Here is a 141,203-nt window from a genome sequence, read left to right on the forward strand (position 1 = left end):
CTCCAATCAAGTTATTGGTGAAACCTGTTACATAATTATGTCTATTTTAGCTCCTTTTTCTCTCTACTATTACTTTGTTTATCAAGTGTGAATTACTCGGCTGTCCTATTCAATTCCATTCAACTCTCTTCTATTTCTCGATTTCAATAGAACCCATTCAGAACTTGTACAATGATTTCATTATTGTCCCCCCAGCAGAAGTGTTGGAATTTGTATGGAAACAACTCCCCCAATCAAGATAACAAACAACACACAGGTCCTTGTTAGAAAAGAAACAATAAATAAAAAATGTAAACATTCGAAAAAAAGAAAAACGAAAGGAAGAAGAAGAAGAAGAAGAAGAAGAAGAAGAAGAAGAAGAAGAAGAAGAAGAAGAAGAAGAAGAAAAAATGGTCCTTTAGATTCCAACGATTCTAACCCAAATGCATATTTCTAAGCCAGCGGGATACCAGATTTCTTTTTCAAACCCCAAGAGGGTTGTTTTGGGTTCCCACTTTTTAGGTTCTTGTTGGATTAATAGTAATAGTAATTTTATTATAAAAAGTCTCAGGTTACAGGTGACACAATCTTGATCTTGGAATCGGAGATTATTATTATTATTATCATTATTATTATAATATTATCATCGTTATTATTAATGTTACTTTGTTTCACAATGTAAGATGTTCTTTATTTCTAAGATCCTAATCCCTCTGGGGAAAGAGGAATAAAACAGGGATAATGTTTGGAGGGGCTGTAAAACAGTTGGTTTATAGACTTTATATTATTATTTTTATTACCTACTTTTTGTTTATATCAATGGCCGTCAGAGGATGTTGTGACGCTCTAATGATACCTACCTATGTAGCTTGTTGGGGAGTCCGTGACTAAAATTCATTAAAATAATAATAATAATAATAATAATAATAATAATAATAATAATAATAATAATAATAATAATAATAATATATTTCTCTGGGTAATTTGAACCTTTTTGAGGTCTGGTGGGACCTCGTAAAAAATTATACTCAGTCTTACCTACTCGTATATTGGGGATTTTGCGCGAAAAATTGCAAATTGATTTGGCTATTTCGGGCTGCACTCAGCGTACTGAACAAAAGTTCTACCTGAGCTAGCGGGCTATGTCATTAGCACGTTGAGTGTACCCGTTCCCAATAAATCACGAAGTTAAGCAACATTTTAATCACCTGTCTAAATATTTTAGAAAGCATTTTCCCAGGCGGCAAATCTTGGTTCAACAGTCAAAAATGCCCAATAAGCACTCCTAAAAGTCATTTTCCCAGGCGGCAAATCTTGGTTCAATTATCAAAAATGCCCAATAAGCACGCCTATAAACTCAAGTCCATAAAACTGCCTTTGTTCTCGTAATTTTCCCAAGAGTACACAAAACAAGAAGAACTTGAAGTCTGAAGAACCCGGACCCTTGACTTGAGAGTCAAGTGTTAAACCAGCAGCACAATGACTAAGGTACATTTCTGACGCCTTATCGGGAATCCAAATCTGGGTGTTTGCCAGCCTAGTTAGCTTAGTTGGTAGTGCGTCTGCCTTGTAAGCGCTAGGCCGCGGGTTCGATTCCCGCCCGGGGCGGATTTACCAACCAACCTAACTAGGCTGGCAGTTCCCCATATCTAAAATTCATTCCTATCTCGCATGGTATCTTTTGTTTGATTGCTAAGCATCTGAAGAATGTTGGTACTCATGTCATTTGGGTTAGGAAATGTTTCTGATATTGATAGAAAATGCTGCATCATTAGTCTTTGTCCAGGGGAGTTGGTATGTAAATAACTGGTGCTTGTAGGCTTGTTCCCGAGTCGAGAAAGAGAGAGATATTGGTATTTTGTCTACGCAGGAATTTGGTCCTATAATCTCAGTATAAATATAAATAAGTAATATTAGAACCTGGATTTATCTTGAACCCTGAAGATCTGAAAGTAGCAAAAGGATCTATTTTATTTATTTATTTATTTTTTATCAACATTAATTTACTAAAATTTGCGTAAAACTTGGGTTTAAAATTTGTCTGAAAACTGCAAAAAAGTCCGAGTAATTCACACTTCCTTCTATTTTTCTTCTTAAATTTAAGTCCTGGACCACAGCTCGAGTTTAAACTTTGTTTAAGTTAATCCGAGATTGGCTTAACTGGTTATCAATTTAATTCAATAATTAAATTCAGATTCGTTTGACACTCTACTCAAATTACAATCCCAGCTAGGATTTGGTCTATTATTTTAATCCAACGTTAACCTAAACAAAGTTTAAACTCATACTGTGCCATTAAACCAAGATTACAGGGATGTTTTTTTTTCTTTATTTAGCTCCTCATTTCATTTCCTATTATGTTGCTTGTTTGAATATTTATTTGATGTTTGGCATTTATTTATGTTTCCTATTCCTACTATTAAGTTGATAGGCGCAATCATTTCTCCCTCTAAGAATACAACAGATATACGTAATTTTTGATTTTTTAAACAGCCGATTAGCAGGGATCGTTAACCCGTATAAAAAAAAGAGGGGGTTTGATAGAGGGAACTGTTACTACAAGATATTATCGTTCCGAAAGCAAGACAGGATAGAAGAAAGTCAGCCGTTCCGAAAACGAACTTTACCTATTTGGTATGAAATCCGCCCCGGGCGGGAATCGAACCCAAAAGGAAAACTTTACGGTTTAATCAGCCCCCATGGTGTAATGGTCTTTGCTAATCGCTGTTAAATTTGTTTGACTTGATTGTATTTTATATATTTACAAAATATTTAGGTAATTAAATAAATTTAGGTCTGGAACCCCAGTCACTTAAGCTGGTTTAATTGTTTAAATCAGTTTAAAACGCCTGTGGAACCAAATCTAGTAGAACTGATTTACTTTAACTTTTTTAAGAGCGTGAAAGGGAAGAAAATGCTTGAAAAATCACCAAAAAGGTCAGCTCCGATTGGGGTTCGAACCCGCGACCTCTAGATCTAGTGTCCAAGTATGTTTACCACGTGATGTTAACAAAAGGCCCTGCTTGTTGGTGAAAAAGACCTTTTGATTTTGAGTTGAAAAGTTGACTCAAAATTCAAAATACTTTACGATTTCAATGACTGTTTGTTACCTTATTTATATTTTTCGTAAGATTTAACCTAAGTTATACTATTTTCAATTAAATAGGACAACAGACCGCAGTTGAAATCATGTTATCTTTTTTTGGGTTCTGTTTACCAAAATTGATTTCCCTGCGTTTTTCTTATTACAAAAGGGAAACCGCCATCTTTGATTGAAAATGGTATACAATATTTTTCATGTGTAAATTTAATATTCGTAATTAAAATCACGAATGAAAGATCTGTACAAATTTTTACAAATTTCCATTTTCTTTGTAGATTTCCCCCCTTTTTTTAGTAATAATAAAAATATTTAATATTATTTTTTATTATTATTAATAGATTGAAATAGTAATAAACGTAGATGACTCATAGGTCTTGGGCTATTTTGTGTATGTCACATGAAGGAATATTTGTTTAAACCTAATGGAAGCTTACAGGAGCAAATACTTTGAACAAATTTAGTTTTCCTTTCAAGAGGGGGGCTAAAATGGAATGTCTAAAATACCACATCCAGCTAGGTATTCGTACAAATTTGTTCAATTGAGGAGCTGGGTGCAAAAAGGGCGGTCTTGGGCTATTTTGTGTATGTCACGTGAAGGAATATTTGTTTAAACCTAATGGAAGCTTACAAGAGCAAATACTTTGAACAAATTTAGTTTTCCTTTCAAGAGGGGGCTAAAATGGAATGTCTAAAATACCACATCCAGCTAGGTATTCGTACAAATTTGTTCAATTGAGGAGCTGGGTGCAAAAAGGGCAATAAATGAAAATCATCAAGCTGAGATATTTAACTTTAAAGTTTTCAATTTTTCATCAATAAATATGAATAAAATAAAAATAATAAATTAATATTGATTAATACCAATAAATTAGTGCGTTTTATTATTATTAAAAAAAAAACCTTGCTACTAGAGATGCGACTTTTGACTCATCTTTGGGATTGGATCCCAACTGAGCTACTCAGTAAAAGGAACTACTCTTTTTTTCAACTCGCTCTTTGACTCCCGACTCTTCTCTGATACATATTTAACTTTAAAGTTTTCAATTTTTCATCAAAATCCTTGAAAAGTATGTTTACAAAAAACGCTGTAACTCATCGAAAAAAAAGTTATCACTGCAGTTCAAACGCTGGAATATAGAGCGCACCACGGTCTATTCTAAAAACTGTTTTCTGCAAAAAGGGCAAAAAATCAATATTTCCCTTTTTGCACCCAGCTCCTCAATTCATAACAGGGAATGGAAACATGAAAAAGTATATCAACTATAAAATATCCAAATTAAACAAAGGTAGGAAGACCAAGGTTAACAATGAAGGTACGAGGTTAACATTTACTGGTGTGTTCACACAGTCGACGGCCTTAAGGTTATGGAATGGACAGCATTGAACATTGATGCCCTCAAAAATAAACAAGAATAAAAGATCATGCCAGTCAGTATACAAAATAGAAAGTAAAAATAGTTCAGATTTTGCACTTTCCAAAATTTCCTCAAGACTGTAACGATGGTTCGTCATACCTGTATTTTCAGTATGGCCAAAAATCAAAACTCATCGTTTTTATCAGATCAGAGACCATTTTGGCAATTGAGATAGCTTGTCGCAGAATGGAGGGAGCCTCGTCACTAAACACCTTGGCGGGTAGGTACACAGTACACATTATCCAGTAGTTACCCCATCAAGATCATGAGGAATTTCATAATTTTTTTTAGAAAGTGCAAAACCCATCTCTGAAAAACATACCTATCTGTCTAAAAATGTTCTAAAATAATCTGAAAATCTATGAGACAAAAATCCTACATATTAAATAGTAAAGAGAAAAAAACGTATGTCTAAAATATAATCTTTGGTCTGTGTCTAAAAATCTAAGATTAACTACAATGTTTAATAGTCGGGACCATAACCTGAGATTAAATTAAACTCGGTTTAAGTTTAACTCTCGGATTAATCAATTCTGATTGGCTAACATTTTCGAAATCAACCAATCAGATTTGCTTAAACCGAGAGTTAAACTTAAACCAAGTTTAAACTGAAGTTGTGGTGCCGACCATTAATAAAGGGTGTCCCAATATAAGAACGCAAGATTTGATTGTTTAATAAAGCATGGTTCTCCATGGAATGAAATGGACTTCTTAGATGATTTGAGAATTAAACATTCTGAAATTTTGTATGGAACAATAATCAAACAAATAACTTCCTCGACTTTGATGGTACATTCGTTTCCTTTTGACAAAATTTTCGATGACAAATTCGAGGAAATCAGGCTGTATCTCGGTGATGCAACTTTGAATTTCACCTTTCAATGCTTCAAAGCTTGTGAGTTTGTTGGTGTAAACCTGTGACTTTAGATACCCTCACAAAAAATAGTCTAGGGGTGTAAAATGACATGATCATGGAGGCCATTTCTCGTCAGAAAAACGGCAAATAACAGGATTTCGACTAGGAAAATGCTCGCGCAAAAGTGATTATGTGTCAATTTTACGTTGTTGAACAGTTTTAGGCTTCATGATTACTAATTTTGATATGTTTACAATTAATCTGTAAAAGATTGGGCAAAATAAAACAACGCATAAGTAAAAAAGTTATGACCCTTTCAAATCTTGTGTTCTTATTGGGACACCCTTTAGTATAACCTACTCGGGTATTCAGTATACAAATTGGGCCCCATACACACCCAAGGCAAACGTTAGGTAAATATTTAAAATTACATGCCTTTATTACGTAATGAAACGTACGTATTTAAAAAAAAAAAAAAAAAAAAAAAAAAAAAAATTTCCTTTGTCGTTTCTGCACTTCCGTTAACGAGACGCTAATTTTGGTTGAAAAAACTCTCTAATACTTCTTGCGGTACTTCTCTCACTCAAGGACCGGCTTCTTCTGTTTAAACATAGGCTACACTACTATCACGTGACGTGAAGTACAGTGTAGCTATCATGAACGAAATTACGTACATTATGGAAAAACTGTGAACTACATCTTTCCATCTACATAAGTCCCCATGAGCTCACGTGACGTGACGTGATAACAGTTCAACTCACCTGAGCCACTAGTGCTAATATCCCTCAGGACTTCACTCTCAGGATCCATCACCCACTTGTTCTCACTACTCCCATGTCAATTTCCTAAGAGTGTCCCAATTTTTTTTCCAAAGGAACTGCTGGCTTCCATGGCTGGACAGGAGTGCTTATTTGTACTGCTCGCAGACTAGAAAGTCCCTCTACTCCAGCAGTAGGCTACTACTATTATTGTGGTCAAATTCTCAAATTATATTGAAGATAAAATTGCATACCTCGGCTGGGATTGAACCCACGCCCTCCTGATTACCAAGGTCTTACACCACCGAGGCAGGTTAAATAAAAGCATGTAAATCCTACAGACTACAGGAACTATACAGTGGAATATAAAATATAAATATAGCAAAGTAAACAATTCAATGCCTAACGAGTAGGTAAACAATTTTACAAGAGATCGGAAATCTACAAACAAAACACCTAACGAGCATTTTCCTTTCGCGATTTTCATAGTGGTAGTGGTGGAAAAAAAGGGAAATGGAACATTGCCTGGCATTGTATGTTTTTGGGGTGCAATAGTTCTACATACTGGACTCCGCACACAGGAATTTCGTCAGTAGACCCCTCATTTCAATGTCATCTAATGTAATCTTTACCCACCAATACCACGTGAAACGTTCCTTCCTATAGGATAAGGAAAGTAAAAAGGGGGATTTAACTAAAAAAACACATTGCATAATTAACAAATAATGAACAAGTCTTGAGAGTGTTTCTTCCTACTTTAGAACGGGAACACCTGTGAAACACACGTAAAATAGAAACAAAAATTTAAACGTTAGAATTTTCCATTCAAATCTTTCTACTGCCCTGTTTCAAAATCATTCAATTAACACTTTATCATTTGTATTTGTTATCTAGAAATTCAATACTAGATTAAGCATGTACACAGCACCTTTTTACAACAATAAACAAATGGAAAGGTAAAATTATGCCTCGATAAAAAAGGATATTTTTTAAACAAGCTTTCAATATACACAAGCATGAAAGAAAGTAAAAATAATGATAATATTCTGAACGTCATAACCCTACCAAAAAAAATCTAGATTAGTAGAAATTTCCCGTATACAATGTCAGCAGTTATAGCAAAACAAAAGTTCTTTAAATTTAGTTTTTCAAATATAATAAACAAATGGAAAGGTAAAATTATGCCTCGATAAAAAAGGATATTTTTTAAACAAGCTTTCATTATACACAAGCATGAAAGAAAGTAAAAATAATGATAATATTCTGAACGTCATAACCCTACCAAAAAAATCTAGATTAGTAGAAATTTCCCGTATACAATGTCAGCAGTTATAGCAAAACAAAAGTTCTTTAAATTTAGTTTTTCAAATAATTCAAAAAATGATTGGAAATTTTCCAAATGATCCAAAACATAGGTACATTTACATTACCCGCAAAACTTTGTGATTAAAAACATCTACTTTAGCTTTTTATACAAAGCAAAATAAACAACTGGCATGATAATCCTAAAGCAAAGATCTAAACAAAGAATATACAAAAATTGACTAATCCATAAAAATTCATAGTAAGCAAGAATATGACTACATTTAAATTGATAAAATAAGAAATATGCATAGGGTAAGTGTACCATTTATTCGCCCACCTAAAAAACGTACCATTTATTGGCCCACCTGTACCATACGCCACATAAGTCTGAACTGGACGAACTTTTCCAAGATCCAATTTCATCAAAAGAAAGGGCTTAAAGACTGCTATCAAACCAGTGCTATTCAAAAATTGTAGTCATAAAAACAAAAATTAGAAAAATAAATGTGGGCAGGTGGGCCAATAAATGGTACGTTTTTTAGGTGGGCGAATAAATGGTACACTTACCCCATAACAAAATTCATAGTAAGCAAGAATAGGGGGAAGTCCATCGTAATATGACTACATTTAAATTGATAAAATAAGAAATATGCATACATACAGTAAAGGTAGGAACACACTACTATCACGTCACGTGAGCTCATGGGGAGTTAGAAAGATGTAGTTCAAAGTTCTCCCATAATATACGTGATTTCGTTCATGATAGCTACACTGTCCTTACGTCACATGAGTTCACGAGACGTGGTAATAGCGTGTTAACAAAGAGAGAAAAGTAGATAAAAATATACATCAGCAAAATATACAAATATGACTAAACCTTTCATTTAACCCTTTGAAGACCAAGTACAAGAGAGTAGGGACGTTTAACCCTTTGAAGACCAAGTACAAGTAGGCAGGAATTAGGAACCAATGCATTTCTTTCATCGAGGTAACAAGGAGTGACTAAAAACTACAAAAAAAATATGAGATCAACCTATCTTTGGGGAATGTTGAGGACCTGAATAATATTACAAGAGCGAAATCAAGAACAGAAAAAGAGCTAACCACCCGTATTTATGAACAAAATACTCACTCTAAAGTAAAGAGGTTAGAATGTTTGGAGGGAACTGTAACTGCTAAGGTCTTATCGTCCCGAAATCCAAGAGAGAAAGAAGACGGGATAAGAAAGCCAGCCGTTTCGAAAACGAACCTTATCTGTTTCGGATAAAATCCGCCCCGGGCGGGAATCGAACCCGCCACCTAGCGCTTACAAGGTAGACGCGCTACCCTCCAAGTTAACTACGCTGGCAAGTAGGACAGAATCATCAATTCCAAACATCTGATTAGCCAAAGTTGACTTCAGAGCGAGAACTATCGTTCATAAATACGGGTGTAAGATAAGAAAGCCAGCCGTTTCGAAAACGAACCTTATCTGTTTCGGATAAAATCCGCCCCGGGCGGGAATCGAACCCGCCACCTAGCGCTTACAAGGTAGACGCGCTACCCTCCAAGTTAACTACGCTGGCAAGTAGGACAGAATCATCAATTCCAAACATCTGATTAGCCAAAGTTGACTGCAGTCTGACTTGAGGGCGAGAATTTTTGTTCATAAACACAGGTGTAGATTGTTAGAAGTTTGAAAATTCGGAGGAGCGGAAGGTTACTTGGTCTCAAATGGGCTATTTTTTGCAAAAGTTTTTATCTTTTTTACAAACAAAAATAGTATAAATAGGTACAATATAAAAATGGGATTTTAGACTAAATAAAAGCAGAGGAGGATAAAAATCACCCTCGAAGGAGTTCATAAGCTAAAGGAAAAGAAGAACCAATTTTTTGGACGTGTTAGAATTTTGGATCTCTAGGGACATAAGGATCCAAACGGTAGAACCACCAATAATTGTGAATAAGATAATGTATTTTGTGTAAACGATTTTTACTTTTAAGACTTTTTTTTTAACAAGTTTCCATTAATATTTGATCGACAAAAAACTCAGAACATACATTTTTCTTATAAATGGTATACCCACCCGTATAAGCAGAGCTTGTGCCACGGATGGGCAAGGGGAAAAAAATGTGTACAAAAAGTAAGGTAAAGTAAAAAAAGTAATACAAAAAATAAAGTAAAAAAGTAATACAAAATAAATACAAAATGTTTTGTCTTCGGAAAAACTGAGGATAAGATAATACAAAGCTATTCAGATGTGCTTGAGGCTGTGGTTACACGGTGGGCTAGGCTATGGTAGGCTTTTTCATTCATTTTTCAAGCCAAGCCTAGCCTTAGCCTAGACAAAATGTATAACCACCTGATTTTTAGGGAGCTGGGAAGATGAGAAAAACAAGTATAAACAAGCTATTAAACATGTAAATTAGAGGTTTCACTTTCAAATTCTCTGAGTAAAATTGGGTTTCCTATGATACCTACAATACTGATAGCATATCACGCCAATAAGAAGGGAAAAAAAATGTGTACAAAAAATAAGGTAAAGTAAAAAAGGTAATACTTAAAAAATAAAGTAAAAAAGTAATACAAAATAAATACAAAATGTTTCGTCTTCGGAAAAACTGAGGATAAGATAATACAAAGCTATTCAGATGTGCTTGAGGCTGTGGTTACACGGTGGGCTAGGCTATGGTAGGCTTTTTCATTCATTTTTCAAGCCAAGCCTAGACTGGCCAAATGTATAACCACCTGATCTTTAGGGGGCTGGGAAGATGAGAAAAACAAGTATAAATAAACAATTGAACATGTAAATTAGAGGTTTCACTTTCAAATTCTCTGAGTAAAATTGGGTTTCCTATGATACCTACAATACTGATAGCAGAAAAGCATGAAATGGGTAAATATGACTTATTATCGTAGAAATAGCATAAAAACAGGGAGGTACCTAAGACAACGGAAAACACTTTCCTTCCTATAGAATAAGGACAGTAAAAAGAGCTTGACTGGTAGGTATTACAAGGAGAAAAGGCAGTGTAAGAGAATGACTAAATGTAGGAACACACTGCCCTCACATTTTTTTTTTTTAAAACAAGTTTCCATTTATATTTGATCGACAAAAAACTCAGAACATACATTTTTCTTATAAATGGTATACCCATCCGTATAGGCAGAGCTTGTGCCACGGATGGGGAAATGAGCTCACGTGAAGAGGCATTCAGTTATCACGTCCCGTGAACTCATGGGGAATCAGAAAGATGTGGTTCAAAGTTGTCCCATAATATCGTAGGTGATTTCGTTCATGATAGCTACACTGCCCGTCATGAGAACTCACGTGACGTGATGACAGTATAGCTATTACGTGAGGGCCGTGTGATTCTACCTTTATTGTCAGAAAAGCTACGATCGCTTTTTTTCAGAAACTTCAATTGAGTTTAATTTTAATAGTAATCATTTTAAATCTACAGCAGAGCTTGTGCTTATGATTGTACATTATTATCTTTACAGTTGACTTTAAAATATTCATTAGTTTTACAAGATTGACTTCATTTACATTCTGAAACCTGTGAATGAGTGGATAAAAACATTTCAGAGGCTCTCATTATGTAGATAATATTCCTCTTTAAAATAATACGGACTTCAATAGTCCGAACCTTCCTGTTTGAACTTCAAAACTGACTTTAAACGTCCTCTTGCAAATTCTCTATAATCCCTGATTATCCATAATCTCTATCACGTCAACGAACAAAACAAAAATGAGCCGTAAGCACTAGCAAAATGGAGCACTCAAAATTCTCAATTACCGGTAGCTTTCACTGTACTCGGCCCGAAATGCTTCGACAGGTTGAAAGGCCCGTTCACAGAGTCCGGATGCATAAAAGGCCCCCCATGGCCAGGCGGTAAGGGCGACGCTCTCCCGTTAGTTAGAGAAGGCGAAGGTCCATTCGAAAGGGCGGGCGAGAGACCGTCCCTCCCGTTGGAAAGAGGTGAGGGTCCGTTGGATAACGCGGGCGAAAGACCTCCTCTCCCGGGCGAAGGCGACAGCCTCCCCCTCGAGAGCGCGGGCGAGGGACCGCCTCTGCCGGGCGAAGGCGAGAGCCTCCCCCTCGAGAGCGCGGGCGAAGGACCGCCTCTCCCGGGCGAAGCGTTTTTCGCCGCGATAAATTCCCCGGTGATGGGGTTGATCGAGTGCACGTTTCGAATGTGACTTTCCAGGTTGCCGCGTTGGTAGCATTTCTTCGGGCAGTGAGGACATTGGAATCGCGGCTCCTTGCCGCAATGGAGGCGCTTGTGTGTGTTGAGGCCTTGCTTCCACAGGTAGGACTTGCCGCAGTTTTCGCATGAGTAGAGCGGCCGATCACCTGAGAAACGACAGGAAAGAATATAATTGAAAACCTTTGTATAATTCAACTTTATTCGCAAGAATATTGTTTAAAACATGGCAAATAAACAGAAATAAAACTTGATGAACGGTGGGGTTATTAGAGTTTTTGCAACCAGAGTTAAAGTACCTACCGTTAACTGTACTCTTTAATAACGTTATTTCATAATTGAAAACCTTTGTATATTTCAACTTTATTGGCAAGAATATTGTTTAAAACATGGCAAATAAACAGAAAGAAAACTTGATGAACGGTGGGGTTATTAGAGTTTTTGCAACCAGAGTTAAAGTACCTACCGTTAACTGTACTCTTTAATAACGTTATTTTTTAAGCAGGAACAGGACTGAAAAGTATGTTCTCTTTTAGTGTCTAGTAGGTAGTAATGCGCTTGTATGCCCCGCAGAGGGTACTGAGACTGAGACTGAGTTTAGTCCTCAATCAACGTTCAGTGAATGCTGTTGTATTGAACATAACTGGGTAGTATTCAGGGTGTCTACCAAAATGGAAAAATAAAATTCCCTGACTTTTCTCGGTTTTCCAGTCCATTTTTTCCAAATTTCCAGTCTACTACTACTATCACGTCACGTGAGCTCATGTGATAGCAGTTCAACTCACCTGAGCCGCTAGTGCTACAGGGTGTGTACCAAAATGGAAAAATAAAATTCCCTGACTTTTCTCGGTTTTCCAGTCCATTTTTTCCAAATTTCCAGTCTACTTTTTCAAGATTTTGTCTGAGCGTCTCAGGGTTGGACTTACCTCTCCCGTTCCATTACTCCGGGGTGCTCCTGCAGCATAGGCCATCTGTTCGCCTCCGAAGAATTCACCCCCTGTTACAGCCATGCCTGAAAAAACGATATCACATTAGGGTTACAATGGATTTCTTAGCTCGGTTAGTCAGTTCCTTTTGGTTAGTTCTAAGTCTAACAATTACTGATTTAATACAAAGTTTAAAACGCTGCCTTTTTGATTGGTTCATCCAAAAGTATGAGCCCCAGCATATGGATAACATAGGTCGTATTTCATAATGGAAACTAAAGGAATATACTGGATTCAGCACCCACTGAAACCAGAACAATCCGTTTTTGAAGTCTATATGTATGTAGCTTTTTTGTCCCTTATATATATTTAATTTTATTTCATGTTTTCGGTCAAATAGAGTGCAATTATGCTGCTGGGGTTTACCAACTTTGAGTGATTGAGATGAAAAGAGGATTTCTTTATTCTTAATAGCCAGGTCAACCTCGGATTGACCTCAATCCTGAGACAATAAACGAAGGTAAAACTCGACCTTATACTACTTGTGTAATAAGTACCACTTACCAAGCATACTGTATTTCTCCGTCCGAGGCGGATCATAAGAGGCCGAGGATTTCTTTATTCTTAATAGCCAGGTCAACCTCGGATTGAACTCAATCCTGAGACAATAAACGGTGGTAAAACTCGACCTTATACTACTTGTGTAATAAGTACCACTTACCAAGCATACTGTATTTCTCCGTCCGAGGCGGATCATAAGAGGCATGGTACAGCGTCTTGTCTCGATGGAGCACTTCATCGCTCACACTCACTACAAACAGGTTGCCCGCCCAGTTGTGCTGTCCAGGAGATCCCATGATGACCATGTTGTCCTTCCCCCAGGATAACATGGCACTGCTAGTCCCTGTCTGACAGTAGCCGAACGAGAACTCATCTGGTCTGGTGACAAACAAAACATGGGGTATTAGTATTGCTGGGTTTATACGCTTAAAAAAAAAATAAATAAATAAAATAAAAAAAAAATAAAAAATAAATAAATAAATTCCATGACTATTCCAGAAAACTTTAATGACAGGTTTTTATTTCAATTTTCATAATTTTCGAAGACGCAATCTGATTGTCCAAAAAGTTTGAAATCAACCAATCAGATGGCTTCCTTCAAGAGTTAGTTAGACCAAGATCAAACTCTGTGGTTCTGGCCATTAGAAGAACAGAGAACAGAATTGTGGTTACATCTCACACCTCGAACATCTAAAAGAAACTAAATGGGGTCAGTACTTAAACATACGTTTAAAAGCACTTACTTAGTGGTTTCGAGGCCTGAACAAGGCTCGTAATGCATTTCGACTTCCAGGTCGCTGTTCAAAATATAGCACAGACCTCGACCATAATAGATGACATTCTTCTTGATGTATCGATGTGCACACACCTGAAGACAGAGAACAAAAGGGTGTTAGTTATGGCCCCTCTGGCAAGCGAAAAGTGCGAGATATAAAATCCTACTTGAAGAGTAAAACCAGAACTCTTTTCAACCCTTTATTTCTACACCTTGAGAGGCTGAGCAAAAAATATCAATTTGTAGAGGGATGAAGCGAAGGAGGGAGAGGAAGAGAGAGACAGGGAGAGAGGGAGAGGGACATGAGGAGAGAGAGATATAAGTTTTGAGCAAAAATCGTCAGACAAGTCAGTCACAAGCTAAATTCTCTTCACAGGGTGTCTACCAAAATGGAAAAATAAAATTCCCTCACTTTTCTCGGTTTTCCAGTCCATTTTTTCCAAATTTCCAGTCTACTTTTTCAACTTCATTTTGTCGTCACATTTACTATGTTTCTATCGTAAAATCAAACATGTTTGAAATTTTTTTCCACACTCATGATCTATTTATACATAGTATCTATGTACTCTATAGTGAGCAATTGAATGTATGTCAAGACCCAAGAGATACGCGGAACAATTAACAAGTGCCTGATAATATTAATGTTGGTATCATGCAAATAGAACAACAACACATCCCCTTTCATATTGTTCTAAAAATAGGCGCAATTTTCGCGCTCATTTCTCGAGAATTTTTCAATTCAGCTATCATACAGCAACAATAAATTGGCGTCAAGTTATTTATTTATGTGAATAAAAAATAAATAAATATTTTTGATTATTTATTTTTTATGAAGTGGGATAAAAATACTAATCATACTGTCATCAAGAGAAATTCAGAAAAAAATAATGTTAAAGCGTTATTTCATCTTGTATTGAAGATTAGACTTTTTATTAATAAATAGTTGTATTATGTAGGCTGTAGGCAATTAGGCATTACTTCTTTTGTATTAGTGAGCGTTGCAAGTCATAGTTGTTATTATTACACGACAATCAAACTTAAAGTAGGTAACAATTTTGTTAACACATCAAACATTAATTGGAACAAACGAATCAAAGAATTAAACACAAAATATTGTTTATAAATGTCAGCAGCCGCAAAATTTGCTTGTGAGGAACTTTTCCAAGCCTGTGAAAAGAGCAGACAACGTTTGGATTAAATGCTTCACTTCGAGAAACAAAAACTGCATTTAGTCACAGAAAAAGCACGGTTTTAAACATCAAAATCATACATGAAAAAATAATGTTGAAATAAGAAAAAAGCAGTTTCATCAAATCGCTCAAAATCAGAATCAAAAAGCAAGGTAGCCATGAAAACTCAAAAATGGATTTTCATTTGAAAAAAAGGCCACACGCAGCATTCAAAATGCAAAAATTGGATATCTTATGAAAATAAATATCCATTTGAAAAAGCAAGAAAGTAAAATAGATCTGTACAAAATACTAGATAGATCATACCCATCAGAAAAAAAAACTACATATTTAGGCCACACGCAGCATTCAAAATGCAAAAATTGGATATCTTATGAAAATAAATATATCCATTTGAAAAAGCAAGCTGCCATCTCGATAAATTGTAACAATAACAAGTACAACAACACCCTTTACTAAAGGATTTTCAAGTACATGGGTATTGGTTAAACAAAGTGCAAAATTTCGAGTATTTTCGTGTCACATTCTACTTGGTGCTACGTGCTATTCATATTTACAAGTGTTTATTTCTTTCTTTTCGTCAAAGACACTTGGGACTCGATTTGGTTTCAAGAAGTTCCAAGTGCAAAATTTCGAGTATTTTCGTGTCACATTCTACTCGGTGCTACGTGCTATTCATATTTACAAGTGTTTATTTCTTTCTTTTCGTCAAAGACACTTGGGACTCGATTTGGTTTCAAGAAGTTCCACCCTCAGAAAGTTCATTCACAATTACCCATCTTCAACTTCAAGATATTCCCTATCATCTATTTCCATCCCAAAAGCCCCTGAAAACCTGCGCCGCTCAAGACTCGTAAAGTTTTATGACACCTTATCGTCATAAAAAAACATGACCAGTTTCTGAGAATATTTATGACGGAGGGGATCTTTTCTAACTGTTGAACATGCAGGCTCTTCTCATTGGAAAAAAAATCCAGGGTGTGCCTGCAGATGCTACAATGCATGCTACATATTTTAATAAAAATATACAAAATCTTATTCCCCCGAACCGAATTTGATTGAAAAACACCAAAAAAGTGAATCCTAGTCCATAGATAAGAATATCAGCTCCAGACGAGCTTAGATATAAAAAATAAGCTGGGGACAACAGTAATATTTCGACAAAATAATATTTAATAGAGGGATCTTTTTACTCATTGGCCTAATGTCATACATGGACAATCGACCAATCGGACATGTGATCTTCTAATTTTATAATATATATCTGTGGTCCCCAATGTAGAAAAAGTCCCAAGTAGAATACACGTGCACTGAGAACAAAACTCAACAATTTTAACATGAGAACCCAAAGTCCTCAACAATCAACAATACAAAATTTATGGTTATAAAAAAAATTAAACTCTCAAGATAAAATAACCAACCGAGTTTTCGTTTTACCAAGCTTTTTTCTAGAAATAATGAGTAGGTAAGTTTCTACAGCAAATAGCTCTCTACTTCAATTCACCAAATTTCAATTCTATATCTATAGGAATATTCTCATCATGCAACGTATATTCATGAGCATAGAAAATTTGAAGACGAAAAAAAAAAGGCAAAATTAAAAACAAAATCAAAATCTTTCGAGCAATTAAAAAATGTAGATATTAACAAAAATTAATTTAATTCAATCATCCTGACAATTCCCCTAGTTGATTGGGTTACCAGACAAATATTAAAATTAATCTTCTGACTCTCTTGGTTCACCCAGTATTTCGTCAGCAATTATCTGGCACTCGGGACACTCAAAACTCAACGAAATATTCATGGCAGATTTGACATTTTGCTTCGAACCGAGTAATGAAGCTACCTCCGTGCAAAGTGTAATGAGTGCATATTGCATAGCTATTTATTACAGCATGGGAGGTACTGGACACTCGTAGCACATAATTATAAAATTATTAGATGTGTTATTAAAAATTATGTCAATTACGTTTGATGTCATATCCACTCATATCGCTCTACTCATGACCTCCCAAAATGAGACTTGATGTTCCAATATTATGTGGTCAAATTCTCAAATTAATTAGAACATAACTTTCGTTACATACTTTGAGGTTAGTTGATAGAGGGAACGGTAACTGCTAAGGTCTTATCGTCCCAAAGCAAAGAAAGAAGGAGGACAGGATAGGAGAAAGAAAGTAATTCCGAAAACGAACCTTATCTGTTTAGGATAAAGTTCGGCTCGGACGGGAATCGAAACTGCGACCTAGCGCTTACAAGGCAGGCGCCCTACCTTCCAAGCTTACTTGGCTGAGGATAAAGTTCGGCTCGGACGGGAATCGAAACTGCGACCTAGCGCTTACAAGGCAGGCGCCCTACCTTCCAAGCTTACTTGGCTGGGCAAAATTAAAAACAAAATCAAAATCTTTCGAGCAATTAAAAAATGTAGATATTAACAAAAATTAATTTAATTCAATCAAATTCCGATGTTTGCACAAACCGAGCTTCACCCCAAAATGGTTGCTGATTTTGATTTTACTTACTTAATTCGTACATGTTGCTTTTCGGAATTCCTAAATTGAGGGAAAAGAATGGGATGAAAACAACATGGTTAATATGGTAAAATAATAAATATTGGTGTACATAATAAAACATCTACTAAAAGGTGCGAAAACAAAAGATATTCCAAAGATGCACAAATAATAGTATTATCGGTACAATAAATGGAAGTTGGGTCACTGTGTCATATTGGGATGTGCATAAAATTATAAAAAACGAAGAATTGCAAAATGGTCCATAAAATCAAAATTACTCGCCACTTTTTAATCACAAGTTACGCCAAATCCCCTACATCAAGTGCATTACTTCCTAGATCTAATATTTACACGATTAGTTAGATAGGATTCAATATTTGAGCGTGCAGAAATTCATAATGATGTGACGGTAAAGTTAACTTCATGGACACACAATTTCACCGAATTCTAATCACAACACTCATCGTTTGCATGAGCAAAACCGGCTTCAAGGAAAGACCATGGATGTGTCATATTGATATTAGGCCAAATAACAGTTTATAAAAGATAAGGTAAATTCTTGGAGCTTAGCTTGATTCCCAATATGACCTCGGACAGAAAAAATCCATAAGTTGAAATATACATAAATTGAGATATACAATTATATTCCAAGAGGTGTGGCTCTCTCTTGATCTCCGTCAAGCTATTATTACGGATTATGGACCATGGACACCAAGGAGAAAGAGGTAGAGAGGCATTTCTCGAGAGCCTTCGTGTGGGCGATATTAAGTGCAGCACGGAGTCAGATGAGCCCCAGGGCTTGGGTGCATTGCTCTTTAGAATAACAGAGCCAGGTAAAGGAGGACTATAGTGCCTTGTAATACCTGGGACCTAGGATGTGTGAGAACACGAGAGGAAACGACAGAAAGAAGAAACTGGCGAGTGGCGAGACCATTTTATATTTGTGTGGGATGAATTTGAATGCGAATAACAATGTATAGCATTGTGTCCGACAATCTTGTCGGGTCGTTATGACCGAGCCAAATTGATCTCCAATACATAAAAATTGATATAGAAAATGTAATGTCTTCCTACAATGTGTTACAAACATTCTGTTGGCAGTTCTATCATTTTGCTGATATACATATTTAGGAAGGCCCACTTACAACACATACTTAGTTACTTAGCACTTTACAATCTGCACATTATAAGGTATCTGATTGGTCGATTTTCAGCACACGAATCCGATACGAGATCTAGCGCAACTGCAATAAAGTTCAAAGTAGCTGGAACAGGACTACAGGACGCAGGAATTCTGTAAGCTCCAAGGCTCTAACTCGGTGCACACCTCACCATGTCACGGAGCTTTACAATGTGCACCTAATTAAGCACACATAGCATGCACGTTATCATCGTAGAGCGGATTTGAAAAATGGGATTTCGTTCAAGCTCAGTCACGCTGATCAGCCGACGTAAACCTAGCTTGTAGGCCGTAGGACACTGAACTTGACAAGTGAATCATTAGGATTCATAACCACACAAATCCTACTAGATGAACATGACTGATCCAAGACAAATACCCAGCATAATTTAGCAGAACACTTTGAAAGCATAGATCTCTCCGATAAGCCATAAGCCATGTTGTGTCGGTTGATAGCAAATCTTACAGGTGAATCAAGAGCAAACCCACTCAAAATCATGAAATGATCACATGTGGCCATAAAGCTAAACAATATAACTCTAATACGTGTTCTCTCAAACTCTTTGATGTTTGTCGAATTGTTAACACTTATTGTTTCTGTTGGCATTCACTCATCTATTATGTTGCTCTTGGGTAATGTATCCCCGCGGAATATCAATGGAAGAACGCCGTAAGTTTGGTTCAAGTACTCAGCGGTGTAGGATGTGGACTGCTACCACAACAAATAAGAACATACTGAAATCATATGAAATATTCCACTAACGATTGACGTTTGCTGGGATTAACAGAAGGAGAAATGGCTTTTAAGGTCTTTGCTGGTAGTTGTAATACAATTTTTATTGCTGTATATTTGTTGAGTTTGTTCAAGATATTGTCCATTGTGCGCGGATGTGCCAGATAAATTTTAGGGTTTTAAGTGTTGACACTTGACAATCATATTTGTTGAGTTTGTTCAAGATATTGTCCATTGTGCGCGGATGTGCCAGATAAATTTTAGGGTTTTAAGTGTTGACACTTGACAATCCGTCACTGGTAGCCTATATTCAGTACCTACCTGTCTACTGTCGGTATGAATGGTATATCCTTAGCATAGTAGACTCAAACCTGAAGGTACATACATATGACATTTCTCATGTTACTGACCGGAATTATGTGACAGAACGCAGGAAGGAGGGAGAAACCGAACGGTCTGTACAGTCGAAACGGACCAACACCAAATTTCTGTGAAATTTGGGCCTCGAATTTTTCGATTTACAGGGAAGAAGGCTAAATATAAATAGGTATGTGCTGACAATTTATTTTTTAGAATTTGTAACTTTGTTGAGTTTGTTCAAGATATTGTCCATTGTGCGCGGATGTGCCAGATAAATTTTAGGGTTTTAGGGTTTTAAGTGTTGACACTTGACAATCCGTCACTGGTAGCCTATATTCAGTACCTACCTGTCTACTGTCGGTATGAATGGTATATCCTTAGCATAGTAGACTCAAACCTGAAGGTACATACATATGACATTTCTCATGTTACTGACCGGAATTATGTGACAGAACGCAGGAAGGAGGGAGAAACCGAACGGTCTGTACAGTCGAAACGGACCAACACCAAATTTCTGTGAAATTTGGGCCTCGAATTTTTCGATTTACAGGGAAGAAGGCTAAATATAAATAGGTATGTGCTGACAATTTATTTTTTAGAATTTGTAACATTCTGCTCTTAACACTTAAATCTCTACAGCGAAGAAATATCACTCATGTCGTCGAGATTTTAAATAAAAAAATCTGGTGTGAACATCACACGACTTTCTATTACATTAAGTCGGACAGTTCTAAAAGTTTCACCATTCGATTCCGCGAATTTGTAACATTCTGCTCTTAACACTTAAATCTCTACAGCGAAGAAATATCACTCATGTCCTCGAGATTTTAAATAAAAAAAAGTGTTTACACTAGACGTGTTTACTTTCAAAGACCCCTAAGTAAACAAAATAATGTACTTTATTTAAAAACGCGGAGAGCAATATTTTCAGTCGAGCCCAAGTTATTCAATACATTATCAGTTTTTTCTTTAATTATTGCAGCTCCCTCAAATGGATTTAATAAAAAACACATTCCAAAGTCTGTTATTTATCAAACGTGTTTCCATTATAAAATGTATCATTAGGTATCATTTTGGCCAATTGAAAACACTTCAAAAGTCCAATCCCTAAAACTCCTCAAAAAAGGTAAAATATCAATTTTTTGTCAAAACAACATTTTCTTGAGAATAACGTCGCGTCGTCTTATTTTGGCACATTCTATCAACAGCATAATTTAACACCTTCTTGCTGCTCTTCACAGTTGAGAAAAGTGCCAATACTCGAGCAATATTTTCAGTCGAGCCCAATTGCAGCTCCCTTAAATGGATTTAATAAAAAACACATTCCAAAGTCTGTTATTTATCAAACGTGTTTTCATTATAAAATGTATCATTAGGTATCATTTTGGCCAATTGAAAACACTTCAAAAGTCCAATCCCTAAAACTCTTCAAAAGAGGTAAAATATCAATTTTTTGTCAAAACAACATTTTCTTGACAATAAGGTCGCGTCGTCTTATTTTGGCACATTCTATCAACAGCATAATTTAACACCTTCTTGCTGCTCTTCACAGTTGAGAAAAGTGCCAATACAAGAGACAAAGAACAATAAAGTTAATTTCAAGAGAAAATTTTACCTTTTAATTTAACTTTAAAGAGGGTCTTTAACAAAAAAGAGTAGAGACTATGCCATAAATCTTGGCGGGAATGTTATGCACCTTTGCTTTGTATATTGTGATCGTTTGGTGGACAATAGACCAGCAATGAACCAAAAGCAAAGCACTAGGAGAATAACAGAGTGAGGGATAGAGAGGAAACAACAAAAAAAGAGTAGAGAGAGACTATGCCATAAATCTTGGCGGGAATGTTATGCACCTTTGCTTTGTATTGTGATCGTTTGGTGGACAATAGACCAGCAATGAACCAAAAGCAAAGCACTAGGAGAATAACAGAGTGAGGGATAGAGAGGAAACAATACCAGCCATTACACCATAGGCGGTTCTTGCCTAAATTTTTGGGGGGGCTTGATTTTGAAGGTACACCTTCAAAATTTTGATTTAGCTTTATGTAAAAATGGATGAGGAACAGCGCAATGCTCGGATAGGAAAGCAAATGGTCCGTGAAAGTAGTACTTGCTTTTGTCTCTTATTGAAATACGAGACGAGACAAGTCGAAGATCTGCCAGAATAAATTACAAAGGTGCAGTCAAAAGCTTTTGCTTCACCTCTAAGCATAACACTGCGGTACGAGACGAGACAAGTCGAAGATCTGCCAGAATAAATTACAAAGGTGCAGTCAAAAGCTTTTGCTTCACCTCTAAGCATAACGCTGCCTTTACTGACTTATTTAGTTACCTATCTACCTTTATCTCACAATCAAAGGTACACAACTTGTACCTTTGTCTGAGCACACACAGTAAGGTACTTAGGTACACGGAACCTCTCGGTCTGTACCTACCATGGCTCTTGCTGCTCTTCTGTCACAAAAGTTTGGCGGACTCTTGGACTGCCTTTACTGACTTATTTAGTTATCTACCTTTATCTCACAATCAAAGGTACACAACTTGTACCTTTGTCTGAGCACACACAATAAGGTACTTAGGTACACGGAACCTCTCGGTCTGTACCTACCATGGCTCTTGCTGCTCTTCTGTCACAAAAGTTTGGCGGACTCTTGGCTGAGATTATTTTAATCACAAAAGATCTAACCTGGTCGCAGTGACATAGGGCGTTTATTAAAGCCGATAGCCCTACTTATACCAATACCAATGGCTCCCTATTTATCAAAAGAGTGAGCAACACATCAAACATTGCTACCCTTACGCTAGGCTCTGTTGAGAGCACAAACATCACAACACAAAAGCAGCAATGGAAATCAAAAACTAGAATATTATCGACCAGGGAACTCACATAGGAAACAAGAGGGGGCACTAATCAAGAGTCCACCAGCAACCCGCATAAATCAAGATTCGATTCAGACACATTTTATTGCTCCAGAAGCTTGGAGAGCTCTCTCTCTCTCTCTCTCTCTTCCGAGTGTGTTTCATCTAATTAGGTTTTGTTTTCCAAGAAGCAGCAAGAGGTGAATTCCAATCGAGCGCGCTCTCTCTCTCTCTCTCTCTCTCTCTCTCTCTCTCTTCCGAGTGTGTTTCATCTAATTAGGTTTTGTTTTCCAAGAAGCAGCAAGAGGTGAATTCCAATCGATCTCTCTCTCTCTCTCTTCCGAGTGTGTTTCATCTAATTAGGTTTTGTTTTCCAAGAAGCAGCAAGAGGTGAATTCCAATCGAAGATACCAATGTAATAATATAGTCGTAGGATATGTGCTGAGTTCAGTGTCTCAAATAGGTAGCTCGTTAGGAGACTAGGTAAGATCTTTGCTCTTGACTCACTAGTCGTAGGATATGTGCTGAGTTCAGTGTCTCAAATAGGTAGCTCGTTAGGAGACTAGGTAAGATCTTTGCTCTTGACTCACGGCACACACATTCCCCAGGTAGGTACTTGGCAATTTGAGCGGGAATCCCAGTCGTATTTAGAATGATATAATCTTGAATTTTCGGATCAAAATATCAATTGAATCAATTCTAGCAAGGTAGAAGTAAATATGTGATTGATCTTGAAGTAAATGGTTGTTTTGTATAGGGTAGAAGTAAATATGTGATTGATCTTGAAGTAAATGGTTGTTTTGTATAATCCGGAATTTTAGAATTCGTTTTTGGCACGCAGATGATCCATTCCTATAGTACCTACCCTACAATTTACATGGAATTCACCTTAGCTGAACACGGATTCCAGTATCCGACATCATCCTCTTTAATTATGTATTTCATCATTGAAAGTTCAATGAATCAGGTATTCTAGACATACGAAAAACATTCTTCAAGTTCCATGTTCAAAACCTTAGGATTCGAGTATCCGACATCATCCTCTATATCTATAATTATGTATTTCATCATTGAAAGTTCAATGAATCAGGTATTCTAGACATACGAAAAACATTCTTCAAGTTCCATGTTCAAAACCTTGCTGTCTCGAAGACAACTCACTTGTTCGTGATACCAAAACTAACTTGAACCGTTCAAGATAATCAAACACCGTAAAACCAATCCGCCCTCGGAATGGTAAGAATGTTAAAAGCATTGGAACTTGTAAACTAAGGAGAGGATCAGAGAATATCGACTGCACCACAGATATACGGTGCATAATATTTACATACGATTAGAACTTTATCTTGTGTGTGTACCTACTCTGGGTACTGGGATAGCTTGTATGTATCCCAGAGCGCTCGGTAAAAATGGGCTTGGTTTTTGAGTGGGCCCATTATTACACACATCTGGGTACTGGGATAGCTTGTATGTATCCCAGAGCACTCGGTAAAAATGGGCTTGGTTTTTGAGTGGGCCCATTATTACACACATTTGTATCGTCCGCTGATGAGCAAAACTGGGACTCACGCATCCATGGTCCATGTGCACTTGTGCAGTCGTGAAAATTAATGTGCTGTGCGTGAGGACAAAAATAGTTCCAAAAGAGTTCAAGAGAAATTCAATTATTCATTAGCTTCTTTCCTTGAAATGAGAAAACTTTGAATTTCAAAATACATAATAATACTGAGAATATCGTCAATGACTCATCAATTGAATAACCCAGACGCCGAGATAAGTACCTACATTTCGCCCCAACAGTGAGCGAAGCAAACGATACCCTATGTAGACGCTGCGTTTCTGTTCATCTAATTCACTTGGAATTCTTTTCATTCAATCTTCTTGTTTTAATTACGGCGGACCCACAGCATCATGGCTAGTGGTCAGTCAAATATGATGCATTGGGAAGACATGATAATATGAACGATATAAAGTGTTTATATCGTTTAAAACAGAGCACTATCTAATACAAGTCTGTCATACAAATACAAATCATGAGTTCTAACGTTCTCAGCAGTATACTCTTGCGTTTTAAAACCAAAACCCTTCAGTGTGGTCCATATCAAATGTTGTAACTTGGTTTTATGATTGTAAAACCATAAATTACTATTTATGACTTGGTATTACTTTTTTACATTTTACAGTTATTACAGGTCCAAGTCAATAAATAAAATACATAATGATATATCTTTTCATTTAATCTTCTTGTTTTAATTACGGCGGACCCACAGCATCATGGCTAGTGGTCAGACAAATATGATGCATTGGGAAGACATGATAATATGAACGATATAAAGTGTTTATATCGTTTAAAACAGAGCACTATCAAATACAAGTCTGTCATACAAATACAAATCATGAGTTCTAACGTTCTCAGCAGTATACTCTTGCGTTTTAAAACCAAAACCCTTCAGTGTAAATATGATGCATTGGGAAGACATGATAATATGAACGATATACTTAAAGTGTTTATATCGTTTAAAACAGAGCACTATCTAATACAAGTCTGTCATACAAATACAAATCAAGAGTTCTAACGTTCTCAGCAGTATACTCTTGCGTTTTAAAACCAAAACCCTTCAATGCGGTCCATATCAAATGTTGTAACTTGGTTTTATGATTGTAAAACCATAAATTACTATTTAAGTATGACTTGGTATTACTTTTTTACATTTTACAGTTATTACAGGTCCAAGTCAATAAATAAAATACATAATGATATATGATCTTCATGAGAAAGTGACTATGATCAGATGTGAGACGTGAGATTTCGAAAGATTCAAGAACATATTAGGTAAGCACCTAATCAACGGAAAAATTGTGAATTCTTCCATTCATGCAAGTATTGAGAAAACCGTTGTTCGATCTAAAACAGATAAGTTGATTTTTATATCTATATCACATATCTTCCAACACAAGCATCACAAAGTAAAGTTTGTCGCCTCCAATATCCAAGCCGCCAAACAGAAGTACCTACTTAACATGTAATTAACAGAAGCAAATGACATTTGACATTGAAATAAAAACCACAAAACAAAACTATGCAAAAAACATAAAAATGCAATTTAGCGAATCAAATACACTTGAACGTACTGATAGCAAGGAGAACAACGAAATGTGCACGGATAAGGGGGGCTGTTCTCAAAGCAGCGTTCATGTCAAAATACATAACAATACAGAGAATATCGTCGATGACTAATCAATTGAATAACCCAGACGCCGAGATAAGTACATTTCGCCCCAACAGTGAGCGAAGCAAACGATACCCTATGTAGACGCTGCGTTTGGTATGTAGTTAGGAACAGATCTGCGTACCTACTTGTGGAACAGGCTTTTCATAAAATTGTAAATAAATTCTCGAGTGCTTATGTCATCTTCTATTTAGATGTATAAATATTATATTAGTAATCCTTCACATGGTTGTTAAAATTGCCTCAGTTTTATTTTACAGGTCCAAGTCAATAAATAAAATACATAATGATATATGTAGTTAGGAACAGATCTGCGTACCTACTTGTGGAACAGGCTTTTCATAAAATTATAAATAAATTCTCGAGTGCTTATGTCATCTTCTATTTAGATGTATAAATATTATATTAGTAATCCTTCACATGGTTGTTAAAATTGCCCATCAGTGTCTTATTGAGTGTACAACCACTTGACTTGTGGATTTTTTTTCTATCTCTGTCTCTCTCTCTCTTGACATGTGCCAAGTTTTTCGCAAATATACTATGTACTATCGGACTGAAGAACATGATGGATTCCAATACAAGCCGTTTTCTGAGTGCAGGTGGAATTGCGTGGGACTTCCATAGCGCAAGCAAAAATCCAGTTCCTCAAGAATTGGCAGTACCAACCTACCAACCACACCAGATAAGTATAAGTAAGTAATGTCCATTTATCAATCTCTACAACGATTGTGATTGTACAACTTAAGAAGACAATCTTAAGGCATAAATGAGTAGGTACATCCGCAATCTGCGCTCAGTCTCTTCTGATTACTTTTAGGCTTTCAAAATTTATAGCCCACACCATTGCATTATATCATGGTTAACAAATGACATTCTTCTTTGAGGAACAATTCCTATGTGTTCTGAAGACTTTCAAAATTTATAGCCCACACCATTGCATTATATCATGGTTAACAAATGACATTCTTCTTTGAGGAACAATTCCTATATGTGTTCTGAATGTTCTTTCTGATTGCAAGAACAACACGAGGAAAGAGTTGCTTTGGATTTCTATTTCATCATCGAGAGACCCACTGTGTTCTGAATGTTCTTTCTGATTGCAAGAACAACACGAGGAAAGAGTTGCTTTGGATTTCTATTTCATCATCGAGAGACCCACTTGACAATTCTAATCGGAGCTCGCGAGATGAGAGCTATATAATGCAATGTAGGGCCATGTGTTTTTTATAATAAAAATCCCTCTCGACAAAGAACGGCTGAAATGTGGACTATATGGCTACGCCACGAAAAAATAGTGTGCCCGTGACGAGTAAATTAGTTGCTATCAAGTTTGAATGTACTGATTAGATTCTCGTGTGCCCAAAAATTTCGCAAAATCGATAAAACCTAAGGACCAAATATGAATGGTATATCCTTAGCATAGTAGACTCAAACCTGACGGTACATACCTACATATGACAATTCTCATGTTACTGACCGGAATTATGTGACAGAACGCAGGAAGGAGGGAAGAAGGAGGGAGAAACCGAACGGTCTGTACAGTCGAAACGGACCAACACCAAATTTCTGTGAGATTTGGGCCTCGAATTTTTCGATTTACAGGGAAGAAGGCTAAATATAAATAGGTATGTGCTGACAATTTATTTTTTAGAATTTGTAACATTCTGCTCTTAACACTTAAATCTCTACAGCGAAGAAATATCACTCATGTCGTCGAGATTTTAAATAAAAAAAGTGTTTACACTAGACGTGTTTACTTTCAAAGACCCCTAAGTAAACAAAATAATGTACTTTATTTAAAAATGCGGAGAGCAATATTTTCAGTCGAGCCCAAGTTATTCAAATTCAATACATTATCAGTTTTTTTTCTTTAATTATTGCAGCTCCCTTAAATGGATTTAATAAAAAAACACATTCCAAAGTCTGTTATTTATCAAACGTGTTTCCATTGTATAATGTATCATTAGGTATCATTTTGGCCAATTGAAAACACTTCAAAAGTCCAATCCCTAAAACTCCTCAAAAGAGGTAAAATATCAATTTTTTGTCAAAACAACATTTTCTTGACAATAACGTCGCGTCGTCTTATTTTGGCACATTCTATGAGCAGCATAATTTAACACCTTCTTGCTGCTCTTCACAGTTGAGAAAAGTGCCAATACAAGAGACAAAGAACAATAAAGTTAATTTCAAGAACTCCTTAAAAATGTATGACAGACAGATGAAAACATAAAAAAACATATAGCATATAGCACAGGAACAACATAATGACATTAATGACCTCTTTCACCTTAACCGAACTGTAACAAAGTTTGTAAATTCCTCCTTAAAAATGTATGACAGACAGATGAAAACATATAGCATATAGCACAGGAACAACATAATGACATTAATGACCTCTTTCACCTTAACCGAACTGTAACAAAGTTTGTAAATTCACAAGAAGAACATCCTTAAAAGAACAAGACCATGTAACCCAGAAAGATCTAAAAGATCTTCTACAACTCAAAACACCACACAAAACGTGCACTTCTCAAGAATCCTTATCTCCTAGGCGCGATACAAAACAACTCTAGAGCGTTTGATTAATTCGGAGTAATATTTCTCCTTTCCTATTAATTCATTTGATTTGTTTTACTGCAACATTGTCTTGTGCTCTGTATTGTTCAGCATAATTCACTAGACATTTCTTTCCTAGTGTTGATGGTTTGACTTCTTAAAACATAACCGTGGTAGAATTCGCTAATGAAGCATGATCAAAAGGCAATTAACTTGAATGACTTGTTAGGATGCTTGTGTTTGCCAATTTATCACAAGGAAAATATGCAACATGTAATTACCTACTGTATGAGTGATTTTCTATAACTTACACATTATAGAAATTAGAAATATATAATTTGTGTCCAAACAAATGACACTGACAGAACTCTTTTAGCGTAGGATGCAATTATGCAGGAATGGAAGCATAACGATGCTCTTGATTTGGTTAAGTCTTTTCTTCTGTGTTGCATCTCCATTATACCCACTTACCTATTCAAGATTCATTTAAAATGTATCTCCATTATAAGTACCTACTTATTCAAGATTCATTTATAAAAATCTCATGTGTCAAGAGAGTTGTTTCAGTATGCTGGCCTTTGGCCTTGACCATTGCAGGCACAGTAAAGTTAAAAGCTAATGGATACAAAATTGATAAATATGTGCATTGTCTCTTGAGAACATGTGAGATTACCCACTACCTTGAAAGCTCACAAGTACAGGATGGTTTGAAAAACAAGCCTCCTTTATGAAGTATCTACCTAATGTGTAGGACAATTGAGTAACCATTGAACCACTTGTATCCATTATAAAAGGCCAACAATAACAGAAAAAAAAGATATTGTAGGTAATGAACTTTCCAAGTCCAGTTAACTCGTAAGTGTGTAAATAAGCATTAAGTCACTACATAAGCATGTACTTAAGTACATACTTTTCTTGAGTCTTGAAATTTCATCTGTAAGTAAGTAAATTTGCTGAACTTCACAATCATTAGTTACATAGGTAAGTAATGGATATTTATTTATCTACACCTTGAGAGCAGTTAATTACTTTGAAACTTGGCAATTATTGTTTGTTCAAACAGTACTTAAATGAATAAGTAGCTAGCAATAAATTTATAAGTATAAACCTTAAGGTATAAAATATTCTATTAAAGGCTCAATCTTTTCAAGATTACAATGGACCTATGGAGGGGTGTTTGACAAGCCAGACTTTAGATAATGAATAAGTAGCTAGCAATAAATTTATAAGTAAACCTTAAGGGCTTATAAGGTATAAAATATTCTATTAAAGGCTCAATCTTTTCAAGATTACAATGGACCTATGGAGGGGTGTTTGACAAGCCAGACTTTAGATTCTCTTTTTGTTAGAACTTTGTTAGAATTCTTCTTCCTTCCTAGTATCTATCCTCCACATTCACTATCACAACTTTATTGGCATTTTTACAACTATGTATTAAGTACCTTAGCTGCACAGATAATGCCAGAGTTTCAATGACAGATTCCGACTTTAGATGTGGAACTGGGTATATTCTTATAATAACTTATAAGTAAGACTTGGAAGTAAGTAATTATTGTTGATAAATGGAATCTGTCATTGAAACTCTGGCATTATCTGTGCAGCTAAGGTACTTAATACATAGTTGTAAAAATGCCAATAAAGTTGTGATAGTGCATGTGGAGGATAAATACTAGGAAGGAAGAAGAATTCTAACAAAGTTCTAACAAAAAGAGGGGGGAAATGAGAATTTTATATTGAAATATTCCAGATGACAGGTGTGTATTCTGTAAACTCCTCAACAGTCTAACGTGGAGGTGACTTCAAGAGTGGTAATTGAATGGTTCAATGGTTACTCAATTGTCCTACACATTAGGTAGATACTTCATAAAGGAGGCTTGTTTTTCAAACCATCCTGTACTTGTGAGCCTTCAAGGTAGTGGGTAATCTCACATGTTCTCAATGAGACAATGCACATATTTATCAATTTTGTATTCATTAGCTTTTAACTTTACTGTGCCTGCAATGGTCAAGGCCAAAGGCCAGCATACCTGAGGCTGAAACAACTCTCTGACAAATGAGATTTTTATAAATGAACCTTGAATAAATAGGTACTTATAATGAAGATACATTTTAAATGAATCTTGAATAGGTAAGTGGGTATAATGGAGATACAACACAGAAGAAAAGACTTAACCAAATCAGAAAGTTATTACTGGGATGTTTACTTACATTGCTTCCATCCTACCTATTTCAAAGTTTGGGTAATAAATTTGGACAGCCCAAAAATAATCATATACTTAAATGGACAAATGCAATACTTGAGATACCTAGTGAGGGAAAAAATGTTGGCGTCAAATAGCGGCCAAACCGTACATTTCTCAAGGTCGTACCTTCTGGACACAGGGCCCAAGGATACTTTTGATCTACATAATTTATCGAATCTCTGTGCCAAGTTCGAGCGACTTTGCCTGAAATCTAGAGGCCTGAGGTACTTAATAAATACTAACAGACAAACAATAATAATTACCTACATGGTAATCTACCAAGTAATGGTTTGGTGGCAATTTAAACAATTATAAATTATAGGGTGCTACTGTTACTTAGGTATTAAACAGGTTGAAAATCCGAAGTTTTGGAGTTAAATAGCGGCCGAACCGTACATTTCTCGAGTTCCGGCCCGCGGACACTTCTGATCATCATAAATTATGCAAGCTGTCTGCAAAATTTGAGCGACCTGTGGCTAAAGGTAAAGTCGTGAGAAGCGCTAGTTCCTTTTGAGCTTCTTCCCTGTATAAGCTTAAATAGCGGAACTTAGGTCCGGAATAATGGCCGAACCGTACCCTCTGGAAACAGGGCCGTAGGATATTTTTGATCTACATAATTTATCGAATATCTCTCGAAAGTTTAAGTAAGCTGAGGCAAAAGGTAAAGTCGGGAGAACCGCGTTCTCATTTTGAGCTTTTTGATTCTCGAAAATATTTTTTTCTCCTTATCGAAACTTATATTCACACTGTTTGATTTTCAGATGAGGACATCAAGTTCAGTAACGTGGCAGAAATGACTGCAGTGGTGTCGGGACTGTTGAATGAATATGCTATTAACAATGAAGATGTGCCCGGGTCTAATAACCATCTACAGTGGAGTAACCAGAGCACGGCATCAGTTCATACAACAGCCCCTCTTCTTATCACAAACACAAACTGAAATAAAAAAAAAAATCTTCAAAAAGAATGAACAGGAGAGAGGAACGTCTATCAGATAGGGGACAGTCCATAATATACTCCAGTCAAGTGAAGACCATGTCGAGAAATATGTATGATATCGTCCATCTTCTTATCACAAACACAAACTGAAATAAAAAAAAAAATCTTCAAAAAGAATGAACAGGAGAGAGGAAGAAAATTAAAAGCAAAACAAACTGCAACTGCATTCCGACCCCCACTTTTACCACTTTCCCCTACTTTGTTCTAGGAGGTTACAGAGTAGTGAAGAATGTGCGAAACTTGAAATAGTGAAGCCACATTCACAGGCCGAACCATACACGGCCGAACTTGATGGGCTAAGGTGGCCGTAAAATGTAAAGTAGCCAGCCTAGTTAGCTTGGAGGATAACGCATCTGGCTTGTGAGCGCTACTAGGGTTCGATTCCCGCCCGGGGCGGATTTTATCCTGACTGGATAAGGTTTATTCTAAGAACGTCTGGCTTTGTATTAGGTATTCTATCTTACTTCTCTTTTATATTTCGAGACAATAAGACCTTATCACTCTTATCAGTTACAGTCCAAACCTCTTTGAAAAAGTGCAAAGTTGCATTCCGGAATGCATTCGTTTTTGGCTTCACTTTCGAATAGCTCTTACGAAGAGCAGAGATCCCTCTTTCAAACCTCTTTGAAAAAGTGCAAAGTTGCATTCCGGAATGCATTCGTTTTTGGCTTCACTTTCGAATAGCTCTTACGAAGAGCAGAGAATGCTAAACTCCTTGTTCCTCTTTCCCCTACTTTTTTCTCTGTTGCGATCACAGAAGTTTTTTTCTTCTTTCTCATTTCTCTCATTCGTAATAAATAGGGTGGTAGAACTAGAGTGGCGCTTCATTATTTTTATTACTCATTCCCCAGTGACAACACAAAATTTTTTAATGAGTCCACCCAGTATTTGGATTTTGGATTAGAAAGTGTTTGATGCATTTCTGAATGCATGCGGGGGCGGGGGATATTTGTGGAATCTTTTGGATTTGTGGGAAGTGTGAAGAAAAAGAAAAAATAAGAAGAAATGGCCAAAGGGACAAAAATATGAAATATGTTTCTGCAAGAGAACAACTTACAATCGTTTTCCAGTGATTTAAAACTTTCCTTGCAGTCCAATCTGTTACAGTTTTGCAGTGTTGTTACTGATTTAAATTGGTTGTTTCAACACTTTCAGCAGGTATCAGAAGTATCTGTTTGGTTTAGTTTCAGTAATCCACTAATCCAGTAGGTATTCTACTCAAAACACCTACCTCCTTATTAGATCACCGTGCAACCAGTTAAGATGCTAATATTGAGTGTGATGTTGATATCATTCTTCCAATGACAAACTAGGTAAGTTTTAACATCTTCTTGATAGAATGGTTTTGCAGGGTTTATAAGTATAAGCGACCTGGAAAAGTCATGGAATCTGAAAATTGGCTAAAAAGTCATGGAAAATCGTCAAAATTTAAAGAAAACCTGGAAGAGTCATGGAATTTGCCACCCGGTCAAAAATTAAAAATGTTCAAATTAAATATCAAGTTTTTCCGAAAAATGGCCTGTGGCACATTCCCCCTCATATTCCTTGTTGTTCTGCATATTGCATATTTTATTTAAATGAAAGGGTAATCTTACAGATTTTGAGTACTTCTGCCCCCTAATTTTCTGGGAAAACTCATGGAATTTTTCTGGAAAAGTCATGGAATTTCATTCCAGGAAAAGGGTATAAACCCTGTTTTGTTTTTCAGATTAGCGTCAAACATTCTAGCTTGTAACAGACATTCTTATGTATCAGATTGAATTCTGATCAATTTAGATTAGGATTACATACCTACCCTAAAGTCCTGGTTTGGAAAATACAGTGGTTAGGGTCCCTCTTGAGAACAAGGACTTGAGTTGGGCACTGTTGAGTATGGTATGTAGCTGGATTGGTGCTGTGCTGAAGTAAGAAATTACCTATGTTTGGGCATATTTTACTGGCATTTACCTAATACCTGTGCCTATCAGGCCTGTATCCAGGATTTTATTAAGGGGGGCCTAAGAGTCCAAACAGTGATGTATCAGCAGGAGATTAGATTATCAAAGACAACTTCATCATAATAATTATTTTCTGTGCAATGTTTCAGATATGCTGTTGTCATCTAATGGCCCAACTGGAGAGGAGCATATCTTCCGCAGATTGGTTTCCCACTCTCATATCCAACTCTTATTCAACACTCAATGTACCTGTGTCCAATAACCATGTGAGGTCTAGGGATGGCAAACCACCTTACAGGTATTTTGAACGTTGAGATTGCAAAACATCTATGATGGATTAAATGTCAACTGGTCTGTAACAAAGGACTCTGCACCCTTGACTTTGTATTCAATGATAAGAAAATATTAACAAATAGTACAAATACGTTTTTTCTGTGTTATAATGTTTTGCACTATGGTACAAGTGCAGAGTCATTTGTAAAAAGGCCCAGGTCCACAGTCATTTAACATCTGTATAGAGCTTATAATTATTTGTGAATAGATAATTAAATTCTCCTAATACCCATTACCTATTAAACACTGCCAAAATATTCTCCTGCCCTTTACCTAATCTTAGCAACAAGAACCTTGATTGCAGTATTCAAAGTTTTTGATGTGAAACTTGAATGATTTACCTAAATATTAATTGTGTGTATTTCTATTTTATTTCAGCTATGCATCACTTATAAGACTGGCAATATCAAATGCACCTCAAGGTCGTATGACATTGAATGACTGTGTTATAACGGTACAAGTGCAGAGTCATTTGTAAAAAGGCCCAGGTCCACAGTCATTTAACATCTGGATAGAGCTTATAATTATTTGTGAATAGATAATTAAATTCTCCTAATACCCATTACCTATTAAACACTGCCAAAATATTCTCCTGCCCTTTACCTAATCTTAGCAACAAGAACCTTGATTGCAGTATTCAAAGTTTTTGATGTGAAACTTGAATGATTTACCTAAATATTAATTGTGTGTATTTCTATTTTATTTCAGCTATGCATCACTTATAAGACTGGCAATATCAAATGCACCTCAAGGTCGTATGACATTGAATGAAATCTATCAGTTCATCACTCACACCTTTCCTTACTACCGAGAAGCAAATGCAGGCTGGAAAGTAAGACGGTTTTATCTATAGCATACTATCTAATACAGTTGCTCTAATATTGACCTATCAGAGGGGTATAAAAGTGTAATGGACAAAATAAAAATAGCTATAATACTCAAGATAGAACAAGTTAAAAGAAACAATCTATAAAGGGCTTGGAATTGTTGTTGGGTGTGATGCTATTGCACAAAATATTCATAGTAATTATTGATGATAGGTTACTTAGGTAGGTGTACTTTTTTTTTTCTTCTTCTTATAATTCAATAAATTTGAAGCTTTTTATAAGTTTGTAACATTACCTCTCCCCTTTGATTTCCAGAATTCTCTTCTTCTTATAATTCAATAAATTTGAAGCTTTTTATAAGTTTGTAACATTACCTCTCCCCTTTGATTTCCAGAATTCTATCAGGCACAACTTATCACTCAACAAATGTTTTACAAAGGTAGCAAGACCCAAAGATGACCCTGGCAAGGGTAGCTACTGGGCAATTGACTACAATCATACAGCAGACGATGGTCCCTCCAAGAAAAAAGTCAAACTGCCTCGGGTGAGTAGAGATCAGAATAGAATAATGTAGGGAATCTGCACAGTTTCATCCACTTGACCCCAGAATATTGTCTTTAAATGATAATACTTTGGTTTTAGGCACCATTGTCTTTGTTAAGTAGAACATAATATACCCTGCTTATACTGCCAGAATGAGACTGAAAAGTCCCTTTAGTCTAAACAAGGTCTTATGTATTTGGTATAGTGTAATTTTATAATTTAAAAGTAGTAAAAACCTTGCTATTTTACTTAAGTTATATATAAAAATGGATACTTACGAGTAGGTTTTTATATCCCGACTCGAAGTTTCGTCTATTTCATAGACATTTTCAAGGGAAACGAGTCGGGATATAAAAACCTACTTGTAAGTATCCATTTTTTTATATAACTTAAGTAAAATAGTATTTACAAAGGATGTCAAAATTAAATAAATTCATTAACAGTAAAAACCTTGCTTAAATATAATGTGTTGTAATTTCTTTTCTTTTTAATTTCCCCAGGTATCTCCATACAGCCCAGTAGAATGTAACAATAGTAACAGTAGCAGTGATGTACATAACTCTAAACCTCCCACCTCCATATCTTCAGTTCCTAACACTGTCTCATTTTTCAGTGATCCACTGCAGGGTAAGTTATTTCCATATACTTAAATGGACAAATGCAATACTTGAGATACCTAGTGAGGGAAAAAATGTTGGCGTCAAATAGCGGCCAAACCGTACATTTCTCAAGGTCGTACCTTCTGGACACAGGGCCCAAGGATACTTTTGATCTACATAATTTATCGAATCTCTGTGCCAAGTTCGAGCGACTTTGCCTGAAATCTAGAGGCCTGAGCATTACAAACTCTTTTTGAGCTTTTTCGAAGTTTTGGAGTTAAATAGCGGCCGAACCGTACATTTCTCGAGTTCCGGCCCGCGGACACTTCTGATCATCATAAATTATGCAAGCTGTCTGCAAAATTTGAGCGACCTGTGGCTAAAGGTAAAGTCGTGAAAAGCGCTAGTTCCTTTTGAGCTTTTTCAATGCATAGCCCTAAATAGCGAAGCTTTGGTCCGGAATAACGGCCGAACCGTACCTTCTGGAAACAGGGCCAAGGATATTTTTGATCTACATAATTTATGGAATCTCTGTGACTCTGTGCCAAGTTCGAGCTACTTTGGCTGATTTTTTTCCTTTTCTTTTTCGCTTTTTCCCCCCTTCAGCATTTTCTTTTCTTTTTCGTTTTACCTGGATTAGGAATCAGGTGTATCTGGAGGGCCTGCTTCACCGCGGAATCCACATAATCCTCCACGGGGTTCTTGGCGAAGAACACATCCACTGGAAAAGTTCGGCCGGGAATGTGAAAGGTGGGCACATTGCCGAAGAAGTTGGAGAACTTGTCCGCGTCCATTGTGGCCGAGGTGACGATCAGCTTGAGATCTTGACGACGCGCTATCACCTGTAAATAGATGAGAAAAAAATCTGCTGTGAACATCACATCACGCGACTTTCCTTTCCTTATCTTATTGAATTATGTAAATGCAGTTTCTTTGTGTTATTGTTTTCAGATGAGGACATCAAGTTTAGTAACGCGGCAGAAATGACTGCAGTGGTGTCGGGACTGTTGAATGAATATGCTATGAACAATGAAGATGTGCCCGGGTCTAATAACCATCTACAGTGGAGTAACCAGAGCACGGCACCAGTTCATACAACAGCCCCTCACTATAATGGAAACTACTCTCATGATAATAATAGGTAAGTTGGATGAAGAATTGATGAGTCAATTTAAATTTGAACATGCATAGTTAATTTGATTGATTGAGCATATCATATTTTAGCCTTTTTGGTTAATATAATCCAGTGCTTCTCAAAGTTTTTGCCACTGTGGCACACTTTTCCAGAGTCCTGTCTTTCCGTGGCAACCTCACGGCACACTAGAGTGCTGTGGCACAAAATTTGAGAAACACTGATGTAATCCGATTTCTACTAATAATCATCGAATTTTCTTGTTGAAATCGTCGAATTTTTCTTTTACAAAAAACCCTCTTGAACCCTGCCTCGTTTTTTCTCAGGTTATATGATACTCGACCCCCTAGTGGCCAGCACTATGCGTCTCCCCTCCCATCCAGTACAAACCAATCCCACCCCCACCACTCCTACCAAACCCACCCACACTATTATAACAACAACAATGGCTACTATTCCGCTTCTGGGTATGAATATTCGGGAGTGTATGGACAGAACCAATGCTGGACACCTTCGCCTTCTCAAAATATGATGTACTCGTCGGAATACTCAGGTAAACTGAATAACTGACATTGCTTATTTAGAATAGAATAGAATATACCCTGTTTATACTGCAAGAATGAGACTGAAAAGTCCCTGTACTCCCGCAGTCTAAATGAGGTCTTAGGTATTTGGTACTTACAGAATGTTTTTAGCCAGCCTTTTCCTGTCAGCTCTAATTTCCCATGTTGTACCTGTGAACCCTTTTTGCTGTAACTTTCTTTAGGAATTTTCACATGCATTTCTTCTCAAATTTTGTGCCACGGCACTCTAGTGTGCCGTGAGATCGCCACGGAAAGACAGGACTCTGGATAAGTGTGCCACAGTGGCAAAAACTTTGAGAAGCACTGGATTATATTAACCAAAAAAGGCTAAAATATGATATGCTCAATCAATCAAATTGACTATGCATTTTCAAATTTAAATTGACTCATCAATTCTTCATCCAACTTACCTATTATTATCATGAGAGTAGTTTCCATTATAGTGAGGGGCTGTTGTATGAACTGATGCCGTGCTCTGGTTACTCCACTGTAGATGGTTATTAGACCCGGGCACATCTTCATTGTTAATAGCATATTCATTCAACAGTCCCGACACCACTGCAGTCATTTCTGCCACGTTACTGAACTTGATGTCCTCATCTGAAAATCAAACAGTGTGAATATAAGTTTCGATAAGGAGAAAAAAATATTTTCGAGAATCAAAAAGCTCAAAATGAGAACGCGGTTCTCCCGACTTTACCTTTTGCCTCAGCTTACTTAAACTTTCGAGAGATATTCGATAAATTATGTAGATCAAAAATATCCTACGGCCCTGTTTCCAGAGGGTACGGTTCGGCCATTATTCCGGACCTAAGTTCCGCTATTTAAGCTTATACAGGGAAGAAGCTCAAAAGGAACTAGCGCTTCTCACGACTTTACCTTTAGCCACAGGTCGCTCAAATTTTGCAGACAGCTTGCATAATTTATGACGATCAGAAGTGTCCGCGGGCCGGAACTCGAGAAATGTACGGTTCGGCCGCTATTTAACTCCAAAACTTTGAAAAAGCTCAAAAAGAGTTTGTAATGCTCAGGCCTCTAGATTTCAGGCAAAGTCGCTCGAACTTGGCACAGAGATTCGATAAATTATTCCTAAAAAAAGTTGACAAGTTCTAATGACATCATAACAGGTTACTGGTAGGAGCTCCCCTTGATCAGAATATGCAGCCCAACACCACCAAATCGGGAGCCCTATGGAAATGCCCCCTCTCAAGTTATTCGGACGATTGTATTGAAGTTATCACGGATGGAAAAAGAAGTAAGTAGACCAAATATCTTGTTGTAATGTCAAACCTCATTATTAATACTTACTTATTATTTTCTAGCATGAGTAGGTGAAATTCTTTTTAATTTACCTACAATATGCTCTTTATGTACTTATGTACAAAGTTGGATACCTACTCTAGAGCAGGGATTTTCAACCTGTTTAATACCTAAGTAACAGTAGCACCCTATAATTTATAATTGTTTAAATTGCCACCAAATTAATACTTACTTTTACTTACTTATTATTTTCTAGCATTAGTAGGTGAAATTCTTTTTAATTTACCTACAATATGCTCTTTATGTACTTATGTACAAAGTTGGGTACCTACTCTAGAGCAGGGATTTTCAACCTGTTTAATACCTAAGTAACAGTAGCACCCTATAATTTATAATTGTTTAAATTGCCACCAAACCATTACTTGGTAGAGTTGATTACCATGTAGGTAATTATTATTGTTTGTCTGTTAGTATTTATTAAGTACCTAAGTACAGGTTAAAAACTAATGCTCTAGGGAAATATTATTATTTTTGGGCTGTCCAAATTTATTACCCAAACTTTGAAATAGGTAGGATGGACAAGTATTGCATTTGTCCATTTAAGTATATTGAAATAACTTACCCTGCAGTGGATCACTGAAAAATGAGACAGTGTTAGGAACTGAAGATATGGAGGTGGGAGGTTTAGAGTTATGTACATCACTGCTACTGTTACTATTGTTACATTCTACTGGGCTGTATGGAGATACCTGGGGAAATTAAAAAGAAAAGAAATTACAACACATTATATTTAAGCAAGGTTTTTACTGTTAATTAATTTATTTAATTTTGACATCCTTTGTAAATACTATTTTACTTAAGTTATATATAAAAATAGATAATTACAAGTAGGTTTTTATATCCCGACTCGTTTCCCTTGAAAATGTCTATGAAATAGACGAAACTTCGAGTCGGGATATAAAAACCTACTCGTAAGTATCCATTTTTATATATAACTTAAGTAAAATAACAAGGTTTTTACTACTTTTAAAGTATAAAATTACACTATACCAAATACATAAGACCTTGTTTAGACTAAAGGGACTTTTCAGTCTCATTCTGGCAGCATAAGCAGGGTATATTATATTCTAATTAACAAAGACAATGGTGCCTAAAACCAAAGTATTATCATTTGAAGACAATATTCTGGGGTCAAGTGGATGAAACTGTGCAGATTCCCTACATTATTCTATTCTGATCTCTACTCACCCGAGGCAGTTTGAGTATATTTATGTGGTCTTTCCATCACAAAAATACCATGTTGTGCTAGATCACATATTTTGACATTTTGAGACATTAGGATGTGGAATTTATCACAAACCAACAATCATTACAGCTATCTTATAATTATCTGCAATTGTTTTCAATGTCACTCAGGACATTATCTTCAGACCAAGATAGATGTTGACTCTATCACAGCAGGAGCAGCACTTCTACTCTTGCTGTGATAGAGTCAACATCTATCTTGGTCTGAAGATGATGTCCTGAGTGACATCGAAAGCTCACCAATTTAAAATCCTTTTTGATTGTAATTGTCCTGATAGAAATATTAATTATTCCAATAAAATTAAATCAAATCCAAAGAAACTTCTGAAAATTTCATACATACATCCAATGTAGACATTTTCTAGTTTCTAGCCATGTTATTTATTTATTTATTTTCTTTTTTTTATTGACCTGATGACCTCTCCTGAAATGGTCTGTAAAACATTTGGTGGAATTTTCTATACACTTCTCCAAATTATACAGCATTGTTCTTTTCAGAAATCCCATCACCTAGATGCAATTCGTTTTTACCCAATGGATTTGACTTCACCAAACATCTGCAACTCTTGGAAAACAAAACACCATCCCCATCTGAAGAATTGAAGAGGGAGAATAGAATTAATATGCTGTTTCAGATACAATATGCTCTCTTGGCCATTGTTGTGAGACTTATGCTTTACTGGCAAGTTGGATGGCTCTTTGGAGAAGTAAGTTCTTTTGATTCAATTTGAAACCATTTCATTATAAAATAGCTCTAAGATGGATGGATTTCTGGATACATACATATATTTACGTGGTCTTTCCGTCACAAAAATACCATGTTGTGCTAGATCACATATTTCATTTTCATTATTTTGACATTTTGAGACATTAGGATGTGGAATTTATCACAAACCAACAATCATTACAGCTATCTTATAATTATCTGCAATTGTTTTTACAGATGATCCTAGTGCCCTTTGTGTTGACCGAGAGTGTACAGATATCCCTGGGCTATGTTCACACATCTCAATTCATTCAAGTGTTTGGACAAGTGTTGACACTGTGTGGCTTCTCAAGCCATGTGGTTCAGTGTTACACCAAGATAAACACTGTGCTGCTCCACTGTATAGAAGACTTGAGCTTTTACCTAGTCACCTTCTGTTTGCTACATAGCTACCTGGACGAGAATTTTACATCAAGATGATGCTGGTGTGGTTCTGGTCTTTTTTATTCCCCTAGAAAAATATGTCAATTTGTTTTTAGTCCTCAAAGTGGTGATTCTAAGGACTTTAAGGACAGAAGAAACAAATAGGTACTTCACTACTTGAACCCCATCAGAGATACTTGGACTCTTGGGGTACCTAATAATAGGTGTTGGTATTTGAAAATATTTTTCATCTTTAACATTTCAATTGTAAGGACAAGTTTTAATATAATCAACAGAAATAATAAAATGGACAAAGTTGTTCAAAACTGTTTTATTTTTTATTAAAATAATTGTAGGTTTACCTACCTAGGTACAAAGAGACCAAGGTACAACTAAGTACGCAAGTTGTTACAAATAGGAAATGACTAATGACTAAATTCTACAAAACTATACTTTGTACATTTTAAATGAAAACCAAAATGAAAAAAATAAAGTCAAAAGGAATCAAGGGTTTCACGTTACTCGCGCGAGTTAATAATATCGTACATACAATCCCTCTCTCCCTTGTTTGTGACCACTACAATGATAGTATTAAATATGTTTTCCAGTGACCTTTGAATTCCCAGTTGAACCTCCATCCACAACAGTTTTTTCTACTTTATCTCCATCAGGCTGTGCTCCTGTTTGTTCCGTCTTCCCTGGGTTAGGGTTACTCATTCTGAATTGAACTGTTGAATCTTGGTGACTGCTGGCAGCGGGCCTAGGGTATTCAGATACCACCAAGTGATGTGTGCAGTATTCTATACAGGTAAACCGCTTCCTCAAGGACTACCTAATCGATAGTAGATTACCCTTGACTGATTATCGTGGATTATGCCGACAGTGATGAGTGATTGCACAGCCTCCTGGTGATTATTAATAAATTATAAACAAGTGAATAAATACATGAAAGGCACGGTTTGAAATGAGGTTTAAAAAGGACAGACTGAATAGTACTGAAGAGAACTACCTGCACTGGAAAAGAGAGACAGGAGAACGAAAGTTTCGGCAAAACTTTTGTAAGTTTCAATTTTCAAAGCTCAAAAAAAAAACTTCTAACACTTGGGGTGTGAAGTTAGCGCTTTGCGAGTTGCGACTTCGTTTTTATTGAACTTGTGAGAACTTATCGCATGTGTTATCGCTTTTTCCCCACAAACGTTGTTGGAGCGTGAGCGCGGTAAAATTTAAAATTTGAAATGAGATGAGTAGTTGAGTACAGTGTATCCAGACTTAGTGATTTTTCACTAAATTTAGTGAATTCTTGGCAAATCTAGTGATTTAGTGATTTGAGGTCAAAATCTAGATGATTCTAAGGACTTTAAAGGAGGACAGAAGAAACAAATAGGTACTTCACTACTTGAACCCCATCAGAGATACTTGGACTCTTGGGGTACCTAATAATAGGTGTTGGTAGTGATTCTAAGGACTTTAAGGACAGAAGAAACAAATAGGTACTTCACTACTTGAACCCCATCAGAGATACTTGGACTCTTGGGGTACCTAATAATAGGTGTTGGTATTTGAAAATATTTTTCATCTTTAACATTTCAATTGTAAGGACAAGTTTTAATATAATCAACAGAAATAATAAAATGGACAAAGTTGTTCAAAACTGTTTTATTTTTTATTAAAATAATTGTAGGTTTACCTACCTAGGTACAAAGAGACCAAGGTACAACTAAGTACGCAAGTTGTTACAAATAGGAAATGACTAATGACTAAATTCTACAAAACTATACTTTGTACATTTTAAATGAAAACCAAAATGAAAAAAATAAAGTCAAAAGGAATCAAGGGTTTCACGTTACTCGCGCGAGTTAATAATATCGTACATACAATCCCTCTCTCCCTTGTTTGTGACCACTACAATGATAGTATTAAAAGGACTCAAGGGTTTCACGTTACTCGCGCGAGTTAATAATATCGTACATACAATCCCTCTCTCCCTTGTTTGTGACCACTACAATGATAGTATTAAATATGTTTTCCAGTGACCCACTAGTCTCGATTTGAAAATGAGGAACATAATATCAGAGACATTTTACATATACCCTCTAGGTACCACATCAATGAGCCAGATATGTAGGAAAAGGCGAAAAAACATTGTTAAGAAAATGTAAAAAATAAAACAATGGAGATTGTAAAAAAATACGTATTTTGTTTCTCTATAACTCTATACTTACAAATCCCTGTCTTGCAGTCCTCATCAACAGTCAGCTGAAAACTTCTTGTGGTCCTTGAGTTATAAACAATGCAAATTATCCTGGGTAGCACAGTTAAACGTAAAATAAAACAATGAAGATTGTAAAAAAATACATATTTTGTTTCTCTATAAGTCTATACTTACAAATCCCTTTCTTGCGGTCCTCATCAACAGTCAGCTGAAAACTTCTTGTGGTCCTCGAGTTATAAACAATGCAAATTATCCTGGGTAGCACAGTTAAACGTAAAGAGAAAATGCATGTGAAAATTCCTAAAGAAAGTTACAGCAAAAAGGGTTCACAGGTACAACATGGGAAATTAGAGCTGACAGGAAAAGGCTGACTAAAAACATTCTGTAAGTACCAAATACCCAAGACCTTGTTTAGACTGCGGGAGTACAGGGACTTTTCAGTCTCATTCTTGCAGTATAAACAGGGTATATTCTATTCTATTCTAAATAAGCAATGTCAGTTATTCAGTTTACCTGAGTACTCCGACGAGTACATCATATTTTGAGAAGGCGAAGGTGTCCAGAATTGGTTCTGTCCATACACTCCCGAATATTCATACCCAGAAGCGGAATAGTAGCCATTGTTATTGTTATAATAGTGTGGGTGGGTTTGGTAGGAGTGGTGGGGGTGGGATTGGTTTGTACTGTATGGGAGGGGAGACGCATCATAGTGCTGGCCACTAGGGGGTCGAGTATCATATAACCTGAGAAAAAACGAGGCAGGGTTCAAGAGGGTTTTTTGTAAAAGAAAAATGGCACAGAAAATAATTATCATGATGAAGTCGTCTTTGATAATCTAATCTCCTGCTGATACATCACTGTTTGGACTCTTAGGCCCCCCTTAATAAAATCCTGGATACAGGCCTGATAGGCACAGGTATTAGGTAAATGCCAGTAAAATATGCCCAAACATAGGTAATTTCTTACTTCAGCACAGCACCAATCCAGCTACATACCATACTCAAAAACATTATAACATTATACTAACAGTGCCCACCTCAAGTCCTTGTTCTCAAGAGGGACCCTAAAACATTATAACATTATACTAACAGTGCCCACCTCAAGTCCTTGTTCTCAAGAGGGACCCTAACCACTGTATTTTCCAAACCAGGACTTTAGGGTAGGTATGTAATCCTAATCTAAATTGATCAGAATTCAATCTGATACATAAGAATGTCTGTTACAAGCTAGAATGTTTGACGCTAATCTGAAAAACAAAACAGGGTTTATACCCTTTTCCTGGAATGAAATTCCATGACTTTTCCAGAAAAATTCCATGAGTTTTCCCAGAAAATTAGGGGGCAGAAGTACTCAAAATCTGTAAGATTACCCTTTCATTTAAATAAAATATGCAATATGCAGAACAACAAGGAATATGAGGGGGAATGTGCCACAGGCCATTTTTCGGAAAAACTTGATATTTAATTTGAACATTTTTAATTTTTGACCGGGTGGCAAATTCCATGACTCTTCCAGGTTTTCTTTAAATTTTGACGATTTTCCATGACTTTTTAGCCAATTTTCAGATTCCATGACTTTTCCAGGTCGCTTATACTTATAAACCCTGCAAAACCATTCTATCAAGAAGATGTTAAAACTTACCTAGTTTGTCATTGGAAGAATGATATCAACATCACACTCAATATTAGCATCTTAACTGGTTGCACGGTGATCTAATAAGGAGGTAGGTGTTTTGAGTAGAATACCTACTGGATTAGTGGATTACTGAAACTAAACCAAACAGATACTTCTGATACCTGCTGAAAGTGTTGAAACAACCAATTTAAATCAGTAACAACACTGCAAAACTGTAACAGATTGGACTGCAAGGAAAGTTTTAAATCACTGGAAAACGATTGTAAGTTGTTCTCTTCCAGAAACATATTTCATATTTTTGTCCCTTTGGCCATTTCTTATTTTTTCTTCACACTTTCCACAAATCCAAAAGATTCCACAAATATCCCCCGCCCCCGCATGCATTCAGAAATGCATCAAACACTTTCTAATCCAAATACTGGGTGGACTTAAAAAATTGTGTTGTCACTGGGGAATGAGTAATAAAAATAATGAAGCGCCACTCTAGTTCTACCACCCTATTTATTACGAATGGAAGAAATGAGAAAGAAGAAAAAAACTTCTGTGATCGCAACAGAGAAAAAAGTAGGGGAAAGAGGAACAAGGAGTTTAGCATTCTCTGCTCTTCGTAAGAGCTATTCGAAAGTGAAGCCAAAAACGAATGCATTCCGGAATGCAACTTTGCACTTTTTCAAAGAGGTTTGAAAGAGGGAACTGTAACTGATAAGAGTGATAAGGTCTTATTGTCTCGAAATATAAAAGAGAAGTAAGATAGAATACCTAATACAAAGCCAGACGTTCTTAGAATAAACCTTATCCAGTCAGGATAAAATCCGCCCCGGGCGGGAATCGAACCCTAGTAGCGCTCACAAGCCAGATGCGTTATCCTCCAAGCTAACTAGGCTGGCTACTTTACATTTTACGGCCACCTTAGCCCATCAAGTTCGGCCGTGTATGGTTCGGCCTGTGAATGTGGCTTCACTATTTCAAGTTTCGCACATTCTTCACTACTCTGTAACCTCCTAGAACAAAGTAGGGGAAAGTGGTAAAAGTGGGGGTCGGAATGCAGTTGCAGTTTGTTTTGCTTTTAATTTTCTTCCTCTCTCCTGTTCATTCTTTTTGAAGATTTTTTTTTATTTCAGTTTGTGTTTGTGATAAGATGATGGAGGTATGACCGAGCTCGGAGCGCGTTTGAAATATTGTCGGGCGAGATGAAGAGTGTTTTGTGTGAACTTTGTTTACAATCCTTACGAACTTGTGTTGTTCTACTACTTACCCTCAATGTGATACTGTGTTTTAATTTGGAGACGAGACTTCCCATCGTAAAGTATGGCCGGAATGGGTCTTACTTCGGATACTCGGTGGCTGCCCATCAGTCGGTGGAAGAGGTGAAGCTTGTGAAAAATAGCTGGTAAGTGGGCGGACAATGTAGATAAGGGATTCCCCATGATGAGACTCCATGTAGGACACTACAGTTTATCACGCCCTCCTATATTTTAGCATATAATGCCATGGGGATACCATGTAACACTGGGGATTGGATGAAGTCAGAGGCAAACCATCAGGTACCTAATACTACCTATTCAATTTCCTCCCAAAATTCCCTTTGGGACTCATGAATTTACAAACCATCCTTTTTGGCCCATCACTTACTTAATTTAGGGTATTTTTGACCAATTCTTCAAGTGTCCTGGCTGACAAAATAGCTAAAAAAAAAAAAAAAAAAAAAAAAAAAGAGGCCCTGACTTACTAAAGGAAGGACCACGCATTGAGAAAGCTCTTTCATTCCTAAAAAAGTTGACAAGTTCCTAATGACATCATAACAAGGTTACTGGTAGGAGCTCCCCTTGATCAGAATATGCAGCCCCACACCACCAAATCGGAGGCCCTATGGAATGCCCCCTCTCAAGTTATTCGACCATTGTATGCGGAAGTTATCCACGGATGAAGAAAGAAGTAAGAGACCAAATAACTTGTTGTACATGTCACAAACCCTCATATTAATACTTCACTTTTACTTACTTATTATTTTCTAGCATTAGTAGGGTACGAACATCTCTTTTTAATTCACCACAATTATGCTCTTTATGTACCTTAATTGTAGCCAGGAAGTTGGGGTACCGTACTCCTAGAGCAGGGATTTTCAACCTGTTTAATACCTAAGTAACAGTAAGCACCCTATAATTTATAATTGTTTAACATTGCCACAAACCATTATCTTGGTATCTTAGAGTTGATTACCAGTAGGTAATTATTATTGTTTGTCGTTATGATTCACTAACGTAGGGTCAGTCTGGCGTACCTAGTGGACAGAAATTAAACTTTTATTTTTCTTTTTTTTTAGTCCGAATTCCCTTGTCCTTTTTTAATCGAGAAGCTAAATATATATCGTGTTTTCCCATTCAATCTAGTGTGCAAAATCTATGTCCTATACCGACCTTGGTCTTTGAATTTCAATTTCAAAATTTCAATTCTTTTTGTCCACTAAGTACCCCCCATCAATCTAGTTGTACCTAGGGAATCAGCTTATGTACCTAGAGACCACATTTGAAATACACATACAACATTATATGTAGAGAAGAAACAAAAAGAAGAACATTTTATTGTGTTTTTTTATTTTGAATTTCGTTTATGTTTTTAGTTTGATAACTATGCAGCTAATGGGGGAGCGCGCAGGCGCGACCAGTATTTTTATTATTTTCTACCAATTTTGGACCATGCCTCGAGATGAACTAGCGGATTCCGGAGCGAGAGGCGACGGAATTCAGCTAGTATAGGATATTTCCTCCCCAAAAAATGTAACAAAATGAGATCCCTGTTTCGTAAAGTTATAATCAATAATTAAAAATTAGTGAGGATCCACATTTCATTAGTGGAAGGATCCACATTTCATTAGTGAAAGGAATCCACAGGCCTTCCTCTTCCCTACCAGTTTTGGACCTAGGCATTCTGAAGTCCCCTGCAATGAACAATAGGAAGAGCATTACTATAAAATAACCTATGTACCTAGGGACAGTCATCACACTTAATTCCCCATTTAAATACACCAGAAATACCTTATGTAACTCTAGGGACAGTCTCCAGGTACATCACCGTAAGTTACTCATTTAAATCACCAAGAATTATACCTGATGTAACAAGGGACAGCCCCCGAAGTACACTATACAGTCTTGTCCCTAGGTACATTAGCACCAGTTGATTTTGAAATTTACACATAACTTCTAACAAAAATTGAGCTATGAAAGTGATTCCAATAGATGATAACAAGACTTACCCGTCTTAGAGGGTCCTCCTACAATAGGCACAACCTTAACGAATCTTTAAAAATATGTCAAACACGTCGCGTAGAAAAAAACTTTTGCCACATTTCTTTACTTTGAAGGTCACTCCGCCGACAATATTTTTTCTGATATGAAATAATTATTACTAATTTACCAAGATAAACTCTATAACTAACGTACAGTGTTGCTCGCGTGATGTTCTGCGTACTCAGTTCTTTCCCCGAGTTTATACCTAGACAGGCAGAACCCTATTATGTTTAAATTGCCACCTTTTACTTAGTAGATACCGTGCTAGGTAATTCACATTGACGTCTACTTATTAAGTATACAGGTTAAAAACTAATGCTCTAGGGAAATATTATTATTTTTGGGCTGTCCAAATTTATTACCCAAACTTTGAAATAGGTAGGATGGAAGCAATGTAAGTAAACATCCCAGTAATAACTTTCTGATTTGGTTAAGTCTTTTCTTCTGTGTTGTATCTCCATTATACCCACTTACCTATTCAAGATTCATTTAAAATGTATCTTCATTATAAGTACCTATTTATTCAAGGTTCATTTATAAAAATCTCATTTGTCAGAGAGTAGAGAGTTGTTTCAGTATGCTGGCCTTTGGCCTTGACCATTGCAGGCACAGTAAAGTTAAAAGCTAATGAATACAAAATTGATAAATATGTGCATTGTCTCATTGAGAACATGTGAGATTACCCACTACCTTGAAGGCTCACAAGTACAGGATGGTTTGAAAAACAAGCCTCCTTTATGAAGTATCTACCTAATGTGTAGGACAATTGAGTAACCATTGAACCATTCAATTACCACTCTTGAAGTCACCTCCACGTTAGACTGTTGAGGAGTTTACAGAATACACACCTGTCATCTGGAATATTTCAATATAAAATTCTCATTTCCCCCCTCTTTTTGTTAGAACTTTGTTAGAATTCTTCTTCCTTCCTAGTATTTATCCTCCACATGCACTATCACAACTTTATTGGCATTTTTACAACTATGTATTAAGTACCTTAGCTGCACAGATAATGCCAGAGTTTCAATGACAGATTCCATTTATCAACAATAATTACTTACTTCCAAGTCTTACTTATAAGTTATTATAAGAATATACCCAGTTCCACATCTAAAGTCTGGCTTGTCAAACACCCCTCCATAGGTCCATTGTAATCTTGAAAAGATTGAGCCTTTAATAGAATATTTTATACCTTAAGGTTTACTTATAAATTTATTGCTAGCTACTTATTCATTTAAGTACTGTTTGAACAAACAATAATTGCCAAGTTTCAAAGTAATTAACTGCTCTCAAGGTGTAGATAAATAAATATCCATTACTTACCTATGTAACTAATGATTGTGAAGTTCAGCAAATTTACTTACTTACAGATGAAATTTCAAGACTCAAGAAAAGTATGTACTTAAGTACATGCTTATGTAGTGACTTAATGCTTATTTACACACTTACGAGTTAACTGGACTTGGAAAGTTCATTACCTACAATATCTTTTTTTCTGTTATTGTTGGCCTTTTATAATGGATACAAAAGAACACATCATTCTGACTTCAGTAAACTGAACAGAAGTTTTCTATGTAAGGTAAAGTATTGAAATATTGTTCCACCTTTCACATAAGTCTAATTATTCCCTGATTTTCTTATCAAAATTCCCTCAGAACTGTAGTACTTAGATTATTAGATATTACATTTCCCTCAGAACTATAACACTTGTCCTATTCATTCAAGTAGAAGTAGGTAAGAACCCACTGATAACTTAAATCTGGAAGATTCTAAAGTGCACACTTCTCACCCTTATTTAGAAGGTTATCAAAGTTAGTAGGTACCTAGAATCTTAGATACCTAACACTGCACAGGAACTCTAGGATAGCTATGGAGAACACATCATTCTGAGTTCAGTAAACTGAACAGAAGTTTTCTATGTAAGGTAAAGCTGGTAAAGTATTGAAATATTGTTCCACCTTTCACATAAGTCTAATTATTCCCTGATTTTCTTATCAAAATTCCCTCAGAACTGTAGTACTTAGATTATTAGATATTACATTTCCAGAACTATAACACTAACTTGTCCTATTCATTCAAGTAGAAGTAGGTAAGAACCCACTGATAACTTACATCTAGTAGATTCTAAAGTGCCTCACCCTTATTTTAGGTTATCAAAGTTAGTAGGTACCTAGAATCTTAGATACCTAACACTGCACAGGAACTCTAGGATAGCTATGTAGATTAGTATTTACACCAGCGAGGGTGTGTGCTATGTCAACGTATTTCACTATATTGCTTACCTAGTTGGTTTTGTTTGCTTTCCTTATCTTGCTATTGTCGCGGATAAACCCAAGCCATTGTGAGAATTGATGGGAAAATTATCCAGACTTTCGATATTCCTAGGTGCAGTCAACTACCTGGTACAGAACAGATGTATTGAGTATTGTCCTGTCATAGATATGTTATGGTACATTTTAGCGCGTAGCCTACACAAGTACACACTTTTGTGTTTACTGAAGGAGGTAGTAATATTTTACTGAAGTTATAAGATAGATACTTCTTCCCCCTTCTTCATGCTGTCAATTTATATTGTGCTGTCAGAAAAATGGGTACCTTAAGATTGTCTTCTCAAGTTGTACAATCGTTGTAGAGATTGATAAATGGACATTACTTATACTTATCTGGTGTGGTTGGTACTGCCAATTCTTGAGGAACTGGATTTATGCTTGCGCTATGGAAGTCCCACGCAATTCCACCTGCACTCAGAAAACGGCTTGTATTGGAATCGATCATGTTCTTCAGTCCGATAGTACATAGTATATTTGCGAAAAACTTGGCACATGTCAAGAGAGAGAGAGAGAGAGAGAGACAGAGATAAAAAAAAAATCCACAAGTCAAGTGGTTGTACACTCAATAAGACACTGATGGGCAATTTTAACAACCATGTGAAGGATTACTAATATAATCGAACGGTTCGAGGGGAGGAGCTTTTCCGATGTTTCTTTAAGGAAAATTAATTTCTAATTAGTTTTGGTGTACATTTCAGTACTTTTTACCCTCTTACTTCATTTTTACCTATATTCTCTTTGTTTTATTCCTTATCAAATGAAATATTGTGTTTCTGTTTTTCAGTTTTTCCTCCGGTTCGACTTAGCGCCAATATTTTCGGAGGAAGAGTTCAAGCATTGGTTTTTGCCGCGTGATGGAATAGTGTACACATTCGTAGTAGAGAACGATGGCGAAATCACAGGTAATCACAATTTCCCTAAAAACTGTGTTTTTTTTTCTCTTAAGTCTAAAATTGAATCCTTTTTACTTTTTTAATATCACTCTTTCCCTCCAGGCTGAGCCAAAAAGGGTGACACAAAATAGCCAAATCAATAAATAATTTCACCCTGTGCGAGCCTTTTTTTACTTTCCTTATCCTATAGGAAGGAAAGTAATGTAATCGGGTCAAATTTTCGATGGTCAGTTTTTAGTGCCAAAACACGTTATGATCATTAATGGGTTTTTCGAAAGAAGAATCGAGGTGTACATTCAGATTAACAGGTTCAACTGTGAACATCAGTAAAAGAGTAAAAATAAGTGAAAAACCCCATTGATGATCATAGGAATGACTTTTTCAAGTTGATTATTCGTAAGATTCGATGTCAAAACAATTTTTGCGCTGTCAAAATCGTACCACGTGACCGAAAAATGGCGCTCAAAGTCAAGGGTTTTTAGTGTTTATCTCGAAATATTCAAATTGGATTAAAAAAGTTTTAGACAAAATGAACTTACTTTTTAATGCTGATTTCATTTCCGACCTCAAAAATATAGGGTTCTATTTAAAAAATAAAAGTTGACCATAAAATGAGCTTGAAGGGGACACCGGGTAAAATTCCAAAAGTCACCAGTAAATGTCCCCCAAAAAGTTATTACAATCAGCGAAAACACGAATTTTCTATCTTCATTCGTTTTCAAGAAATTTGAATGTCTCGTTTATTTTTGGACACCCTGTATGTCAAACTTCTGAATTGTTTGCACCCACGTTCTTCTATTAATTATAAATTGGTTTCTAGTGTCTAATATTTACTTATTTTGCGTTCCATTGTTGATATTTTCATCGCCGCTTTGGAACTTTTCTCTTTTGGTCCCTTGAAAGAATGAAAAATTGAATGGAAAACAGTCATTTAATACGTCAATCTACACAAAAGGTTGAAAATAAATTTTATTCTAAAATATAAAGAGATCATTTTGAAAGTTAGTAGGTATACAAATAAAAAATAAAGTTCGATATTTATTATTTTATACATTTACGTGCATATCACCAATACTCAATATTTAACCTTTGATTTTTTGGAACACAGACAAAGTTTTCTCTCTTCAAATAACCAATCTCCTTAATTATAATTTTGTCCATTTTCATATTAGAAATGATTTGCAAGTTTGATCCAGGGCCCTCTTCAATGAAGTACAAAGCATTCCAACCGAAAAAAACTACTAGACTAGTTGTCAGCGCTTGAAATACAGAACTCTGCATGGAATAGGACCCAGGTAAAAAAAAAGAACTTTGCTGAAAACTTGTCTTCCCAAGTGATACTTTATATTGGCCTTGTATGTGAGCATTCTGAAAGCTTATACAACACATGGATTTAAAGTTTATTTACACACATTTAGAACTAGAGACAATAAATCACAAAGAAAGATAAATAATCTGAGATAGAAGAATACGGGCAAAGACGGCGAAAGAAACAGATAAATTGTACAGCAGGGATATCACGATGTAAACTGTAGAATGTATGGCACAAAAGAAAATAAATACAACTTGTGGATATCACTATCCTGTCTCGGTGGCGTAGTGGTCAAGACGCTCACCTGGTAAACCAAGCTAGAGACTTGAAATTTGGTATGTAGTTCACAAATGTGACAAGGATGCAACACAAAACGTTTAAGACGCTCACCTGGTAAACAGGAGGGCGTGGGTTCGATCCCAGCCGAGGTATTGAATTGTATCCTCATTTATTTGAGAATTTGACCACATAAAAATGGAGCTCTAAGGGTTAGGTGGTAGAGAACGCCTATGGCATTAACCTCGCCTAGTGGTTGCCTTCCACTCAAGAGTTTATTTATGAATATATCCACTTTATTTATTAGTCCAATATAATAAAGGTAAATAATGCAAAGTATGGGCACTATTTGGCAACATACTTCACAATGAAGTGTGCCTGAAGGCATGTGATGTGTTCCAGTCCACTCGACCTCAAGACCTTGTTTATACTACGGGACTAAAGGGACTTTTCAATCTCATTCTAGCAGTATAAGTAGGGTAGGTACATCCTATTCTTGTTTTTGATTTTCCAGGAAGGATTTGATGTGTTCAACGCTTTAGACTTGATGGAGAACAAAGAATTCCTGGGACCCCTCAAGTTTGGTATTGGTGATGGAAATCTTCAATACTATTTGTACAACTGGAAATGTCCCTCCATCCCTCCTAACAAGGTAAAAACCACCACTATTTTGAATTGTTGACCTAAAAGAACTACTTGTCCTACTTCGACAGGCTAAATTAAGCAATTTTTTACGTTTCTTTGATAGAAGGAACTGTAACAACGGAGGTCTTATCTTCCCGAAATCGAAGAGATTTGGAGGACAGGATAGGAGAAGCCAGCTGTTCTGACAACGAACCTTATATGTTTAGGATAAAGTTTGTCCCGGGCGGGAATCGAACTCGCGATCGAGCGCTTGCAAGGCGGAAGGTTAGCTAATTCGGCCGACAGATGTCATTTATTATCATGAAAATTATGTTTTATTCTTACAATAATCTCATGATCTCATGATCTCCTGATTTCAGATCGGACTGGTTCTACAGTAGACACGATCCTAATGGAACATCACCTTTACCATTTTAGACCTTACCTACCTAGTACCTATCCCGCCCCCCTTAGCTTCCTACTCCAGGAATAGCAAAAATGTGGAATGTGTCTAGTCACCCTTTCCCTCTCCCAGTCTGGCCCTAGGGTCACCCAATATAGTAACAACTATGAGTATTGAATAAGTATGATGTCATACCTTATTCAATAGGAACGAATGGCTGGGATGTTATTCTTCAATATGTTTCCCGCCCCCCTTAGCTTCCTACTCGAGGAATAGCATGGAATGTGGAATGTGTCTAGTCACCCTTTCCCTCTCCCAGTCTGGCCCTAGGGTCACCCAATAGTAACAACTATGAGTATTGAATAAGTATGATGTCATACCTTATTCAATAGGAACGAATGGCTGGTATGTTATTCTAAATTATTGAAGTATAACTACCTATCTTAGGCACTGGCTGGGTACTCCAGAATTGATATTGCTTTTGAAGAGCCTCCTCGGGTGTTTTGGCAGACCTTTGTTGCAAAGAAAACACCTCCATTGCTTTTCTAATTTCCTGTATACATAAAATTAAGTATATTTACTTACTGACATATTAAATATTAGGATATAATATTAAGTTGAATCTGTCTAATAATTAGGACCCATCTGAATAGGAAACCTGGATCTCAGGAGGGGATTTTCAACTTGGATATTTATTCAAAAAAGTATCTACTTAAACAATATTAGCAATTTGAAGTTTGATATTTTACAAGAAAATTTGAAAAACAAAAACTATTTAACTTGTAGATTAATATGCAATAGACTGAATGGGTGACATGCTGAATTGAGAAATAAACAAACCTGAATAGAAAAGTTGACTCCCCCTTCAGAATTAGTTGCTTGATCTTCTCCACCACCACCATTCTCTACGGCTTTAGAAGGATTACCAGAACCTTCATCAGCTTTCTGCTTCTTCTTTTTTAATCTGAAATAATAAAAACACGGGATTAGTCCAGAGGGAGGTTGGATCCAGAGTTGTGGGTTTGGATGGACAGGAGAACAAGTGCCAAACACCGTGGTTGAGACTCTGGCAGAGAGGACAAAATTGGATGACAAGGATTGTTTGACGCAATACACCGGTGTTTCTAAATTTATACCTAGGTACTCTTAAATCAACCTAGTCTAGTTAGGTCCAATTATTTAGATTAGTTACAATTTACAATCAAGTCTAGTAAGATCTTTACGAGAATGTAAACTTTGGATTTTCTCCTGACAGTTGAGTCCTGTTCGATTCAGGATAATAATATTTGGATATTGAATAGAATAGAATAAATAATAAAGGTACTTGATTTTGTTGCTGCCGATTAGTAAATAAAAACATACAGCAACATTACCTAACTCACCAAGTTCAAAATAGGTATCTGGTCCGATATGGGTAGTAATAATACAATATTCTTCCTTTTGAGTTTACAACAAATTTCATTTATTGGATAAAAATTTATAGCATTGTTTGAAATTACATTTTATATATATTATAGTGATACAATACGTGGGTATTAAGCGTCAATTTAGTTGATAATATTCAGTTCAATGGTGTACAAAATGCTAGTATACATTATACAACCTTGTTTGAAACCATAATATATGAGATATTTGAGTAATCTTGGTGAAAATATAACGAAGATTTATACTTTCAACAAAATAACTCAAGGCACAATGGGCCAAGTTGGATTTTGGCTATCCAAAACACTAAATTAATTTCATTGCTTGTGGATTGTTTCCAGCTAAAGATGTGAAAATAAATTAAGTAGTGCTTTGAAACTGTCAGCTTAGGGCCAAAAGTCCCATAAAGCAAGCAGTTTACATAAGATGTTCAGAGTTGATGTCTGTAAAATGTAAATCGAAACACAAATTACGTAGAATGTGAAATACCTCGAAAAAAAATTACAACTAAAAAATCACTAGTTGGACCCTGGTCAGAAATCTGTGAATGTAAGCATACCTATTTCCTGGAGGTCGAAGGAAATTAGACAGTAATTAGTACACAGTACTGTAATTAATGTATGATATTAATGAGGATAAAAGTACATGCTTTGGCCGGGGTTTAACCCTGGAACCTTTTCATTACCAAGCGACTGCTTAAATATTGAGCTACAAAGGAAGGTTCAGAAAAAAAAGACCCATTCTACTACAAGTCTATACATTTAGACTGGCAACAGACGACTCAAAAGTCCTTCTTTGCTACAATTCAAAAGTCACATAGCCTTATGGCGCTACATGAAGTTTTTATACCGGAATCATGTTCATACCTATTAAAGTATGACAACATATTGAAGAATAACATACCAGCCATTCGTTCCTATTGAATAAGGTATGACATCATACTTATTCAATACTCATAGTTGTTACTATTGGGTGACCCTGGGGCCAGACTGGGAGAGGGAAAGGGTGACTAGACACATTCCACATTTTTGCTATTCCTGGAGTAGGAAGCTAAGGGGGGCGGGATAGGTACTAGGTAGGTAAGGTCTAAAATGGTAAAGGTGATGTTCCATTAGGATCGTGTCTACTGTAGAACCAGTCCGATCTGAAATCAGGAGATCATGAGATCATGAGATTATTGTAAGAATAAAACATAATTTTCATGATAATAAATGACATCTGTCGGCCGAATTAGCTAACCTTCCGCCTTGCAAGCGCTCGATCGCGAGTTCGATTCCCGCCCGGGACAAACTTTATCCTAAACATATAAGGTTCGTTGTCAGAACAGCTGGCTTCTCCTATCCTGTCCTCCAAATCTCTTCGATTTCGGGAAGATAAGACCTCCGTTGTTACAGTTCCTTCTATCAAAGAAACGTAAAAAATTGCTTAATTTAGCCTGTCGAAGTAGGACAAGTAGTTCTTTTAGGTCAACAATTCAAAATAGTGGTGGTTTTTACCTTGTTAGGAGGGATGGAGGGACATTTCCAGTTGTACAAATAGTATTGAAGATTTCCATCACCAATACCAAACTTGAGGGGTCCCAGGAATTCTTTGTTCTCCATCAAGTCTAAAGCGTTGAACACATCAAATCCTTCCTGGAAAATCAAAAACAAGAATAGGATGTACCTACCCTGCTTATACTGCTAGAATGAGATTGAAAAGTCACTTCAGTCCCGTAGTATAAACAAGGTCTTGAGGTCGAGTGGACTGGAACACATCACATGCCTTCAGGCACACTTCATTTGGCAAGGGTCTAGGATTTCCTTGCCTTTGGGATCAATTTAATTTGAAGAAACCATTTACTGATGAAAATTTGTAATGAAACAATAAGTAGGTAAGTGTATTCGGAATATCTGTAAATAACTATACTTAGGTATCGACTTTTTTTACAAGAGAGGTTTGGGTCTGTCTTCAAAATGTCAATCAATTTGCTCTTTCCTGTTTGACAAAGATAATAAGTATGTATATTTATGTGGTAAATAGGTGGGCAGGTTAGCACCGTGGACTTTGAATCTGAAGGTTGGTGGTTCGGGTTTAGGTCAAGTCAAAAACTTTAGCGTATTGTGGGGAACTATATTTGAAACTAGCATTTATACTTAACACAATTGAATATTACTAGAATCTAGATAGACAGGGAAAAAACTTACATTCTTAGCTGTAATAAGCGCATCTTGCATGAGATCCACCCATTTGGTTTTGAAGGAAACGTTGTAGAAGCTGTAGGCTGCCTTAATACTCTTGTGTACTTCATGGTTCATCACGGTAGACGGTAACGTGTAGTAGCTTACCATGTCTGTGACAGAAGTCATGGGTAGCAGATTAATAAATAAATAACCACCTACAATTCCAGCCTAGTTAGCTTGGTTGGTAGCGCGCTTGCCTTGTAATCCCTGGGCCGCGGGTTTGATTCCCGCTCGGGATGGATTTTATCCTGTATCCCTTTTCTGTCTGATTTCAGGACGATAAGACCTTAGCACTTACAGTTCCCTCTATTAACTCTTCAAAATAATAAAAAATCTGGTGTGAACATCACACGACTTTCCTTATCCTATTGAATGATGCTTATTTGAGTGTTCTTTTACCCTAACTTTGAGTACCACTACCAGTACTGCCAGTGTGCCAGTGCCTAGTTTTTGGTTTTTCCACTTTTCCGTTTCTTCCAAGTTTTCCAAATCCAAGAAAGTCTTAGGATTATCGGCTATCGGTATTTCTCTATTTTACTATCACTGGGTATGGAACTTCACTTTCATTGTCTTTACCAAATACAAGTTGTCTGAAGGATACAAGTTTTCTTCTTGAATCAAGATTGCCGTGAAGTATTTTGTAAATAAGTAGGTGAGTACCGAGTACCTACCTAGAGTAATCTAGGTACACAAGAGAGAAAGGATTTGTCACACACTCCCTCTTCCTTAAAGCTACTTTCTACTTAGATAGAAGAAAGAACAGGATAGGAACAAGCTGGGCCCGTCCCTCCAGGAATTTTTTAGCCCGTAGTTTATCTGATCGTGTTTAGAGAAAATCAGTACCTATGTACCTACCTAATTTGTTTAATATTCAGTTTATTACTATTATTGATTTGATTTTTACTTTCTATTTGTTTTTACTTTCGTGTAATGATTTAAAATCAAGACCAGAGTTTGTTCTCCCTTTATTCCCAATATAATGTTTAAGTCACCCATCCATTTATTTTCGGCATAGCTTAACACAGGTGATGCTAAAACCAGTCTTAAATTATTGACTGAAGTGTCATCTAAAACTTTCTTGCTTTGAGTCCATAGGTCGTCACGTCAAATTTCAAGATCAGAGCTCATTTGTGTGAGAAAATGTGAAAAAATCCACTAAAAACCATTTTTTTTTTTTTTGCTTTATGGTTTTCTGGACAAAATTTTGCACCACCACTTTCATGTTCCTGATATAAAGACCTTTAATTTTATATATAGGTCGACCAGGTTTGGATAAGTCCTATGGGGACAGACAGACAGAGTGACAGACTGACAACACCAAAGCAAATACAATAGCCCATCCACTCATCCACTATACCTTTTTTTTATTACTATTGTAATAATAAAGGAAGGATGGGGTAAAAAGCCAGCTTCTAGAAAGAAACTCATCTGTCCAGGATAAAGTTCACCCGGGTGGGAATTGAACTTGTGACCCAGTCCTTAAAAGGCAGCTGAGATCTAGATTTCATATCTAATTTAGGGTAATGTGAAGTATTTTCTCAATTTCAGGCATCATGAGTGTCTCAGATGTTGCTGCTAGAGCAGAAGCTAGAAGAAAGAAAATTTTAGAGAATGCTCAGAAAAGGTTGGACAAAGTTTTGAGCAAATGCGACACACAAGAAAGTTCCAATTGTTCATCCTCAGGTAATCCTTTTATAATTTATTGTTAAAGAAATTTATTGTTATTTATTCTTTAATTAAGTAGCGACCCTAGTAGGTACTACATAGATCTCATCATTGATAGGCTGAATAAAACTTACATTCCAATAAGCCAAAAATTACAAGGGCTAGACTGTTAAAATAATGATAATAATAAATCCCATTTTTACCATTTCAGATGTCAGTCAAGTTGAAAAACCAGTTGCTGATCCTAGGCCAACTTATTCAAAAGAAAATACAAATGTACCTCACAATGCAGAATCCAGCTCTTTAGACACCAAACTAACACGAAATACAGATGTCAAAAAAATACCCAACATTAACACTGAACCTAGAGTAAAGCCAACTAAACTGGTCACTCAAAATGAGCACTTACCTATGAAATAACGTTCTTGAAAAGAGATTCCGAGTGACAGTAAAAGTTCACAAACTCTTGCTGTGAAAAACCATGTCAGCCTGTAAAGGTAGAAACACACTACTATCACATCACGTTACGTCACGTGAGCTATTGGGGAGTCAGAAAGATGTAATTCAAAGTTTCCCCACAATGTTAATATCGTTCAGGACAGCTATACTAATGACTCCCCATAAGCTCAAGTGTATTTCTAACTAAAACTGTTTTGCACAAAGAACTAAAGTGATTGTCTTTCCTGATCTTTTTCAAAGACAATTGTGCATATATGTGAAATTTTTTATTCATATACTTACACGCCATATATTGACAAGGTCGCTGGAATGGCACTGATGAAGGCAACTAATACATTACTCTTGGACACTCGAACCCCACAGTGCCACTCCTTACACCAGCCTGGTGCTTGTAATGCCCTGTAATGAAAATCACATGGAACTGAGATTTGATTTCCAATGCACCACTCTGCCAATCCATTACAAAAACAACACACTTTTCTTTTGTATAAAGGAAAATCATTTTCAATGTAACTAATCTTCTTTAGAGATAATAAGGTCTATCTATTTTTAGCACAACCTTTAAAAACAAATAACATTTACTCATTTACCAATGAGGGTGAAACTTATTCAATTAGGGAGTACATAAAACAAGTGATGATATACAATAATACATTTCCTATTGGAATGAGAAAAAAAGAAAAAAAATCTCTGGAAAAGGAGCAACACATTACACACCTCAATATCTTAATTTTCTCAATATTTACCTTTTCTTTTTATATTTCTTTTAGCACTCACCATTGTAGAAATTTTTGTGGGTAATCAAAACGAAACATGGAATCTTCGTCCTCTACATAGTTTTCATTGAGTAATTTGTAAAGTTCTTCGAGCACCAGAGGATCATCCAGGTTGAGAGTATCCCATTGGAAACCCGGAGGTAGTGAGTAGGGCTCTGCTCGGATTTCTGACGGACTTTTGTCAAGCTCAATGGGTCCATTGGTTGTGATTTTTTCATCTATAAATACAGAGTCATATACACAATTAGCTGAGTTATGATGGGGTTTTGAAATATTAAATTCCATCAGTTTTGTGTGAGATGTTACTATTTTGATCTGAGGTTAAAGAGTCAAGAGAAAGTATGTACTTAAACATTTTCAATTGATGCATAAAGGAATATTGTTTTTAAATCTATTAAACAGTACTTAAGTATAAGATGTATTGCAAATTTTATCTTTAGCTAAGAAAACTCTCAAAGGGTTTAAATTTTCTAGTGTAGTGATCGTGTAAATAAATGGAAGAAGGAGAAATAGGGGATTCCCCGGGAGGTTCGCCCAGCGGATCGTGGGTGACCTGGGCCGCCCCTCCTTCATATATATCTAGTATATCAAGATCGTGAGAGATGGAGAAGAGGAACCTAAATCAAGAAAACAGTTGAAGTTACGATGTTACCTGTTCTAGAACAGATTTACTAGTATATATATCTTAAGGCAAAAGTGATTCCAGGCTTCATATTATTAATGTGATAAAGGTTCATATTTTACTAAACATTTTTAAAACCTACTTACCATATAGCTTTTGCCCTCATATTCTTTCTTGTCTATATTATCTTTGATGAAGAGATAGAATGAATTTCCTGGTTTCTTTGGTTTTCCAGTCTCTCTAAATAGCTGAAAATAAAAATTAAATAAAAATATGTAGGTGAATACTAGAAAGTATGTACATGAAAAGATGTAAGTAGTCTGACAATAATATGGAAGTGATGTAGCACCAAGTCAATGTTATGTTAACTTCAGTGAACTCATCATCTCTATCTGAAACATTATTATTACCTATGATTATGATACTATGCTTGATTTAATGTCTATTCCTTTCCCCTTTTATACTTACTTTCTTCATTTCCCTCTTTTCTTTCTTTTGTTTTTTGACTTCCTTTTCTTTCCTCAAGAATTCTATGGCCTCAGGTGTCAGTTCATCATGATATTTCTTAACATTTTGAGCATATATTTCTTTCTCTTTGGCATATTCATTTTCTAGTCGTTTCTTTTCTGCTTCACCTATTTTCTTCCACTCTTCACTCACAAGTTTTGTAACTTCTATGATTTTAATATTGGGGTTTCTCTCCATGATTTTATTTCTGATTTGACCTGAAATATTGAAGATGAACAACTAGATTATAAATTACAACATGGAAATTTAATATTATTATATTAATAAATAAAAGGTACCTAGGTAGGTAGGTACCTACCTAATATCCCTATGATATTAAATTTAATTATTTTGCTTAAATTCTTTTGGGACAAGGCAATCATATTCAGAGAGAGAAAATAGATACAGAGCCATACATTTTTCAGAGCTACATAAAGGTAGGTAACCAACTTGGAGGGGTACGTAGTACTTGTAATTTCTCACCTTGGAATTTGAAATAAGGAGTTAAAGGTTTCTTAGGTTTCTCAGGTATACTCAAAGGCTGAGATGTTTGTTGTTTCAGTCCAGCTGTGGTCACAGAATTCAAATGGGGCATTAAACATGACCTGTAAAAAATAGATTAAGAAAGAATTTGAATTCAGATTTTTCTAATAATAAAGGTTCCACCTTCACTCTCTTTTTTTATATATTATTTTTAGAATTCATTCCAAAGCCCATACTGTCCATATTAAGGAAGATACTTGTTTTAAGAGTGATTCAAGTGTAGTTTTCTTTCTCCTTTGTTGAGGTAAAGAGTAAATAACAAGGGCACTACTTAGCTATGGCCCGTCCTCTGGATCAGCAACAAATCTGAGTACACACTTAAAAAAAAAAAAATCCAACCCCCTAAATATGACTGTCATAAGCCCACCACTGGTTATGATAACTACTGTGAAATAAAAATCATTTCTAGACTACTTACCTTAAATTAAACACATTCCCACCGGTGAACACACCAGTGGTTAACTTGAAGAGAGCCATGGTGATGGATTACAAAACACAGTTATTGAAATGACAAAGTACCTGACGCCGTCAAATGTCACTATCTCCACTTTTGAATAAGTAATCTGGTAAAAAACTAAAAAGCCTCTCACTCTCACTTTTTCCCTCTTTGTGTTAAAACTTAAAAAGAGTCAGGAAAATCAGGAATAATGGAATATCAGGATCAGAGCAGGGTCCAGCCCGTCCAGCCAGCCAGGTTCAGGAGTTCAGGGTATGGTTATGTACCGGGTTGAGATAGGCCATTCCCGTCCTTTCTTGGCGTGTGGAAAATGATATGTGGTAACCTGCCTTCATGGCGTGTAAAGTTGGCGGGAAATTCGAAATTAGATATTACAGAGGGTTAGAAAAAATACCTAACACTGAAGTCCAAACTCCATTGCAAAACATTAGCATTAGAGAGATTTCGCATTATGATACGAATATCCTATCTCACCTCGTTCATCTCAACCCGGTACATAACCACACCCTCAGCCTCAAAACAGGGACAGGGGGAATCGGTACCTAAACAAAGATTTTTTTAATATTTAGGGTGCAAAAAAAATCCAAAGGTAGTCATCCAGATAAATACCGTCCACCGTCCTATTGATCAAACGAAAATTTCAGAACTATTGTGAATGAAAAATTGAATAAATGTGTACAAAACATCACCATCGGGTAAGTTAATCCGTAATCTGATTATTAGTTCTGGACACTGGGATACTCATTTTTTTTTTAACCCTGTAATTTTTCTGAAGGATGAAAGTTTGGAAGACAGCGTCATGTTCCAAGTTATGTTTCAAACGATGCAAATTTGGACACTGTAGAAATCTTCCAGTTCAACCTCAAAATGTTCTGTTGATTTCTTTATTATTATTAATTTTTTCGTTACCAACTTATCCGTGGATTAATTATTTTTTATCATAACCATAAATATAATCAAGTAAATCTATTTTTTTTTTAATGGTCCGTCGCTCGTCGCTTCATGTGTCATGTCGCTTGTTGCGTCGCGCGTCGGGTCGGGGCATAATTTTCTGCATCGTATGCAGCAACCTTAAAAAAATGACGTCATCCTGACTCCTCTTGCTTGCCGCTATGCGCGACTGCGCGAATGATTCGTTTTCGTTCAGCCATTTTGGTTAAAAAGAAATTTTTCCGATATTTCTTTTTCCATCAAGAACGTTTTTATCACTAATTAACAGTTTTTATTTGAAGAATATGTTATTGTAACAGTTAAATACATAAAGAACAACTCAATCATTTTATATTTTGAGATTCAAGTCATTGTGTGTGTGTCCACCTCTTCGTGAACGATGGAAGAAAAAGCTGCCCTCAAAGAACTGGACCAGTGGATAGAACAGTTGAATGAGTGCAAACAACTTACCGAGAGCCAAGTAAAAACCTTGTGTGACAAGGTAAAGAAATCATTAGATCTTGCACCTTATTACCTTTGTCTTTCTCTATTTACAACATTAGTTATCGTTAGATTTACTAATTCTACCAGTCTTCTTTAATACTTGAGAATTAAAATTTCGTTCTAAATCCGTGCCCCAGACTTCGTTTGTTTTTACCTGATGGGCATCTGTAATTTCATCTGAAGACCTGGGACACGCGAATTCCTGAAACAAGAAAGTTGCTATTAACTTAAATTTCAACCATTTCATACTTTGTCCTCACAAAGATGAGTACACCCCGAAACAGTCGGTAGGTAGCGAGGCAACATTAGTATTTACTAACCTAAATCCGTGTTCTGAATCTAGTACATTTTGCTAAAATTAACCCTACCCAATGTGGGCAGAACACACATTTCACATTTTGCCTTCAAAACAATATTGTGTAATGAAGACTTGAGGAAATCATTCAAACCCGGTCATATTTCAACATGGACAAAAAATTACTCTTTGCTCTCTGCATAATTTTGAAATGTAGAAAGGAAAATGCTCTCATATTTTAATAGAGAAGAATATACCTTCCTAGGTATTTACCTTGTTTATCCCGTTAAGTTTGCTGGGTTGTTATCCCTCACAGCATAAGGCCCTAACCATTCACTATCAGGTAGACCTGATAAGTACGCCTGAATAGGTTTGCCTGTGAGGTCTACCTGGCTGGCATAATCATTCAAGGTCTTGTGTATTAAGTAGAACATTTTATTACGCTACCTAAGTAGGGTTCACTTCTTGAAAATTTCATTAGCCTTTTTGGCTTTTGTTCAGATAATTCCTCAGATTTTCATCAGTTTTGAAACTTGTTAAACAAAGGCTGAAAGTAACATTGTTATTCTGGCAAGTAAATGCAGTGTACCTTTTTTCCCCCCATAACCACCCGCCTCCCTTCAGATTTGAACTGGAAAAGATGAGATTAAAAGAAAGAAAAGATAAAATTGAATTTTGTAGGTACCCCCACAATTGTGATTTTGAAACAAAATTATCCTTTTATTTTTTCCTTTTAGTGGTCCTTTTGGAAACTGAGACTCCTCTTTTCTGAGGTTCATTTCCCCTCTTATAGAAAAATAAGGGTATTAGTTCAACCAGGAGGTTGTGTGGTATCACCTGTAATCCAATATACACAATCCCAACCATTGAAGGTCTAGTGTTCAGTTTCCATTGGACCAGTGATCAGTTTTCCAAATGGAAAATACACCTTTATTGACACTGATAGTGGTACTTACCAATAGTAGGTACATACCTATCTAACAAGTATTCATGTAAAATACAGAACAAGCCCCCCTTGGCACCACTCCTAAGAAACCTAAATTCTAGCCTGTGATAGACATTAGGTTGCACATAATTATCCAGCTTAGACAACCTTGGAGGAAAAACAATAAAGTGCTTGGAATAAAAATAATTGTAGATTAACACCTCACTAATCATGCTGAATCTGTAAGATCAATTGCTTGTATTTCAGCTCAAGACTATCTAGGTAGTGAGATAGGTAAATAGTTAGTTCATTAGGTACTTACCTAATAAACTACTATGACTAGTGATGGGTCATGGGTAAATACCCACTGGGTGGGTAAATAAAAATTGGGTATTTATCCACCCCCAGGGTGGGTAAATACCCGGGTATTTTAAAAAAAGACTAACCATTCACTATCAGGTAGACCTGATAAGTACGCCTGAATAGGTTTGCCTGTGAGGTCTACCTGGCTGGCATAATCATTCAAGGTCTTGTGTATTAAGTAGAACATTTTATTACGCTACCTAAGTAGGGTTCACTTCTTGAAAATTTCATTAGCCTTTTTGGCTTTTGTTCAGATAATTCCTCAGATTTTCATCAGTTTTGAAACTTGTTAAACAAAGGCTGAGAGTAACATTGTTATTCTGGCGAGTAAATGCAGTGTACCTTTTTCTCCCCCACAACCACCCACCTTCCTTCAAATTTGAACTGGAAAAGATGAGATTAAAAGAAAGAAAAGATAAAATTGAATTTTGTAGGTACCCCCACAGTTGTGATTTTGAAACAAAATTATCCTTTTATTTTTTCCTTTTAGTGGTCCTTTTGGAAACTGAGACTCCTCTTTTCTGAGGTTCATTTCCCCTCTTATAGAAAAATAAGGGTATTAGTTCAACCAGGAGGTTGTGTGGTATCACCTGTAATCCAATATACACAATCCCAACCATTGAAGGTCTAGTGTTCAGTTTCCATTGGACCAGTGATCAGTTTTCCAAATGGAAAATACACCTTTATTGACACTGATAGTGGTACTTCCCAATAGTAGGTACATACCTATCTAACTAGTATTCATGTAAAATACAGAACAAGCCCCCCTTGGCACCACTCCTAAGAAACCTAAATTCTAGCCTGTGATAGACATTAGGTTGCACATAATTATCCAGCTTAGACAACCTTGGAGGAAAAACAATAAAGTGCTTGGAATAAAAATAATTGTAGATTAACACCTCACTAATCATGCTGAATCTGTAAGATCAATTGCTTGTATTTCAGCTCAAGACTATCTAGGTAGTGAGATAGGTAAATAGTTAGTTCATTACTTAGGTACTTACCTAATAAACTACTATGACTGATAGGTGGTTACTTATGTACTTAGATGAATTTGTTAGTTTAATCATTCATAAAAAAAAGGAGAAGAAGTGATCTAAAGATAAACACTAACCATAATTAATTAAGTGTGTAGGTACATACTAGGTCCACCTCCCACCTAGTGGTTGAAATTCTTGCTACTGTATCATTGATGGCTGGGTAGGTACTTTACTAACAATCAATCTAACAATCTATGAATGGGGGTACATCCCAACAAAAATAGACAGGGCAATAAAAAAAAAAAAAACTGTAGGACATTGGTATTTAACCTAAAGTCCGCGGCACGAAAGTGGCCCGAAATACTTTTGTAGAAGGGAAACATAATTATGGTCAATAATTTCATGGGACGAGTAATAATGTCTAGTGGTCTGCAAAGAATTGAGTTAAAATACTGTTTAGTAGTCCGCCACTTGGAAAAGTTTACGAACATCTGCTGTAGGAGTAGGAGACCCCATATTAATGCTTGTCATGCCCGGAGCTACACTGAGATTTATATAAATTTAATTAGGTTATTTTCTTAGCTAATGTGTGTCACTTCTGCTTCTGAATTTCAGTTTACAATTCGATCCTGCACCAAGACGTGGCGAGCCTCATGTCACCCGCAGAACCCCCGACTATTTCCTCTAAGTCCCACTGGCAATGCTGTATGCATTCATGTGTGTGGCTGAGAAACAAAGCGAAACGGAATCATACAAACAATACTATCTCTATACAATACCTTTGTCACAATGTCCAAGTATGTTTCTTTTCTATCTAGTGTAACGTATTGAACGTTTATTTTATCAGGAATAAAATGTGTAAAGAAAGTAGGTAGGTTAGGTAAGTTAATTTTAATAATAGAAAGTGGGAGAGCAAATTTAAGGACAAAATATAGAACATAACTAGACTTCTATCAAAAGATTATGCACAGTCATTGTTGTAGGTTAAGTGAGGTTTCTATAGCTACAGGACTGTTTCTAAAGTAGAAGGTAAGGGATTGTATATGAAGATTTCCTCAACAATTGACTGTGCATATCTTGAGAAATTTCAAGCGGAACGATAATATCGGTCTTATTTGCATTTATATTTACGCAGCTTTGTACCCTACTCTATACTCTTTTTATAAATAATTATTTATCTATGTACTAAATTGTCCTCTTTTTTGTATTAGTATATCGAGCGCAATGTGAGCATTATTTTTTATTTCCCCCTCTAAGGAATTCCAATATACTGAAGAAATTAAATTGTACATGTTCATTTTTCATTAGGTGTGATTTTCTTTTTGTTTGTATGAATGGAGTGGATCTTTCACATGAGTGTAACCATTGTCGTTTGATGATGAAGGGATCAGTGTGTCCAGTTAGGTTTGAATTGAAGGAAAAACGAAGAAATTGTAACATTGGTTCATAAAGAACAATGTTGAAAGTTTCGGAAAAAAATATTTCGTGATGGAAAATGACTCGGGAATTATTTGAATCCGCCAGTTTAGTTATGAGTTATGTATTGTTTTGAGATCCTTACCATCTTTCAAATCGGGTTATTCTGAGTTAACAATGAGTTAGTCAGGCACGATTGATCCAAGGAAAAGTAAGAAAAAAGAAAATGACAAATAATATAAAATAGTTCTAATTTGCAATGTTAAAATTGGTAACTTTTGGCAGGAACCATATCTACGATCTAAATCTCTTCTTTAGAAGTGTTTCTGTAGTGTGTTATAGTTATGTTATTGTCATAGACAAGCTTACACTGGTTTAAAATACCATTCCTACCTTTGAGCAATAATAAATGATGAAACAAATCTAATTATCATGTACTCTTACTCGGAGAACAACGAATAAGGTTTTGCATTTATTTTGAATCTTAATTGTCAATCAATATCTGATACTCGGTATGCTTGTTGACTCCAATGGAAAAGGTTGGGGAAAGAACGAAAATATCGTTGGTCTAACCATCAGAAGGATGTCAATTTCAAGCACTATTTCCTGAGATTATTAATTTGAATCAGCCCCAATCCTTTATGGGCATAAAATTAGGCTAACTTTAGAACACATGAATCAGCCCCAATCCTTTATGGGCATAAAATTAGGCTAACTTTAGAACACATTCTATCTACTTAACATTTTTGAATAAAGAGCACGTGGATTTTTTTTCTGTCAGCATTCCAAAATGCTCCAATTCATATTTTAATAAAGGTGTGAGTGGTTTTGAAGTTAATGAAAAATTAGTTGAATTAACTCTTGAATATTATAAGCTTAGTCCATCATACAACCCTCTTACTTTTCCGTGTAATTTCAAAACCTTCCCCGAACATTCAATAAACCCAAAAGTTTCAATGATGGTGAATTTTTATCAACCTAGGGAATCGAACCCTGGAGCTTGGTTACTCTGAGATTCAAAATGTTATGAAACTAATTTCTTTACTTTTTTTAATTATTATTTTAATCAAATTCTCTTCTTTGATTATTGTTAATATATTTTTGATTTAATTATATTATGAACATATACATAACTATATTATAATATGCGAAAACCCTTACGATTATTCTTTGAAGCGTGTTTTGTTAGAAAATGGTGGTAAGAACGGATTATACAGAACTAAGGATCGGAAGACGATCGTAATTTAATTTGAAATCTCATTTATAGGGAAGCGGATATTAGGAGCATCCAGGATGCATAAATCATATAATGACTACTTATTTTCTAATGAAACACGCTTGCATAACTATGTTTCTTTTATTTGTAAAGATAAAAAACTATTAAAATAATAAACAAAAAAAATCACATCTTTTGTGGAAAAAATTGTTTTATTTTTTCCCACAATTTTTTCCCTGTTTAATCTAGGCCTAGAGTATAACAGAAAATGTCCCTCTGACTTATTGCAAAAAGATTTTCCATACTCATCAAGGAAAAAAGGAGCCCCAGATTTAGAATTTTGCAGTTGGCAGAAAGATCTTGTGCATATAATTTGTATTACCTATTCTCTATTGAATAAATTATCTGTATAACAAATCGTTAGTTGATCATATGGGTAGTTCAGGTTTCTAGAGTAGGTGTTGTTCGTTTACTGTAAATCACTGAAAGCACAAGCTCACTCTCAGTTTTCACAGGAGTACCCCCTGACTTTCTAGGTAATAGCTAGTCATACTCACGTCATCATACTCATCAAGGAAAAAAAGAGCCCCAGATTTAGAATTTTGCAGTTGGCAAAAAGATCTTGTGCATATAATTTGTATTACCTATTCTCTATTGAATAAATTATCTGTATAACAAATCGTTGTTAGTTGATCATATGGGTAGTTCAGGTTTCTAGAGTAGGTGTTGTTCGTTTACTGTAAATCACTGAAAGCACAAGCTCACTCTCAGTTTTCACAGGAGTACCCCCTGACTTTCTAGGTAATAGCTAGTCATACTCACGTCATTGCTGGCTCTGTCAACATTGTGAATAAGTTAATCAAATTTTCAGATTAAAACTAGTGGTTGACCCGTCCTTTGTACGGGACCACCACACACATGCACCACACCACACACAACCATCACACACACACCCATCACACAACAACCACACACACACACACATGATGATCTAGGTATCCGTCGTGGCCGACGATTCCTGCTCCTCCAATGCTCTTCTACAGATGGCGTTTCTCTGGTGACTGCGAAGTCTAGCAAGTGATCTGCATGAATCCGTGAGGCTGCCTCCCAATGGAGGATGAGATTCAGAGTTAATACTCCTACTCATCTGGGGTACATTATCCGTTATGTTTTCAAAGTACCTACGCCATGTTTGAAGATTTTTGAAGAGAGACGAAATTGTGCTCTGAATTGTTTAAAGTGGCACTGGTTTTGCGGCCAGTTACACTGTCAACCTCCAATGACTGCACCCAGTAGTCCATGGACTAAGTGAATACAGCCAGTGATATGGAGAGCCCGGTTTTAAACAATTCAGAGCACAATTTCGTCTCTCTTCAAAAATCTTCAAACATGGCGTACTTTGAAAACATAACGGATAATGTACCCCAGATGAGTAGGAGTAATAACTCTGAATCTCATCCTCCATTGGGAAGCAGTCTCACGGATTCATGCAGATCACTTGCTGGAGACTAATTTGAAGGGGCAAAATTGTAGGTTTCTGGAAAAATTAGTCCATTTTTTCAGATTTAGGAGCAATTTTGCGCTGAAATTACATTTCTTTCAAAAATCACTAGATTTTGACCTCAAATCACTAAATCACTAGATTTGCCAAGAATTCACTAAATTTAGTGAAAAATCACTAAGTCTGGATACACTGTACTCAACTACTCATCTCATTTCAAATTTTAAATTTTACCGCGCTCACGCTCCAACAACGTTTGTGGGGAAAAAGCGATAACACATGCGATAAGTTCTCACAAGTTCAATAAAAACGAAGTCGCAACTCGCAAAGCGCTAACTTCACACCCCAAGTGTTAGAAGTTTTTTTTTTGAGCTTTGAAAATTGAAACTTACAAAAGTTTTGCCGAAACTTTCGTTCTCCTGTCTCTCTTTTCCAGTGCAGGTAGTTCTCTTCAGTACTATTCAGTCTGTCCTTTTTAAACCTCATTTCAAACCGTGCCTTTCATGTATTTATTCACTTGTTTATAATTTATTAATAATCACCAGGAGGCTGTGCAATCACTCATCACTGTCGGCATAATCCACGATAATCAGTCAAGGGTAATCTACTATCGATTAGGTAGTCCTTGAGGAAGCGGTTTACCTGTATAGAATACTGCACACATCACTTGGTGGTATCTGAATACCCTAGGCCCGCTGCCAGCAGTCACCAAGATTCAACAGTTCAATTCAGAATGAGTAACCCTAACCCAGGGAAGACGGAACAAACAGGAGCACAGCCTGATGGAGATAAAGTAGAAAAAACTGTTGTGGATGGAGGTTCAACTGGGAATTCAAAAAAGTAAGTTCTTTCCCTCTCAATGTGGTTTATAGGTACTTCACTTACACCCATATTTAAGAACAAAATGCTGGCTCTTAAGTTCGTGCTATGCATATAGTCTCGAGGCATTTGATTGGTCAATTTTGACTTGAGACTGATCTAAGAACGATCATTCTTGTTCATAAATAATATGAGTGTTAGATGAGGTGGGGTATACATATTGAGAAAACTAACAAGTGGAGTAGCAATACTGAAAAATTATCACATTTTGAATTTTATAAAGGCTTGACAAGCTCTGACATTTTGATGATAGGAGTTTGACAAATGGGGAACAGCAGGAGTATTAGAGTTCTATCCAACTCTAACCATGCTTGGAGGTCAACATACATTTCAACATTAACTATTAATTTATAGACCCTGGCCTTAGTGTAAGCTACCTACACTCAACACTAGGTTAAATAAAACTTGTTTGTTTTTATTATTTCAGATTAAAAAAGAAGAAGCAGAAAGCTGATGAAGGTTCTGGTAATCCTTCTAAAGCCGTAGAGAATGGTGGTGGAGAAGATCAAGCAACTAATTCTGAAGGGGGAGTCAACTTTTCTATTCAGGTTTGTTTATTTCTCAATTCAGCATGTCACCCATTCAGTCTATTGCATATTAATCTACAAGTTAAATAGTTTTTGTTTTTCAAATTTTCTTGTAAAATATCAAACTTCAAATTGCTAATATTGTTTAAGTAGATACTTTTTTGAATAAATATCCAAGTTGAAAATCCCCTCCTGAGATCCAGGTTTCCTATTCAGATGGGTCCTAATTATTAGACAGATTCAACTTAATATTATATCCTAATATTTAATATGTCAGTAAGTAAATATACTTAATTTTATGTATACAGGAAATTAGAAAAGCAATGGAGGTGTTTTCTTTGCAACAAAGGTCTGCCAAAACACCCGAGGAGGCTCTTCAAAAGCAATATCAATTCTGGAGTACCCAGCCAGTGCCTAAGATAGGTAGTTATACTTCAATAATTTATTGACAAAAATGTAAAAGGTAGATAATTATGGTTTTTTTTTTTTTTTTTTTTTTTTTTTTAGATGATCTTAACACTTTCAACACCATGTGTTACTGACCGGTAACACACTAGGTGTTTTAACTAACAAAATGTGTTACTGCTTGGTAGCACAGATAGTGTGTGATTGGCGTAGCAGAATAAATGGGTCTTTATTATTTTTTATTTTTTTTTTTTTAATTTTTTTTTTTTTAGGACAAGTAAGTACAAGTCACATTACTTTTTATTGTATTTTTGACATGTGTTACCAGATGGTAACATGCCCCAAAATGCCCATGGCACAGTGGTATATTGACCATATTCAGTGTGGCATTGAAAGTGTTAAACCCTTTGAGAGTTTTCTTAGCTAAAGATAAAATTTGCAATACATCTTATACTTAAGTACTGTTTAATAGATTTAAAAACAATATTCCTTTATGCATCAATTGAAAATGTTTAAGTACATACTTTCTCTTGACTCTTTAACCTCAGATCAAAATAGTAACATCTCACACAAAACTGATGGAATTTAATATTTCAAAACCCCATCATAACTCAGCTAATTGTGTATATGACTCTGTATTTATAGATGAAAAAATCACAACCAATGGACCCATTGAGCTTGACAAAAGTCCGTCAGAAATCCGAGCAGAGCCCTACTCACTACCTCCGGGTTTCCAATGGGATACTCTCAACCTGGATGATCCTCTGGTGCTCGAAGAACTTTACAAATTACTCAATGAAAACTATGTAGAGGACGAAGATTCCATGTTTCGTTTTGATTACCCACAAAAATTTCTACAATGGTGAGTGCTAAAAGAAATATAAAAAGAAAAGGTAAATATTGAGAAAATTAAGATATTGAGGTGTGTAATGTGTTGCTCCTTTTCCAGAGATTTTTTTTCTTTTTTTCTCATTCCAATAGGAAATGTATTATTGTATATCATCACTTGTTTTATGTACTCCCTAATTGAATAAGTTTCACCCTCATTGGTAAATGAGTAAATGTTATTTGTTTTTAAAGGTTGTGCTAAAAATAGATAGACCTTATTATCTCTAAAGAAGATTAGTTACATTGAAAATGATTTTCCTTTATACAAAAGAAAAGTGTGTTGTTTTTGTAATGGATTGGCAGAGTGGTGCATTGGAAATCAAATCTCAGTTCCATGTGATTTTCATTACAGGGCATTACAAGCACCAGGCTGGTGTAAGGAGTGGCACTGTGGGGTTCGAGTGTCCAAGAGTAATGTATTAGTTGCCTTCATCAGTGCCATTCCAGCGACCTTGTCAATATATGGCGTGTAAGTATATGAATAAAAAATTTCACATATATGCACAATTGTCTTTGAAAAAGATCAGGAAAGACAATCACTTTAGTTCTTTGTGCAAAACAGTTTTAGTTAGAAATACACTTGAGCTTATGGGGAGTCATTAGTATAGCTGTCCTGAACGATATTAACATTGTGGGGAAACTTTGAATTACATCTTTCTGACTCCCCAATAGCTCACGTGCGTGATGTGATAGTAGTGTGTTTCTACTTCTACCTTTACAGGCTGACATGGTTTTTCACATTAAGAGTTTGTGAACTTTTACTGTCACTCGGAATCTCTTTTCAAGAACGTTATTTCACTATTCATTTTACTTAAACATATCTCGCGATTCATTTTTCCATTTCAGATCTCAGAAGATGGTGGAGATCAACTTCCTGTGTGTTCACAAGAAGTTACGCAGCAAACGTGTGGCCCCTGTTCTGATCCGTGAAATCACGCGACGTGTTAATCTGAAGGGTTTATTCCAAGCTGTGTATACTGCCGGGGTAGTATTGCCCAAACCAGTTGGTACTTGTCGGTAAGTCGCTAGGTTGAGTCCTGATACTGAAAGTTCTTAAGGTCTGCCCAAACATAGTCGACCGACCGTCGATCGACGAGATAAATCTATGTTGTCGAGGCAGTGTGGACGGTTCAGTCGACATCGATCGACGGCCAGTCGACTACACCTTTAAACCTTATTAATTGATTAATCCTAAGACTTTCTTGGATTTGGAAAACTTGGAAGAAACGGAAAAGTGGAAAAACCAAAAACTAGGCACTGGCAGTACTGGTAATTGATTATTTATCTGTGGTAAAGCTGAGAGCCTCTTCACTATTTTTGTGGATGTCTATTTTTGAGGATACGTACTTCCCGTGTCCTTGAGATACCTATTTCATAGTGTTGGAAGGATTCACAGCTGCCTTTACGAAGTAATACATCCTGTTCTACAAACAACCCCTCACTTTTTACTCCACTGAATATAATCAATTAGGGAGTGCAGATTCGTTCGCGGAATTTTTCGAATCGATGGACAATAAAGTGGTGTTATTATTATTATTATTATCGTCACTATCTTTAAGTACTTTTTCCCGATTAGTTTCCTCATTAATTATTAGACTTTTGTAAATAAAATTACCTACTAGTTAAGTGATATTGTAAAGTCGTATTAATATGACAATTTGACCACACTAATAATCTACTGCAGAGGTAAAGAGACTCTTTAGAGTCTTTAGTCTTCTTCTAGGACCTCGAAAGTGTTTTATTGAATAAATGAAAAGCAAATTTCAGGTCCTACTGAGAACCCAGCTTAACTGCTTAATATATGCTTACACTGCTTGTACTTCATTTTCTGTGATCTTTTCAGATGCTCCAATACCTGTTTGTGATCTTTCTATTGGTAGAAGACTTTGATTATTTATCTGTGGTAAAGCTGAGAGCCTCTTCACTATTTTTTGTGGATGTCATACATCGTTACGTACTTCCCGTGTCCTTGAGATACCTATTTCATAGTGTTGGATGGATTACTTAACAGCTGCCTTCACTAAGTAATACATCCTGTTCTACAAACAACCCCTCACTTTTTACTCCACTGAATATAATCAATTAGGGAGTGCAGATTCGTTCGCGGAATAAAGCCTTATAACCTATGTTTTGTGTTTTTCCTTCAGGTATTGGCATCGAAGTTTGAACCCGAAGAAGTTGATTGAGGTAAAATTTTCTCATCTGAGTCGTAACATGACGATGAAACGAACTCTGAAACTGTACGGACTGCCCGAAACTACCAAGGTATTTGGGTTCAGACCCTTGCAGGAGGCAGATATTCCCAAGGCTCACAAGGTTCTGTGCGAAGTAAGTATATGATCTACTAGCTTTTCCCATGCTTTAAGTTTGAAGTAATGTGAACGGTTCGAGGGGAGGAGCTTTTCCGATGTTTCTTTAGGGAAAATAAAATTCCAATTAGTTTTGGTGTACATTTCAGTACTTTTTACCCTCTTACTTCATTTTTGGAAGGGGTAGGAAGTAACTATAAACTTTTCAAAATCCTAAATATCATTTTTACCTATATTCTCTTTATTTTACTCTTTATCAAATGAAATATTGTGTTTCTGTTTTTCAGTTTTTCCTCCGGTTCGACTTAGCGCCAATATTTTCAGAGGAAGAGTTCAAGCATTGGTTTTTGCCGCGTGATGGAATAGTGTACACATTCGTAGTAGAAAACGATGGCGAAATCACAGGTAATCACAATTTCCCTAAAAACTGTGTTTTTTTTTTCTCTTAAGTCTAAAATTGAATCCTTTTTACTTTGTACTCTTACTCGGAGAACAACAAATAAGGTTTTGCATTTATTTTGAATCTTAATTGTCAATCAATATCTGATACTCGGTACCTATGCTTGTTGACTTCAATGGAAGAGGTTGGGGAAAGAACGAAAATATCGTTGGTCTAACCATCTGAAGGATGTCAATTTCAAGCACTATTTCCTGAGATTATTAATTTTGAATCAGCCCCAGTCCTTTATGGGCATAAAATTAGGCTAACTTTAGAACACATTCTGTCTACTTAACATTTTTGAATAAAGAGCACGTGGATTTTTTTCTGTCAGCATTCCAAAATGCTCCCATTCATATTTTAATAAAGGTGTGAGTGGTTTTGAAGTTAATGAAAAATTAGTTGAATTAACTCTTGAATATTATAAGCTTAGTCCATCTCAGCGAAACAGATGAAGCCAACCGGTCCTGCATACAGACACGGCCGAGGACGGCCGCAAGGTCAGGAATGGCCGTGTGGGCGCTACAATATGAAACCGATAAAGCATCGGAACAAGGACAACCAGTACGGTCGTCAGCATTTCACCCATATAGAGTTTAAGTATCCAGAAAAAGTGTAGGAAAAATAAGTACCCGGGTATTTACCCATCACTAACTATGACTGATAGGTGGTAGTTACTTATGTACTTGGATGAATTTGTTAGTTTAATCATTCATAAAAAAGGAGAAGAAGTGATCTAAAGATAAACACTAACCATAATTAATTAAGTAAGTGTGTAGGTACATACTAGGTCCACCTCCCACCTAGTGGTTGAAATTCTTGCTACTGTATCATTGATGGCTGGGTAGGTACTTTACATAATATTAAAGAGTAAATTATTTGACAATTCTTGTTAAATAAGAACTTTAAGTAATTCTGTGTTCCATATTGTGACTTGAAAATAACACCATATTTGAAACTTTTCAGGAAAAGAAGGAAAAACCTTTCTTTTCCTTTTTTTTTGTCAGGGCACTAAAATCCAAGTTTATGAAGTATTTTTGAATCTTGAGAATTTTTCCATCATTTGTTTGTTCTCAGGCCAAAGAAATTCTAGCAAAAGAATCAAATGTGCAAGAAGTCAAGTGTCCCGTTACAGTTTGCGGAGATGTGCATGGCCAGTTTCATGACCTTATGGAGCTGTTCAAAATTGGCGGCAAGTCACCTGACACAAACTATCTCTTCATGGGAGACTATGTGGACCGAGGCTACTACTCCGTGGAAACTGTCACACTTTTAGTTGCTCTTAAGGTGAGTCAACTTTGCTTTTCTACAACCTTCACACTTTCAAATGAGATAAATGAGATTTTTTCTTACACATTTAGGTCATTCATTAGGTATTAGTAATCTACACACTGAAAGTTGGGCTGAAACTCTCCAGCCTGGTACCATAATTTCTTACACATTTAGGTCATTCATTAGGTATTAGTAATCTACACACTGAAAGTTGGGCTGAAACTCTCCAGCCTGGTACCATAAGTAGGTACTCAGATTTATCGATAACAAATGTGGAAGTAAAAAATTATTTTAACAACTGGCAAGTATGAAAATTGGCTAGCAACTGTTGAAAAAATTGGCTACCACATTGCTACATTCTAAATTGAAAATTTTCTCTCTCTTTCTGAGTCATATGGCATGATTTAGGTGTTGAGTCAACAAACGCTCTTATTATACACTTTGAACTTTAGTATTGTATAGCAGTCCAAATTGGCTACACTGTCTACATTACCCAGACGTTCTGTGTCTGTTACCCTCCTCATACTTCCCTAATATCCCTGAATAGTTGCTCTCAACATACTTACTCCTGTTCATAATGAAGAAATTATCATTTGCCATGACTCACCACTGAGAGGTTTTCCCCAAGTTTCAACTGCACACGAAGTCTTATCTCGAATCTCTCAAACAGGTTTTAGACTATTGTATGTTGTATTGAACCTGGCAATGGATATTTAAACAATACTCGTATTCTTCAAAGTTCATCCATGATAAGTTCCAAACTCCCACGACTTCACTCTCTCTTTTGATTGTTAATACATTATGATTTATGATAAACTAGACAAGCACTGTCCATGGCTAGACTCTAGACCAGAGTAATGCTTTTTTTGTCAGTCTACTTAGCTTAGAGGTTGCCGCCCCTGCCTTGTAAGCACTAGGTCGTGGGTTCGAGTCCCGCCCGAGTCAAACCTTATCTGTTTATAGCTGGCTTTCTACTGTCCTGTCCTCCTCTCTTCGATTTGGGAACAAAAAAAGACCTCCGTTGTAGCAGTTTGCTCTATCAAACCTCTTCGACAGAAAAAAAAGTCCATTGCTAGAATCTTCTCGAGATTTCTAGACAAATGATTTATTAATAGCTGGAGATATCTTAGTACATAAGCTCATGTTATTTACACATCGCAAATAGAGATACGGGTTTTTAACTACCTATTTGCTGAATTCCACAAATAACTTCACACTCCACGTGTAGATAGATGAAAATGGCAAATTCCTTTTTCCCTTTATTTTTTCCGCAATTTTCGGACAATATTGTAATATCTAGGTACTTACTTACTTATAGTTTATGCTCCTTGAATTACGGACTATCGAAATTCTACTTCTTTTTTTTTTATGAAGTTATGAAAATACCGTTTCGATACTGCATTACATTACTTTGAGACAGTCTTTCTCTTTATTCTTAGTTTCACGTCTGCCAGAGCCAATCAGGTTGCCTTTGGAAATCTCAAAGATACCTGAGGACGCTGGAAATGTGAAATTCTACTACTTACCTACTTATTGTTTTTTTTTTTTTTTTTTTTTTTTTAAATTTCATTTAAATTAACAAGGGCTACCCATTTTATACAAGTCCCTATATTTAAAATATTAAACTAGTATTAAAACCAACCCTCTTCCCTTCAGGTCCGATATCGGGAGAGAATCACAATCCTCCGCGGCAACCACGAGTCCAGGCAGATCACACAGGTGTACGGGTTTTACGACGAGTGTCTGCGGAAGTACGGGAACGCCAACGTGTGGAAGTTCTTCACGGATCTGTTCGACTATTTACCACTGACGGCGCTGGTGGACGGGCAAATCTTCTGCCTGCACGGGGGTCTGTCGCCGTCCATTGACACGCTGGATCATATACGAGCTCTGGACAGACTCCAGGAAGTTCCACACGAGGTAAGAGAAGTGTTCGTGTTGTGGGGCATGAGTAGACTTTTCTTGCCGGATTACTTGGGGAAAACACGAGATGACTTTAAAAGGGAGGGGTATCTTGCTTGACAAATGTTTCCTGTTTCCTTCTCGTCTGGTTAAGCCCCGTTCCCACTTGTCGTTCGAAAAAAAAATCGTGTCGTGTGTAGTGGGAACACTCTCACTTGTCGTGTGTAGTGGGAACACTCTCACTTAAATTACATTGCCTACAAGTACCTACATTCAGGAGGGGGGGATCAGATGAAACTCACGAACGGACCTTTAATCAATGTGTAGAGATTTTCAATTTAGTAGAGCATAGCTTTTTATTTTCTTCTAAGACATGGTAACTTTATGAAGTTTCCCTCTAACTCTTGGATTGTATGAAAAACAACTGACTGACTCACTCATACAAATTATAACCCACTTCTAGATGTGCTAGAAGGATGCGGTTTTTTTACCATTGGATGGCTTATTTTTTCCACACAATGGGATTCACTCTTACTTAGTCTTATTAGTGATTTGCATTTCACTAACTTACATTTCCTTTTTTAAATAAAATTTACACCTATTGTGTACCAATTTTATTTATCAAATACCTACATAATTAAGACCTTGTTTAGACTGTGGGAGTAAAGGGACTTTTCAGTCTTATTCTGGCAGTATTCAGGGTATATTCTATTCTATTCTAACTTGAACCTCTCTCTCTGTGTCACAGGGTCCCATGTGTGATCTCCTCTGGTCAGACCCAGATGACCGAGGAGGCTGGGGTATTTCTCCCCGAGGCGCGGGCTACACGTTTGGCCAGGATATCTCCGAGACGTTCAACCACTCGAACGGTCTGACCCTTGTGTCCCGGGCCCATCAGTTGGTGATGGAGGGGTACAATTGGTGTCACGACCGGAACGTGGTGACCATCTTCTCGGCGCCCAACTACTGTTACCGCTGCGGGAACCAGGCCGCTATCATGGAGCTGGATGATGGACTCAAGTATTCATTGTGAGTTGATTGTTTTACCTCCGTTTTTAATTCGTAGCAATGAAACAACTGCTATATTAAACGTTTGTGGTCTGTGTCGTCCCGTAGTATTTCCCTCATCAAATGGGCGATAAGAGACACAATACTTCCCATTTAGGTGCTGGGTCAACACGAAAACACTAGAAAGTAACCTGTTGAAATATTTGCAATCTAACACTTTAAACACACACACATACATACAGACAGACAGACAGAAATTTTTCTAATGTGATTTTTGGAATCGGGCTCGGGGATGTATACGGAGTAAGAATAACTAAAAATTTCACGATTCTGAGCAATGTACAGACAAATCTACAATTTTATTTATATAGATATATGAATAATAAATATTGTAGGCCGCTAGGAAATCCATGCATTAATTAGATAAATAACAAAAAATCTACAATCATGTTAATAAACCTGATTCCTATTGAAGTTGAAAATAAATCACTTTAACTTCTTACGTGACGTAAAACCGATACCTACCTGATTTATTTTTTGATTGATGTGCCAAAGGTACCTCAAATAAATTACCTAAAACTATATTTCAGATATTTGTAAGTACAAAGAGATGCCGTTCACAAACACACCAAAGAGACGTGTCAAATCATAAATTTGGACGACTATCTAGGATCCAATGCTGATTAAGTCCGAGCAATGACAATGACCAATCCTTGTGTTCCTATGAATCGGAATTTACAACCAGATTTTTCCGTCAGGTCAGTTATGAATTGATAGAACATTGTGTAGGTAGACTACTCTAGTAATTTAGAAATCTGACGTCTTCTTCAATCACTATTCTCACAAATTAATTCACACGCAGAAAAAACGTACCATTCTCCAATATTTTCTACGCGTGTAGCTGTAGTACATTCCCTACTTTTTATTACATGTGCGTTTTTTGCGCGTGGCGTAAAAAGTGGGAAGTCCTGGAATAAGCTGTGTCCATGTCCACACATAGTCGACAGTCCTCGATCGATGGTGAATCTATGTTGAGGCAGTGTGTACGGTTTCAGTCATCGATCGGCTGTCGGCTATGTGGAGTGTGAACACAGCTTCACTCTGGTCTGTATTTTTATGGTAAACCGTAGGTCGGAGGTCGAGCAGTATGCGAACATTCTCAGAAATAAAAAAAAATAATGTTTTTTGCGGACTGCAAAATAATAATGTCATACTCAATGAAAACTTTTTTGAAGAGGTTTAATAGAGGGAACTCTAACAACGGAGGTCCTATAGTCCCGAAATCGAAAAGCGAAGGATGACATGACAGAAAACCAGCCGAGCCGTTCCGAAAACGAACCTTATCTGTTTAGGATAAAGTTTGGACCGGGTGGGAATCAAACCCCTGACATAGCGCTTACAAGGCAGACGCGCTACTTTCCAAGCTTACTAATAGTCTAGTAAGATAACCCTAACATGAACTTATGTAGTCCCCAGACAAAATCAATGATAACACCTATCAACATAATTTTATACTATGTAAACATAAAGTACCATCTAGACATTCTAGACTAGGTAAGAGGTAACTATTTATGAGCGAACACCTCGCCAAGGTAATAATTATTTATGTTAGTCATTCCCACAGTGGGTAGTTAAAGGGAAATCAAGTTGACTGGAAAGTCTAGTTTCGGTGAAAAACCAATCAAATAGTGTTACCTGCCTACATTAGTCACCAGTTGATTTCCGTGTTTCCCAAGCCGCACTTGAACTTCAAGTCAAGTTTAAAATTTAGAGTGCTCAATTTTTATTACTTTAATAGGTACCATAAACACTGGGGTACCTAAAGGTTCAAATACTATCAATTTATTTCATGAAGTGAATGGTGCGAGTGATTTTAGTGTACCTACATTAAGTCATTGTGCAGTGGTGATTTGTTTATTTGTTACCGAGTTTTGATTTCTTACGAAGGTGTTCGAAAGGTAAATATATCACTGGGACCTACGTAATTGTCTACAACTTATTGTCTCATTACAAATTTTCATCAGTAAATGGTTTCTTCAAACTTAATTGGTCCCAAGGGCAAGGTCTTATGAAGAACTTTCTTCTTTAAATTTACTTACTTTCGGTGTTCGCGAGATAGGTAGGTATTTAAGTATTTAGGCATGGTATTACGGTGATGGAAATTTGGAATTGAATACGGACATTTTATTTCAGCATTGGTCACTAAGTTAGGTAGGTACCTACCTGCCAAATTATGGTTCCAAATCTAGTAATTCTAGTACCTACTTAACCTATCATTCGTAAAAAGAGTTTAAAATGTTCAAGAAATCCGCGATCTTTTCTACAGGTAGCCCTACGACAACAATTTTCCAATTTCCATAGCTGCCTACACGGATGTAGGTAACTTTGGTTTCTCAGACACCTTCCATTTAATCATATGGATAACCATAACCATTATGGATAAGTTGGCACTAGTTATGCAAAAGAAAAATGAGGTGGGAAAGTAATTGCATAATTACCTTGTAAGTACTGTAGGTAATAATTACGTAAGCTTGGGAAATCCCAGCTTGGGAAAAGTGTTGAAGCATTCTAGAGTGGGCAGGTACCTACGGGAGAATCATTTTAAATTGCAAATTACAAAGGGTTGTAACAAAATACCTATGTACATACCTAGCTCTTAATATCTACCAGTGCATATCTTATTACAATCAAGGTTATAGCAGCTTAATAATCTAACTTATTACTTATTATAAATTTATTATTCCATGCTAATATTATTGGTATGTGAATTAATCGAACACTCGTGTACCATGTTTAATTCATTGATATTAAGTTCCTCGTGAGACCACTTACCAGATATGATCGTCGATACGTCGATCAACTAACAGATCGGTCAGTCGTTGATAGGAAAGAACGTCCTATTTCGCCAAATTGGTACTAGTACCTACGTGTGTTTGTATTTTATTTATTGTCTATCCCAATAAAATCTAAAATAAGACTAAGTAGGTGCTTTATAGTGTTAAATTTAAACACCTTCCCTTATTATAAGGGGGTATTTTGAGAGTGGAAATTTTCCTCCAAAAAGCGGCCACTGGGCGCCACCAACAAAAAGTGCACTAGGATTTTCTTTCGAAAAACAATTAAATCTATATTGTTTTGTACAATTAAATCTAAAATAAGACTAACACTCCGATTAGGTCATTTGGTAAAGTACAGTTTTATTGAACCATTAAAAATTAACTTTATGGTCGAATTACCTGTGTTGTTCTGCATGTGTTCAATAATTAGAAGTAAAAATGCTGTGAGAAGCAAAAAACATAAATTTTCAGAAGCGAACATTCTTTTTGCACGTTCGAGAGTTTCATCCGATTTTTTCCGGGTATCCTGTAGGCAATGTAGTTTAAATGAGAGTATTCCCACTACATACGACACGATTTTTTTCCGAACGACAAGTGGGAATGATCCTTAACTAGACGAGAAAGAAACTGTTGTCAAGCAAGGTACACCTCCCTTAGAAAGTCCTCTTGTGTCTGTTCCAGGTGATCCAGCAAGATGGTCTATCAAACCGTCTTGCACGTTGTCCTCTTCGTCTACGAGCAGTTTGTGGCGTACTCCATCTATACTTTGCCGCACTACACTAACGAATCTGACTTTGAGAACACATCGTACGCTGAGTATGCCAAAGACATTCAATGGGCGCAGACCAACTTAACCTCTTTGTTCGTCTGGAAATGAACGCAAATAGGAAAACCAAACAATCCTAATCTACCTAATTCTTGTTATTATAATTCTCTCTGCTTTCCATGAAAGAAATATTGTTGATTTTTTAAAACTGTCGATTCATCACACTCACACATTGTTTGGACTTGATAGTGTTAAACACCTAGAACACTCTCAACAGTCTAAAGTGTCTAAACCTCAGGTGCGTAAGCTATTGAAGATTGTTGACATTAAACAACGTGCTTTCTTTACTAATTTCCCTGGTGGGTTTTATTGTTTTTACTGGCACTCAGCTCTGTTATTATTTTCATTGGCGATTAGTTTGCCTTGGATTCTTTTGCCTGTTCTGCATGTGTTCAATAATTAAAAGTAAAAATGCTGTGAGAAGCAAAAAACACAAATTTTCAGAAGCGAACATTCTTTTTGCACGTTCGAGAGTTTCATCTGATTTTTTTCCGGATATCCTGTAGGCAATGTAGTTTAAATGAGAGTATTCCCATTACATACGACACGATTTTTTTCGGAATGAGAGTATTCCCATTACATACGACTATCTAGACGAGAAAGAAACTGTTGTCAAGCAAGGTACACCTCCGTTAGAAAGTCCTCTTGTGTCTGTTCCAGGTGATCCGGCAAGATGGTCTATCAAACCGTCTTGCACGTTGTCCTCTTTGTCTACGAGCAGTTTGTGGCGTACTCCATCTACACTTTGCCGCACTACACTAACGAATCTGACTTTGAGAACACATCGTACGCTGAGTATGCCAAAGACATTCAATGGGCGCAGACCAACTTCTACCGCTTCTACACGAATTGGAACCTGGTAAGGAAGCTACCTAATGGTGTAGTGGTGAGTGCTGTGGACTTCGGATCTGGAAGTTGCTGGTTCGAGTACAAGTCAAGTCATGAAATTTAGCGTATTGTGTTAGCTGGGAACGACTTATTTTGTAAAAGCAAATTCAATCCCGGCCGAGGTATGAAAAACTCAATATTTTTCGACAATTTGACCACACTAATAATCTACTGCAGAGGTAAAGAGACTCTTTAGAGTCTTTAGGCTTCTTCTAGGACCTCGAAAGTGTTTCATTGAATAAATGAAAAGCAAATTTCAGGTCCTACTCAGAATCCAGCTTAACTGCATAATACATATTATATGCTTACACTGCTTGTACTTCATTTTCTGTGATCTTTTCAGATGCTCCAATACCTGTTTGTGATCTTTCTATTGGTAGAAGACTTTCTGAGGCTGACCCGATTCTTTCCCAAGTTGGTTCATGATAGATTTTCCATGTTCAACAGCTATGTGTTCTTCTCCCTAGTATTTCCAGTCTGTACGGTAAGACATCTTCACAAACTTTTACACCAGGTCTATCAGACGGTCTGTCAGACCCAGGTCTATCAGACGGTCTGTCAGACCCAGGTCTATCAGACGGTCTGTCAGACCCAGGTCTATCAGACGGTCTGACAGACCCAGGTCTATCAGACCGTCTGTCTGAGCGTGAGTGGCGGGCACGAGTTGAAGTTAGAACCGTGTAAGCAAAAGTTGCCTTTATTATTATAATTATTATAATAATTGCCTCTGGTAATAATTGCCTAATTTTCTGGGGCCTTCTATGTCAAACACGAGATTGAGATGAATCTTGGATTGATCTATCTACCTTAGCTCTAGTTCCAGTCTCGCGAGAGTCAACCGAAAACCCCCACGCCAAGTTGACTTGGTAAGCCCCATCTTATTTCAATATGTATGTAGGTAGGTCTTCAGGCACAATCCATTTGTCAGAGTCTTTACCTTGCTTGTGGGATCAGTTTTATTTGAAATAATTGAAATATATTGTAAATGCAGTTTCTTTGTCACGACTTTGGTACTCACTGCAGCATTGTAGGATTTTCCCAATATCTCAATATTCTCAATAATCCTAAAATCCAATGTTTACCTACCATGCTGGCACCGGTCGCTATGCGCATTTATATGTCATAGCTACTCATTTTCCTCACGAGGCTGAGTGGGCCCCGCAACAGCCAGTCACGGAATCAATCATTTGGATGATACAAATTTTTTGACCCCGCCGGAAATCGAACCCGGGTCTTCCGGGTGCAAGGCAAGCGCAGTGACCACTACGCCATGAGAGCTGACTCTAATTGAAATATATTATTGTTTCTTCTATTTTCTCCCCAGATGGTCGCCGGAACATTCTGGGCGCTGTTCTGGTATGATCGGGAACTCATTTGGCCTCCCTACGCGGATCTCATTCTCCCATTCGAGATGAACATTATGATCCATGGCGTTATTTTCATTCTAGTCGTCCTTATTTTGGTCACCTACAGGAGACCCCTGCCCAAACTTCTCTACTCCATGGCCGTTCTGTTCATGTACAACGGAGCCTATGGTCTGCTGTAAGTATGAATATTTTTCAAGAAGATAGAAAAATTTCGAGTTTCACTTTTACTGTATCCGGATGGGGGGGGGGTCCAAGCACTAATGGACGGTTTATGGACAGTAGTGTTCTTGCTAAATTTATTCGAAAAAAACGGGTGTTTTTTTTCACCCATTATTCAAGAATTCTACTTACAAAAAGAAGTTACCTAATTGTTGAAAAATAAAATTAAAACCAGACAATGCACCGTATGTAGTCAAGTACATTAGGTACATGCAGGTACATACATAGGTACTTAGCCTGTAGGTACCGAGAATAAAACTAAATAACTCGTAATACGAGTAAGTAGGGGTTTTTTTTTACAATAATGACTATTACCTATATATTCTCGTATTTTTATCCTAATCAAGTCATCTGGCAAATTTATGTACCTACCTGTTTATATCAATTTTGGTACATACAAAACTTTATCGAATTAATGTCATTGTGTTCACGAACTGATAAGGGGCCCTTCGTTTCGACCATGATCTCCTAATCTAAGTTTAATACTTCGAGGAAATCACAGAGTTCCTTTGCTCCTTTGAACCGAAGGTATTAGGTTTGTGAAATACGGATTTCCGGTGGAATAGTGTTAAACATTGACTCATTGAGAAGGAGTGGGTTTTGTAACCTGAGTTGGTTAACCTAAGTATGGTACTAGTTTTCAGTCCAAACTACAGAAATTTGTTATAATTTTAAGTATGAAATAATTGAAGAATTATTATTTTAACGAAACAAATGATAGTGATCAATATTTTAAAACAATCAAGCTCACGGTTTTGTGATGTAAAAAAATAACAACGTATTATTTTCAGTTTAAATTCAGCCCTTTCATCCCCTCTGAGGTATGTACCTATCTAAAAAGACGTAAAATTTAATAAATTCAATAAAAAAAAAAAAAGTTTTTACGTCACTGTTTTACTGTTTTTTCTGACGGGGCGGGGGTTTTACTCTCGATTCGACGACACGTTAACCACCTATCGTCCTATCCTCACATTAACTTCACACCTGGCCTGAGTGAGGCCCGGGAAAAGCCAGCAGCACGCGATTGCCCAGATGGTCACCTATCCGGATACCAACCAGGTGGAACGTTGCTTATCTTCAGTGTTCAATTGAGAAATGAGAACTGGAACGTTCAACATGCTAAGGCCTCTGGCTAATTAAACTCTTTCCCTCATTGCAGGAGTTTATCGGGGAACGATGAAATCACCTAGTCATTGTGCAGTGGTGATTTGATTATTTGTTACCGAGTTTTGATTCCTTACGAAGGTGTTCGAAAGGTAAATATATCACTGGGACCTACGTAATTGTCTACAACTTATTGTCTCATTACAAATTTTCATCAGTAAATGGTTTCTTCAAACTTAATTGGTCCCAAGGGCAAGGTCTTATGAAGAACTTTCTTCTTATTTAATACAAGAGGCAGGTAAAATCTTCTTTAAATTTACTTACTTTCGGTGTCCGCGAGATAGGTAGGTGTTTAGTATTTAGGCATGGTATTACGGTGATGGAAATTTAGAATTGAATACGGACATTTTATTTCAGCATTGGTCACTAAGTTAGGTAGGTACTTACCTGCCAAATTATAGTTCCAAATCTAGTAATACCTAGGTAAAAAAAGTTAGAAATGTTCAAGAAATCCACGATCTTTTCTACAGATAGCCCTACGACAACAATTTTCCAATTTACATAGCTGCCATGCCTACACGGATGTAGGTAACTTTGGTTTCTCAGACACCTTCCATTTAATCATATGGATAACCATTGGATAAGTTGGCACTAGTTATGCAAAAGAAAATGAGATGAGTAAGTAGGTAATTGCATAATTACCATGTAGGTACTGTAGGTAATAATTACGTAAGCTTGGGAAATCCCAGCTTGGGAAAAGTGTTGAAGCATTCTAGAGTGGGCACTGGGCAGGTACCTACCGGAGAATCATTTTAAATTGTAAATTACAAAGGGTTGTAACAAAATACCTATGTACCTACATACCTAGCTCTTAATATCTACCAGTGCATATCTCATTAAAATCAAGGTTATAGCAGCTTAATATTCTAACTTATTACTTATTATAAATTTATTATTTCATGCTAATATTGGTATGTGAATTAATCGAACACTCGTGTAACATGTTTAATTTTCATTGATAATAAGTTCCTCGTGAGACTATTTACCAGAAATGATCGTCGATACGTCGATCAACTAACAGATCGGTCAGTCGTTGATAGGAAGGAACGTCCTATTTCGCCAAATTGGTACTAGTACCTACGTGTGTTTGTATTTTATTTATTGCCTATCCCAATAAAATTGGGCCCCGCGCCGACTCAATAAAAATTGTGAAAAAGGTGTTGTAAAGGAAGGTGTGTGTAATTCTCTATCTAAGTAGGTGCTTTATTGTGTTAAATTTATACACCTTCCCTTATTATACGGGGGTATTTTGAGAGTGGAAATTTTCCTCCAAAAAGCGGCCACTGGGCACCACCAACAAAAAGTGCACTAGGATTTTCTTTCGAAAAACAATTGAATCTAAAATAAGACTAACACTCCGATGAGGTCATTCGGTAAAGTACAGTTTTATTGACCCATTAAAAATTAACTTTATGGTCGAATTACCTGTGTTTAGTGTTAAAGGCCGTCTCTCAATGTAGCGCGGAGTCACTAGATGCCGACCGTTTCATTTGATAAAACGGGCCGAGTTTGATAGAGGGAACTGTAATTACTAACATCTTATCGTCCCGACATCGAAGAAAGAAGGAAGATGGGATAGGACAAAGCCAGTCGTTCCGAGATCGAACATTATCCGTTGAGGATAAAATCCGTTTCGGGCGGGAATCAAACCCGCGGCCTAGCGCTTACAAGGCAGACGAGCTAACAACCAAGCTAACTTAGGCTGGCAAAGAAAACCCTTGACATTGTATTAACACTCAGTGGTAAGATCGGCCATAGTTTACTTTATCTACAATCAGGATCGCGATAAACCAACCGAAATCTAACGCGATTTCATTCTGATTCTAACCCTCCATTTGCTCTATCCCCTCCCTAGGACTCTGGAGACTTTCTTCGAGACGGGTCACTGGGTGTACGTGTTCCAGAACAAGCTGGACCTCATCTGGAACACAGTGTCGGGTCTCCCCATGCAACTCATGGGCTTCGCGTTCCTCTATCTGGGCAGAGTGTTGAGCGAGGCGATCCATGGAGAGGTTGTGCACGACAAGAACCGATTCGACGTTCAGAAATGAGAGGGGATTCCCGTCCCCCCAACCTGCGCTCCGCCCCTGATAGTACAACGAATGGTGCTATATTGAATATACATATACATAATAGCTATATTATGTTGATAATAATGATGAGATAGATGTTCATATATTCATAGGTACATTGGAAGATGATGTTTTAACAATGAAAATAGTAAAATTGAAAATTTCTGATAGTGAACTTTTGAGTTGAAGGTGACCACGAGGCACGAGGCGAGGTTAACGCCTGAACCATATCACATAGAGTTCCATTATTTGTTCAAATTCTCAAATAAAGGAGCATAAAATTACATGCCTCGGCTGGGGTTGAAGAAGTGGTCTTCTGTTTACCCGACGAACGGTTTGACCACTACGCCACCAAGGATTTGTATGGGGTACTATAATATATGCTGAAGGGACTTGTTTTGTGTACATTTTTATTGTAAATACATTCAGTTATAATTATTTGTTACATTGATTCTTATTACCTTGTAGGTACTCTCTTGAATTATTTTTTCAGGTACCTACATTCTTATGATTTCATACTCTCTGGAATGCCGTCACAAACAAGGCCTTTAATTTTAAATTCCTACGAGGAAAGTAATTTAACCTCTTTAATTTCAACTGAAAGGCTCTACTGGAAGTTTAGGTATCATTTCTATCACCCTTTGTAAATTTTTTACCGCGTGATAATCTGCAGCATTTCGTCCGGCCAGACAATCATCATCTAAGACTCTTAGATGATGATTGTCTAAGACTGAGGCTTGCTACCATAAGTTATCTTAGGATTAAAGTCATACGGTTTTCTTTCATCTGACATTTCAGTTTCCAAGATCAACATGGAGACCAAGGCGAAAGCTCTAGATAAGCTCAATAACAACAACGATGTGGACTGGAAATTAGAGTGAACATTTTCCGTGAAAGGGTTGGAGCAGAAGCATCATAGGTAGATGGAAACCAAATGATTTGAATGAAAGCATTTTGTGAACATTGCTATTTTGTGACCGATCCGATTTAAAGCTGTGTCCACACTGATGTGGCTCGATGTTCGAACGACGCGACGTCCGTCGACTATGTGTGGATGTGGATACACACCCTTTGTGTTTACTTTTCTTTGTTACCTAAATTTTAAGCTGTAAGTTGTAAATAAAAGGAAAAAAAAAGTAATATTATTTTTGTACCAAAGAATTTCCTATGTATCTACCCACCTATGGGTAGGTAGTACCAATGTTGGTTTTCATTTGTCTAACTAGGTACATTGTAAATTATCTTTAAGAAGTAACTATTCGTAGAAGCTCAACCCATCCTTTAGGGCTGTTTGCCCCTACACCTAAGCCTCGGAGTGGGCTTGTTGTGTATGTTTGAAGGGACATACCTACCTATGATATTCGGTTGTATCTCAGAAGAAAAGAGCTTGATAGCGATACTAGTTCAAATCGTTTCAAATCATCATTAGGTTCTTCCTGTCCTATCACTACTTTATCTACTTCACAATTCACGAGTGATTCGTTCATTCATTGATACAGAGTTCACGGTTATAGTAAGAGAGCACCACCAGTGCATGGAGTGGTAAATATAGGGATTGCAATGCGGGATCCCGCAATCCCGCAATCCCGCGGGATCCCGCACCTTTTTCCAATCCCGCAATCCCGCAGTTTTTAGCTGCTGGATTTGCGGGATTTGCGGGATTTTTCGGAATTAATGGATCCATGACTGTTCTGTTTGTTCTGTTTACTTGAATTCATGTTCTGTTTGTTTAATTTTTTGTTGTTTTGTTTTTAGTCTATATATTTCTTCAATAATGTCTCTCCCCTATTGTTACGTATATCATTATTATATCTTTACATTAAACCTTCTCCTTTCAGGAGGGCATTGAAAAATGAAGAAGTCTACGTTCCAAATGCTGTCGGTCATACCTGCCTACTTTGGCTCGTTTACTGATTTGTCAGAAACAGTACAGGAGGCTCATAGTAATGCTGTGATATCCACAAAATTGTGAAGAAGCTCTCAGCTTCACCACAAATAAATCATGATTTAGATTTTTTTTTTACTTTCTATTACTACCTAGGTCCTAGGTATTTAGATTAGAACTGGTGCAATGAGGGGTGTATTCAACGTGCTATCATCGCTGCGCTGGCTCATAAACTCTAAAGTGCATTTTTTCAAACCATGCAACAAAAAAATATCATTATCACTACAAAATCTTGATGTCATAGGTATTTCAATGACGAAATTTATGGACAATCGTGTTCTTGCTAAATTTATTCGAAAAAAAACGGGTGTTTTTTTTCACTCATTATTCAAGAATTCTACTTACAAAAATAAGTTACCCAATTGTTGAAAAATAAAATTAAAACCAGACAATGCACCGTATGTAGACAAGTAGTCAAGTACATTAGGTACATGAAGGTACATACGTAGGTACCTAGCCTGTAGGTACCGAGAATAAAACTAAATAACTCGTAATACGAGTAAGTAGGGGTTTTTTTTTACAATAATGACTATTACCTATTCTCGTATTTTTATCCTAATCAAGTCATCTGGCAAATTTATGTACCTACCTACCTGTTGATATCAATTTTAGTACATACAAAACTTTATCGAATTAATGTCATTGTGTTCACGAACTGATAAGGGGCCCTTCATTTCGACCATGATCTCCTAATCTAAGTTTAAACCTTCGAGGAAATCACAGAGTTCCTTTGCTCCTTTGAACCGAAGGTATTAGGTTTGTGAAATACGGATTTCCGGTGGAATAGTGTTAAAACACCCGTGGCAAGCCGGGGGCCTGTCACTGAAGAGACAGGAAGTGTGGAGCCGGAGGAGTATCATCCTCGTTAAAAAACCAGGGTTCATCTGGCTCCGGAAAAAGACTTTTCAAGTTTTATGAAGAGGTTAAAGTCTGGATAAAGACTTTTCAAGTTTTTTTTTTCAATCTTAGTTTAAATTCCAATTTGTCTATTTTCCGTGTATCACAAGAAGGTCATGTGTGTGTATATGTAAGGGACCTATAAAATAACCCTGTGAAGCAGCAACAGAGGTAACCTACATAATCTTATAGGTACCTCTTCACCTACCAACCTACATTGAAAATCCAATGGATACGTAAAAATTCACGACGATTTCAAAGAAGAACCAAAAGAGACCTCTTGTAGAACCAATAAATTGAGATCAATCAATTCTTGATGAAGAAATCAATTGACTTGACGGGTAAGTTTGAAAAATCAGAATTTCCTATACCTACCTAGGTAGAATTTAAAGTAAGGCCAAGTTACACCTTAGCGCATGCGTTCGACTGCGCTAGGATGCGAACCTGGATCACTTGTGTTGTAGGCCAATATGGTAACCACTAATGATATTATTGATTACAGATCACAGTTGACATTTTACAAAAAAGAAAGATTAGAAAGAAAGAAAATAATAATAATAAAATGCGATTTCCCTGGTGGGTTTTATTGTTTTTACTGGCACTCAGCTCTGTTATTATTTTCATTGGCGATTAGTTTGCCTTGGATTCTTTTGCCTAATACCTGTAGGTACCTACATTGTGTGTCTAATAGGATAATAATAATAGTGCTTATTTATACTGCTCGCATAGGACTGAAAAGTCCCTTTACTCCAGCAGTAGGCTACTACTATTATTGTGGTCAAATTCTCAAATTATATTGAGGATAAAATTCCATACCTCAGCTGGGATTGAACCCACGCCCTCCTGTTTACCAGGAAAAGAAGAGAATTAAGTAAATTTTGGGAGAGAGAAATTTTGGGAGAGCAGAAAGTAGATTGGTAGAGAGGAAACTGAAAGAACTTTTCGTATTTCACTTGAATGAACAGAAATACCTAGGTATCGAAGAAAAACACGAAAGTAGGTAACAGAAATTTTCGAAAACATTAAGTTAAACATATTCTTCTACCTCAGCTGAGCTCTCTGCTTGTAATTTGGGAAACATGAAATTCCCGAGGTAAAGAGGTAGGTATAAGCAAACAATATTACCTACCTACTTATACATAAATAGGTAAATATTTATGTATTTACCTATACTTACCTACATAGGTATAATAAACCTACTGGAGAATATTAGGTATTCACCCTCAAATAAGATCTGTGTTAGTAGCTTTAGATCGTCCAGAACTGTATATAGGCAGTTTTTTAGGAGGTATACATATAGGTATGTAGATGTAGGTAAGTGTCCTAGTGTCCCACTTATAATAACAAAGGTTTATTAAGGTAGGTAACTATAGGCCAATTTATGAGGAGATTTCGAACCAAAAAAGAGGAAGAAGTGTAACTTTTGTAACATCCTATTGCTATGTACCACTGTTTCAGTCCACAGACTGAAGTTGGAAAACAGAACGAAATTGAAATGGAACAAAAACCTCAGGTAAAAAAAAGAAGTACTTACGTTCATTATTTTCTTTTTTTTCCTATTTTTTAAATTTTGTATTCTGCTGCTCTGTGTTTGTATCCAACAGGATTTTTGCCATGGTACCTACTTTTTCCCTTTACATTTTCAAATGGGCAACTAATAGCTACTTGCAACTCACCGATGTAGGTAATACGTATAGATATTATATAGGTACAAAATTACGAGAAGGTAGGTTGGTAATTATTTTATTTTGTTTTCATTGACTCATTGAGAAGGAGTGGGTTTTGTAACCTGAGTTGGTTAACCTAAGTATGGTACTAGTTTTCAGTCCAAACTACAGAAATTTGTTATAATTTTAAGTATGAAATAATTGAAGAATTATTATTTTAACGAAACAAATGATAGTGATCAATATTTTAAAACAATCAAGCTCACGGTTTTGTGATGTAAAAAAATAACAACGTATTATTTTCAGTTTAAATTCAGCCCTTTCATCCCCTCTGAGGTATGTACCTATCTAAAAAGACGTAAAATTTAATAAATTCAAAAAAAAAAAAAAAGTTTTTACGTCACTGTTTTACTGTTTTTTCTGACGGGGCGGGGGTTTTACTCTCGATTCGACGACACGTTAACCACCTATCGTCCTATCCTCACATTAACTTCACACCTGGCCTGAGTGAGGCCCGGGAAAAGCCAGCAGCACGCGATTGCCCAGATGGTCACCTATCCGGATACCAACCAGGTGGAACGTTGCTTATCTTCAGTGTTCAATTGAGAACTGGAACGTTCAACATGCTAAGGCCTCTGGCTAATTAAACTCTTTCCCTCATTGCAGGAGTTTATCGGGGAACGATGAAATCCACATTGCAGATTCTGTCAATCCTTCTTGTTGATTCTGGTTCGATCAATTCTCTGTTTTGGGCTCACAAACGAACCCTAGCCAACTTTTTCCTAGTCACATGTGGTGTTTATTACGCGTTCGGCGCAGTGTATAGTCTTGTCTTTATGAACTTGGACGAAATTCAAGAAGACCCTACAGTTAAAGACATGGCTCATGAGCTTTTCAAATGCATTTCAATTTGGAATTACGTAAGTAAAATCAATTTTTGGCTGGGATTGAATTCGTGCCCTCTTGTTTACTAAATATTACTTCTTGTTTTTAATTACCTACATATTATAGGTACCTATAGGTAGGTACATCTGATAATACATAATTATTTGAATGGTGCAGTTTTTTTGAAAAGGTCCATTCAAAACGACCTTTTTGTAGTACGCATGAACACACCTACCTATATCATCGAATTTTGAATGGTGCAGTTTTTTTGAAAAGGTCCATTCAAAACGACCTTTTTGTAGTACGCATGAACACACCTACCTATATCATCGAATTTAATAATTTAATTTAATAATAATGAAATAGGTACATAATTAGATAAGCTGGACCCTGGATTAGCTGGTACCTATATTCTTGAACTTTCCCCTTGCAAGCTTTATCTTTTTCCTTGTAAGATGCAAGCTTTATCTTTTTCCTTGACGTAGGTACCTACCTCTTAGTGCTTAGTCTCATATAGGTCATCATTATATGCAGTTGATTAGGGATTGTATTCATAACATTATATCCGAGCCGTTTAGAATACGAACTTTATCTGGTTTAAGATATAGTTCAACTCGCAGGGCCGGGAATCGAACCTATGACCTATCGCTTTTATGACAGACGCTCTACCTTCCAAGGCTGGCTAATACCTTTGTATTATTCTAAACCAATTTGTATATGATTTTTCTTTTGTTTCCTTTCCAGATAGTTCAGATTTCCTTCTATATTGGCTACAACATAAACAGTTACCAACTAACGACCTACCCTCCTGATCACTGGTGGATGAAATATGCCAAAGGTTACAGACGATTCCTGGAGAAGTCATTCCTCAGTGTGGTGTTTCCTTTGAGCTTGGTAAGTTCCCGAGTCCTGGAGGTAGCTAGTTGTGGATATAGAGGTCAGAATTTCTACAAGAGCTAGTAGGAGCTACAAGAGCTTTCATATCACGCATCTGATGGAATAACGTAACTTCTTATTTTTTATTTATTTATTTTGTTTTATTTTTTTTTAGAAAATTGAAAATGCGAAAATTTATTAGTGGAAGAGTTCTGATATTCATAAGGCAATTCATTTCTTTCAGTTTGTCTGCAACACATTCTGGTATGTATATCACACCAACAGGGATATGATTTACCCCAAGGATCTTGAAGAACTAGTTCCTGCTTGGTACAACCATACGATGCACACACTACCTGTACTCATAGTGTTCCTACATTTGATCCTGGTGGAACCTGAGTCCAGTCCACCTTGTATAAGGACCTCCATCTTCATACAGACTGCATTCCATGCGGGCTATCTTTCCATGTAAGTTTATTATTTTTGGGTTTAGTGTAAAGGACTAAAAGCCAACAAAAGCATCGTCATTCATCACAGGTTAAAGTGAATAATAGGAAATGGTAGATACTTGTCTTAGAAGTGGGAAAGAACCTGCAATAATTTTTATCAACACTTGAAACTGGGATTTTATGTATCGGATCGGATACCTATCGGATATGTATCGGATGCCTAATATCAGATGGTCTCTAGCTCATTTTTTGAGCTGACGGGGTGGAGCACTACCGCGCTCCAAATTAAATTGGTAATTTAAGCAAGCCTTTGGTGTAGCTGTACACAGAGTAGGTACAAAAATACTTATGTACCATGAAATCCAACATCGCGTCCGTAGAAGGGTAACATCAGACGTCTTACTGTCAAAAACCTTTAATCCAAAATGAACATATATATATCTTTCTATTTCTGAGCTATTCTGATGGCCACTATAGACCACGGATTTGTTGCTGTGACATTCTATATTACTTTGCGTTTTCAGGTTGTTATTCTGCCGATATATGGACGGCGTTTGGTTGTATAAATTCCTAGGCTATTATGCTGAGTCTTGGACGAGGTCCATTCTGGCGACGCTATTCATGTCAATTGTGAGTCCAAATGTTTACGTCTGGATTGGATACAAGACGTATGCTGATGTTCGACAGAGAGGTGAGTATTTTATATGTTTCCATTTCAACTGAAAGGCTCTACTGGAAGTTTAGGTATCATTTCTATCACCCTTTGTAATTTTTTTACCGCGTGATAATCTGCAGCATTTCGTCCGGCCAGACGATGATCGTCTAAGACTGAGGCTTGCTAACATAAGTTATCTTAGGATTAAAGTCATACGGTTTTCTTTCATCTGACATTTCAGTTTCCAAGATCAACATGGAGACCAAGGCGAAAGCTCTAGATAAGCTCAACAATAACAACAACGATGTGGACTGGAAATTAAAGTGAACATTTTCCGTGAAAGGGTTGGAGCAGAAGCATCATATGTAGATGGAAACCAAATGATTTGAATAAAAGCATTTTGTGAACATTGCTATTTTGTGACCGATCCGATTTAAAGCTGTGTCCACACGATCGATGTGGCTCGATGTTCGAACGACGCGACGGCCGTCGACTAAGTGTGGAGTTGTGGACACACACCCTTTGTGTTTACTTTTCTTTGTTACCTAAATTTTAAGCTGTAAGTTGTAAATAAAAGGAAAAAAAAGTAATATTATTTTTGTACCAAAGAATTTCCTATGTATCTACCCACCTGTGGGTAGGTAGTACCAATGTTGGTTTTCATTTGTCTAACTAGGTACATTGTAAATTATCTTTAAGAAGTAGGTAGGTACATACCTACCTAACTATTCGTAGAAGCTTAACCCATCTTTTAGGGTTTAGGGCTGTTTGCCCCTACACCTAAGCCTCGGAGTGGGCTTGTTGTGTATGTTTGAAGGGACCTACCTATATTATTCGGTTGTATCTCAGAAGAAAAGAGCTTGATAGCGATACCTACTCGTTCAAATCGTTTCAAATCATCATTAGGTTCTTCCTGTCCTATCACTTTATCTACTTCACAATTCACGAGTGATTCGTTCATTCATTGATACAGAGTTCACGGTTATAGTAATAGAGCACCACCAGTGGAGTGCTAGATTGCTGGGAGGCGCGCGATCATAAGGAGTACGAAATAGAGTTTCAAGGTTTTTCGTCATTTCTATACCTAATACCAACATTTTCGCCAAGACAGTATAAACATAAACTCGCACCTCGTGCTCGGGAGGGGGCTTCGCGTGTACGCTACGTTACGTTACGTATAGGGTCGCGCTCCCCTCCCGGGGGCTTCGCGGGGTTGCGCATAAAATAAATTATCTACTGCGCGTTTTATGGGAAGGTGACTGATACACTACGAAGTACCTACCGGCGTGTAGCTATACCCCGTATTTTTTTTTTTTTTTTTTTTTTTTTTTTATATATTTTTTACATTGCTTAACGCCCTACAGGGAGGGCAATTACTAAGCAAAGTTTCCTACCTACCTAAATTAATGAAAATCTAAATAAAATAAAAAAAAAAAAAAAAATACACCTACAAATGCAAAATTGGGTTGTTTCCCACAAGGCCCCTCAACCTCTCCTTGAAAAGGCCGAGTGGGTCGACAAAGTCCAGATCTGAGGAGTATTCGTTATACAGCTCCATAGCAGTGGGCAGTGTCGAAGCAGAATATATTGGGCTGCGCCAATCTTTCCAGAGGAGAAAAATCGCAGGGGTCTTCTCTCTGGCGTAGTCCCACTGGTGGAACCTTTATAAAGATGTACTCCATTGCGGAGGGAACATCCACAATGCTGTTCATGATATTATATAACAACATTATGAATGCACACCTCCGCCTATCCTCTAAACTTTGAAGGTCCAAGTTCTCGGCTAGGAGTTTGTATGAAATGGCATTGGGGTAGGTTGGGTAAAACCATTTTCTTTCTTGAATGAGGACCTCAAAAATTTAGCTTGTACATTTTCCAGCAAAGACACATAAGACTTTGATTTAGGAGCCCAGATGACGGTGGCATACTCCAATTTACTTCTAACAAGGGATGTGTATAAAAGTCTTAATGTGTCAATGTTTTGGAAAAAGTTGCTATGTCTGATTATCATACCCAGAGTTTGAAAAGCTTTCTTGCATGTTTCAGCTATGTGATTTTCGAACTTGAGGTTGGTCTGAAATGTGACACCAAGATCTTTCTTGGTGTTCACTCTTTCAAGTATTGAATCGTTAATTTTATACTGAAACATACAAGGGCTTTTCTTTCTGGTGATAGTCATTACGTCACATTTTTTAATACTAAACTCAAGTTCATTTTTGTTTAGCCATTTTGTGACAGCATCTAGGTCCTCCTGCAGCAGACGACTGTCATTCTCATCCGAAACAATTCGAAAGCAGCCATTGAAAAAGACCTTTTGTTCCCTACTCCGGAGGTACGAGGCGAAAAATTTGACTAGTGCTTCTGAGAAACCGAAATCCAGTAGTTTCCTCAGAAGCACGTCATGAGAAACGCGATCGAAAGCGCGAAAGATGTCGGTATACACAACGTCGACTTGTGCTCCGCCACTGCCCAAAGCCCGGGCTACATAACTGTAGAACTCCACTAAGTTGGAAACTGTAGACCGGTGTCCAATGAATCCGTGTTGGGCGGGTGATATATTCCTGTATACATAACTTGATATGCGTTTAAATATACAGCATTCAAAAACTTTGGAGAAAACACTTACATTAGAAACCGGTCTATAGTTTGATATGTCCGAGCTTTTTCCTTTTTTAGGGACTGGGGTAACTTTAGTTATTTTAAGAAGGTCTGGGAAAATACATGTATCTAATGATAAGTTATAAATATGTAGAAGAACAGGTACAAATACATTCTTACACGATTTTACTAGAGTAGGAGGAATTGAATCTAACCCTGGCCCTTTATATGGTAAATTTTTAATGCTGTCTGATATTTCCTGCGCGGACAACAAGAAGTGTGAAAATTCTTCACAAGCTACCGTATTATCCGCTTTAACGGAGTACCCAGACTCACTTTCATTGTATACAGACTCAAATGCACTAGCAAAATGATTACATATCTCATTGTTATCTGTAATCACTTTGCCCTCTATGTTGAAAGTTTTTGGGCCTAACGTCTTATTACGGCTCTTAATGAATTTGTAAAAGTTCTTGGGGTTAACTTTTATCTCTTCTTCAATTGATTTGATATATTTTTTTATCACAATACAATGTATCATGGTATTGGGAATTGGGACAATGTCAGGCGCTACTAAAAGTTGCGCGACTATTCTTCCAATTTGCGACGGGCCCAAATCAAATTTACCTATTAGGTAACATTCGTAATAGGTAACGTAGATTATCAAGCACTGATTATTTTGACGAGAAAAATAAAATGCCCACCTACCTATTTGTTATGATAAGGATGATTGGTAGGTAATTCAAGGTATGATAAATAAAGATAACGTTTAGTTTAATTTTATTTTGTTTTCACCTTTAGAAGTGACGGAATGAAGTGGTCCAAGTACGAGTATGAGACGTAAATGGAATAATTAAAACTCAATAATATTCTGTCGAAATAAACGATAGTTATTTATGTTTTAACAACAATTTAGTGGATAGTGTTGTAATGTAAAATATAACAGATTGTTTTCTCATCAAATTTGTTCGTTTCATCGTGTCTGAGGTAAGTAGACGTCAAATTTCATTGCAATTCTCTACCCCGTATTTTGATCACAATACAATGTATGGAGAGTGAATCCATAAAACCTCGTAAGTTGAACTTTTAACTTTATTTGATTTTGAGGTTTTTAGCCAAGATGATAAAACTTCTTCCTGCGCATCTTCTTGCGTCGATATTATGGCCGCCTGTTGCTTCAATTCTTCTCTAGATCAGTTAGAGAAAACAGGTATGTTGAGGACCCCTCAGTGTTGAATGTAAAGCCTCGTATGTTGAAAATGTTCCATCGTGTTTTAAAGTGAACCGTGAACCAAGTTTTGTGTTAAAACGTTTACAATGCAGTAAGTTCTGTTCAAATTATTTTTTTCGTTCTTGAGTTTTATTTTATTTAATTTCTATAATTAAATTTATAATTAATTGGAATCCTAAATAGCTTTTAAATTTATTTTTAAAACAAAGATTCCAACATAGGTACAAGATTTTATTCGTATGTTTTTAAATGTAAATTGTTTGGGTTGATAAGAACTAGGATTAATCTAGTGTATAAATCGACTTTATGTGATTTTTTTTTCTCAATTATTATGGTCTACTACATTGAAAAACCTTCATTTTATATTCTGTTTATTATAGATGTTGAATTGTTGAAGAATAAAAACGGTTCTGGCATAAAAATACCTACTCTTTCACCTTGAAACATACGAGGCTTTAGAGTTATAAAACGCCCTTTTCTTTAAACATACGAGACTTTATTCTTATGGTTACAGGAACAAAATGAGTGATAATACGCCTTGAACTATAGCTTTTCCGCGGAAAAAAACCTAGGGGAAAACAGAGCAGATTTAATAATGCAGTCACTTTCTAAGAAGTCTAAAGTGGAAAGTGCACCGCTCACAGCGCAGAAAGTCTTGCAACACGTCTTGCCAATGAAAGGATCCCGTGTTTGGATGTTCGAGCAACTGAGTTTGAGAATCATTCAGCAAGCTGATCATATTTTAAACGACATAAACGATGTTCAATGTTATTTTGTGGACCCCAGCGTGGAAGCAGAGAGTTCTAGGAGCTAGGAAAAAGAGAGTTGTAGGAGCGAGGAAAAAAGAGTTCTAGGAGCGAGGAAAAAGAGAGTTCCAGGAGCGATAAAAAAGAGAGTTCCAAGAGCAAGGAAAAAGAGAGTTCCAGGAGTAAGGAAAAAGATAGTTCCAGGAGCGAGGATGAAGCTAAGTTCCAGTACTTTTGGCTTTGACTCCGATACTCCAAATAAAAATAACATGGATAGTGATGTAGAATTGTAGACTATGATCCCAACAACGACGCAGGTCATAACCGTGGCAGAGTTCCTGTTTCTATTAAATTTCTAGTGAATCAGAAGAACTGAGAAGCACAATACGGATAGCAGCAGATGAAAATAATGAACATTCGACAATGCCGACCACTGCAAAGCGGAAGAAAAAACTGAAAGCAAAAGTGTACAGAGACGAACAAAAGATGAAAATTTTAATAGTTTTAATAATAAACATTAAAAATGAAATTTCATGTTAGCACACTTTAATAAATGTTAATAAAAAAAAAAAAATGAAACTGCCACTGTTATTTTGATTACTTGATTTTTTTTTTTTTTTTTTTTTTTTTTTAAAACTGTTATTTTGATTACTTGATTTTTTTTTTCTTTTTTTTTTTTTTTAAAAAATGAGCTAACCAGCTAACTAAGTTTTTTGAAGAGATTTGATAGAGCGAACTATAAGACCAAAGGTCTCATCATTCAGAAATTGAAGAGAGAAGAATACCAGGACAGAAAAAAGACAGCCATTCCGAGAACAAACTTTATAATATGCTTAGGAAAAAGATCGCCCCGGGCGGGAATCGAACCCGCGGCCTAGCACTTACGAGGTAGATGTGCTACCTTTAATTTTTATTAGTTTTCTCCCACCGACCTCAGAAACTCAGGTGTTAGACATTGGCATAACCTGGAGGTCAGTGGTTTGAGTTCGGGTCTAAAACTATTTTTTTCCATCAAGATTAAGGTATCATTACTACAGTTGTTGGGGATTGCCATTGTCATTACCATTGGTAAATTCTCGTATGTTTGGAGCAGATTTAGGATAAAACCTCGTAAAACTTTATATGTGTTGTGATGTAAAATATAACAGATTGTTTTCTCATCAAATTTGTTCGTTTCATCGTGTCTGAGGTAAGTAGACGTCAATTTTCATTGCAATTCTTTATTTATTCTTACTACGTGGTCAAGAAGCTCACCTGGTAATCTGGAGGGCATGGGTTCAATCCCGGCCGAGTTATGGAATTTTGTTCTCAACATTGTTTGAGAGCTTGACCAGAAGTTGGGGTATAGAGGAACAATATTTGCCCTACTCCAGCAGTATAAATAAGCACTATTGTTCATTCATTCATAGGTTGCGTCTTCTATGGGAGAAGGTAGCTCTAGGTATATATTTCTTCAATAATGTCTCTCCACTATTGTTACGTATATCTTTATATTAAACCTTCTCCTTTCAGGAGGGCATTGAAAAATGAAGAAGTCTACGTTCCAAATGCTGTCGGTCATACCTCTCCAGCAGTATAAATAACTACTATTGTTCATTCATTCATAGGTTGCGTCTTCTATTGGAGAAGGTAGCTCTATATATTTCTTCAATAATCTCTCTCCCCTATTGTTACGTATATCATTATTATATCTTTATATTAAACCTTCTCCTTTCAGGAGGGCATTGAAAAATGAAGAAGTCTAGTTATTTTCTCGATTTGGTCCAATATTTGGCTGTTTGCGATTTGCGCGGTGTTCGCGAAATCCGCGAATCCTACATGTTTTCCAAAGGTACGTGTGTGACATATCAAATCATGCTATTTTTTACTTCTAAATCTTGTGGTGATATTATTTTTTCAATTCACTTCATTTTTGACTGTTCGCGGTGTTCGCGAAATCCGCGAATCCTATAATTCATTTAAATTTTAAAGGTACGTGTGTGACATACCAAATCATGCTGTTTTTTACTTCTAAAACTTGTGGTGATAATATTTTTTCAATTCACTTCATTTTACGTAAGTTTCTTTACATAGGATGTCTAATATAAACCTAACCAATAATCGTCAATGTAAGCTTCTTGTCAAATTGCTTATAATACCTACTAATTTTATCCTCCGCCACCGGTCGCTACCTATTTGTACAGAAGCACAACTGTTCTTACTAGACTTTTATTTAAAAAGCTGGCAAAGCCAAAATGAGTGCAAAATTCGCCTCAAAAAGAAAGAAAAAGAAATCTGGCACATCCAACCTGGACTAGTGTGTAAACCATACTGAAGTAATATGTCTACTTTTTCTGATGACCTGTAGGACAGGTGTATATTTACGGGACTGTCAAAAATACGGGAGAAAAATATCAAAAATACAAAAATAATAAGGTGTCAGGTCTACCTGATAGCGTGTGTGCTCATAAGGTGTCAGGTCTACCTGATAGTGTGTGTGTGTTCATCAGGTGTCGAGTCTAGCTGATAGTGAGTGGCTGACCTAATACATTATTGTTGTTTCCAGTTTGTTCAGATATCATTCTATGTTGGCCTCAGCGTCACAAATTACCAACTGACGACCTACCCTCCTGATCACTGGTGGATCAAATATGCCAAAGATTACAGACGATTCCTGGAGAAGTCATTCCTCAGTGTGGTGTTTCCTATGAGCTTGGTAAGTTCCTACTTAAGGAATTTTATTATAAGTCAGTAGCATCACGTCATGTGACGTCCGAGTGATGATGATCTTTATAAATTGTGTGCTCACAGGCTTTTATCTTGGCTAAACCTTTTACGAGGTAGATGTAGGTGATCCTCATTATGAGGTAGACCTCATCAGGTGTCAGGTAGACCTGACAGACGGACATTTCCAGCCGTACCTATCAAGTCTACCTGATAGCGTGTGTGCTCATAAGGTGTCAGGTCTACCTGATAGCGTGTGTGCTCATAAGGTGTCAGGTCTACCTAATAGTGTGTGTGTTCATCAGGTGTCGAGTCTAGCTGATAGTGAGTGGCTGACCTAATACATTATTGTTGCTTCCAGTTTGTTCAGATATCATTCTATGTTGGCCTCAGCGTCACAAATTACCAACTGACGACCTACCCTCTTGATCACTGGTGGATCAAATATGCCAAAGGTTACAGACGATTCCTGGAGAAGTCATTCCTCAGTGTGGTGTTTCCTATGAGCTTGGTAAGTTCCTACTTGGGGAATTTTATTATAAGTCAGTAGCATCACGTCATGTGACGTCCGAGTGATGATGATCTTTATAAATTGTGTGCTCACAGGCTTTTATGAACCTACAATCATAGCGAAACGGCAAAGATACATAACTTTCACTTCACCCTGATTCTTCGCCTTTTCCCGTATACAAACGGGTTCTGCTTTTTTCGTGAGCCTCTCAACCAGCCCTAACTAGGATGATTGCTGACATCCATGGGCTGGGGCTGACAGGGGTACCAAGACTTAACTCTGGTTACCCTCAAATGATGTTCATCCCTCTGCAATGGACTCCTTACTTAAATAAAATCTACACCTCTTCCAATCTCTTCCAGTTTGTCTGCAACACGTTCTGGTATGTATATCACACCAACAGGGAGTTGATTTACCCCAAGATGATCGAAAAACTAGTTCCTGCTTGGTACAACCATACGATACACACACTACCTGTGCTGATAGTGTTTCTACATTTGATCCTGGTGGAACCTGAGTCCAGTCCACTTTCTATGAAGACCTCCATGATCATACAGACTGTGTTCCATGCGGGCTATCTGTCCTTGTAAGTTGACCATATTTGGATTTAGTGGGAACGGCTGAAAACCTAAATTTTTCAACTATAGGTACTCTTATTATAAGTTGAGTATTAGGTTCTTTCAAGATGTTTCACGGATGTTTCATTTCCAGGATGTTTCATGACCAATACATGAAAGGTGTTTGGTTGTACAAATTCCTAGGCTACTACGCTGAAACTTGGACTAGGGCGTTGCTGGCACCAATATTGCTGAGTTTCGTTATCCCATATATTTACGTCTGGATTGCATACAGGATAAATGACGAGCTTCGACCAACAGGTAAGTTCTATACTCCGTGATGGTTCAACCTTTGAAGGGTTTTTTTCAGGTTTTATTTGAACGTCGCATTGCTGCACAATCAAAAATTAACCTTTTCAAGTAAATTTGATTGCTTCCTAGCTTTCGTTATGTATTACCTGTGACTATAAGTACTTAAATATAGGATACCTCTAGTCTCTAGTCAACTCTATTGCATAGACTCATTGGGGTAGATATCTGTGAAGACCAAAAAATTAATGGAGAATCGATTGAAATGAATATGTTAACAGCTTGACAGCCCACCTTTTACATCTCCCAGTGTTCTTCCTGTGGGAATAATTTTCACTCCTCTTCCGTTTGGTTTCAGTCACCAAGGCTAAAAGGAAAACCACGGGGAAAGTTTCAGCCAAGATCTCTCTCAATCAGTCCTAACTAGGATGATTGCTGACATTCATGGGCTGGGGCTGACAGGGGTACCAGGACTTAACTCTGGTTACCCTCAAATGATGTTCATCCCTCTGCAATGGACTCCTTACTTAAATAAAATCTGCACCTCTTCCAATCTCTTCCAGTATGTCTGCAACACGTTCTGGTATGTATATCACACCAACAGGGAGTTGATTTACCCCAAGATGATCGAAAAACTAGTTCCTGCTTGGTACAACCATACAATGCACACATTACCTGTACTCATAGTGTTCCTACATTTGATCCTGGTGGAACCTGAGTCCAGTCCACTTCCTATGAAGACCTCCATGATCATACAGACTGTGTTCCATGTAGGCTACATGTTCTTGTAAGTTGACCTTATTTTGGAGTTAGTAGGAACGGTTGAAAACCTACACCGTAAAATTTTCAAACATATTAGGTAGGTATTATAAGTTGAGTATTAGGTTCTATCAAGATCGGTAAATTAGTCTAAAGAGGAGGGCGCTTATTCAATGTCAGCCGAGTTCTAGAATTTTACTCTCCCTTGAGGATTTGGCTTCAAAAGTGGTAGAAAACCCCTTCGGCATTAACTTTGCCCAGTTCACAGCCGAGTTCTAGAATTTTACTCTCCCTTGAGGATTTGGCTTCAAAAGTGGTAGAAAACCCCTTCGGCATTAACTTTGCCCAGTTCACTTGTGAGCGCACAGCATCGGCAGATTTGGCAGTGTGTCAGGCTAAGTTCCAGTATTTTACTTTTACTCGTAGGTATTTACGAGAGCTTCTAACATTTACCAATCTACTTACCTTAGGTTCCACTTTATTTCCAGGACGTTTCACGACCGATACATGAAAGGTGTTTGGTTGTACAAATTCCTAGGATACTACGCTGAAACTTGGACTAGGACGTTGCTGGCACCAATATTGCTGACATTCGTTATCCCATATATTTACGTCTGGATTGCATACAGGATAAATGACGAGCTTCGACCAACAGGTAAGTTCTATACTCCGTGATGGTCAGCTTGCTTTCTCCTATCCTGTCTTCCTTCTCTCTTCGATGTCGGGACGATAAGACCTTAGCAGTTACAGTTCCCTCTGTCAAACCTCTTGGAACAAAATGGTAGGTACTATTGCAGTTACCGCGGCGCTGAGTACTGGCTACACACATTCTATAATCCGTTTCTCTTATCCTTTTTTACTTTCCTTATCCTATAGGAAGGAAAGTAATGTAATCGGGTCAAATTTTCGATAGTCAGTTTTTAATGCTAAAACACGTTTTGAAGTCCCTAGAGCCTAGATCCAAAGTTTCAACCATTGGTCCGTGTGTGTGTGTGTGTGTGTGTGTGTGTGTGTGTGTGTGTGTGCACAAAAAATGTGACAAGGATGTAACACACAACGTTTAGTTGAGATAGGTGCTACGGTCAGCGGTATTTTGACCGTTTTTTGGCGGTTTTCAGCTATACCGACTATACGGTTAGAGATATTGTAAAAGTTAGGTTAGGAGAACACCCAAATAAGCATCGTTACAGGAACAAAATGAGTGATAATACGCCTTGAACTATAGCTTTTCCGCGGAAAAAAACCTAGGGGATTGGATCCATGAATTAAGATAAAAATACCACAAAGAAAAGGTTTAAAATAGGTCGAATAACCCTTTTTTATGAACTCTATTAGATATCTTCTGTGAAGACCAAATTAATGGAGAATCGATTGAAATGAATATGTTAACAGCTTGACAGCCCACCTTTTCCATCTCCCAGTGTTCTCCCTGTGGGAATAATTTTCACTCCTCTTCCGTTTGGTTTCAGTCACCAAGGCTAAAAGGAAAACCACGGGGAAAGTTTCAGCCAAGATCAAGAATAAGAAACAGTGAAGTTGGAAATTGAAAATCAATCGTTATAGTAATAGAGCACCACCAGTGGAGTGCTAAATATCAAGATTGCTGGGAGGCGCGCGATCATAAGGAGTACGAAATAGAGTTTCAAGTTTCAAGGTTTTTCGTCATTTCTATACCTAATACCAACATTTTCGCCAAGACAGTATAAACATAAACTCGCACTTCGTGCTCGGGAGGGGGGCTTCGCGTGTACGCTACGTTACGTATACGGTCGCGCTGCCCTCCCGGGGGCTTCGCGGGGTTGCGCATAAAATAAATTATCTACTGCGCGTTTTATGGGAAGTACGTATACGGTCGCGCTGCCCTCCCGGGGGCTTCGCGGGGTTGCGCATAAAATAAATTATCTACTGCGCGTTTTATGGGAAGGTGACTGATACACTACGAAGTACCTATCCGGCGTGTAGCTATACCCCGTATTTTGATCACAATACAATGTATGGAGAGTGAATCCATAAAACCTCGTAAGTTGAACTTTAAACTTTCTTTGATTTTGAGGTTTTTAGCCAAGATGATAAAACTTCTTCCTGCGCAACTTCTTGCGTCGATATTATGGCCGCCTGTTGCTTCAATTCTTCTCTAGATCAGTTAGAGAAAACAGGTATGTTGAGGACCCCTCAGTGTTGAATGTAAAGCCTCGTATGTTGAAAATGTTCCATCGTGTTTTAAAGTGAACCAAGTTTTGTGTTAAAACGTTTACAATGCAGTAAGTTCTGTTCAAATTATTTTTTTCGTTCTTGAGTTTTATTTTATTTAATTTCTATAATTAAATTTATAATTAATTGGAATCCTAAATAGCTTTTAAATTTATTTTTAAAACAAAGATTCCAACATAGGTACAAGATTTTATTCGTATGTTTTTAAATGTAAATTGTTTGGGTTGATAAGAACTAGGATTAATCTAGTGTATAAATCGACTTTATGTGATTTTTTTCTCGATTATTATGGTCTACTCTACTACATTGAAAAACCTTCATTTTATATTCTGTTTATTATAGATGTTGAATTGTTGAAGAATAAAAACGGTTCTGGCATAAAAATACCTACTCTTTCACCTTGAAACATACGAGGCTTTAGAGTTATAAAACGCCCTTTTCTTTAAACATACGAGACTTTATTCTTATGGTTACAGGAACAAAATGAGTGATAATACGCCTTGAACTATAGCTTTTCCGCGGAAAAAAACCTAGGGGAAAACAGAGCAGATTTAATAATGCAGTCACTTTCTAAGAAGTCTAAAGTGGAAAGTGCACCGCTCACAGCGCAGAAAGTCTTGCAACACGTCTTGCCAATGAAAGGATCCCGTGTTTGGATGTTCGAGCAACTGAGTTTGAGAATCATTCAGCAAGCTGATCATATTTTAAACGACATAAACGATGTTCAATGTTATTTTGTGGACCCCAGCGTGGAAGCAGAGAGTTCTAGGAGCTAGGAAAAAGAGAGTTGTAGGAGCGAGGAAAAAAGAGTTCTAGGAGCGAGGAAAAAGAGAGTTCCAGGAGCGATAAAAAAGAGAGTTCCAAGAGCAAGGAAAAAGAGAGTTCCAGGAGTAAGGAAAAAGATAGTTCCAGGAGCGAGGATGAAGCTAAGTTCCAGTACTTTTGGCTTTGACTCCGATACTCCAAATAAAAATAACATGGATAGTGATGTAGAATTGTAGACTATGATCCCAACAACATGTAAAATATAACAGATTGTTTTCTCATCAAATTTGTTCGTTTCATCGTGTCTGAGGTAAGTAGACGTCAATTTTCATTGCAATTCTTTATTTATTCTTACTACGTGGTCAAGAAGCTCACCTGGTAATCTGGAGGGCATGGGTTCAATCCCGGCCGAGTTATGGAATTTTGTTCTCAACATTGTTTGAGAACTTGACCAGAAGTTGGGGTATAGAGGAACAATATTTGCCCTACTCCAGCAGTATAAATAACTACTATTGTTCATTCATTCATAGGTTGCGTCTTCTATGGGAGAAGCTAGCTCTATATATTTCTTCAATAATGTCTCTCCCCTATTGTTACGTATATCATTATTATATCTTTATATTAAACCTTCTCCTTTCAGGAGGGCATTGAAAAATGAAGAAGTCTACGTTCCAAATGCTGTCGGTCATACCTGCCTACTTTGGCTCGATTGGTTCTCTCTTCCGGACTCACAAGCAAAAGATAGCCAACTTTTACATCGTCACAACGGCTGTCTATTATCTACTCACTATCGTCTGCAGTGCTGTAACCTTCATCAACGTAGATCTGGAAGTGTTTTACAATGAACCAGTTCTTAAAGGTTATGGGGACGGAATGTTTAAATGCATTTCCATTTGGAACAACGTAAGTTTCTTTACATAGGATATCTAATACAAACCTAACCAATAATCGCCAATGTAAGCTTCTTGTCAAATTGCTTATAATACCTACCTGTTCGTAAATTTATCCTGTTCGTACTAGACTTTTATTTAAATAGCTGGCAAAGCCAAAATGAGTGCAAAAATTCGCCTCAAAATAGAAAGAAAAAGAAATCTGGCACATTCAACCTGGACTAGTGTGTAAACCATACTGAAGTAATATGCTAATATGTCTACTTTGCACCGATGTCTTTGTAATCTCACTCGATTCCCGAATTCACTTCATTGAGGCGTCAATAGACGTTGTTTTTGAAAAGGTCCATTTTAAATGACCTTTGTTGGCAGTAAAAATTAGTTGTAACTCTACGTAAATGAGGGTCAAAGATTAATCATAGATAATAAACTAAATAAACAGTTTATTATACGCATGGACACACCTACAACACAGTGCCTACGAAGGTGTTAGGTACATAACACTTCTATTCTATTCTAATAAATTAGCTTGGATGTGAGCTCACTTACTAGAGACTAGTCATCACTGTTCTTCTTGAACTTTCCACAAATGTAAAAGGTTCAAAAGGCAGCCCTCCTCACTTTGAATGTATTTTTAAAAACACGAAGAGCGACCCCAAAAAAAGGGTCTTCTGTTCATCACAGGTCTCAAAGAATCATATTTCTTGGACTCGTTCTAGGAAACTTGAAAGGAATTTGGTAAGTATACAGGGTGTCCCAGAATTTATGCTTTAATTGATTTTCTCTGTAGTATTCCCACTTAGCTGGGTAAGTATAGGTACCTGTAATGTTTTCAATGCCGATGTCGGAAATTGGGTACTGTACCGGACTAAACTTTGACCTCTTTGAAGGTAAGTATACAGGGTGTCCCAGAATTTATGCTTTAATTGATTTTCTCGGAGCCTGTTCGAAATTTCGAAAAACAAAAAAACCCGTAACTTTTTGATTTTTGAAGCGGACATTTTGGCAATATCGCGATTCGCGAAAAATTTCGCGAAGTCCGCGAATCGGGTACCAACTTTGGATTTTTAAATTAGAACCCCTATTTTTTATTGCAAATTCGTTTTCTACGTTAAATTTGAAGTATAATCGACTACTCACTCGAATTTTTGCGATTCGCGGTTTTCGCGGAATTCGCGAAAAACGCGAATCACAAAAGTGCTTATAAAGTACAAGTGTGACCTATCAAATCTGAGTGTTTTTTGCTCCCAAATCTTATGGTCTCATTATTTTTTCGATTTGGTCCAATATTTCGCTGTTTGCGATTTGCGCGGTGTTCGCGAAATCCGCGAATCCTACATGTTTTCCAAAGGTACGTGTGTGACATATCAAATCATGCTATTTTTTACTTCTAAATCTTGTGGTGATATTATTTTTTCAATTCACTTCATTTTTGACTGTTCGCGGTGTTCGCGAAATCCGCGAACAGTCAAAAATGAAGTGAATTGAAAAAATAATATCACCACAAGATTTAGAAGTAAAAAATAGCATGATTTGATATGTCACACACGTACCTTTGGAAAATATGTAGGATTCGCGGATTTCGCGAACACCACGCAAATCGCAAACAGCCAAATATTAGACCAAATCGAGAAAATAATGAGACTATAAGATTTGGGAGCAAAAAACACTCAGATTTGATAGGTCACACTTGTACTTTATAAGCACTTTTGTGATTCGCGTTTTTCGCGAATTGATTTGAAAACCTCTGATTCAGACCTTTACAATGAGGATCTTCTTTTACCTCGCCTTTTCCCGTGTTCAGACGGGGTCGGCGTTTTTCGTCAGCCCTCAATCAGCCCTAGGGTGATTGCTTTGGGCTGACAGTTGGTTTTGGCTACAAAAAAATTACAAGTGGATGCCCTTCGCAATCAACCTTTGTTATTTCTTCAGCAAGGGAAATTTCAGGCTGGTGAACTCCCTATTTTAAAGTACCCCAATTAGACTCAACTGTCCCTAAATGTAATACTTAGGTAGAAAAAAATTGCCCTCTGATTTGGAGCAACTGGCCCTGGTAAGCCACTCATCAGAACTGCTCAAATTCTTGCCCCCTCTCTGAAATCCTGAATAGGGGCCTGATTCAAAATGAGCATTTTCAGTACCCCCTTGATATTTTCCTGAGGTATGTGTATAGGGTACGTGACAATCTTTCCTACAAATAGCATAGGGAAAGGGAGTTGTAAAACAGCTGCTATACTGTTACCTACACAGTTAAGGGTTGTTGTTTACTTTAATGTTTTTATAAAGATTTTATATGTTTAATTGGGCTTTGATGTTTACTTTGTGTTCCTACCTCTAAAAAACAGGACGAGTGGCCTTTTGTCGAGTGGCCTTTTGTCGTCTAGTTGAGTTTTTAAGCATTTCTGAGGAACAGAAAATGGGAATGGATCCCTGAATCACACTCAATGTGACTACAATCCAAGTTGAAGCTTAGATCTTAGATTAGGCAACCTGATTGTTCATTTGGTTTATTTCAAATCAAATATCTCTAATAAATTTAACATAAAATGAGTTTAAACAAAGAATGTGATCCAGGAACACTCAAAATAGCCACAACAGTAAGTTATAACCTTATAACTTAGATATTGAACTCAGAACACTCAATGAGGCCAAAAAAATAAATTTAATTCAAATTGTGGTCCCAGAAAACACTCAACGGGGCCACAACAAGACGTTTAAACTGAGATCATGGTTCCAGAACACTCTTAATGTGCCTATGACAATGAGAATCCCAGATTGTGGTCCCAGAACATTCAATGCCCTGTTGTAGCCCCCAAAACAATAAGTATAAACTGAGATTCTGGTCCCAGAACACTCTCAAAGCACCTCCGACAATAAGTTTAATCTCAGATTATAGTCCCGGAACACTCTCAAAGCGCCTCCGACAATAAGTTTAATCTCAGATTATGGTCCCGGAACACCCTCAATCTCACCAGGGTCGCTACTTACCGGATGACGAGCGGCAGCGGCGACGGCAGCTGCTTGCATTGTAGCGGCTGATGGGTACATGTGGCCTTAGCTTCAATACGGAAAGCGAGCCGTTCCGAGAACGAACATTATCCCAAATCAGGATAAAATCCGCCCCGGGCGGGAATCGAACCCGCGGCCTAGCGCTTTCGAGGCAGGCGCAATACCAACTAAGCTAACTAGGCTGGCCTTTCAAGGAAGAGTGATATTACCACCTCCCTGTTTGGTTTCAAATCATAGCGCGGTTAAACTTTTGGCGGGACAGACCCATTGAGCATAGAGAGAGAGAGTTAAGGGTTCTCTATCTGAAAACCCAAGCTTTTTTCCATAATATAAATGTATGAAGTGAAAATACATAGGTATGCTCTAAACACCCTCCTCCGACCTCACAGTTCCCTCTCTAAAACCGAGTATTTTTTTTTTTTTTTTTTTTCGAAAAAAACTCACGTGAGTTCCCGTGCTAACAAATAAAGTACGTATATTAAAATGTAAATGTAAAAAATGTAGGAAATAGAAATACAAACAACTTTCTAATTCATTATTATTAGAAAAAAATTACCTAAAACGAGATATTCTCAAAAAACCCTTTTTTTAGCCGCCATTTTGAAACGGGATCGACCGTTATGGGATTACAGTACATCCTAGAGAAAAAGTGTAAATGTATGAAATGTAGGAAAGAAAAAAACAAACAACTTTTTAATCTATTGTTATTAGAAAAAAATTAGCTGAAAAGAGATATTATGAGAAAACCTCTTTTTTGGCCGCCATGTTCGAAAAATCCTTACGGTACGGGATTACGGTACATCCTAGAAAAAAAGTGTAAATTTACAAAATGTAGGAAATATAAATATAAAAAACTTTCTAATTCATTGTTATTAGAAAAAAGTTACCGGAAACGAGATATTATCAAAACCCCGTTTTTGGCCGCCATTTTGAAAAAAGGCCGCCATTTTGTTTGTGTGCATGATTTTTGGTGTCACCCCTTCCTAAAAGTTTCATATTTTCCCAATGAAGGTCCATACCAAATTTGGTGCTTTCCTGAATAAATGCAGCTTTTGGCCAAAATTGTGACGTTGGGCCACCCACTAAATGGGTCTTCTCTTTCCCCTGTTTTGAATTTTTAACGAATTAATTGTTATTATTGTTATTAGGTTATTACCTATAGGTACTTTAATTAGGTTTATTAATAGGTTACGAATGTTGATCCACGCATAAATTATGGTTTACTTCGAATTTCTTGTCAGTTATACCTAGGTGTTGTACCTACATCTACACTGACGGTTCTCCCTCTTTGGCATATGGTTCTCTTCTCCTCAGCTGATTTAGGTAAGTAGGTACCTACTTCATATTGTCTCCAAATTCTCCAATACCTACCTTATTTGAACCCAAAACGACTTCTTAAAAAATGGAATACCTATCTATTTGATTAATTGGTTCTGTAGATTCTGAACCTATAGATTCTAATGCCAAATAACGTTGATCGACTCCTCAAAAGGAGATCTACCATCCACAAGTGTACGTTCAGCGTTCACAGCCATATTGTAGGGTACATACCTAGAGGAGGGAAATAAAGGGACATCAAGGAGTTAGGAGGGCGGGAGAGGTAATAAAAAAATCCCTTCCCATTTTCCCCTCCCGCTACATTCCTTCTCTCCAAGCTCTCTCTTATTTTCTTAAGTCTTTACACATTTTTAGCTTTTGAGAAAGGAAAAAAATCAGATTTTCTTTCTCTCCTTCTATCTTTATCTTTTAATGTCGCCTTCCTTCTCCTTCCCCCTTTTTTTTCATCTTTAGGTGATTTTCAGGGAAAAAAGGGGGGGAATGGGAGGAGAGGCAAGAGGGAAGAGATCAGAAAAAAACTGAGGACATACCTACCTAGGAAGAGAAGAGACAAGGAAGAAAATGATATACCACAAGAGGGAAGAGATCAGAAAAAAAAAACCGAGGACATACCTACCTAGGAAGAGAAGAGACAAGGAAGAAAATGATATACCGGGTGACGAAGAATTCAGTGCGTTTTTTCTTTGAAAATTGTACAATTTCAGTTGTTTTTGAACTAAGTTTTTGAGGTTAAAAAAAAAACTCCAATGACAGTAGGTAATTTTATTGTTCTAAATCTTCATCTTATTTTATTTTTATGAACGGAAAAGTTTTGGTTAGAAAATTTCCACCCTGACCGGGATTCAAACCCAGCACTACTCGGGCACAGGGGTGGCGATTGTTCTAAATCTAAAGTATAAACACTAGTGAATTCACCAAATGGTAGAACTCAAGAACGTGGAAAATTCGGTAAAAGGATCCTCCGATCCTAACAGAATCCCATAGGCCAGGAAAAAAGGTACAAAATCTTTTTCGGTACTTCGTTCATGTTCGTTCATCATCGTCATTGTAAACACGCATTCATTGGTGATTTGTCACGTGACATGGATGACATCCAGCCTGAAGACAATGCGCTAACTTCACATACATGTGAATCACCGGAAGATTTCACGGAGGTTCGAAGAGAGTGGAGAAAGTGCAACAGTTCAAAAAGTGCAGCCACTTAATCAAGATCAAACAGATTTATTTCACAAATTCACTGGATCAACAATTTAAAAAGCTTTGAATTTCTCTTTAGATCCGGATAATGGGCCGCTCACCCTTCCTGCCACGGGCTGTTCACTTGTAAGTAGATTCGGGTACTCAAGCATTACGTAGTAGTGACAAGTGGATGCTTGAAACATGTACATATCGTCTAATTAGTGTAATCTTGTCTAGAGTGGAGTGTTCAAGTGTTCCACAAACATATGTTTCCCCCCATTATCTAACCGCGATAAGGGTCCGCGCAACACTTGACAAAATTAAGAGATATATCATATATATGTCAGGCTAAGCTGTCTAAGTGGGAATCCAAGGGACCGGCAATTTTTTCCCTCTTATCCAGGTTTCCCACAGTCACAAAATGTCCCACATAGAGACAGGGCCGTATTTTTCTCCTTCACTGTATGTTAGACTTCGAAAATTTTAGTCTAAAAGGGGCCCAGCGACCGCCCATACAAGCTTCATCTTTCTCCTGTACTGTGTGCCAGACTCCAAAAATTTGGAGCATTTTGAATTTCTTTCTTTCGAAAAAAAAAAAAAAAAAACATAGGTATCGCGCTTGAGAGGATTGCACATGCGACATGTTTGGCAACAATGCCTATTTTTTCGCTGACACATTGATCTGGACACACTATAGATAGGTAAGAGCGTACATTGAAATGGGGGTCTTTTCTGACGAAATTCCTGTGTGCGGAGTCCAGTGTCCAGTATGTAGGACTATTACACCCCAGGTAAGAGCGTAGGAGGTAGTGGGAATCGAACCCACGACCTAGGGCTAAAACAGATTTCGTTCTTGGAATGGCTGGCTTCGCTTTTGGGACGATAAGATCTTAGCAATTACAGTTCCCTCTATCAATGCACAGGTTGTCCTACTATCGAATTATTGACGGGCATTGGTTGTACGACTTTTTGGATCTCTACACTTACACCCTGGGAGTCATGGTAGCAACATTTACCCTATATGTCTTGATCATCCCCTGTCTGTTTGTTTGGCTCGGATATGCACTTCATTTTGAATTTGAAAGGCGTACGACAATGTAGTGTTATAATGCGAAGTCGAGTGATTTGAATGATGAGACTGAGATTGCATTAGGTACAAACTAGGAACTTACCTACTAGTTATTACTCACAAACTAAGTTTCCACTCCAAAAAAAAGAAGGCAGATAAAGGACGAAGAAGACATTTAGGTAGGTAGGTAGCAGTAAAATCCGACCTAACATGGGGCCTAAAGAGTGGTGACACATGGCTCATAAATTGGGAACCACTGACAGAGGGATTTTTTTTGCAAAGGGGAATAAACGAGGGATTTTTTTATCGTTGTCAGTCTAAACGCATTTTAAGAAGTTGCTCATTACGCTGTTCACGCATCGCTAGCTTCTCAATGGTGAAATTGATGAAATTTGTAAACAAAAGAAGAAAAGTTGATAGGCGAGTGATCACATTTTTCAGTTTTCCGGTTGATTTTTCTCATTTTCAGTGGACTTTTCCTTTTAGTTTCTCAAAATGATGTCCACAATTCAAGCCGCCCTGTCTGTGGCAGGGTCCAGAACATCAGGTGCTCCTGTGAGGACTCAGAATGGGTGCAATTGTGGGTAAATGCGTACGTACTGTCTTGTCAAATTATGATTGGAATCATGGAAAAAAACATCAATGTATAACAGATCTAGTTGAAATGTAAAAGCTTACCAAAAGGTCCTTTAACAGGAACTACTGTGCTTGAAGGCTCACCAATCACACAATTATCAGTGCAATTGTGGGTAAATGCGTACGTACTGTCTTGTCGAATTATGATTGGAATCATGGAAAAAACATCAATGTACAACAGATCTAGTTGAAATGTAAAAGCTTACCAAAAGGTCCTTTAACAGGAACTACTGTGCTTGAAGGCTCACCAATCACACAATTATCTGCAACATTTTAAAATGTGTATATGTTTGAACAACAATTTGAACAAAAAAGAACAACAAATACGTAAGTATATGAATAAGAGGGTTCCTTGTATGGAAGAGTGTATCAAGCGATAATTTAAATACCCAGCCAATTTTTTGATCGATAAAATCACTACAAATCATGAGCTGCGCCTCATTCATTAGTTAGGTTCCTATACTTATATCCATTTGAGGCATGTTTTCGAAGCCCCGCCATTTTGAATCAGGATTGAAAGTGGCGATTTCAAGTAGTCTATGATATTTTCAGTACTCTTAAAATAAGTATAATGGTTTGATCTGCAAAAAGATTGGATGTTGGTTGTACTTACATTTCATGAATGCAAGAGAGACCAGACACATGGTGAATATTGTAAAAGTCGAGGAGACAGCATTCATGATGAGTGAATCATAAGTCCAATGAGTTCGATTCTGAAATGAAATTGTAATTGATATAGATCTTCTTAGTGAAAAACTGTGTTTTTAAAAGGTACAATATCATTAGTATGTTAATTAGCCTGCTGTGTTGACACAAATGTGAATGGATGACATAGGTGCTCCAACATTAGTCGGAATTTACCTCATACCTAGGTACTTACTAGACCAAAAAAATTGAAATTATAATAATGACGTAAAAGGATAGTAAAGGTTCCGTTATTGATATCCCTCCTCCCTTACTTAACTTGAGATCTTTGTTGTTGGTGATGTTCGGGTCAAATCTTGTAAGTAACTTTTGGGACACTTTTACTGGGCCAATCCAAGGAGATATGAATTCTCAACTTCAACACCCTGGCTGCCATAGCATATTCTATGGTGTTCACCCACAGACCCCCATGTATAAAAACATCTCCCTTAACATTAGAGACAGCAATATTTCACCCAGAGGCCCCTCTTTCAGTAAACAATTGAAAATACTTAAGTGAACCATGACAGCAAGTGTATTTGTGCTATTAAGCCCAAAGAGGAATCTCCTTGGTGAAATCAAAATTAGGTTTGATAATAAATACAATTATACTTTGTTCCAATGATGCACGATTTAACCTTTCTAAAAATTGCAATCTTTCATTTTATTTCACAGTTATGGCTGCCAGTGCTATTGCCAACATTGTCAAGAGTTCCTTGGGTCCTGTAGGTTTGGATAAAATGCTGGTTGATGATATTGGGGTAAGAGTCACTTACCCATTGCTTTTTTTACTTGAGAGGCAGGAAAAAATTATAGACACAGGCTAACCATCCTCCACCTGAGGAGTGGGATTTCCACCCAATAAAAACCTACATTGAGAATAAACAAACACATTTGGAACCTTTTAAACTTGAACTTTGATTGTGTTGGTTTTTTGACTCGACATGTGGCATTGCATGGAGCCTAAATTACCACATTGCTTGATCAAAGGATTAGAGTAAATTGGTGATGTGATGGAAATTCAATTACCTATTGCTTTTTTTACTTGAGAGGCAGGAAAAAATTATAGACACAGACTAACCATCCTCCACCTGAGGGGTGGGATTTCCACCCAATAAAAACCTATATTGAGAATAAACAAACACATTTGGAACCTTTTAAACTTGAACTTTGATTGTGTTGGTTTTTTAACTCGACATGTGGCATTGCATGGAGCCTAAATTACCACATTGCTTGATCAAAGGATTAGAGTAAATTGGTGATGTGATGGAAATTCAACATCATTCATCTATCTATGGGTACTGGGAATTTTTAAAAGGTCAGCATCCTGCAATGTACTTTTTATTGCCATTTACAATCAATTTACTTCTTAGGCTCAGAGTCACTTACACAGCACTAAACTTTGAATCAATATGATACTCCCCTTCCTGTTATTTGTCTTAATTTGTGACATTTTCCTTTTATTTCAGGATGTAACTTCTGCAATGTACTTTTTATTGCCATTTATAATCAATTTACTTCTTAGACTCAGAGTCACTTACTCAGCACTAAACTTTGAATCAATATGATACTCCCCTTCCTGTTATTTGTCTTAATTTGTGACATTTTCCTTTTATTTCAGGATGTAACTGTCACTAATGATGGTGCCACCATCCTGAGACTCCTAGAAGTTGAACATCCAGCTGCTAGAGTACTGGTAGAGTTGGCTCAACTCCAAGATGAAGAGGTTGGAGATGGCACTACGTCTGTAGTCATAGTAGCAGCCGAGTTACTGAAGAATGCTGATGAGTTAGTCAAGCAGAAGATTCATCCTACATCTGTCATTAGTGGCTACAGATTGGCATGCAAGGAAGCCTGCAAGTATATCCAGCAACAGTTAACAATCAGTGTGGATGAGCTTGGTAAGGAATGTCTGATCAATGCAGCCAAGACATCCATGTCCAGTAAACTGATTGGACCTGATGATAACTTCTTTGCCACCATGGTAGTGGATGCTGCACAGGCAATCAAGATCACTGAGAAGTCAGGCAATGTCACTTATCCTATCAAAGCTATCAACTTACTTAAGGCACATGGTAAAAGTGCCCGTGAAAGTGTTCTAGTACAAGGATATGCCCTCAATTGTACTGTAGCTTCCCAAGCAATGAAAAAGAAAATCACCAATGCTAAGATTGCCTGCCTGGACTTCTCTCTGCAGAAAGCAAAGATGAAGTTGGGAGTGGAGGTTCTTGTGAATGATCCAGAGAAGTTGGATGGGATTAGAGCTCGGGAGAGTGACATTACCAAGGAAAGAATCAACAAGATTCTGGCTACTGGTGCTAATGTTATTCTTGTATCCGGAGGTATTGATGACCTGTGTCTCAAGTATTTTGTAGAAGCTGGAGCAATGGCTGTACGACGGGTTAAGAAAGTAGATTTGAAGAGAATAGCCAAGGCCACAGGAGCTTCATTCCTGACATCCTTGTCTAACATGGAGGGAGAGGAGAGTTTTGAAGCTAGCTCCCTGGGAGAAGCAGCTGAGGTAAGCATAGATATCTAGGTTGTAACAAAACTAGGCTTCAAATGTAAGCAATAGTGTGTGGACCTAATTTAGAAGAAACCAAAACATTTTTTTTTTTTTTTAATACAATTTACAATACAGAGATCTTCTAATCTAAGAAAACTTATAAGAAAAATAAATCGACAAAATCTTTCTCCTTGTCCCTCAGGTTGTACAAACTCAGGTGTGTGATGATGAGCTAATCCTGATCAACGGACCCAAAGCTCGCACTGCCGCCAGTATCATTCTGCGTGGTCCTAATGACTTCTACTGTGATGAAATGGAGCGTTCTATACACGATGCCCTGTGTGTGGTCAAGCGAGTGTTGGAGTCAAAGAATTTGGTAGCCGGGGGAGGAGCAGTGGAAGCAGCCCTGTCCATCTATCTGGAGAACTTTGCCACCACCTTGGTAAGTTATCAACACGTTACATATACATTACATTGAAATGGGGGTCTTTTCTGACGTAATTCCTGTGTCTTGGATTCCAGTATGTAGGACCATTGCAGCCTATCAACACGTTGAATTCATAGTCGTGAAGAAATGCGTAAGAGGTCACTTGAGTAGATGATTATTGATAAGACCATTGCTGATGTATGTGCGTTTGGTTAATCACGGATGAATAGTGGAAATTCATAATGCTATTCCAAATGATTGTTGAATTCATAGTCGTGGAGAAATGCGCAAGAGGTCACTTGAGTAAATGATTATTGATAAGACCATTGCTGATGTATGTGCGTTTGGTTAATCACGGATGAATAGTGGAAATTCATAATGCTATTCCAAATGATTACGTTTAGGTACTTGAAAAACGGGATAGAAAAAGAAGAATTATGTCCCTCCACTAAGATTAAAACGTCTGCACTCAGGCTAAGTAACTTTGTCTGAGCAATCTGATTGGATTATGGTTGACTTTCAAATTCTTAAAATCAGATTGCTTAATCTAATTGGTTTTCCAAGTGAAATCCCAATCGTTTAGGTACTTGAAAAACGGGATAGAAAAAGAAGAATTATGTCCCTCCACTAAGATTAAGACGTCTGCACTCAGGCTGAGTAACTTGGTCTGAGCAATCTGATTGGATTATGGTTGACTTTCAAATTCTTAAAATCAGATTGCTTAATCTAATTGGTTTTCCAAGTGAAATCCCAACCGGAAAGCTTAGCTTGAATGCGTAAAACTAGGGCTGATGATACCCGGGGTTTTTGTTTACTATCTGAAACTGTCACCACTTGGGTTGACTGGGCACGCGGTAAAACCCGGCCAGGAAAGTTGATAGGCGGGACTGTGACAACGGAGGTCCTATCGTCCCGAAATCAACAAGGAAACAGGATGGCATAAAACCTTATATGTAATATCTTTTTAGGATAAAGTTTGGCCCGGGCGGAATAACCCTTCCAAGCTAACAAGGCTGCAGGTTAAATTAACGTTCGAGTAAGACTCGGGTTTTTTTCTGGTAATACCCGGGTAATATTCTGATAAAACCCGGGTCAAATCATCAGCCCTAGATAAACGTAAGCCGTGGACTGTAGACCCGTGTTTAGAACTACTTAGTTTAGAAGTAAATCGTTGCTAGGTTTCGACTGACCCCAGATGATCTTGTTGATACCCCGAGCTCCAAACAGGATTAGGGTTTCTACTATAAGGCAGAGGGCGAACATAACTATCCTCAGGGGCCAGTTGAGCTTGTCAAAGATGGGGTAGATCCAGAGATTCTCCGTCAAGTAAGTGTTGATTAGGCTGAAAAAAAAAATAAAGGAGAGATGTTTGAGTTTCTAACGGAGGGAGGGTCCAAGAAGACAAGTAACAAATGGGTAAATTAGAAGTAGAGCAAATGGTCACGCTAATTCTCGGAGTATTTACTAACAAAACTGGTTCTAAGTCACCTGCATGGTGTACGTAGAAGTACAGGAACGTAAGGTAAAAAAAAAAAAAAAAAAAAAAAACTATTATAAAAGTTTATGCAATATTTTTAAAGGGTTTTCTTCTGGCATATTTCGTCATAAATTGAAAGTGTAAATTTCTTCTTGGAACGGGGGGCATATCTCATCACCCCATGTCAATCGAACAGCTTATCAGTGTCTTTCTTATGTATCAGTGCCTTTCAGTGTCTTTCTTATGTAACAGTGTCTTTCAGTGTCTTTCTTATGTAATAATGTAAGGTAAACATGAAGTCTAATCCGCTCCGCGGTTCATTATGGCACCACAGACACACTTTATCAATCAGTTATGACGAGTAGCAATAATTCAACAATGAACCTTGAATTTCAGCATGCAATTTTTCAATCATTCGTCCATGAAACAACGTTGATTTATTGCAAATTTCAACTCGTGAATACGGATGAGAGAATATAAAATTAATCATTTGTAAATAGCGTGGAGTTCTTTTATTTAATGTAGAAAAATATTGCGCAATATTTTTGATCAGTATACAATAAAAAATAACAAATTCTATGATAACAATAATTCAAATCTTAACTAAAGAGTTATCTTACTGTCTCTTAATTAATAATATAGGTAATATAATAACACAAAAAATATTTATGAAAATGTCGGAATGATTTTGGAGATCAGATAAAAAAAAAAAAAAGAAAGAAAAATGCAAGCTTTGTGATTGAGCAAAAATGGAAAACCCCTCTCCCTTGTCTTTAACTAAAGCTTGTTTTAGCGGTGTCAAAAGGAGTGAATTTCAAAAGTATGGTAGGATATTACAGAGTTCTTAGTTATTTTTGGAGTTCAAAAAGTCCAAGTCAAAGCGCTCAAAGTCCAAGGACTGGAGTCTTCGAGTCCCTTTCACGGTAATTTATTTCCTTATAATTCAAGGTGGTATCTAGAAAAGCCTTTGTAGCTTCAACAAAATTTCACCTTCGTGTAGTTTACTTAGAAGGAGCACTAACTTAATACTAACAAGAGAAATAAAGGAACCTAGAACCCAGTGGCGTAGCGTCCATGTAGGGCGTTTATGGCGGCCATACACTCTAAATTTACTCAAATACCCTTAAATATTGACTTTAAAATAATATTTATGAAGAAGCATGTGCATAACTTATGTAGTAATGTACATGGTGATGGAAATTAGTGCCCTACACGCCTTACACTTGACTTTAGACCACGCTACGCCACTGCTAGAACCAACAGAGTGTATTTGATAGGCATACAGGTTACTACTATCAATTCTACCCCATTTACTTAAAGATGTAACCTATCCCATATAATGAATATTGTATAATGTCAATACTTATAGCACTTAACCAAGTATAGGAAAAACATAAACAAACATATTGGTGCGATATTTTCTTGAATCCAACTGTAATGGGATTAATGTTACAAATGGGTAATGCGAAGGGAGGGTACAAGATAGGTTTTACCCTCTATTCGGCAACAAGCTACTTGCCTACTCATATTAACCTCACCCAGCTTGGGTCAGGGCCAGGAAAAGCCAGCAGCACGTGATTGCCCAGATGATGACTCATCCGGATACCAATCACACGCAACGTTTCTTAATTTTAGTGATATATCACAAAAAGTGGCTCCACGTGCCGTCCCTGGAAACGATTGATATATCAAATCGGCTAAACTTTCTACCACCAGAATAAGTGATCAAGGGACAAATTCTACAAAAAGGCCCTTCCCAGGGCCATCCAACCCACCTTTAAATAGGCCTTTTTCAGGGCCACTCAACTAACCTAGTTTTCTTCCTTTCTGGAGACGAAAAAAAGTGATTTATCAAAGGCTTCATTTATATCTATATCCGGCCCACTTCAACGACCTTCTACCTGGAGACAATCTAGGCGCTTAGCCAAGTTACTTACACGAATAAATACACAGCCATGAATACGGTCAGCACCGACACCGAGTGACTAGTCTTGGGTAGCGTGTGACGCACCAGAATGATCTCAATAACGAGGTTCACCACAATGACAGTGTGCACCGCATGGTTTAACCATGGCGCCATCACTTGGTCGATCACTTTGGGGAACACCAGTTCCCGGTTGTACAGAAACACACTCCAGAAGAATATGGATACGAACTGTGAAATAAACAAAAGGGTTATGGTGGATTTCACCAATGATCAAAAAGGAGTTTTTAATGATCCAAACAGTTTTTAAAAACTCCTCCTTTTCTGGATCACTAAAAACTCCTTCTTGGACGATTAAAAATACTCCCATTAGTGAAATCTCTCACTAAGTCATTAGTCATTAGTGAAATCCACCATTAATGAATTTCAGTGGTGTTAAAGTGCTTAAATGTTAATAATAGTGCTTGTTTATATTGCTCGCGTAGGACTGAAAAATCCCTTTAATACAGCAGTAGGCTACTATTATTATTGTGGTCAGAGTCTCAAATTATATTGAGTTTGAAATTCCATACCTCGGCTAGGATTAAACCCACGCCCTCCTGTTTATCAGGCAAGCGTCTTGACCACTACACCACCTACGACCGATACATGAAAGGTGTTTGGTTGTACAAATTCCTAGGCTACTACGCTGAAACTTGGACTAGGGCGTTAGTAACACCAATATTGCTTTCCACTTTATTTCCAGGATGTTTCATGACCGATACATGAAAGGTGTTTGGTTGTACAAATTCCTAGGCTACTACGCTGAAACTTGGACTAGGGCGTTAGTAACACCAATATTGCTGAGTTTCGTTATCCCATATATTTACGTCTGGATTGCATACAGGATAAATGACGAGCTTCGACCAACAGGTAAGTTCTATACTCCGTGATGGTTCAACCTTTGAAGGGTTTTTCCAGGTTTTATTTGAACGTCGCATTGCTGCACAATCAAAAATTAACCTTTTAAAGTAAATTTGATTGCTTCCTAGCTTTCGTTATGTATTACCTGTGACTATAAGTACTTAAATATAGGATACCTCTAGTCTAGGCTACATGTTCTTGTAAGTTGACCATATTTGGATTTAGTGGGAACGGCTGAAAACCTAAATTTTTCAACTATATAGGTACTCTTATTATAAGTTGAGTATTAGGTTCTTTCAAGATGGGTAATTTAGTCTAAATGTCAGCCGAGTTCTAGAATTTTACTCTCCCTTGAGGATTTGGCTTCAAAAGTGGTAGAAAACCCCTCCGGCATTAACTTTCCCCAGTTCACTTGTGAGCGCACAGCATCGGCAGATTCGGCAGTGTGTCAGGCTAAGTTCCAGTATTTTACTTTTACTCGTAGGTATTTACGAGAGCTTCTAACATTTACCAATCTACTTACCTTAGGTTCCACTTTATTTCCAGGACGTTTCACGACCGATACATGAAAGGTGTTTGGTTGTACAAATTCCTAGGATACTACGCTGAAACTTGGACTAGGACGTTGCTGGCACCAATATTGCTGACATTCGTTATCCCATATATTTACGTCTGGATTGCATACAGGATAAATGACGAGCTTCGACCAACAGGTAAGTTCTATACTCCGTGATGGTTCAACCTTTGAAGGGTTTTTCCAGGTTTTATTTGAACGTCGCATTGCTGCACAATCAAAAATTAACCTTTTAAAGTTGTTGTTGTTGTAGCGGCTTTAGCTTTCGCCGAATGGTGTATGGCAGATACAAAAAGATGTCTTTTCTTTACTCTGCCAACCTTTTAAAGTAAATTTGATTGCTTCCTAGCTTTCGTTATGTATTACCTGTGACTATAAGTACTTAAATATAGGACAGGTTTTATTTGAACGTCGCATTGCTGCACAATCAAAAATTAACCTTTTAAAGTTGTTGTTGTTGTTGTAGCGGCTTTAGCTTTCGCCGAATGGTGTATGGCAGATACAAAAAGATGTCTTTTTTTTACTCTGCCAACCTTTTAAAGTAAATTTGATTGCTTCCTAGCTTTCGTTATGTATTACCTGTGACTATAAGTACTTAAATATAGGATACCTCTAGTCTCTAGTCAACTCTATTGCATAGACTCATTGAGGTAGATAATTAGATATCTGTGAAGACCAAAAAATTAATGGAGAATCGATTGAAATGAATATGTTAACAGCTTGACAGCCCACCTTTTCCATCTCCCAGTGTTCTTCCTGTGGGAATAATTTTCACTCCTCTTCCGTTTGGTTTCAGTCACCAAAGCTAAAAGGAAAACCACGGGGAAAGTTTCAGCCAAGATCAAGAATAAGAAACAGTGAAATTGGAAATTGAAAATCAATCGTGCCGGCAGGCTCACGAACGCCAAGAGTTCGAAGCGCTGACGCGACCCCGCGTGGCTTATAGCCCATATTAACACGAAACAGAGTTTCAAGTTTTTTCGCCATTAAAGTGAACATCGCCTGCTAGAATTCAAAATTTTGGCTCCATCTAAGCCTAAGGTATAGCCAGGGGTTAACTGGTGTCCCCCAAGAGCATTTCTAGAGCAGCGGCTGTCACATTCGCTAAAGATATAATAATTTATTGTGAGAGCTCAAAGATCGACTGAATACAACAAGTCGTATGTATGATTTTGCACAATGTTTTTTTATTTACTTTCTATTGTTTTAATTCTTTTTTGCATGACTTTTTCGAGCAGTGTTCCCTCATTTACTTTCAACTAATTTCACAACATTATGAATTATGAGGTAAAATCAAATAAGTATGTAGTAAGCACGAATGACCTACTTTACGAACGAAACACTTATAGTGCGATAACTGCTGGCGAATAAGATATGAGAGACCGAAACTCAATCCAGTTTCCATCTCGTTTTAAAATCTTTGTAAGTCTTTACACAAGTTACTACACAAACACCTAAAACACACTAACTATAATCTCATTTACAACACAAGACACTTTACACAGATTAAAAGATAGATCCAAATTAAAAAGGGTTTGTACTTAATATCAATGAGTGTGAAAAACAGTCGTTCAAAGTATTGTTTACTCGTACAACCGAGTGAAAGCTTGGATACCTAAAACCTTTTAGGCAAGACAATTCTCTGTCAGAATGAAGAACTTGAAAATGGCAGTAGCTTTCACTCAGATTACACCAAACAGGCTAAATGGGTCCCAAATATCGAAGTACCGCAAATACTTTGCCAATTGGTTCCTTCCCCTATGTGCTGTTTACTACTTATTCCTCCTTTACTACAACTGCACTCACATTTTCAACAACTTGGACAAGATGACTCATGCGGGCATTCCAGATATAAAGAATGCCTTTCGCAAGTGCATCTCATTTCTAAACTGCGTAAGTTTTCACCCTCTTTGAGAGGAAATTGAAATGCATGATTGAAGGTACTTGCCTATACGTGGCGATGTGGACAAGACACTCGCCTGATAAACAGGAGGGCGTGAGTTCAATCCCAGCCGTAAGATTGAATTTCATGCTCACTGGTATCATGATAGGCTTGTATTTTCCTGATCCCGGGTTCAATCCCCGAGTCATGTTTTTCCGATCTTAGCTTAGAATTCGCAGTGCACTCAGACTCTCGTGGAGATCATTCAATTAGTCGAATCGTTTCGATACCCTTAGTCCCTTACCTAGGTATCACATTTGGACCACTATTTTATGTGGTATCTACCGGGTTTGTCCTCAGATTTTACAGGTGGTCGTTTACTTTTCCATCAACATCAACAACATACTCACCTATCTGTTGACAACCAAGTCTCCGCTTGTCAAGAATGTCGTACTTCCCTATGAGAAAATCCTGGAGAAGAATTTTCTGAGTGTAGTGTTCCCACTAAGCTGGGTAAGTATCTGTAGTATTCCCACTAAGCTGGGTAAGTATCTGTAGTATTAATGTTTTCGAGTCTCCGCTTGTCAAGAATGTCGTACTTCCCTATGAGAAAATCCTAGCGAAGAACTTTCTGAGTGTAGTGTTCCCACTAAGCTGGGTAAGTATCTGTAGTATTCCCACTAAGCTGGGTAAGTATCTGTAGTATTCCCACTAAGCTGGGTAAGTATCTGTAGTATTCCCACTAAGCTGGGTAAGTACCTATCTGTAGTATTCCCACTAAGCTGGGTAAGTATCTGTAGTATTCCCACTAAGCTGGGTAAGTATCTGTAGTATTCCCACTAAGCTGGGTAAGTATCTGTAGTATTCCCACTTAGCTGGGTAAGTATAGGTACCTGTAATGTTTTCAATGCCGATGTCGGAAATTGGGTACCGTACCCGACTAAACTTTGACCTCTTTGAAGGTAAGTATACATCTAAATGTGTACCTCTTTAACTTCTGCGGTATTTCTTATCAGTAGGAAAAGTGCCTATTAAAGTACCTACTATGAAAGTATTATTGACCCGACACACCCTACGAAGAGGAAGGGAGATGTGGGAAAAATAAGAGAATTTAGTCATTAGTGGATGTATCAAAATTATCTGTTCTTTCTTTTCTCTTCGGTAAAATTGACACATCCACCAATGATTATATTTTTATGAGCTCTCACATGTAATGCTATAGGTATCCCTTCTTCGCTCTTTGGTAGGTAATTTTGACATCTCCACCAATACCCAATTATATTTTTGTCAGATCTCATTCTCCTATCTCTTCTTTTCTCTTTGGTAATTTTGACACATCCACCAAAAATAAAACTAATTTTTATGAGATTTCATTCTTCCTTATCCCTATCCCTTCTTCGCTCTTCGGTAATTTTGACACATCCACCAATAATCACCTAGGTACCTACATATATATTTTTTAGCAGATTTCATTCTCCTATTCCTTCTTTTCTCTCCAGTAATATTGATACATCCACTAATGACTAAATTTAATTTTCCTTTTCTATCTCCCTTCCTCTCCACAGAGTGTGTGTACTCTGTTCTGGTACGTCTACTATCTAGACCGGGAGCTCATCTATCCCAAAGAGGTGGAAGACCTATTTGCTCCAGCCTGGTACAACCATGGTCTTCACACAATGCCTGTGGTGATTGTACTTCTCCATTTGGCCCTGGTTCAACCCAAGTACAAGCCACTGCCCATGACAACTGCCATGGTTGTTCAGTGCACGATACACGCACTCTATCTAGTCATGTAAGTCATGATCTCATGATTGATCACTCGGTAACTATGAAAAACTTTCCTCCGCGCCGGAAGGCATTTTGTGAAAGGCATTCTTCAATATTTACATGCTGAACATGGACATCCATCCGAATACCAACCATGCGCAACCTTGCTTGCAGGTCAGGGATTTAAAATCTGCCTTGTAAGCGCTAGGCCGCGGGTTCGATTCCCGCTCGGGGCGGATTTTATCCTGAAGGGATAAGGTTCGTTCTCGGAACAGCTTGCTTTCTCCTATCCTGTCTTCCTTCTCTCTTCGATGTCGGGACGATAAGACCTTAGCAGTTACAGTTCCCTCTGTCAAACCTCTTGGAACAAAATGGTAGGTACTATTGCAGTTACCGCGGCGCTGAGTACTGGCTACACAATCTAAATGTGTACCTCTTTAACTTCTGCGGTATTTCTTATCAGTAGGGAAAGTGCCTATTAAAGTACCTACCTACTATGAAAGTATTATTGACCCGACACACCCTACGAAGAGGAAGGGAGATGTGGGAAAAATAAGAGAATTTAGTCATTAGTGGATGTATCAAAATTATCTGTTCTTTCTTTTCTCTTCGGTAAAATTGACACATCCACCAATGATTATATTTTTATGAGCTCTCACATGTAATGCTATAGGTATCCCTTCTTCGCTCTTTGGTAGGTAATTTTGACATCTCCACCAATACCCAATTATATTTTTGTCAGATCTCATTCTCCTATCTCTTCTTTTCTCTTTGGTAATTTTGACACATCCACCAAAAATAAAACTAATTTTTATGAGATTTCATTCTTCCTTATCCCTATCCCTTCTTCGCTCTTCGGTAATTTTGACACATCCACCAATAATCACCTAGGTACCTACATATATATTTTTTAGCAGATTTCATTCTCCTATTCCTTCTTTTCTCTCCAGTAATATTGATACATCCACTAATGACTAAATTTAATTTTCCTTTTCTATCTCCCTTCCTCTCCACAGAGTGTGTGTACTCTGTTCTGGTACGTCTACTATCTAGACCGGGAGCTCATCTATCCCAAAGAGGTGGAAGACCTATTTGCTCCAGCCTGGTACAACCATGGTCTTCACACAATGCCTGTGGTGATTGTACTTCTCCATTTGGCCCTGGTTCAACCCAAGTACAAGCCACTGCCCATGACAACTGCCATGGTTGTTCAGTGCACGATACACGCACTCTATCTAGTCATGTAAGTCATGATCTCATGATTGATCACTCGGTAACTATGAAAAACTTTCCTCCGCGCCGGAAGGCATTTTGTGAAAGGCATTCTTCAATATTTACATGCTGAACATGGACATCCATCCGAATACCAACCATGCGCAACCTTGCTTGCAGGTCAGGGATTTAAAATCTGCCTTGTAAGCGCTAGGCCGCGGGTTCGATTCCCGCTCGGGGCGGATTTTATCCTGAAGGGATAAGGTTCGTTCTCGGAACAGCTAGAAAAAGTTCAATTTTTAATCCTTGTGAAGTGTCCAAGGGTGAATTTCTGGTTTCATCTTGTCCATGAACGCTTAAATAATTAGTGGATGCCGTATCACCGTTGTTTTCTAATTAGGTTTACTTGAGAGACAGATTCAAAGATACAGATGTAAAGAGTCAACCCAAGGATGCTACCTAGGTGTTGGATGACTCGTACAAACAATATTTCTTTTTCAGTTGTTTAGGGGATATGCTTTCGAATTTATTTAGAGTCTACTGAAATATTTCCATAAAATAAGTTGCATTTTATTAGTGGACCCAATTTTGATTCCACCAAGGAGATTATGATTTCTCAACTTCAACACCCTGGCTGCCATAGCATATTCTATGGTGTTCACCCACAGACCCCCATGTTTAAAAACATCTCCCTTAACATGAGAGACAGCAATATTTCACTCAGAGGCCCCTCTTTCAGTAAACAATTGAAAATACATAAGTGGACCATAACAGCAAGTGTGTTCATACTATTAAGCCCAAAGAGGAGTCTCCTTGGTGAAATCAAAATTAGGTCTGATAATAAATACAATGGGGCTCAACCACTTTTTTTTTCTTCGCTGATAAAGGAAGTTCGAAACTTCGTTTGAAATTTTCGAATTTTGAAACGCACAAAATTTTTGCGGGCAGCCATTTTTTCGTGATGTGACGTCAGTTCTGCGAGGTCCGGATAGATGTCAGTTCAACATTATTTTTTTTGCGACCTTTGAGCGACATTTTAGGGGATTTAGGGACCGTTTTGGATGTTTTGAGTGCGCCAATGCACTTTTTGGGTACTTTTACATTGGAATAGGACTCTACCTCGAAAATAATTGTCATTTGGTTGAGCCCCATTATACTTTGTTCCAATGATGCATGATTTAACCTTTCTAAAAATTGCAATCTTTCATTTTATTTCACAGTTATGGCTGCCAGTGCTATTGCCAACATTGTCAAGAGTTCCTTTTTTAAAAGGTACAATATCATTAGTATGTTAATTAGCCTGCTGTGTTGACACAAATGTGAATAGATGACATAGGTGCTCCAACATTAGTCGGAATTTACCTAATTTTTCGAAAACAAAAAATACCTAGATACTTACTAGACCAAAAAATTGAAATTATAATAATGACGTAAAAGGATAGTAAAGGTTCCGTTATTGATATCCCTTCTCCCTTACTTAACTTGAGATCTTTGTTGTTGGTGATGTTCGGGTCAAATCTTGTAAGTAACTTTTGGGACACTTTTACTGGGCCAATTGACTTGAAACTTGGTACACTTATGTATCTTGGAGGGTCTTGACGTATTTTTGAAACTTGGTACACTTCTGTATCTTGGATGACAATAGGAAATTCTATGAATAAAATCGGTTCTTGGTAAAATCACGTTTTTAAAGATTTTCCCCTTGTTTTTGATTTTCCTTACAGAACTCTCGAGAGCAGCTTGCCATTGCCGAGTTTGCTCGCTCCTTGCTCGTCATACCTAAAACTTTGGCGGTAAATGCGGCCCAAGACTCCACTGACCTCGTCGCCAAGTTGAGAGCTTACCACAACTCCAGTCAGACCAAAAAGGACAAGGTGGATCTCAAGTGGTAAGTGAATTGTGTCAAGCATTAATGTTTGTTACAAATGACTTTCTTCTATTAATTTTCATGACTTGTGTTGGTTCGAACCTCCAAATATGAAACCACTACGCTACTGAGGTTGGGGGTAAATCTACATTTTTTCCCTGTCTACATCTAAGAATATCGGTAAATATTTCACCCAAAACTTTTACGTGGTAGTGTAAAAGCTTTTTGTGTAACTCCCCGCTTTGCGCGCTTCTCCTGAGGGCAAGTGAAAGCCCGTTTTAGAAATCTCCAAAAAGCAAATTCCTAAATTAAATGCATAGGATTGGGTACCAGTTCCCACTTGTCGTGAGTTTCATCCGATTTTTTCCTCCCGACTATCCTGTAGGCAATGTAATTAAAAAGAGTCCTACTACACACGACACGATTTTTTCCCAACAACACAAAATGTCCTCGTAGGCAATGTAATTTTAAATGAGTGTTCCTACTACCTAAGACACGATTTTTCCGAACAAGTGTGATCGGGCCTTGACCGTGTATTTTCCTTCATAGGGTTGGACTCGACCTGTTGGAAGGTGTAGTGCGCGACAACAAGAAGGCTGGTGTTCTAGAACCTGCCATGTCCAAGATCAAATCACTCAAGTTTGCCACAGAGGCTGCCATCACCATTCTTCGTATTGATGATATGATCAAGTTGGATCCCGAACAGCAAGGCGGAAGGTCCTACAAGAATGCTTACGACAGTGGAGAGCTGGATTGTTGATGAGGTATTTAGAGAGGGGTTAGGAGGAGTATTAAAAGGAAGGCTTTATGGTCTCTTGGATGACACAGTCATGGGAATTCGCTTGTTCAACCAACTGTTCCATCTTTTCGGGACATTCTTCGGTTTAACTTACTGTTGAGGATCTTTTACATTCGGGGGTATTTTGCAAAATGGAATTGTTTTGTACTTACTCTACGGGTATGCCCATTAAGGATTTTGTTTCATCTTCCAAGACAGTATTTTCATTTTTATCTTTTCCCTGAGATTTTCAAAATTTTTAACCCCTTGTTGGGGCCAGAGGTCTTCTTTTAATGAAATTTCCTTGGACCTCACTATGTCTTCAATGCCACTTTCTCTTTCATCTTAATTTTATTTTTTATTGTTTGTGTGTTGGTAAAACTCGAGCAAGTGTTTTTGCGCTGATTGGGGTTACCAATTGGCCCATTTTTACTTGCTAGGGGTTTACCGGGCAGAACTTTTCGGAAATGCCGAATGGAATCTTAAAGCTTGATTTATACTAATCCGATATCCGTCATGTTACAAATACCAATATTTTATTAAACTATCAGAGTAGAGCGTTTTCGAAAGTTACCAAATGCTCTTCTCTCATTGGTTAACGAATTATCGGTATCGTTTTCCATATTGCTCTAGTTTAAATCAGGCTAAACACAGCGACTATCTTCATCCTCATTCAATGGAGAAAGCAATTTCTTCTGTTCTTTTTTGTTTGCCAAGCTCATTTTTGTTAACTAACATTTATTTTATACTCTCCTATCAGTCCTGTATGTATTTTGTTTTGAACGATAGAACTAGAACAAGGCGGTAACGTTTAAATATTGAGTGTAAAGCACATGTCGAAATGTTCTCTGAAGTTATCTAGAACTTGATGAATGTTTCCCAAGCTCATTTTTGTTAACTAACATTAATTTTATACTCTCCCATCAGTCCTGTACGTATTTTGTTTTGAACAATAGAACTAGAACAAGGCGGTAACGTTTAAATATTGAGTGTAAAGCACATGTCGAAATGTTCTCTGAAGTTATCTAGAACTTGATGAATATGCTGAGTTACTATTTTCTTCATAGAAGGTTAGCATGGGGTTTATAAATTTATTCCTTCTTGTACTATTATGTACCTGGTGGTATCCAAGTTCAAAAGTTTAAAGGGAATTACACATTGCGATGTTGTTTATATCATATGTGATAATGTGAGTACCTTTAACTTCCCATCTATCAGGACTGAATTTGATTTCCATACGTTTATATTACCTCCCGTGATTTTGCTTTGTACACATTATATTAACACTATTTTTTATGATAACACTTTTCAAGATTTTGTTTATTTTTTATCAAGGATTCCTCTTTGTTTGAATTCCAGGTGAACTACTGTAAGGATTTTTGTAAAACGTTCTTTCTCCTCCTGTCCTCTCTCTCCCAGAACATAATATATATATTAATTAAAGAATTTTCCATAAATTCGCTCTTTAAAACTGACGTAACTTACCTGTATACGCTACTTCAACTCAGTGAATTTTGAAATCCGATGAAAGGAAATAGCCTTGTGTCTTCTTTTTGACCAGACCTTAGGTTCGCCAGATCTTTTCCTATGGTTTTTTTCGTTTCTTACTACCGTCTGATGGGTGTTTCCTTTTGAATGCACGTAAATACTGATTCTAGTACTGGATCTTTATACTTTTTACGTTTCTGCTGAAAACACTCGTAAACGTAAATACTTTGTTTGTGTAGGTGTCACCAGAATTGAGCACATAAACTGGTGTTATCTAAAGAGGAGTCATGACAATTAATATTAATTACCTATGTAGATGTGAGTAAGTGAAAAGTGATGACTGGAAAATATTGCATTAATGCGAAGGTATGACGGGGGTTTTATGCTCCATTCGGTGACAAGCTGCCCGCCCGCCCACTCAGCCAGCCTGAGAGGGGCCGAGATAACCTAGCTCATGTAGCAATGAAATAGCTGGTACATTTGACTTGTAAAGCGGGTGGGGAATCAGAAAGAGTTCTAGGTAACGACATATGTAAATGTTGCAGTGTTACAGTTAGGTAAACACATCAGAAAATTCATACATATTTCGATGACGTACTTAAATCATACTAAAAACTGAAATTTAACTATTAGAGGAGTGGCTGAAATAATATCGAAAGATAAAATTTTCCAACAGTTCTAAAACATTATTCGTGTGACTGAATAACTGGTTAACTTTTTTAAGGAAAAAATCTGGTGTGAACATCACACGACTTTCTATTACATTTGCGGAATACGTATTTGGAAAATAATAATAATAATAATAAAATGAAAATTTTTCCAAGTCCCGAGAATGAGCCGCCTACGGCGGCCAATTTTTGGTCGAAAATTTCCTATCTTAAAATACTCCCCATGTAATGAGAGACTATTTAAAAGTGTCCAAAAATTACCAAATTTCTAACAAATTTCATTTCATCGCTCTATGACAAACCGTTCTTGAGATATTTTGTTCACAACTTTCTAATTTTTCCCATTTAAACCTGTAGTACGTACAGACCATGGGCTAAAAACCACTTTTTTGACATCAGGGGATCCCAAAACGGATATTTCCAACCATTTCCCGATTTTGAAAAAGGTACTCTTTATTCGTAAGAACTGCCATTTGAAGACTACAAATATTGGTTCGTTCTTTTTACTTTCCTTATTTCTAAGGTAAAGTTGGTAAAGAAATAAATAGAATACAAAATTCATCCATGATCTATTTATTTCACGCTTGGTGGTTATGGTTATTGATACCACAAGAGGATTTTTTCTTTGAAGATGGAAATCAAATAGTAACAAAAGCGATTTTGTTGAGATTCAATTTTATTTTCCTACCAAATAAATTAACAATAAAAAAACCAACATAAAATAAATAAAATTAAATGAAAACTAGGTTGCACTTATCTTAAATTCTAATAGTATGGTCGCGGATAGTAACAATACTATCCCCCTTGATAAATATCTGTAAAGATAGGTACTTACAGTAAATTAGAATATCAACTTATGATCTAAAAGATCCCTAGATTTTTCGTTAAAATTAAAACATATTCCCTGATAATGTGAATTATTGTCATGGTACCAGACATTGGAGTCAGTGTCAAAATATTTGGTTTGTTTTTATTTTGTGGTAACTACACATTTAAAGTGACTAGAATCTAAACCAAATCTATAAATAGGTACACGTGACTTGAGTGGGTACGTACCACAAGTATTTTGCTACAGCAAAATATAAAAATGTGGTATTGAAAAATATTCGTGGTATGTACAAACAAAAACAAATAATTAAGGACAAATAGATTAAATTAAAAGAATGGTGTTTATAAAACCCTTTTCCGGAACACAAACCATATTTTAATTAAAAAAGAAAATGGTTTTAGTAGAAAATTATTAGTAACAGACCAAGTTTCAACAGAGCTTCTCTTCACCTTTACAAAAGGGAAATTTTATACAACAAATATGGCGTCTTATCGTATACAAACATACGTACCTCCTCCAAAACAAAAAGCTAAAACCACACGCTGCGATTTTCCTGTACGATAAATCGTGTGTGTGGACATGATCTGATCGTAAGAAAAATCGTAATATCGAACATAATATCGGTTAGCACTTAAAATAACTCTATTTTCTGAGAATCGTTTAGGGGCAAACTGAAATCATAAGAGAAAACATTAGTGACTTCAATTTTGATCAAATTTGGCCAACACAGGTTCGCCTATATTTGTTCTGGGCCTTGGGGGTTAGTGTCTTGGAAAGTTCTGCAGTTCACTGAACCACCAGTTAATTGGGAACATAAATTACCCACGAATTACTATATGGGACTATTCGGACGGTAATATTAGCCTAACAGGAGATAATTTTAGCTGTCTGAACCCATAATGCTCCTCCTCTTTGGTATCTAATTACTAATTAGATGAAAAATTACCTACAATAGATACCTACAGTTTGTATACTCGTGTCGTGCAGGGAAAATATACCTAGGTACCTACGACTCATTATCTACATCTACAATGACATTGAAAATATTTGAAAATTAAAAGTAATCATTAACGTGTTCTACCGAAAACATAATCAATTATAGACACATCAAGTGGACATAGTAGTCATACCAACCGGCGGAAAACAGGAAACAGTTTGTATAGTTGAATCAGTCATTTACGAGTAGGTAGGTATTTTCAGAATTTTCCCCCCTTCAAAATCGAGATATTGATACCAGTAGAAAGAGGATATGAAAAAACATCGTTTTCTCTCATTTATTTCAGAAAAGAAAAGGTTTTTTCGTAAAAGGATCGGCAAGCAAGCGAGCGCGTTACCACTGGTCTAACCGTGTTCCTTATCCTAAAAGGATCGGAAAGACAATCCCTAAAGGATCCTTTAAGGATTGCCTTTCGACACAAAAAATTAATAACTTACGAAGTTCCAGTTGGTCAGAAATCTCAAGTGTAGCTTCTGGATGGCTTTGATCAAGGGGTCATCGTTTACTTGGAATCTTATCTGCGTTAAAGGATCCTTTAAGGATTGCCTTTCGTCACAAAAAATTAATAACTCACGAAGTTCCAGTTGGTCAGAAATCTCAAGTGTAGCTTCTGGATGGCTTTGATCAAGGGGTCATCGTTTACTTGGAATCTTATCTGCGAGAGACAATACAGCACGAACACCTGATAGCAGGAGACTGCTATGTGGAACCCTAGCTTCAGCATTCTGAAACCAAAACAGACAAAAAATGGTCATGCGAAATAGTGGATAAAAGAAACTAGCTCGAGATCAATAATCATTACTTGAATAGGCACTTGAAAAATAAATAAATAAAAAAAAGGATTAACGTCACTGTATAAATATAAATGAAAAGGTTTTCAGTGACAAGGATTTTAATCTCCATTCGGTGGCAAGCTACCGGCCTAATCACACTAAAATTACCCAGACTGAGTGGGGCCAGGAAAAGCCCACAGAACGCAATAGCCCAGACGGTCACCCATCCAGACAACAACCACGCGCAATGTTAACTTTAGTTTTGGGAACTGGTGCATTGAACGTTCTATTGCCGCGCCGCTGGCCAATTTAAGATCGTGTTAGTATGAGCCAAATCTAGCAAAACTAACTTTCGAGGCACTTTTGGGGCCGGTTGACTTGGACCTGGAGCAGATGGACTTGAAACTTGATGTACATTTTGGGAGACAATAGAATATTCCATTATTATTTATTTTAATTTAACATTTTTTTAACAAAAATTTCAAAATTTTTACACATTAAAAAAAAAATAAAATAAAAAAAATGGAGGTTGTATAAGGAGACTCTGGTCGTGGTCAAACCTTGAGCTTGTGTGAAACACTAGGAGTGATCCAACAGGTTTGGTGTTCGGCTTAAGTACTGCGTACGACTCTAGGCCTAGGTTAAGGAAAACAACTATACTTAACTACAAATTAATTAAAGACAGATTTAATAAAAACGATGGAAAATTTATGAGATGTAAATCTATACAATTACTGATGTTTCTGAGTAGCCTCTTCATAGTTTTCATACATGTAACCCTGAACTTTATTAATAGCTACAGATCTCTGCCTAATGCCTAGGTACTTAAGTGGGTAGGTAGGCAGCAATTAGACCCTACCCAGTACGATCCAAATTACCGGTATCTAGGTATAAAAACTGGAAGACTAGTAAATGAAAAGCTATTTTTAACCAAAAACAACGTAAACTGAATTAATGAAAATTAATAAAAAAGAATGAAGAAATCATCCATTATCTACACCTATTAATTTAGAATAACTTATAAGCCAGGTTCCTTTCATTCCTATAGGAATACACATGCATAGATTTTACCTCGTATTCCTTTAAGAATGTGAATTGTACATAACTATGCAATCAGGCTTGTACCTCACGTAGGTACCAACTTGAGCATTTGTTCATTTTTATTCACTCGTATGTAGGTCTAGGTACATAGGTTTGTACATACGATAGGTACGTAAAGTACGTTTTGTAGATATCGTACATTTCAATCCACCAAATATTGATAAGGTTTGATAAAATATATCTGCAAAACTCAATAAATTCTTAAAAGACAACATTCAAGGTCTAGCTCAAAATGAGACTGAGAAGAAATTGATTATTGGGGACTTTAGAACATTCATCATCAGGGTACGTACAGAATAAATTAATATGAATAGGTACATATGAATACGTAATTTTATCATGATAAAATTAGAATAATTAGCTATAGTTATTGTAAGTAATTATGAGCTAACTGGAGTACTAGACCTTGGCCTACCGCTCAAATAATTATTTAATTATTATTAGTTATAATAGTTATCCCTGTCTCACCATATTAGTTTTTCGAAAGAGTCCTTTCACTTCATTTTCAAATTTAATTAAATTCCCTTTCACATTTTTTCAATTTTCCACAAAATGAGGCTAAGGGTGGAAGATTAATATTATTCTTCGTGAAGAGAGGAAAAAACCCATAACCCACATTTAGCCTCAAAGTGTTTGTATTATTAGAAGTATAAAATATGTACCTACAATAATCCTCGTGTCTTCCAAAAGAGTCTTGCAAGGTCGTTTTCGGTTTTCCATGTGCAAAAAGAATCCTACATTTCGATTAGGTACACGGTACATACATATAAATTTTGCATGGCAGTTGATTTAGCTTAGTTATTTTTGGAGTTCAAAAAGTTCAAGTCAAAGCGCTCAAAGTCCAAGGACTGGAGTCGAGTCCCTTTAACGGCAATTTATTTCCTTATAATTCAAGGTGGATAGGTATCTGGAAAAGCCTTTGTAGCTTCAACAAAATTTCACCTTCGTGTAGTTTACTTAGAAGGAGCACTAACTTAATACTAACAAGAGAAATGAAGGAACCTAGAACCAACAGAGTGTATTTGATAGGCATACAGGTTACTACTATCAATTCTACCCCATTTAAAGATGTAACCTATCCAGTGGCGTAGCGTGGTCTAAATTCAAGTGTAGGGCGTGTTGGGCTCATGCACAGGTCTACCAAGTCCCATCACAGTACATGCCATTAATATTTATGGGCATTAGAGTGACCTTTAGAGTTGTATGGCCGCCATACACGCCATACATACACGCTACGCCACTGAACCTATCCCATATAATGTATATTGTATAATGTCAATACTTATAGCACTTAACCAAGTA

At 37.0% G+C, this 141,203-nt stretch overlaps 13 protein-coding genes and 7 long non-coding RNA genes across 22 annotated transcripts in view; 12 read left to right on the plus strand and 8 right to left on the minus strand.

Moving 5' to 3' along the window:
• The window catches only part of LOC113465597, a 4,800-nt gene extending 3,381 nt beyond the window's left edge, over positions 1–1,419 (plus strand). The window contains exon 2 of the long non-coding RNA XR_003390254.1: positions 1–1,419. This exon is cut by the window's left edge and continues 2,131 nt beyond it. This is a non-coding gene — a long non-coding RNA (uncharacterized LOC113465597).
• A 4,776-nt stretch (positions 1,420–6,195) lies between these two features.
• Positions 6,196–7,393, plus strand: LOC113465598. The gene is made up of 2 exons (XR_003390255.1): positions 6,196–7,067; positions 7,285–7,393. It is a non-coding gene; the product is annotated as an uncharacterized LOC113465598 (long non-coding RNA).
• Positions 7,394–10,964: 3,571 nt separating this feature from the next.
• Positions 10,965–11,824, minus strand: LOC113465599 (zinc finger protein 219-like; the record flags this gene model as incomplete). The annotated part of the gene is made up of 1 exon (XM_026820252.1): positions 10,965–11,824. A coding segment is annotated over one exon (636 nt), but the record flags the coding sequence as incomplete, so codon positions are not given.
• A 662-nt stretch (positions 11,825–12,486) lies between these two features.
• Positions 12,487–13,991, minus strand: LOC113465595 (integrin alpha-PS1-like). Its single transcript, XM_026820246.1, has 3 exons — positions 13,836–13,991; positions 13,253–13,470; positions 12,487–12,617 (listed from the first exon to the last, which is right to left on the minus strand). The coding sequence occupies exons 1-3, from the start codon at positions 13,871–13,873 to the stop codon at positions 12,487–12,489; spliced, it is 387 nt and encodes a 128-aa protein (XP_026676047.1). The 5' UTR covers positions 13,874–13,991.
• Positions 13,992–32,703: 18,712 nt separating this feature from the next.
• On the plus strand, positions 32,704–37,689 carry LOC103525029 (forkhead box protein J3-like). The gene is made up of 7 exons (XM_017449834.2): positions 32,704–33,046; positions 33,820–33,968; positions 34,712–34,835; positions 35,225–35,374; positions 35,874–36,000; positions 36,924–37,113; positions 37,431–37,689. The coding sequence occupies exons 2-7, from the start codon at positions 33,838–33,840 to the stop codon at positions 37,672–37,674; spliced, it is 966 nt and encodes a 321-aa protein (XP_017305323.1). The 5' UTR covers positions 32,704–33,046; positions 33,820–33,837; the 3' UTR covers positions 37,675–37,689.
• Positions 37,690–38,094: 405 nt separating this feature from the next.
• On the minus strand, positions 38,095–40,611 carry LOC103525030. Its single transcript, XM_008490078.1, has 4 exons — positions 40,593–40,611; positions 40,197–40,225; positions 39,571–39,697; positions 38,095–38,288 (listed from the first exon to the last, which is right to left on the minus strand). The coding sequence occupies exons 1-4, from the start codon at positions 40,609–40,611 to the stop codon at positions 38,095–38,097; spliced, it is 369 nt and encodes a 122-aa protein (XP_008488300.1).
• LOC108254623 lies at positions 40,483–42,828 on the plus strand. Of its 2 annotated transcripts, XR_003390256.1 has the most exons (3): positions 40,483–40,960; positions 41,197–41,509; positions 42,725–42,828. XR_003390256.1 is itself a non-coding variant. In XM_026820255.1 (2 exons), the coding sequence occupies exons 1-2, from the start codon at positions 40,877–40,879 to the stop codon at positions 41,437–41,439; spliced, it is 327 nt and encodes a 108-aa protein (XP_026676056.1). In that variant the 5' UTR covers positions 40,484–40,876; the 3' UTR covers positions 41,440–41,872. The 2 variants fall into 2 exon arrangements, 1 of the variants encoding a protein (XP_026676056.1); XM_026820255.1 differs by lacking the exon at positions 42,725–42,828 and having other exon boundaries at positions 40,484–40,960; positions 41,197–41,872.
• LOC113465601 lies at positions 41,996–42,507 on the minus strand. Its single transcript, XR_003390258.1, has 2 exons — positions 42,392–42,507; positions 41,996–42,287 (listed from the first exon to the last, which is right to left on the minus strand). It is a non-coding gene; the product is annotated as an uncharacterized LOC113465601 (long non-coding RNA).
• Positions 42,829–53,841: 11,013 nt separating the features above from the next.
• On the plus strand, positions 53,842–54,484 carry LOC113465600. The gene is made up of 2 exons (XR_003390257.1): positions 53,842–53,979; positions 54,332–54,484. It is a non-coding gene; the product is annotated as an uncharacterized LOC113465600 (long non-coding RNA).
• Positions 54,485–55,792: 1,308 nt separating this feature from the next.
• Positions 55,793–61,198, minus strand: LOC103525035 (glycylpeptide N-tetradecanoyltransferase 2). The gene is made up of 6 exons (XM_026820247.1): positions 60,900–61,198; positions 60,405–60,521; positions 58,560–58,588; positions 57,963–58,153; positions 57,273–57,410; positions 55,793–56,920 (listed from the first exon to the last, which is right to left on the minus strand). The coding sequence occupies exons 1-6, from the start codon at positions 61,181–61,183 to the stop codon at positions 56,900–56,902; spliced, it is 780 nt and encodes a 259-aa protein (XP_026676048.1). The 5' UTR covers positions 61,184–61,198; the 3' UTR covers positions 55,793–56,899.
• Positions 61,199–61,606: 408 nt separating this feature from the next.
• Positions 61,607–63,295, minus strand: LOC113465317 (non-histone chromosomal protein 6-like). Its single transcript, XM_026820254.1, has 4 exons — positions 62,989–63,295; positions 62,511–62,632; positions 61,989–62,245; positions 61,607–61,768 (listed from the first exon to the last, which is right to left on the minus strand). Exons 1-4 carry the CDS (start codon positions 63,045–63,047, stop codon positions 61,652–61,654), a joined length of 555 nt encoding a protein of 184 aa, XP_026676055.1. The 5' UTR covers positions 63,048–63,295; the 3' UTR covers positions 61,607–61,651.
• An 867-nt stretch (positions 63,296–64,162) lies between these two features.
• Positions 64,163–80,826, plus strand: LOC108254622 (serine/threonine-protein phosphatase 2A catalytic subunit alpha isoform). Its single transcript, XM_017449835.2, has 4 exons — positions 64,163–64,459; positions 77,682–77,891; positions 79,533–79,796; positions 80,527–80,826. Exons 1-4 carry the CDS (start codon positions 64,358–64,360, stop codon positions 80,809–80,811), a joined length of 861 nt encoding a protein of 286 aa, XP_017305324.1. The 5' UTR covers positions 64,163–64,357; the 3' UTR covers positions 80,812–80,826.
• Positions 71,517–77,223, plus strand: LOC103525036 (glycylpeptide N-tetradecanoyltransferase 1-like). The gene is made up of 9 exons (XM_017449832.2): positions 71,517–71,997; positions 72,464–72,584; positions 72,872–72,986; positions 73,614–73,830; positions 74,209–74,325; positions 74,703–74,873; positions 76,004–76,184; positions 76,453–76,570; positions 77,048–77,223. The coding sequence occupies exons 1-9, from the start codon at positions 71,891–71,893 to the stop codon at positions 77,221–77,223; spliced, it is 1,323 nt and encodes a 440-aa protein (XP_017305321.1). The 5' UTR covers positions 71,517–71,890.
• A 1,584-nt stretch (positions 80,827–82,410) lies between the features above and the next one.
• On the plus strand, positions 82,411–90,604 carry LOC103525017 (androgen-dependent TFPI-regulating protein-like). The gene is made up of 5 exons (XM_008490061.3): positions 82,411–82,744; positions 85,110–85,308; positions 85,681–85,821; positions 86,662–86,879; positions 89,943–90,604. Exons 2-5 carry the CDS (start codon positions 85,123–85,125, stop codon positions 90,136–90,138), a joined length of 741 nt encoding a protein of 246 aa, XP_008488283.1. The 5' UTR covers positions 82,411–82,744; positions 85,110–85,122; the 3' UTR covers positions 90,139–90,604.
• Positions 90,605–93,103: 2,499 nt separating this feature from the next.
• Positions 93,104–98,119, plus strand: LOC103525018. Of its 2 annotated transcripts, none has more exons than XM_008490063.3 (6): positions 93,104–93,342; positions 95,335–95,588; positions 96,298–96,447; positions 96,674–96,897; positions 97,403–97,569; positions 97,775–98,119. In XM_008490063.3, the coding sequence occupies exons 1-6, from the start codon at positions 93,318–93,320 to the stop codon at positions 97,858–97,860; spliced, it is 906 nt and encodes a 301-aa protein (XP_008488285.1). In that variant the 5' UTR covers positions 93,104–93,317; the 3' UTR covers positions 97,861–98,119. The 2 variants fall into 2 exon arrangements, with proteins under 2 accessions (XP_008488285.1, XP_008488286.1); XM_008490064.3 differs by lacking the exon at positions 93,104–93,342 and adding an exon at positions 94,747–95,004.
• Positions 98,120–105,161: 7,042 nt separating this feature from the next.
• On the plus strand, positions 105,162–108,633 carry LOC103525037 (androgen-induced gene 1 protein-like). The gene is made up of 4 exons (XM_026820257.1): positions 105,162–105,322; positions 106,752–106,975; positions 107,436–107,602; positions 108,417–108,633. The coding sequence occupies exons 1-4, from the start codon at positions 105,314–105,316 to the stop codon at positions 108,479–108,481; spliced, it is 465 nt and encodes a 154-aa protein (XP_026676058.1). The 5' UTR covers positions 105,162–105,313; the 3' UTR covers positions 108,482–108,633.
• Positions 108,634–110,168: 1,535 nt separating this feature from the next.
• Positions 110,169–110,793, plus strand: LOC113465602. The gene is made up of 2 exons (XR_003390259.1): positions 110,169–110,233; positions 110,564–110,793. It is a non-coding gene; the product is annotated as an uncharacterized LOC113465602 (long non-coding RNA).
• Positions 110,794–117,293: 6,500 nt separating this feature from the next.
• LOC103525019 (T-complex protein 1 subunit alpha) lies at positions 117,294–134,763 on the plus strand. The gene is made up of 7 exons (XM_008490066.3): positions 117,294–117,492; positions 117,878–117,979; positions 119,404–119,489; positions 120,350–121,249; positions 121,437–121,676; positions 133,125–133,288; positions 133,817–134,763. The coding sequence occupies exons 2-7, from the start codon at positions 117,904–117,906 to the stop codon at positions 134,025–134,027; spliced, it is 1,677 nt and encodes a 558-aa protein (XP_008488288.1). The 5' UTR covers positions 117,294–117,492; positions 117,878–117,903; the 3' UTR covers positions 134,028–134,763.
• On the minus strand, positions 118,153–135,845 carry LOC108254625. Its single transcript, XR_001809925.2, has 3 exons — positions 135,531–135,845; positions 118,658–118,757; positions 118,153–118,307 (listed from the first exon to the last, which is right to left on the minus strand). It is a non-coding gene; the product is annotated as an uncharacterized LOC108254625 (long non-coding RNA).
• A 4,924-nt stretch (positions 135,846–140,769) lies between these two features.
• LOC113465603 overlaps positions 140,770–141,203 on the minus strand; it is a 1,670-nt gene continuing 1,236 nt past the window's right edge. The window contains exons 1-2 of the long non-coding RNA XR_003390260.1: positions 141,148–141,203; positions 140,770–140,976 (exon numbers count right to left, since the gene is read on the minus strand). The exon at positions 141,148–141,203 is cut by the window's right edge and continues 1,236 nt beyond it. This is a non-coding gene — a long non-coding RNA (uncharacterized LOC113465603). The remainder of the gene's footprint in view (positions 140,977–141,147) is intronic.

This window comes from Diaphorina citri, unplaced genomic scaffold (assembly GCF_000475195.1).
Source record: "Diaphorina citri unplaced genomic scaffold, Diaci psyllid genome assembly version 1.1 scaffold133, whole genome shotgun sequence".
NCBI classification, from domain to species: Eukaryota; Metazoa; Arthropoda; class Insecta; order Hemiptera; family Psyllidae; genus Diaphorina; species Diaphorina citri.

What these genes read in the sequence shown, in the direction of transcription:
- LOC103525036 (XM_017449832.2), top strand. Translation starts at nt 71,891, where the DNA reads ATGAGTAACCCTAACCCAGGGAAGACGGAACAAACAGGAGCACAGCCT. An exon ending in CCAGCCAGTGCCTAAGATAG is followed by an intron (nt 72,987 to 73,613) that starts GTAGTTATACTT and finishes CTGTATTTATAG; the next exon opens with ATGAAAAAATCACAACCAAT. An exon ending in AAACCAGTTGGTACTTGTCG is followed by an intron (nt 74,874 to 76,003) that starts GTAAGTCGCTAG and finishes TTTTTCCTTCAG; the next exon opens with GTATTGGCATCGAAGTTTGA.
- LOC103525029 (XM_017449834.2), top strand. Translation starts at nt 33,838, where the DNA reads ATGGCCCAACTGGAGAGGAGCATATCTTCCGCAGATTGGTTTCCCACT. An exon ending in GATGGCAAACCACCTTACAG is followed by an intron (nt 33,969 to 34,711) that starts GTATTTTGAACG and finishes ATTTTATTTCAG; the next exon opens with CTATGCATCACTTATAAGAC. An exon ending in AAGCAAATGCAGGCTGGAAA is followed by an intron (nt 34,836 to 35,224) that starts GTAAGACGGTTT and finishes TTTGATTTCCAG; the next exon opens with AATTCTATCAGGCACAACTT.
- LOC108254623 (XM_026820255.1), top strand. Translation starts at nt 40,877, where the DNA reads ATGCTGTTTCAGATACAATATGCTCTCTTGGCCATTGTTGTGAGACTT. An exon ending in TTGGATGGCTCTTTGGAGAA is followed by an intron (nt 40,961 to 41,196) that starts GTAAGTTCTTTT and finishes TTGTTTTTACAG; the next exon opens with ATGATCCTAGTGCCCTTTGT.
- LOC103525018 (XM_008490063.3), top strand. Translation starts at nt 93,318, where the DNA reads ATGAAGAAATCAATTGACTTGACGG. An exon ending in TGGTGTTTCCTTTGAGCTTG is followed by an intron (nt 96,448 to 96,673) that starts GTAAGTTCCCGA and finishes CATTTCTTTCAG; the next exon opens with TTTGTCTGCAACACATTCTG. An exon ending in CATGCGGGCTATCTTTCCAT is followed by an intron (nt 96,898 to 97,402) that starts GTAAGTTTATTA and finishes TTGCGTTTTCAG; the next exon opens with GTTGTTATTCTGCCGATATA.
- LOC103525037 (XM_026820257.1), top strand. An exon ending in CATGTAGGCTACATGTTCTT is followed by an intron (nt 106,976 to 107,435) that starts GTAAGTTGACCT and finishes CTTTATTTCCAG; the next exon opens with GACGTTTCACGACCGATACA. An exon ending in TGACGAGCTTCGACCAACAG is followed by an intron (nt 107,603 to 108,416) that starts GTAAGTTCTATA and finishes GTTTGGTTTCAG; the next exon opens with TCACCAAGGCTAAAAGGAAA.
- LOC113465317 (XM_026820254.1), bottom strand. Translation starts at nt 63,047, where the DNA reads ATGGCTCTCTTCAAGTTAACCACTGGTGTGTTCACCGGTGGGAATGTG. An exon ending in GGGAATGTGTTTAATTTAAG is followed by an intron (nt 62,633 to 62,988) that starts GTAAGTAGTCTA and finishes TATTTTTTACAG; the next exon opens with GTCATGTTTAATGCCCCATT. An exon ending in AAAAGAGGGAAATGAAGAAA is followed by an intron (nt 61,769 to 61,988) that starts GTAAGTATAAAA and finishes TTTTATTTTCAG; the next exon opens with CTATTTAGAGAGACTGGAAA.
- LOC103525035 (XM_026820247.1), bottom strand. Translation starts at nt 61,183, where the DNA reads ATGGAATTTAATATTTCAAAACCCCATCATAACTCAGCTAATTGTGTA. An exon ending in ACCTTGTCAATATATGGCGT is followed by an intron (nt 58,589 to 60,404) that starts GTAAGTATATGA and finishes TGTATCCTTCAG; the next exon opens with ACAACTTGTATTTGGTAAAG. An exon ending in ATTTGGTAAAGACAATGAAA is followed by an intron (nt 58,154 to 58,559) that starts GTGAAGTTCCAT and finishes CTGGAATTGTAG; the next exon opens with GTGGTTATTTATTTATTAAT.
- LOC103525030 (XM_008490078.1), bottom strand. An exon ending in ATATACTCAAACTGCCTCGG is followed by an intron (nt 39,698 to 40,196) that starts GTGAGTAGAGAT and finishes TAATTTCCCCAG; the next exon opens with GTATCTCCATACAGCCCAGT. An exon ending in TTTCAGTGATCCACTGCAGG is followed by an intron (nt 38,289 to 39,570) that starts GTAAGTTATTTC and finishes TTTGATTTTCAG; the next exon opens with ATGAGGACATCAAGTTCAGT.
- LOC113465595 (XM_026820246.1), bottom strand. Translation starts at nt 13,873, where the DNA reads ATGCATTACGAGCCTTGTTCAGGCCTCGAAACCACTAA. An exon ending in TCAGGCCTCGAAACCACTAA is followed by an intron (nt 13,471 to 13,835) that starts GTAAGTGCTTTT and finishes GTTTGTCACCAG; the next exon opens with ACCAGATGAGTTCTCGTTCG. An exon ending in GGAGAAATACAGTATGCTTG is followed by an intron (nt 12,618 to 13,252) that starts GTAAGTGGTACT and finishes TCGTTTTTTCAG; the next exon opens with GCATGGCTGTAACAGGGGGT.
- LOC103525019 (XM_008490066.3), top strand. Translation starts at nt 117,904, where the DNA reads ATGATGTCCACAATTCAAGCCGCCCTGTCTGTGGCAGGGTCCAGAACA. An exon ending in TCCTGTGAGGACTCAGAATG is followed by an intron (nt 117,980 to 119,403) that starts GGTGCAATTGTG and finishes TTTATTTCACAG; the next exon opens with TTATGGCTGCCAGTGCTATT. An exon ending in TGCTGGTTGATGATATTGGG is followed by an intron (nt 119,490 to 120,349) that starts GTAAGAGTCACT and finishes CTTTTATTTCAG; the next exon opens with GATGTAACTGTCACTAATGA.
- LOC103525017 (XM_008490061.3), top strand. Translation starts at nt 85,123, where the DNA reads ATGGTCTATCAAACCGTCTTGCACGTTGTCCTCTTTGTCTACGAGCAG. An exon ending in TCTACACGAATTGGAACCTG is followed by an intron (nt 85,309 to 85,680) that starts GTAAGGAAGCTA and finishes TGATCTTTTCAG; the next exon opens with ATGCTCCAATACCTGTTTGT. An exon ending in TAGTATTTCCAGTCTGTACG is followed by an intron (nt 85,822 to 86,661) that starts GTAAGACATCTT and finishes TTTTCTCCCCAG; the next exon opens with ATGGTCGCCGGAACATTCTG.
- LOC108254622 (XM_017449835.2), top strand. Translation starts at nt 64,358, where the DNA reads ATGGAAGAAAAAGCTGCCCTCAAAGAACTGGACCAGTGGATAGAACAG. An exon ending in TAAAAACCTTGTGTGACAAG is followed by an intron (nt 64,460 to 77,681) that starts GTAAAGAAATCA and finishes GTTTGTTCTCAG; the next exon opens with GCCAAAGAAATTCTAGCAAA. An exon ending in TCCAGGAAGTTCCACACGAG is followed by an intron (nt 79,797 to 80,526) that starts GTAAGAGAAGTG and finishes TCTGTGTCACAG; the next exon opens with GGTCCCATGTGTGATCTCCT.